Source organism: Stegostoma tigrinum, chromosome 9, assembly GCF_030684315.1.
Source record: "Stegostoma tigrinum isolate sSteTig4 chromosome 9, sSteTig4.hap1, whole genome shotgun sequence".
Classification (NCBI taxonomy): Eukaryota; Metazoa; Chordata; class Chondrichthyes; order Orectolobiformes; family Stegostomatidae; genus Stegostoma; species Stegostoma tigrinum.
Genome location: NC_081362.1, coordinates 19,223,666 through 19,367,844, shown reverse-complemented (window position 1 = coordinate 19,367,844; position 144,179 = coordinate 19,223,666). Strand labels below are relative to the sequence as shown.

Here is a 144,179-nt window from a genome sequence, read left to right as displayed (position 1 = left end):
TTCATTACTCGCACCTTTGAGTATTCGAAGTTGGGACGTCAAGTTGAGGTTGTACAAGATGTTGGTGAAGCCTCTTCTGGAGCACTATGTGCAGTTCTTGTTGCCCTGTTACAAGAAGGACATTATTAAGCTGGAGAGGGTTCAGAAAAGATTTACCTGGATGTTCTGAAAATGGACAGATTTTATATTCATTTATGGGATGAGGCCTTTGCTGGCTAGGTCAGCATTAATTGTCCATCCCTAATTTCCCAGAGGGCTTTTAAGAGTCAAACACATTGCTGGTAGGACTGGAGTCACTTGTGGGCCAGACTGGGTAAGGATGGCAGTTTCCTTCTCTAAAGGACATTAGTGAGACAGATGGGTTTTCCCGACAATTGGCAATAGATTCATAGTCATCACTAGATTCTCAATTCCAGATATTTATTGAATTCAAACTCCGACAATGGCTGTGTCACAATTTGAACCCAGGTCCCCAGAACATTACCTGGGTCTCTGGATTAACAATCCAGTGATAATACCACTCGGCTACTGCATCCCGAGTTATAAGAAGAAGCTAGATAGGTTGGACTTGTTTAACTGGAGTGTGGGAGGTTGAGGGGTGACCTTATAGAGTTTATAAAATCATGAAAGGGCATAGATAAGGTGAATAGCAAAGATCTTTTCCCTAAGGAGGGGGAGTTGAAAGCTATGAGGTAAGAGGAGAAAGTTTTAAAAAGGACATGAGGGGCAATGTTGTTGCACAGAGAGTGGTTTGTGTGTGGAATGAACTACCAGATAAAGTGAGGGATACAGGCACAGTTACAACATCTAAAAGACAATTCGATAAGTACATGAATAGGAAAGGTTGGTGGTTTGGTGAACAACTAAAAAGGTTACCTGAGCGTACAAGGAGTCCTGATCAGATGGGCCGATTGGCTGAGGAGTGGCAAACGTGGTTTAATTTATATTAATGTGAAGTGCTGCATTTTGGAAAGGCAAAACAAGGCAGGACTTATACACTTAATGATAGGTCCTGGGGAATGTTGCCAAACAAAGGGACCTTGGAGTGCAGGTTCAGAGTTCCTGAAGGGTGGAGTCACATTTAGACAGGGTAGCGATGAAGGTGTTTGCTATGCTTGCATTGGTTAGTGCATTAAATTTAGAAGTTGGGAGGTCATGATGCAGCTGTACAGGACACTGGTTAGGCCACTTTTGGAAAACTGTTTTCTATTCTGTTCTTCTTGCTTTTGGAAAGATGTTGTTAAAGTTGGAAAAGTTCAGAAAAGATTTACAAAGATGTTGCCAGGGTTGGAGGGTTTGAGCTATGGGGCTGATTACAGGGTTTGAGCTGATTAGGCTGGGGCTATTTTCTCTGGAGTGTAGGAGACTGAGGGGTGACCTTACAGAGGTTTATAAAACCATGGCGGGGGGCGTGGATAGGGTGAATTGTCAAGGTATTTTCCTCAGTGTAAGACAGTCCAAAACTAGAGGGCATAGATTTAAGATGAGAGGGGAAATATTTAAAAGGGACCTAAGGGACAACTTTTTCACACAGCGGGTGGTGCATGTATGAAATGCACTGCCAGAGGCAGTGGTGGAGGCTGGTACAATTACAGCATTTAAAATACGTCTCGATGGGTACATAAATAGGAGGGGTTTAGAGGGATTTGGGCTAGATTTATTTAGGATATCTGGTTAGCATGGATGAGTTGGACCGAAGGGTCTGTTTGTGTGCTGCACAATTCTAGGGCTCTACGAGCCTATAACAGGAATGAGGGCAGAATAACTTCATAAGATACATTTAGAAAAGGCTACAATAATACATGGTATCAAATAAGATGAAATAAATAGGGCTTGTGTTGCCTTTGTTGCGATAGATCCTATAGAAACAAAAAGGGCTGCAGGTAAATCCACATAATAATACAATGTGACGCTGAATTGTCACAAATAGAATTGTTACCTGCACTCAAGATGTCTCCGTTTCCGTCAAATTTGTTTGAATCCTGCCTCCAGTAGGGTACTTACTGTCATGACTCACATGATCATTGGTGAACTCCTGTTTATTATGATCTCCATTGAGATTTATAACGTTTAAAAAAGAGGATTGAATTCTTTGTGACTGATATGCAGGATTTGCATGACCACTGCAGGCTGTCACATGCTGCGTTTAAACCTTGAATTAAAAGCAGCAGTCCAAACATGACCATCTTATAAACATCACAATTGCATCAAGGCTAATCTTTCCCTTTCTTAATTCAGGTGGAAGCCAAAGCTGCCTTTGTCGAAACAGATCCTGCATGAAAGATAAAGGGCTATTTAGTCCTAAAAGCCTGTATCTGTTCTTTTAAAGAGTCATTCAATTATTCCTACTCCATTGCAATTTCCCAATGGGCTAGCAAATATTTCCTTTCAAGTATCCAGTACATCTAATTTCCATTTGAAATTTGCTACTGTTAGTCTGGATCCATCTGTGTCTTTTTCTACACTTACTTTAAATTGGCATCTTCTTCTTACTGACATTTTTGCTTATGGAAATAATGTTTCCTCTTTTACTCTCCCAAAGCTCCCTATACTTGAACATTTATTTTTATTCTTTCATGGGATGTGGGCATCACTGGTTAGTTCAACAGTGTTGCCACAACTGAGTGGCTTGCTGTTCATTTCAGAGAGAATTTAAGAGCCAATTATATTGCTGGAAGCTGAGAGTCGCATGTAGGCCAGACCAGGTAAGGATGGCAGATTCACTTCCCTAAAGGCCATTAGTTAACTAGGTGCGGTTTTATGACAATCAATAAAGGTTTTGTGGGTTTGGATCTTGCATTTCTTTTTGGCTAAGTGCCAGTTGTGTTGGGTTTTTCTGGAGGTTTATTCTCTGTGAGGGCCAGCAAGTTTTGTCACGACCTCTTACCAAACTCACCTACTTAACTATCTACCCCACCCCAGGGCATCCCTTCTGTCCAATTCTGGCCCCATTTTACCTCATACCATTCCCAGGACAATGTCAAACTCAATGGATGTCTCACCCAGACTTGTCATAAATCCTATCATTTCCCATGTTATTTAAACCCATCTAAGATTCCACCGTCCACCACCATTGCTGAGAATAGTTTTCAATCCTACATTTTGTAATTATCTGATTTCATGGTGTGATTTGAACTGTTGTCTCTGAAATATAGACAGTTCTTCCAGATTACTAGATCACTGTCTACCCCATTTAAGCTCCTCTTAAACTTTTCTGTTGTAAGGTGAATAATTTCAGTTTCTCTTGCCTGTTCATTGAATTCTCTCATTTCTGTTATCATTCTGGGAAGTCTCTTTTGCAATTTTCCAAGTCCTTCACATCCTTCCAAAAGAGTTTATACTGATATAGGTTGAACTAAGCTAGGATGTGGTTGGTGTGGAACATAAACACTACTATTAACCAATTAGATTGAATTTGTGCAGCAAATACCATAGAATTCTTGGTGTGGAAAGCTCAGATCAATTCAGATGTGGATGAATATCTACTCCTGGTTGACATGGCGAAGCAAATATCACTGTACCTACAACCTGCTCTTCAGGTTCTAATCCTGTGGCCAAGTTGCTTGATGAGTGATCACATTTGTAGCTTCCAACCACACCCCATCCCCGGTAAAAATCCCATCCTGTGCCCTTCGTCTTTGAGGTCCCCTGCTGACTCATGGCCTGAAATTACATGAGGGGCGGTTGATTGTTCATTGCACTTGAATGAAAGGGGAACACTTCATTCAAGCTCATTGAATTTACCCTTTCTGTTAGTTCAATGTATAGAAGACAATGAATTCAATAACAACAAATCATTCACTGTGAACGGTAGCTGAATGTTTGTAGATTAAAGAGAGAAGGTTTTAGGGTTTTGAAAGAAATTCATTGCACAGACAGGGAGAAACATTTTCCATTCATTAAGGAGTCCAAGACAAATGGACATAAGTCTAAAATCAGAAACAGATTACTTAGGAGAAAAATTCGGAAGCAATTCTTCACACAAAAAATGATAAACAGAAGCCAAAGAAAATAATTAGCAGATATTGTTCATTTAATCATTTTAAATTGGAGGTTGATAGATATTTACTAGCTACAGAATTAGGAGAAATGGATACCAGCAGGGAAAGTGGGAATAGGATACAGATCAACTATCAATGGCAACTCAGTCTTCATGGTCTCCTCCTGCACTTATTTTTTTGACTGAGCAACATGTCAATCTGGTAAAAATGTAAAATTTGTTGGAGACCTCATTTTCTTATCAAATAAGACTTAAAGAAATGCTTGTTGTCAAGTTATGTAAATGTGTATTTACAGGGATTAAAGGACTATAATTGTTAAATATTTCTGATCGTGGGAGGGCAGAACGAGCTCCATTATAAGATTAGCACTCTGAATGCTTCCTTTTAGATCCGTATACTAAAGTTTAACATTTCTGATGCATGCTGTTGAGGTAGATAACTGTTACATAACAATATGGGTGGGCATGACAGTTCCTTAAATTTAACTACATATTGCAAAAATCTAAAAATTTAGAGGCAATAGTGTTTGCTTGGAAAATCTTTCCTTTCCTCCACAGTCCATTTTTTTTTGACAAACTTTATTTTACTCAGTGGGCATAGTTATTCCAATGAAAGATGCCTTACCCTCCCTTTACAATTGCTGGTTTGAGATTATCTGTCACTAAATCCCCTCATGTATCACATAGGCAACAATTTAATAGTTGGCCAGTGAACTTGTTCCCGGTGAATGTGAGCTGAAGGATTAATATTGGCCAGGCCAGAAAGTGAACCTTCCTCTTACCTTAGCACAACGCCATGGATGATTATCATTACCAAAATGATTAGGGCATGTAGATGGTGTGTATTCATCGTTTGAAGACCATATTTTTTAGTTTTATGTGTTTTTGTTTGTGGACTTAAAAGGGGAAAAAAAACTGCTTTAAAAGCCAAGGATTATTGAAGGAATTACCATTCATTTTAAAGGCAAGTAATCTGACATTCATTGTAAGTGCTGTTTATTCACATCGTGTGGGAAGGACTGAAAACAGGCTGGACCGGGGCAGTGTACAAATGGAGATTTGACTGGCAACAAGTAGCTGATTTGTCTGTAAATTGGTGGACAGTTGTTAATGTTAAGGTCTTCTTCCTGTCAAAAACGATGTGATTGGCTCCCAGGAAGCTGAACAGGCTTGTGGGTGTGAACACTTGGTCAGAAGCCATCGGACCTGTGGGAAAGCAAGTGCTGCCCTTTTTTCCTTCTGTAAAATGCAACTCAAGCCTAAAGAAAGCCAGTGATAATGGGAACTGCAGATGCTGGAGAACCCAAGATAACAAAGTGTGGAGCTGGATGAACACAGCAGGCCTCTCTGATGAAGGGTCTAGGCCCGAAATGTCAGCTTTTGTACTCCTGAGATGCTGCTTGGCCTGCTGTGTTCATCCAGCTCCACACTTTGTTATCCTAAAGAAAACCAGTTTGTTTCCCACATCAAATATTATAAGCTGTGACATTTAACCAAAACATTAGAGACTTTTTTAATGTGGACCAATTACTCTGTGCCTCCTATATGCAAATGAAAATACCTAGAGAAGGGAGATGGAAGAACAACAAGTCCTGACAAATCATTGGAGCAAACGCTGTGTTTTTGTTTTTTGTTCATTCACCGGATGAGGGTATAGTTGCTGGGTGGCTTTTATTGCCCATTCCTAATTGCCTAGAGGTTGGTTAAGAGTCAACCACATTGCTGTAGATCTGGAGTCACATGTAGGCCAGACCAGGTAAGGATGGCGGTTTCTCTAAGGGACATTAGATATGCACAGTGATATGTAGCAATGCTATCACTTTAACAATTTAATTTGTCTTAGTTTCTTTTGAAGAGAAGTTATAAGGCAGAGGTGTTGAGCTATCCTCAAGAAAGTAAACAATTTGTGAGGCATTGGGTTTTATTTTCAAGTTGGAACAATGGAAGTAGCCTGGGCGTGGCCAGCTCTGACAGACTATTCTTTCTAGTTTTTAGGTTTAGTTTTGAGCAGAAGCCTTTGGGGTCTCAAAAGCGTTGGAGCTACAGTAAATGTCTTGTAGCTGCTACTCTCTCTGAATTTTCTCTGAATGCTTTTGCTTCCTGGATTGGAGAATTGCATGTGAGAATCTGTGTCTGAACTTGCCTTTTTGCCTAGGGGTGTGTTTATGGGACATTACTATTTTGGAACACTTAATTAGTAATAATTACTGGATCCATTATTCAGTTAAGTTTTCCAGCAGTTGTCATTATAAATTCCTCATTCTTTTGTTTGTTTTTCAACTATCGTGTTTAAATAAATAGTGTTTTGCTTAACGTTATTTTGACCATCTCATCACATCTGGAACATGACACTTCACATCTAGCTTTATAATTAGAAAACGTTAAGGTCCATGCTACCTTCATAGTATATATTGAAGGGATTTGTTCAAATCCTTAGCAGACAATTGAACTGCAGTCTCATCCTTTTCCTCCACGCATATCATTCATGTTTTGTTTGTATCTGCCTCTGTCTGTCTACAGGAGAATGTTTTATAAGGGAGTTAGAATTTTATCTGGTAGAGTTATATGCTGGTGGTTCATAATTTTCTATCTATAGCAAGATAATTTGTAATAAACAGAAATTGTTATTAAATACAGAAACCTGGTCTGCATTTTCTCTCCACCTGGGTCAAAAAGACAAGTTTAAATTGGGGAATTTTGTGTACTTTGATAAAATGGTTAACCCTCGTGGAAACTCTGCAAGTAACAGAGCTTGATTTCCAATGCATTACCACGGTAATGCCCCATCGGAGGACTGACACCCCTGCAAATGAAGCTTCCTTTTGGCATTGCAGCTGAGCAATGATGATTAGCTGATTTCCTCAAGTACAAGTTTAACCCATAACCCACTGACACAGAAATAAACATGTTGCCATATGAGCTATGCAAACAATCAGTGAGCAGACAACATTTACTTTTAGTTTGAAGATTAGACTTGCCTTTCTGGATTAACTCGCTAGCAGTATCGAAGAAATGCAAGCGATGCATTAAGCAGATTAATCTGGAATGAAAACAGAAGACAAACCGCTCTTTTTGTTAAATGTTCACGTGGCAAACCATGGCCAGATGGAGATGTTTTCTTCTGAAATCGAGCCTGGGACAAAGCACCTGCTTAGGCATTGTCAGCATGGTGCAACAGAGTGGAGGAAATGGCTGCAAAATGACCTCAGTTGAAGATTGGTCCACAGGCAAACTCAGGAAGGCTGCAAAGAATCACTGAGGATAAAGGAAACTGCTGACTTCAGAATTGTAGGTCAAGGCCAGAATGAGGAATGCCACCAAGAAATAGAGGTCTAGAAAATCATGAGAGGCATAGATAAGGCTTAACAGAATTTCCCCACAGTAAGAGTCTAAAACTAGAGAGTGTATATATAGGTTGGAGAGATACAAAAGGGTTGAGAGGAGCAATTTTTTTTCACAAACAGGGTGGCGTGTATCTGGAACGGACTGCCAGAGGCAACGGTGAAGCTGAGTACAATTTCGTCATTTTTGTGAAACTTTTGGACAGGTACATAAATGGGATAGGTATGGAGGGATATGGACCAAATGCAAGCAAATGGGATTAGATTAATTGTGAATACTGGGCAGCATGGCAAGTTGGGCTGAAGGTTGAGTTTGCAAGCTGTGAACCTCTATGACTCTACGAGGCTGTGACTAGAAAATGGCAGACATTTGACAAAGACACCCAGCTAAGATCATTCCAACAAGTGGCTGTGGAAGGAGGATTGAAATCTGTCAGCTAAAGTGGACTGTTTATTCACAGTTAGGGGTAAGTTTAGACTTTAGACTGTAAGAGATAAATGATACCTGTACACTACAAGCAACATTGAGGCCAGGCTTCTGGGTAAACAGGAGACAATGTTAATAGTCGAAGGAGGGGCTTGGGAGGAGACAGTGTAAGTCAGACACTGATAAAGGAATAGAAGCTACATCCAGGATGAAAGTGGTTGTTAACACCCTGTCTGGTTGAAGGAGACTTTCACACATTCGCTTATGACACAAAAAATACTTTTGTTTGATTTGCTGAGTATGAAGGAAGATTTGAAGGTGGAAATGAGGATGCCAATGGTACAAAGACAAGCAATTTTTCTGAATGCTCCAGAGTCTAGCTTCACTGTGATAACTCAGACAGACCTCTCCTTGTGTCGCGTAAATAAAACAATGCTAAAAACCCATCCCCAGTATCCGGCAACTAATCACTCAAACGTCACCACCTGAAGGAAAGTCAGCGGCCAATGGACTCACTCAGAAAAAGCCAAATGCTGTCCTGGCCCTCCCAGACTTTGATGGTGGGTACTGGCAAGAAGACATGCCAATGGAGCCCCAGATCCAGGTAGGCTGGGGGCATTGGGCAGGAAGGATTACTTTCTGGAGAGGATAAAGGGGTGAATTTTAAAGTCCATGCAGTGAGGAACAAAATATGACTTCTTGTAGAATCCTTCTGATGTGCAAAGGGCATGCCTCAAAGATCATAGATTCCCCACAGTATGGAAGCAGGCCATTCAGCTCATCCAGTTCACACTAACCCTCCAAAGAGCATCCGACCAAGGCTCACCCTCTACCTATCCCTGTAACCCCTGCATTCCGCATGACCCATCCATCTAACCAGTACATCTTTGGACTGTGGGAAGAAACTGGAGCACCTGGAGGAAATCCACACGGACACGGGAAGAATGTGCAAACTCCACATAGACAGAGCTGAAACATCAACTTTCCTACTCCTCTGATGCTGCCTGGTCTGCAGTGTTCCTTCGGCTCCATACTGTGTTATCTCTGACTCCAGCATTGGCAGTTCTTACTATCTTTGTGTAATTAGAAGGCTGTTTCTAATGGGGTTCCATAGATCCTTTGCTTTTTGTAGAACAACAATATACGAAAAGTTTAGACTTATATGTAGGGACCTTAAGTAAGTAGTTTGTAGATGATGCAGAAAGTTAACCATGTAGGAGATGGTGGCCAAGCAGGATGTAGACTGCAGAGTGATATCAATGAATTGGCCAAGTAAGCAGAAAGGTAGCAAATGGAATTCAAACTGGAGCAGTCTGAGGTAATATATTTATTAGAGAGTGTTATACTGGCACCGTGGTTAGCACTGCTGCCTCACAGCACCAGGGATCCAGGTTTAATTCTAACTTCAGGGTGGAACACTGGCTATGTGCAGCTTGCACATTCTCTGTGTGCGTTTCCTCCCGCTGTCCGAAGATCTGCATGTTCAGTGGATTTGCCACGCTAAATTACCCGTAGTGTGCAGGGATGTGTAGGTTAGGTGGGATAGCCACGGGAAATGAAGTTTTACAGGGTAGGGGGTGTAGTTCTGGGTGGGATGTTCTTTGAAGGGTCAGTGAAGTCTTTCTGGCCTGCTTCACACAGCAGACATCCTATGATATGGAGGAATCAATGAAGGTAAGAAAATATCCATTAAATAGTAGTTTAAAGAGAAATATAAAGAATGGGAATAAGAGTTCATACTACTCATTTAGTTCCATGAACCTCATTGTTAGTTGGACTAGTACACAATAAGTTACAGCAGCTTTCTTTTCTGATGAGCACTGCTGTTTCTTAAAGAAGTGGGGAAGTCACTCATTCATGTTGTGAGGCTCTGGGATTTGTTGTTTGTTCAATTCTTATGGTTATAACGTGTCTGAAGAGCTGCATTGTACCATGTAACCGTGGAAAGAATCATTTGGAGAGACTGAGATCAACATCAATGTTCCTTCTGAGCTTTATAATATCTGAAGTTGGCATTGTTCTGTCTTTTGATGTATTATGGTTCAGTGTCAAAGACAGCAATCAGATTTTGCGGTTGTCTGTATTTAAAGTAATGAGAGATTGGAAAAAGAGTCCAACATGGAGAAAGTCAGAGATTTGGGGTGTATGTTACAACAGATCTCTGAAAGTAGCAGGGCATGTAGATAATGCAGTTGAGAAGGTATATTAAAAACTTTGTTTGTTAGTCAAGATGTAGAATGTAGGAGCAGGGAGGTTATGCTGGAAACATATAAAACATGGGTTAGACTTCAGGTTAAGTACTGAGTGCAGTTCTGGTTGCCACATGACAGGGAGGATGTAATTTCTCTTGAGAGGGTACAGAGGAGATTAGGAGGAAGTCGATGGATATTGGATAGCAGCCAGAGCATGGGAAGGAAAAATGTAAGTGTCAGCTGTTTGGAGGTTGGTCATCACATCAGAGTTCTGTTGCAGAGAGCTCAGGTGAGCAATGAAATGGGGAAATTTGTGGCAAAAAACCTCTAGGGTGGGCACAGCAACAGATCTGCTGCACTGGGAATGTCAAGGAGCGCTGAGGAGCTTGGGACAGCCCTGTCACATGGCCTGACACTGAGCTCGGAACCAATTTGTTATTAATACCAGCAACAGGCACCCAGCTCAATGAGCACAGTCGAGGACCATACACGGGGTTGGATTTTAAGAGGGCGACCGTATCGCCACAACCTCAGCCCTGGAAGGAACGTTGGTGCTGCACCAACCGATGGCCAGCAAGACTGCCCTGCAGCCATAACATGCTTCTGGCAGGTGGAAATGCCATTCCCAAAACTTCCCAGCCAATATGATTCGTTAGCAGTTGATTGGCTTGTGAAGCCCCATATGGAAGGAATTTTTTTTTGAGTGCTCAGAGGGCACTGCTACTGATTTCTCTGCCTGGTCCATCTACCACATAGTGTAGGGACCAGGTTGATGTTGGGCAGAAAGGTGGTGATTTAGTCACCCCCTCACATTGTGGGTGCCACCCCAGGCTGAAAACAAGCCCAGCAGGTAGACCCCGAAATCCAGCCCCATGATGCGAAGTCTGATGGCATATTTCTCAGCCTCTGCTGGTCTCCCAGTGCCTTTGCTATTGTCTGCCAGCCTGCCAGACCTGACTGATGCTGCCCATGCCAAGGAGGTGAAATCCCAAAATGGGCACACCCAGGCGCCAGGCTTCCCAGGGTCCATGACCATCTAATATCTTACCCACAATAATCCAGCAACCTGCCACACTGCCGGCCATGGTGCAATGCAGCAAGGAACACCCTGAGGACAGGCCAAACCACATGGCAAACAGGCACTAAGAGATTATGTAAGAGTAAACTAAATAAAGTAGTTTAATTTATAAATTTGGCATGGAATTCCTATTTTATGTTAGAATTTATTATTGCATTGTGGCCAGGTATATCAGACTTTCTCGATTAATAAGAACTGTGAAGTTTCACTATTGTCTTCAAGCCATTTTTATGCTGAATGACATTTTTAATCCAGTTTATGATTCACTCTGGGTAAGAACCACTAACAGGGTGACATATTGAGAGATAATAAAATGTGAGGCTGGATGAACACAGCAGGCCAAGCAGCATCTCAGGAGCACAAAAGCTGACGTTTCGGGCCTAGACCCTTCATCAGAGAGGCTCTCTGATGAAGAGTCTAGGCCCGAAACGTCAGCTTTTGTGCTCCTGAGATGCTGCTTGGCCTGCTGTGTTCATCCAGCCTCACATTTTATTATCTTGGAATTCTCCAGCATCTGCAGTTCCCATTATCTCTGACATATTGAGAGACTGTGATTTGGACCTTCAGAGACCTAGGGCTGAATGTGACCAGAATTTGGCAGTTGTGTTGAGTTTTGCAGAGTGTTCCTCTCCATGAGTCCTAGGGGAATTTTCTGATGCTATCTTCCCAAATTTGCCTCATTAACTGTGCACCGCACTCATCATTTTCATCTGCTCACTACAGGTAGAAGGCTCTGTCAGTGCTGGCACAAGGTGGGTTTCCTGACACCAAAGCCACCTTTAAAGCTCAGCCAGGCACCCAGCCCGACACTGGTAGTCTGCAGCTGTCCTTTGCATTTTGTTTCATTAGGCCTGGACATATCGGACTGAGGGTACGTGGCATCAGCATTGCCCAAGGGGAGCCGGTGGACGGGGTCACCCTGTTATCCATGGAGTTTGCCCTGAGGCTTCAGTGACCGATGGAGACCTAAAGTCGCAGACTTACCAGGTATCCGCTCTGTCGAGAATGGTCATCATCTAATCTCAAAGGAGTAGATGCGAGGATGGGGAAATTATGTTTCAATGAGGTGAGATGATGTGACAATGAAGGTGATAATGCAGGCCAATAGACATCTCACTGCTCACTAGTGAGGATTTCATTTCACCATTCTGATGTTTGGTTGGAAGCTCCTCACTTCAATTGAGCTTCATCGTGTATTTGCTCCATCTGCCACAAGTTCAATCTCAAACTGTGAGATACTGAAATATGTTCCAAAATGGAAAGAGATAGATACATTGAAATTCATTGCCACAGTCATTTTCCCAGCTCTTGGCTGTACTGTGCTTACCCTGGCCTGAGGTTGTTACAGTAGTGGTTATAAAAGGTGCCACATTTCAATGCTTCAATCTCCTCCTCAGGCAAGCCCTCAGGAGTGAAAATAACTGATTTCCATTACAATTTGATGGGTTCTGAGACAGCTGGTACATCCAATGAATGATCACCAGGCATTGCCAGACGCATGACAGATGGTGCTTGGAAAGTGGGGTAGGTGGGCTCTCTGGAGGCTCGTACACTCTCCCTGACACCTTGACTTCACCTTTGCATGTTCTGTGTTTAGTGCCTTCACCACAGGAGCTGGCTTGCAGGGATTGGTGCCTCAATGCCAGGAAGGTTGGCTTGGCAGAGGATGTTTGTGTTCAACTGCATTACTTGCCTATGGATTAGAAGGACTTTGTGAAAACACTGCTAAGAGTTCTTCTCCTATGTTGCATGGTGCTTTCAATAGGTCGGCAATTCTCCGAAGCAAAGAAGCAGGGATTACTATTGCCTGATGAAACCCTAGTCACTGGTTTCAGATCCTGGTCCTCACATACTCTTTTTCTCAGTTACACTGGAGGCAATGATGCATTTCACTGCCTGCGTCTGATTTCATAGAGAAGGAGCTACCGAGAAACAGAAAATTGCCCAAATGTTCTTGGATTCTGTGAATGATTTGCTTGAGGTGACATCCGGTATTGCAGTAAGGGAGATGGTTGGAAGTGTTGATGTAATGATGGAGCTCCATTCCCTGAAGTAGAGGTAGTGGTAGCTCCTTTGGTAAGCATCAGGGCTTGCATGTCAATTTGGACTTAACAGAGGGTGGAGATAATTTCTGAGAGTAAGCAAACTTGAGGAGGACAGTCCATAAGCATTCATAGCTGACAGAGTCACAGGGTTTTGTGAGAGTGAGAAAGACTGTGTGCAAAATGAAGATTCTGTCTGATAATGTGAAGTACTTGTGACATGTAGACATTTCACGAGCCGTTCCTCACTGAGCACCTTGGGTGGATAGGCGGCCTCCTTCATCTCCACTCCTCCCTCTTCCAGGCCCTTGTCATGCTCTGTGTGACCTCTGTTCATTCTCCCAATCATGTTGTGTTCTGAGGGGGAATGCCAAAACTAGGGCATCCATATCTGGGACTAATTGGTTCACACAGGGGCTTGAATGCAGCAAAAAAAAATCAATATCTGCCACACCATTTCCTGTAGAATTTTGCATGCTCAGAATGACTACAAGACACACCAAACTTGCGTAGAATTGAAGTAACAGCCAGAACAGCTTTATCAGCATGCAGCTTGTCAATAGCTGGAGGTCTCTTTAAATATAAACAGAAAGAAGTGCAGATGCTGTAAGTCAGGAACAAAAACAAAGTAGCCGGAAAAACTCAGCAGGTCTGCCAGCATCTGTGAAGGAAGAAAAAAGTTAACGTTTCGGGTCCAATGGCCCTTCCTTAGAACCTGTATTTCTTTCCTTCACAGATGCTGCCAGACCTGCTGAGCTTTTTGAGAAACTTTGTTTTTGATCTCTTTAATTATCTCTGGTAGGTGTACTTGAGAAATGATACTCACGGTTGAACAAATATTCATTTCATGAGCCCTAATGCTCTCACCAATGTGGTGCTCAGTGCAGGGCACCCTAGGTGTCTATGTCTTTGGTCCCGTTTTGTATCTCAAACAGCACCATTTGCACCAAAATAATAGGTATAACCAATCCGAATTTCTCCTGAATTTCTGAAGAAGGGTCTAGGCCCGAAACGTCAGCCTTCCTGCTCCTCTGCTGCTGCTTGGTCTGCTGTGTTCATCCAGCCCTACATCTTGTTATCTCTGAATTTCTCCTCCAATTTTGTTCCTAATCAACGCAACGTGAATTCTTGCATGCGTCATCTATGTAGCCCTATCAATTGTTTTACTTTGTTGATTTTCACTAATCCTTGAGTGCAAATGTTCTCTTTTTGCTAGGAAAGCTCTCTCATTGGAAATTGAAAGGGAAAAGTTCATTTCCCAGAGCATGGATCAATAACACAGATTTGTGGTAGGTAACAGCAGACAGGCTGATTCAGCTTATTGGCAGGAAGGAGAGGTACAAGCATGAAAGAACTCCACGGCCTTTTTATTGAGATTGTAGGAACTGCCGATGCTGGAGAATCTGAGATAACTCGGTGTGAAGCTGGATGAACACTGCAGGCCAAGCAGCATCAGAGGGGCAGGAAAGTTGATGTTTTGGGTCGAGACCCTTCTTCAGAAATGGAGGAGGGGAAGGGGATTCTGAAATAAATAGGGAGAGAGGGGGAAGTGGATAGAAGATGGGTAAAAAGGAGAAGATAGGGTGAGAGGAGACAGACAGGTCAAAGATGCGGGGTTAGAGCCAATGAAGGTGAATGTAGGTGGAGAGTTAGGGAGGGGATAGGTTGGTCCAGGGAAGATGGACTTGTCAAGGTGGCAGGATGAGGTTAGTGCGTAGGAGATGGGGTGGGGCTTGAGGTAGGCGAAATGGCTAGGGAGGCAGGAATGAGCTGGCCTGGTTTTGGGATCTGGTCGGGGGAGGAGAGATTTTGAAGCTCGTGAAGTCCACATTGATACCCTTGGCCTGCAGGGTTCCCAAGCGAAATATGAGATGCTGTTCCTGCATCTTTCAGGTGGCATCATCATGGCAATGCAGGAGACCCAGGATGGACATGTCATCCGAGGAGTGGTGGGGTGGGGGGGGTGCGAATTGAAATGGTTCGCGACTGGGAGGTGCAGTTGATTGTTGCGAACCGAGCGTAGGTGTTCCGCAAAGCGGGCTCCAAGCCTCCGCTTGGTTTCCCTGATGTAGAGGAGGCCACAATGGGAACAGCGGATGCAGTATATCACATTAACAGATGTGCAGGTGAACATCTGTTTGATGTGGAAGGTCTCCTTAGGCCCTGGGATGGGGGTGAGGGGAGAGGTATGGGGCAGGTGTAGCACTTGCTTTGGTTGCAGGGAAAAGTGCTGGGGGTGGTGAGGCTAGAGGGGAGTGTGGAGCAGACAAGGGAGTAACGGAGAGAGTGGTCCCTCCGGAAAGCACATAAGGATGGGGAGAGAAAAATGTCTTTGGTGGTGGGGTCGAATTGCAGATGGCAGAAATGTTGGAGGATGATGCGTTGGATTTGGAGGTTGGTGGGGTGGTATGTGAGGACGAGGGGTGTTCTGTTTTGGTTATTATTGCAGGGAGGGGGCGTGAGGGATGAGTTGCGGGAAATCTGGGAGGCACGGTTGAGGGCCTTTTTATTCCTGTTTTCTCATACCAGCATCTTGATGACTTGATTTCACTCCAAATTGCATCACTGGAAGACTAAATAAACTGAAAGGAAATGTTTGTTGAACAGTTTCGAAAAGCTGACTGCTCCTTTAAGAGCTCTCTTCATGCCAATCCATGTCTTGCTGATGCTGCTTATATGTTACACATTCATTAAGGTCTCCTCAGAGAGTGTGCATCCATTAACTACCTCTTCCTCGAACAAAATTCTTCATCCTTGTCCACTGAGCACATTTATTGTTGGTGGATAAGAGATGGCAAGAGATGGCAAATTGAGACCTATCGGATTCTGTTTGCAACTGACTGCAAAGGGGGATTTGGCAATGGAGGCATCAGGGAAGTTGGCAGGGAGCATGAAGCACTCATTAAAACAGCCAGTCCAAGCAAAATGGGCTAAATGGTCTCCTCCTATGCTTTAGGATTGCCGGGGAAGTTCTCTCAGAAAGTTGGAGGTGGGGATGAAGGGGTAGGGTGAACGGGGTAAAACTGCATCAGGGTGGCATTACACTGTGTTCCTGCATCGTTCAACTTCAGCTAGAGGCAGCTTCGCTTGCTGACAGTCAATCTGCCTCTTAGCAGGAGGAAGTCAATTGAAATGATTAGGGAGGCAATTAGTGGGTGTTTATGGAAGACTGCAGAACTTTACTGGTTGGGTTAGCGTCAGTGACAGGGAAACTTTTGGAAAAAATTCAAACGACAGAATTATTCACCACTTGTGGAGGGAAGGATTAATTTCGGGATTGTCAGCAGGGCTTTGTAAGGGGATTGAATAAAATTAATTAATTTTGTTTTGAAGAGGTGGCTAGGTGTGTAGATGAGGGTAGTACTGTTGGCCCAGTCTACTTGGACTTCTGCAAAGCTATTGACAAGGTCTTGCATTGCAGGCTTGTTAAGATGGTACAAGTCCATGAGATCCAAGCAATTTGGCGGATTGTATCCAAATTTGGTTTAGTAACAGGAAGCAGAGAGTGATGGTTGCAAGGTGTTTTTGTGACTACAAACTGGATCCAATGGCAAACCACAGTATTCGGTGCTGAGGCCCTTACATTAATGGTCTAGAAATGAATCTGTGGTATGACTGGTAAGGTCACAGGCAACATGAAAATTGATGCTGTAGTAAACAATCAAAGTGCCAAACCTTAGACTATAGAGTGATATAGATGGGCTGGTCAAATGAGTTGAACAGTGTTGAAAGGAATGCAATCCTGAAACGTGAAGTGATGCATTTTCTGAGGACTCCAACACAAGGGAGTAAACATTGATGGTAGGACCCTAGGAAGTACAGAGGATCAGAGACACTTTGATGTGCATTCCCATACACCCTTGAAGGCAGAAGGACAATGAGATAAGGTGGTTAAGAAGGCATGTGGATTGCTTGGCTTCAAGAGCCAAGAGTCAGGAGGTAATGATGGAGCTGTACATAACATTACTTAGAACACACCTGGAGGAGCATGTGAAGTTCTGGTTGCCATACTGTGGGAAGGATATGATCGCACTGGACAGGGTGCAGAGGAGATGCACCAGGTTGTTGCACTGCCTTTATGAGGAGGGACTAGATAGGCTGAGGTTGGTTTCCTTAGAGCAGTGAAGTCTGAGAGGGGATTGGATTGAGGTTTACAAACTTCTGAGGGGCATAGACAGGAGAGAGAAGGGGAGGAATAAACATTTCCTCTTAACAAAGGGGCCAGTAACCAGGGGGCACAGTTTGAAGGTAAGGGGCAAGATGTTTAGAGGGGATTTCAGGTAAATGTTTTTCATTCAGAAGGTGGTGGTTATTGAGAACTCACAATCTGTAGGGAACCCGCGAAGGCATTTAAGAGCTACTTAATGAGCTCTTGATATGCCATGCAAGGCTATTTGTTTAGAATACAATAGATTGATGACTAGTATAGATACATTGGGTCAAAGCGGGTCTTTCTGTGCTGTAAAAGCCCTATGACTCAGAACTCCCACCATAACCACAGTTTGTTTTGTTTAACTCACAGGGGCATGAGGGCAGAGTGAGAGATCAGAGAAACCATGAGATTCATACGTTGTACTCATTTTTAAGCACAAAATTGGTAATCCTCAGAACTTCTGCACACAAATACTTGCGGTTATTTGTTCGTTACTTACAGACAGATTCCATTGGCTGCCTGCACCAACAGCAGTATGGCATCTCCATCTAATGCCACCCTCCCCTTCTTCATTGAGGTACACACGGGATTCACAGTGAGTCTGCCCACTTACCTTGACCCTTCTGCATCCTCAGGCTTCTCCCAACTGGACTGTGCTCCCAGAGGAGGCTTCTTGATTTCCCATTTATTCAAAGTGTTGGGAACAGGGGCAATACCTTAGAGTGTGACTAACCCACTGGGCAACCTGCCAGCATCATGGCAATCCACTGCATCACCTGCTCCTCAAGAGCTTCTTCAAATCCCAGGCCTCCACATTCTGCCAGCCAATCCAGGAACAAAAGTCCACCAGTCGAGGCCTATACCTCACGAGAAAGTGAATAGTTATACTCTTCCTGTGGGGTGAGGGTCTTGGGAAGAGGGACATCAGAGGCAAGACATATTTCACAAGCCCCATCTTTGGCTCTGGCTGCCCCTTCCCGGCCGTTACCAATCTGGCAAGCAGGTCACCATGGTTTCCCACCAACTGGAGAGTTAAGTGGCTGGGGTGGAGATAAATTGAGGCCCTCTGATGCTACTAGTTGATCTCTGAAGAACGTAAATCTCTCAGCTGAGAAATGGGTGTCATGCCTGTCCTATCCAGAGCCTAATTAGTGAGTTGGTGAGAAGGGATTATGTCCCTTTCTAGGCTTCAGGTGCCCCATTCTCACCACCTCTCTCACAAAACTGAGTTAGGGGAGAGTCACAGTCAATGATCCTGAAGGAAACTTTAGCATTACCTGAAATAATTATAAATGTAAACAGTTGTAAAAGTAATGAATTGTATTTTAGTATAAAGAAACCTTGGGGTGCCCCCCTAGGGGAGGCAATGGCCTAGTGGTATTATTGCTGAATTGTTAATCCAGAGCCCCAGGTAACGATCTGTGGACCTGGGATTGGATCCCATCATGGCAGATGGCGGAATTTGAGTTCAATAAATATCTGGAATTGAGAATCTAATGATGACCGAGAATCCATTGTCAGTTGTTGGAAAAATCCATCTGGCTCACTAACGCCCTTTAGGGGAGGAAACTGTCATCCTTACCTGGTCTGGTCTACATGTGTCTTCAGGCTCACAGCAGTGTGGTTGACTCTTAACTGCCCTCGGGGCAATTAGGGATGGACAATAAATGCTGCCTAGCCAGTGATGCCCTCATCCCATGAATGAATAAAGGCAAAAAAAGCTTCATTATTTCTCAAAAGCCAAGTCATAGGTAGTGAAGAAGGTTTTTGGTATGCTTGCATTGGTCAGTGCATTGGGTATGGGTGTTGGGAGGTCATCTTGCAGTTGTATCAGTTCATTGGTTAGGTCTATCTTGGAATACTGCATTCAATTCTGGTCTCCCTACTGGAAATATAAGAAAGAGTGCTGAAAGGATTTACAAGGATGCGGCCAGGGTTGGAGTGTTTGAGCTATAGGGAAATGCTGAATAGGCTCGGGCTATTTTCCCTGGAATGTCAGAGGCTGAGGGGTGACCTTATTGAAATTTATAAAAACATGAGGAGGGTGGATAGGACGAATATTCAAGACATTTTCCCCAGGGAAACACAGTCCAAAACTAGAGGTATAGTTTTAAGGTGAGAGGGGAAAGATTTTCGCACATAGGGTGGTGTGTGTATGGAATGTACTGCTAGAGGAAGTGGCGGAGGCTGGTACAATTACAACATTTAAAAGGCATCTAGATGGATACACAAATAGGAATGGTATAGAGGGATATGGGCCAAATGCTGGCAAATAGGACTAGATTCATAGAACATAGAACATAGAACATTACAGTGCTGTAAAGGTCCTTCAGCCCTCAATGTTGCGCCGACCTGTGAAACCAATCTGAAGCCCAACTAACCTACACGATTGCATTATCATCCATATGTTTATCCAATGGACATTTAAATGCCCTTAAAATTGGCGAGTCTACTACCGTTGCAGGCAGGGCATTCCATGCCCTTACTACTCTGAGTAAAGAACCTACCTCTGACTCCTGTCCCATATCTATCACCCCTCAATTTAAAGCTATGTCCCCTCGTGCTAGCCATCACCATCTGAGGAAAAAGGATCTCACTGTCCACCTTATCTAATCCTCTGATCATCTGGTCAGCACGGATGAGTTGGGCCAAAGGGTCTGTTTCTATGTACAGCTCTGTGCCTCAATATAATAGAATATTTGATGTTCTGAAAAGTGAAGACTTGCATTTCTATAGCAATATTTACAACTCCAGGAGTACCTAAGGGGCCTCGCAGCCAGTTAAAGGGTTTTTAAAATGTAGTCATTGTTGCAATGTAGGAAACATAACAACCAGTTTGCACATCGTAAAATCCTACCAGCAGCAATGTGATAATGATCACATAATCCATCTTAGTGATGTTCGACTGAGGGATAAGTATACATCAGGACAAGGGGGAAAACCCCTCTGCCATTTCTCCAAAATAGTGCCATGGGATCTTTTATGTCCAACAGAGATGAATCTCAGGTTTTTGTTTCCTCCAGAAGATAACACTTTTGCAAGTGCAACATTTCTACAGTAGTTGTTGGGAAATGAGATCTAGAAACACAGAAAGCATAGGAATAATTGCTTGGGAATATAGAGTGCCAGCCAAGTTAAATGTGACTCCAGACCCATAATAATGTTTTTGACTCTCAACTGCCTTTTATTAGAGATAATGGGAACTGCAGATGCTGGAGAATCCAAGATAATAAAATGTGAGGCTGGATGAACACAGCAGGCCAAGCAGCATCTCAGGAGCACAAAAGCTGACGTTTCGGGCCTAGACCCTTCATCAGAGAGGGGGATGGGGAGAGGGAACTGGAATAAATAGGGAGGGAGGGGGAAGCGGACCGAAGATGGAGAGAAAAGAAGATAGGTGGAGAGAGTATAGGTGGGGAGGTAGGGAGGGGATAGGTCAGTCCAGGGAAGACGGACAGGTCAAGGAGGTGGGATGAGGTTAGTAGGTAGATGGGGGTGCGGCTTGGGGTGGGAGGAAGGGATGTGTGAGAGGAAGCACAGGTTAGGGAGGCGGAGACAGGCTGGGATAGTTTTGGGATGCAGTGGGTGGAGGGGAAGAGCTGGGCTGGTTGTGTGATGCAGTGGGGGGAGGGGACAGCCCAGTTCATCCCCTCCCCCCACTGCATCCCAAAACCAGTCCAACCTGTCTCTGCCTCCCTAACCTGTTCTTCCTCTCACCCATCCCTTCCTCCCACCCCAAGCCGCACCCCCATCTACCTACTAACCTCATCCCACCTCCTTGACCTGTCCGTCTTCCCTGGACTGACCTATCCCCTCCCTACCTCCCCACCTATACTCTCTCCACCTATCTTCTTTTCTCTCCATCTTCGGTCCGCTTCCCCCTCTCTCCCTATTTATTCCAGTTCCCTCTCCCCATCCCCCTCTCTGATGAAGGGTCTAGGCCCGAAACGTCAGCTTTTGTGCTCCTGAGATGCTGCTTGGTCTGCTGTGTTCATCCAGCCTCACATTTTGTTGCCTTTTATTGGGGATGGGCAATGAATACAGACTGAGCCAGTGACACCACATCCACTGAATTAAAAACCAAATAAAGACAAACTGTAAAGCTTTTCATTTTTGCACACACCAGGATTGATGCAAGAATACCAAATTTCAAGAGGGCAACAATTTATACTGCCTAAAAATTGTTTGGCATTTGGACTCTGATTAGTTGCATCATTGTTATGGAGAACATTCTGTGGAACTAGTGATCCCTCAAAGTTTTTTAATTTGAAACAATCAGGCGTATCAACACTGATTGTCTGAAGTATTGCCATGGAAACACATTGTGGAACCATTGTCCTTTGCCCTCCTTTACTTAGCAACACTCGGTAGTAGAAAGCTCAAACCTGATCCTCCCCAAAATTCTATTGTTCCAGGAGATCAATCAACATTTCAAGACTGAGGCTTGTGGATTTTTGTTGGCTAAGAGTATCAAGGGACATGGATCATTATAGGTCAATGATGTTAAGGTACAGATCTCAGAGGTTCAACCATCTGCAAGATTCATTTCACTTTCTGTTAATGAAGAAAAATGTCCTTAGGAGCTTTGTTCAAAAGAAGGTAAAATCCCTGGTAGACTTATAGTGCTGGCAATTGCCCATCATGTACATATGATAGATTTGCTGGGTAAATTTCGTAGGAGCACAGATTATAATTAAATTTCTATAACCGCCAAGTAAACTGAAGAACTGCATTGGCAGAAAAGTATTTTGTAACATTATCCTGTAAGGAATTTCACTTCTCTTCATCAGTTGCATGCTGATTAATAGTCAGCCGCATCCAAAGCCAGCAGGAATTTCAATCAAAGTCCTCAGGGATTTGCTTCACTATTTGTGGACCGCATTGGAACTGCAGAGTCAGAGCTCCTGCATTGTGTTCCCTGCTGCCTCTCCAATCAATTGAGACCCTTGCTCATCATCAGCAACACACACTGTGATCCTGCCACTGTGTCACATTGTGGAAAAACTAGCATATCAGTACATCAGGCTAGATATGCAAGGCATATTTATGTATAGTGTCACAGTTTTCAGTTTGAACTTTTCATTTCTCTGACTCAGAATTGCTGCTGTACGAGATCGTCCAGCTCATTACTAAATACAACTCAGCACCTCTGTTCCTCCGACAATCTTCCAAAAACATACCTCTTTGGCTTGTTTCCTCCACATGCAGGGATCACCGCACCCCCTCATCCTCCATTAGTTAATTCTAATGCTAGAGGACATGCACCCAGTTCTAGGGGGAATGCATTTAAGGTGAGAGGGAGAGAGCTCAAAAGAGTTGTGAGGGGCAAGTTTTTGAGACAGAGGGTGTAGGAGTCTGGAGTGCACTCCCAGGGGTAGTGGAGCAGCCAGATACAATAGGGGCATTTAAGGGACTTTTAGATAAAAACGTGCATAAGCAAGGAATAGAGGGATATGGACCATGGCCAGGTAGAAGGGATTAGTTTAATTTGGTACCACGTTTGGTGTAACATTATGGGCTGAATGGACTGTTCCTGTGCTGTACTGTTGTATGTTCTATGTAATTTCCCTTCTGCTCAAATTCTGAACATTGAGCACAGCATGAACCCACAAAGAACAATGGGACAATAACAGTGTTGTTGACTGTGGGATACATATTGACCTGGGCTATTGAGGAGAACCTCGCTGTTCTCCAAGGGGAGGAATGACCTACTTCAGTTCCTGTCCCCAAATGCAATTTTGGAAGGAAAATAACTGATTATTCATCTGCCATATCCTTTAGAGACTCTGGTTGAGCAATAATGAAAGCAGTACTACAAAGTATAAATGTTACAATGGATCTGCGCTTATCATGAGGTAATTCCATGGTTAATAAACAATGTGCAAGTAAAATCCAATGTAGACACTTCAGGGTACAACATGCATTTGTATTGTGTCTTTAACATTGGAAAATAGCCCAGGGTCTTATTAAATGAAATATAATACTAAGCCACATGAGCAGATAGTGGCCCTGATAACCAAAAACTTGTTTAATTACAAAAGAGAGAAGTTTCAAGAGAAAATTCCAGAGTGAACTGGTTGACAGTAAAGCCATCATTGGTGGAGCAACAAAACTGGAGATAGAAAAACGGGTCCCCAGAATTGGAAGAATGCTGAGTTTTTAGAGTGTTTCAGGGCTGGATGAAGTTACAAAGGTAGCGAGGCCACAATGTAGTGGAGGTAGAAATCAATCAGTTCCATGACCATGAAATGGGCTCATGATAAATTGACAGTCCTTTCCTACCATCTGCACAATGTCCTTTTATTGTGAACCAATTCACACAATGGATGTGAACCAATTTCACTTTCCCCTCCCCCATCCGTCAGCCCTAACCCTGAGTCCTTTTGCCTGGATAACCAGGTATACAATTTTGGCCAGAGGTAAGAGGAGCTGCAGGTGCTGGAGAATCTGAGATAACAAGGTGTGGAGCTGGATGAACACAGCAGGCCAAGCGGTCTCAGAGGAGCAGGAAGGCTGAAGTTTCGGGTATAGACCCATCCTCAGAAATGGGGAGGGGAAGTGAGTTCTGAAATAAATAGAGAGAGACGGAGAGGTGGGTAGAAGATGGATAGAGGAGAAGGTAGGGTGAGAAGAGACAGACAGGTCAAAGAGGTGGGAATGGAGCCAGTAAAGGTGAGTGTAGGTGGGGAGTTAGAGAGGAGATAGGTTAGTCCAGGGAAGACGGACAGGTCAAGGAGGCGGGATGAGTCTTGTAGGTAGGAGATGGGGGTGGGGCTTGAGGTGGGAGGAGGGTATAGGTGGGAGGAAGGACAGGTTAGGTAGGCGGGGACGAGCTGGGCTGGTTTTGGGATGCAGTAGGGGGAGGGGAGATTTTGAAGCTTGTGAAGTCCACATTGATGCCATTGGGCTGCAGGGTTCCCATGCGGAATATTCTACTAACCTCATCCCGCCCCCTTGACCTGTTCGTCCTTCCTGGACTAACCTATCTCCTCCCTAACTCCAAACCTACACTCACCTTTACTGGCTCCATCCCCGCCTCTTTGACCTGTCTGTCTCCTCTCTACCTATCTTCTCCTCTATCCATTTTCTGTCCACCTCCCCGTTTCTCCCTATGTATTTCAGAAACTCCTTCCCTTCCCCCATTTCTGAAGAAGGGTCCATGCCCGAAACGTCAGCCTTCCTGCTCCTCTGATGCTGCTTGGCCTGCTGTGTTCATCCAGCTCTACAACTTGTTATCTCATACAATTTTGGTTAGTGGATATACAGGACTGAACTTGACACTGTAGTGCTTACTGTAGTAATTCCAGAAGTCAGTTTCCTGCTTGGATACTAGCCTCACAGACTGACACACCAACTTCCAGATGGATGTGATGCCAGCCGCTGAAGACCAGGTGGGAGGTGGCAGAATAAGAATGGGTATCGATATGGGGGGATGTGTGTTTTTTGCAGACAGTGAGAGAGGTGAGTCAATGGGATGAAGGTTAACCTGGGGGGAAATAAGGGAGTCTATTGCAGATTGTAGAGAGGAGGTTGGTCCCTTGGGGAAATACATGTGCTGAACCCAGTGGGAGACTCATTTCGGGATTGGAGGTCTTATGATGAAGGTGGAGGGTTTCTAATTGTGGACAATCTACTGTCAGGTACCTGAATCATTTCATTCAATTTTTTGTGTGATATGGGCATCATTGGCTGGCCAGCATTTATTGCCCTGACCCTAGTTGCCCTTGAGAAGGTGGTGGTGAGCTTCCTTCTTGAAAAACTGCAGTCCTCCTGCTGTGGGTTGACCCACAATGTCATCAGGGAGGGAATTCCAGGATTTTGACCAGGTGACAGTGAAGGAATGACGATATATTTCCAAATCAGGATGGTGAGTGGCTTGGAGGGGAACTTGAAGGTGGTATGTATCAGCTGCCCTTGTCCTTCGAGATGAAAGAGTTTGTGGGTTTGGAAGTTGGGAAGGAGATGGAAATGCACTCACTTCCTCAATCTGTGGGGATCCTGAACCAATCGAATCAGTGGGTTTTCTGACCCTTAGGAAATCCTTCCAAACATGAACTGAATTAGAAAAGTAGAATAACAATCTTTAACCTCCTACCAGCTTATTTCAGCTAAAGCTAGAAATGAATGGATGGAGGTGGATACAGGATGGAGTTAGAGAAAACTTGCACAGACTTAACCTCTGTCTGACCGATAGGTTAAAATTGAGCCCAGTGTGTGTTTTGGGTAGAGTGGCACCTTTCATCCTTTCAAGGATTTAAGGTGACACTTTAAACATTTTGTTTTTGAAAAACATTCACCCTCCAGGTATGGAGAAATCTAAATTAGGTTTACAGTGCATGAGGCTAAATGCATGAAGTGTAATAAATGAAGTTAGTTAGCTGCAGTCGCAGATACACAAGTAGGGATGGACAATGATGGGACATGATGTTGTGCCAAGAAAGGAAACCTGTGTTAAAAATTCACCCATGGGTTTTTGCCCTTGCTGGCAAGGATAGCTGTTATTCTCCATCCTTACTTGTGCTTCCTCAAGCGGTGGTGAGTCATGTTCTTGCTGTACATGTGCTGTAGACACACCCATAGAGGTGATAGGGAAGGGGGTCCTTGATTTTGAACAAGGAACGGTGAATGGCTGGTGATATTGTTCCCAATGGGGGTAGTTTGGGAGTCAGAGGAGAACTTGCAACTGATTCTGCTCCCTTGTATTTGCTGCTGTTTTCCTTCTAGATGATCAAATTCATAGGTTAGGAATATCCTCTCCAAGGAGCCTTGGCATGTTGCTGTAGTCTGCATTCCGAAAAGGTAGCCCAAGGGAGCTCTCCAGTTGATAAATTACATGGAACAGCGGTTGAATGAAGAAAATTCAGTGAGCAATGAAGAACTGAACAGGAGAGGTAAAGAGAGAGTATGAGAAGAGACAGGTAGCTAGCATAAGAGAGAAACCAAAAGTCTTCTATAAACATATAAAATTAAAAGGCTTGCAAGAGGAGTAGTGGTGGGGTGGCATAAATAGGGACCAATAAGGGACGCTTACATGAAGGCAGAGGGCAGGCTGAGATACCAAATATGTATTTTGCATCTACCTTTTCAAGGAAGGAAACATTGCCTAAGCCTTAGTGGAAGAGGAATTGTTGATTTACCACAAGGGCTTAAATATAATAAAGAAGACATTTTAGAAAAGTAGGCTGTATTTAAAGTTGAGAAGCTGCCAGTATTAGATGAGAACCATCCGAGAATGCTAAAGGAATTATTAGATGGAAATTCTAAGGTACTTGGCGTAATATCCCAATCCTCTTTCAGTGTAAGTGTTATGTCAGAGGCATGAGGAATTGTGAATGTTACACTGTAATCCAAACTAGGGCTTTAGGATAAACCCAGAAATAACACATGAGTCAGTTCAACTCCGATGGTAGGAAAACGTCTAAAGATGATATTCCTAGACAAAATTGACAGGAGATTTTATGGAAATGTTGAAAATCTTTTTAATGTCGATGAGTGAGTAGCTCTAGAATATAATGCCTGGATGTGCAAGTGGAAAGTACCTGAAGAGGAAGAGAATTGCAAGGTTATAGAGAGAGTGGGTTAAGTGGAATTTGTCTTGTACAGAGCTGGTGCAGATATAATGGTCAAAATAGTTTCCTTCTGTGCTGTACCCATGCCATAATTCTAACAAGGGTGCCATTCTGGTTGCCAGAGATGATGGTGGTTGGATTTTGCTTGAAGCACTACAAAGGTTTGAGAGTCTTGGCACATAATTACAAGTCATCATGTTGATCTGGGATTGGATTTATGTATAGGTTTGACTGGTGAGGACACAGCTTTTCTACCTTAAAAGGACACTATATGTCAATTCAACACAGTCATTTTCAGCCCTACTTGCTTATTATTTCCAAGTTTGATTAAATTGCATTCAAATTCTTAACTGCCACAGTCGGATTGATGCTCACACTCTCTGGGTCATTAGTCCAATAACTTAGCCAATACACCACCCTACACCCATTATTTGCTAAAAGATGTAATTTAAAGAACTGAATGAATTTAGGGTGGGTGCACAGTTGAAAACGAGCAATTAAAAGAAGCAAATTAAACAGGTGGATGTGAAGTAGAATTCTAATTGATAAATGTAACGTTTAATTTACAATCTCCTGAGCTAGATAATCTAAGTGCAGCTCAACGCTGCAGTGTTGGCTGAGAAGCAGCTTTATTTCCCTGATTCGATTCGAGTGCAGCCAAAGTATGAACGATGGCTCGTGTTGGAGTTTGGTCAAGTTATGGCCCTGACACAAGGATGAGCAAGGTTTGTTAGCAAATGGGCATAAAGACTTTTTTGATCATTTGGCTGTTTTGGCACCTGCATTTTAAGGAAAGAAATTCACAGTTTCGCATCCCTTCTCACAGCATCAGATCATTTTACAGTCAATTGAGTGTGCTTACAGTACACTTCTAAGGTATTGGGATCAGGAATGTCTTCTTCCACTCCTGAGTTGTCGACCCTGAGGCAACTCCTTTGTCCAATATTGGACGCACAGAGGGGCAGGGCAGGGAACTTGTCTTTGAAAAGGAAAGTGGTAGGATACTTGGGTTTTCAAATCCTCCTTCTGCTGTCATAATTGGTTATCCTCCTTGAGCTGGTAGAGATGCTCAAAATGATTGGCACCTTTGCAGATGCTTCCTTTCCACTTTGGGTTGGCTTGACCAAGAGGCTGCCATGATTCAGTGGGATCTCACCTTTTGTTCAGGGAGATTTCGAGGACCTTCTTGGAGCATTTCCTCTCCACTCCCAGGTAACTGCTTGCTGGGATGAAGGGTTGCAAGCTTATCTTGCTAGTCTGCCATCATGATGAAAGAAATCAAAAGTAACCAAAGATTCTGTCACAGCAGGCTCCTGGAGGCAGCAATGGAACATTGACCACTGGAGAAAAATCCTTCGCTTCTGAAGTTGGAAGATTTGGAGATAGATGGCACTGTGGTGGACAGGCATGAACGTTTGGCATTTGGGTTAATATTTTGATCCTCATTTCCACTGTATCACTAAGCCATTGTTGGTACAGATACCATCCTGACTGTTTTCCCTTCAACTGCAGCTGCAAGCTGCCTTCCATGGGATTTTTATTCATTTGACGTGTAAGAGGTCAGGAAGAGAGATCACACATGTTGAGGTGCCCTCTCCATGACTTTAACCTCCAAAGGCACCTTGACACTTTCATAGACACATCGCGGATAAGAGCAGGAGTAGGCCATTCAGCCCTTCAAGCTTGCTGTGCCATTCAATGTGATTGTGGCTAATCATACAACTCTGTACACCATTCCCACTTTTGCCACATGCCCTTTGATCTTTTTATAAGACCATAAGACCATAAGACATAGGAGTGGAAGTAAGGCCATTCGGCCCATCGAGTCCACTCCGCCATTTAATCATGGCTAATGGGCATTTCAACCCCACTTCCCTGTACTCTCCCTATAGCCCTAGATTCCTTGTCAGATCAAGAATTTGTTGATCTCTGCCTTGAAGGCATCTAACATCCCGGCCTCCTCTGCACTCTGTGGCAATGAATTCCACAAGCCCACCACTCTCTGGCTGAAGAAATGTTTCCTCATTTCCGATTTAAATCTACCCCCTCTAATTCTAAGGCTGCGCCCATGGGTCCTAGCCTCCCCGCCTAATGGAAACAACTTCCCAGCGTCCACCCTTTCTAAGACATACATTATCCAGCCTCCACCCCTTCTAAGCCATACATTAACTTGTAAGTTTCTAATAGATCTCCCCTCAACCTTCTAAACTCTAACGAATACAATCCCAGGATCCTTAGCTGTTCATCATACGTTATATCTACCATTCCAGGGATCATCCATGTGAATCTCCGCTGGACACACTCCAGGGCCAGTATGTCCTTCCTGAGGTGTGGGGCCCAAAGTTGGACACAGTATTCTAAATAGGGCCTAACTAGAGCTTTATGAAGTCTCAGAAGCACATCACTGCTTTTATATTCCAACCCTTTTGAGAAAAACGACAACATTACATTCGCTTTCTTAATCACGGACTCTATATGCAAGTTAAACTTTAGAGAATCCTGGACCAACAATCTCAGATTCCTTTGTACTTCTACTTTACAAATTTTCTCACCGTTTAGAACATAATCCATGCCTGTATTCTTTTTTCCAAAGTGCAATACCTCGCATTCGCTCACGTTGAATTTCATCAGCCATTTCTTGGATCACTCTCCTAAACTGTCTAAAACTTTCTGCAGCCTCCCCACCTCCACAGTACTACCTGCCTGTCCACCTATCTTCGTATCATCGGCAAACTTCGCCAGAATGCCCCCGGTCCCTTCATCCAGATCATCAATATATAAGGTGAACAGCTGTAGCCCCAACACTGAACCCTGTGGGACACCACTTGTCACTGGTTGCCATTCCGAAAAAGAGCCTTTTATCCCAACTCTCTGCCTTCTGTCAGACAGCCAATCCTCAATCCAAGCCAGTAGCTCACCTCGAACACCATGGGCCCTCACCTTGCTCAGCAGCCTCCCGTGAGGCACCTTATCGAAGGCCTTTTGGAAGTCTAGATAGATAACATCCACTGGGTTTCCCTGGTCTAACATACTTGTTACCTCTGTAAAGAATTCTAACAGGTTTGTCAGGCATGATCTCTCCTTACTAAACCCATGCTGACTTGTTCTAATCTGACCCTGCACTTCCAGGAATTTAGAAATCTCATCCTTAACAATGGATTCTAGAATTTTACCAACAAATCTCATCCTTAACAATGGATTCTAGAATTTTATCCCTAAGAACTATATCTATCTCCTTCTTCAAAACATTCAATAGATTGGCCTCAACCACTTTTTGTGGCAGAGAGTTCCAGAGCTTCATTGTTCGCTTCATCTCCTCATTTCAGTCCTAAATGGTCTAGCCTGTGTCTTTAGACTGTGAGCCCTGGTTCTGTGTTCCCTGGTCATCAGAAGAACTTTTCTGCATTTACCCTGTCCAGCTCATTTAGATTTTTAAAGGTTTCTATGATATTTTCCCTTATTCTTCTAAAATGAACATTGTCCTAACCAAACAATCTCCCTTAAGATATCAGTCCTACCGTTTCAGGATTCAGTGCTGGCGTGTCTTCGATTGACTCAGCAGTTTTGACATCTCATCCACTATGCTAAGCTGGAGAGTGAGCTTGCTCTTTAGACAATAATTGAGGACAATACTGGGGAAAACTACAGGCTTGTTTGTGTTGCCACACATTGGCCTTTTCTGAGCTCTGTCTGAGGCTAACAACAGGATGTTTAAGCCTGGAGGAAAATCCTTTTACTGACTTTGGTTGAGGGATAAGTATTGGTGAGAGAGAATTCCCCTGCTTTTCTTCAGTTATATGGAAAGACAACTGAAGCTGGGATTGACCACTTTTGCAAAGAAAAGGCAAAAGGAGATTTAATGTGGGTGTTCAAACTTATGAAAGAGTTTGATTGTGCAAACAAAGATAAACTGTTTCCATTCAGAGTCCCTGCTGTGTGGAAAGAGGCCATCAAGTCTGCACAGACCTTCTGACAAGCATCCCACACAGATCCCCACTGCTATGTCACCTAGCCTGCCCATCCCTGGGCACTATAGGACAATTTAGCATGCCCCAATCTAACTAACCTGCACACCTTTGGACTGTGGGAGGAAACTAGAGTACCCAGAGGAAATACACTAAGACACAGGGAGAAGATGCAAACTCCAACAGACAGTCACCCAAGGGTAGAATCGAACAGAGATCCCTGGAGCTGTGAAGCAGCAGTTCTAACCACTGAGCTACCAGTCACTCTTTCTCAGGAAGGTGGCTATCCAGAAGATGCAGTTGAAAGAACAAGAAGGGAGATAAGAGGTGGAATTTAATGTCCCCCCGAACAGTGCATTTTCAGGGTGGAGGGACATTTAATCAGGAGTCATGTCTGGAAATACTCCTTGCCTTCCTACCTCTGCCCAATTACCTCCACATTTCATGTGATGAAGGAGCAGTGCTCAAAAAGCTTGTGATTTCAAATAAACCTCTTTGACTGTAACCTGACATCGTGTGACTTCTGATGATTAACTTCAGGGCAGGAAGGGCCTTCCCAGCTGGATATTAACTGAGACCCTTCAGTTGGGAATTAATATAAACTTAGTGATCTCATCCTGCCACTCATTGGTATTCGAATTTCAGTGGGTGGGGCAGTTACCATAAGAGATAACCCAAAAAGCTGGCTTTTGGAAGGGATGGTAAGCCATTCTTCAAAGCCATTTAGTGCCTGAATGAGAAAGGTGAGAGTCAACCCCTTCCTTTTCTCTTAACTCTCTCCGTACCACCTGTCCTATTCCACCCTGTGGTCTCAGTCCCTATGGCTCCTAGGCCAAAGGTAGCTGTATTACCAACTCCTGATGTTGCTGATAGGCAGTTTGGAGGGTTTCTGCTCACTGATTGGACAGTAGCCCCTGAGGGCTGGATTTGCACATTCCAAGGTCCTAAACCTCCAGGAAGACTTGATATGGGCCAGTTAAGTGGAGGCCTTCAGAGAAAGCATGGAGCCACTGCCAGTTCCCCAGCTGCTGGCGAAATCCCTATTGCCAACATTACATTCCACTGAGGGATTCTGTTGCCACACAGAGAGTATGAGCTGTATGTTATGGGCTGGAAGGCACTGCCTGAAAAGGTAGTGGATTCAATAGCAGATTTCAAACAAGAATGGGATACAGACTTACAAAGGAAATATTTACATGTTGATGAAAAAGTGCACTGGACAAGAATTTATTGGATGTTCCTTAAGAGAGCTAGTATGGATGTGTGGGCTAAATTCCTGCTGATTTGCTGAATAATTTTCTGATTCTGGAACCTAGTTATTATAATGTACAATGTGCTACACAGAATCAGAGGGTGACATTTGCCAATTAAGTATTCTGTGTTTACTGGCTGCCCCAGATTGCACATGTTACTGGGAACGTAACTGAAAAGAGTTCTGCAAAATATGACTTGGAGACACAAGCAAAACACCGATTTGCTCACTTTACCCAATGTTAATCAAAATCTATAATGTGATCAGTTGGATTGGCCATTTATCACAGGTTTATCTTTGATTGATTGGCCAGATTCACTGCTGGTTACAATTCGCTGCCTAACAATTGGTCAAACTGACAACTAATTAGTATAGACTTTCGGTTGTCACATGTCACAAAACCTGATAACAGCTCAATGAATCTGAAGTCCTTTACATATTAAGAGGCACCATTTTAATTATTGTGTTTTATTCACAATTTTTAAAGTCCTACAGTGCAATGCTACAGTCTTGAACCAATGTCATGAAAATGTTTTAGTCTATGCTGTAGGCTGCTACTGCTGCTTTCCTAGTTCATGCTAATGGGAGGAAATTCCTGTGTGTTAACAAAGATAACTGCAGTAGTTATTGAGACATGTTTACTCAGACACAGCGACAAAGCTCACTGGGCCACGCAGAGACAATCCCTCTCTGAAACTCAATGAAACCCTCTGTGAAACTCAATGAAACTCCTTGTGAAACTCAACAAAGCCCACTGTGAAACTCAATGAAGCTCCCTGTGAAACTCAATGAAATGCCCTGTGAAACTCAATGAAACTGCTTTTGAAACTCAATGAAACTGCTTTTGAAACTCAATGAAACCCTCTGTGAGACTCAATGAAACTCCCTGTGAAACTCAATGAAACTCCCTGTGAAACTCAATGAAACCCTCTGTGAAACTCAATGAAACTCCCTGTGAAACTCAACGAAACCCTCTGTGAGACTCAATGAAACCCTCTGTGAAACTCAATGAAACTCCCTGTGAAACTCAACGAAACCCTCTGTGAGACTCAATGAAACCCTCTGTGAAACTCAATGAAACTACCTGTGAAACTCAACAAAACCCTTAGTGAGACTCAATGAAACCCTTTGTGAAACTCAATGAAACTCCCTGTGAAACTTGATAAAACTGACACTTCACTAAAAAAAAGAAAGATTCAGCCTGGAGAAATTCCTGCAGCTCAAAAATCCCTGTGTTAAAGTGCATCAGGATTGGGAGAGTCTTAACCAAGTTTAAGGAGCGACCAGCCTCAGCGTGTGTAAGTGTAGATGCCCCTAGCCCAGAGATATAAAAGAGAAACGCCTAAACATGCTAGTGACAGCATTAGCCTGAAGCATTGAATAAATGCATGCGTGGTGACAAGTGAAACTTCCAGTGCCCCAAGTAAGGTCAGAGTCCATGAGTAAGAGCTGAAAAATGGCAATACATTGAAGACAGGGCAGAACCTTGGAGGACTTTGAAGCCACATCTGAAAAAGCTGGCTGACTTTGAAGGTGGGACAGAAACTCGGAAGACTTTGAATAGAAAGATGGAAAAGGGGAAGCCTCAAATGGCAGGAAATGAACCTTGGAAGAGTTTGAACATAAGGCAACAAAAGCCCCCACAGTTTTGGAAATACCAAGAATTCCATGGATATTAAATTCACAGAAACAGAACACTGACAACAAATCCCACTCTTGACAATCACCTTCAATGTCTAAGAGGCATTGTTTTAGATACATGAATTGAGGCATATGGATCGCATAGAGGCAAAAGATTTATAGCTTAGAAAGGCGTCATGTGTGGTGCTGTGTTGATGGGCTGAAAGGTCTTTTCCTGCTGTACTGTTCTTTGTTCCTTGTAAGTCAGTATTGTGCTATAGTCCTTAGACATAGCAGCTCCAGCAGAATCTGTCATTATCGCAGTCTTTCAAAAGCAAAACTCTGGCAGAATTAGCAATGAGCACATTTTTTCACAAAACTAGATGCCAGCAGTCGGTCCTTTAGGACAAAAGGCAACGTCGCTGACTACACTCATTACAACATTCGAGTGGTACAGTTTCACCTATCTACCATTTGGAATTTACTCTGCACCAGAGATTTTCCAGAGAACATTGTCTGGAATTATGGAAGGGAAGCAGTGAACCATCTGGAGGTATTCTATTGCATAGTAAGATGGAAAAGGAGTATGAATAGAGGTGAGCAAATCATTAACAGCATTACAGTGTAGGCCTTTCACTAAACAAGAAAACCCAATTCTCAAGAATAGCAATCACGTTTTGCAGTCAAGTAGGAAACTTTATCCCTAACTTATCCAGTTTTACTCCAGCCATAACACAACTTTTGTAAAAAGGCCATCAATGGCTTTGGAGTCAGGAATAGATTGAAACTTTCCAGAATATTGGAGAGAAGTTGCTTTCCACTACTGCTCTAGTTCATTACAGTCCAGGATTATTCACTGTAGTAGCCACAGATGCATCATCCACAGGATTAAGAATAATTTTTAATCTATGTACACCTGATGGAATGAAAAAACATGAACATTTCATATTAAGAGCCTTGATTAAGTCGAGGTACATAACTACAGACAAGGAAACATCAACAATTACACAGGACTGTGAAAAGTTCACAGATTACCTCAAAGAGTGAAATTTGAGATAGAGACAGACCATAAACCTTTGGTAATGCTATTAGAATTGGAGCACAACATTGTCACTGCATATACAAAGATTTCGGCTTGGACTGATAAGCAAAGACCATGTAAATAATCTATTTTCAAGGCAAGGATCAAATAATGGCTGACAGATTTTCAAGCACAGCAGAGAATTGAGCAGAAAAAGAAGATTCCATATTGCTTGAAGAAGTGAAGTTTCACCCAACTGCATTAGCCAATATTCTACCAGCAACTGAGGGAAAACTCAGAGGGTAGAATCTTCTTGGGACCTGAGAGATGTGGGCCACAGTGAGAAATGTGGCAGAATTCTGTGAGAAGTTCAGTGAGGCCTTTCTTGACATTGGGATCAACTCTGCATTTTCTGTCTAAGTTCCTCATGTCAAGATGAAATTTTCACTTGGCAGTTGCCACTTGTCTATTAAGGGGGATTATTATTTATTAGTATTTTATTAACTGCACATCTTGCCTCATTAATCCATAACTTCCTATCCTATCACTATTGCACAAGTGAAATACATACCTGGATATCTGCATATACTCTCTGTGAAGTAGATAACACTGTTTGGTGCTGGAGGAGCACAGCCGGCCAGGCAGCATTAGATGAGCAGGAAAGCTGATGTTTCTGGCCAGGAGCCTTCTTCAGAAATGGGGGAAGAAGGGTCCTTACCCAAAATGGCAGCTTTCCTGCTTTTCTGATGCTGCCTGACCTGGTGTTCCTGCAGTGAGTTACCTCTGACTCCAGCATCGGTAGTTCTTACTATCTATCTATGAAACAGTTGTCTCTTTAATCTTTTGTGAGAGTTTGCCATTCCTGATGCACTGCAACACCTCTATATTCAACTCCATACATCACAGGTTACTTAATACAGCTCTCTAGTGCTGTGTCTAAGACCTCATCGCTTCTCATTTTTCTTCATGTCTGATATCTTCTCTCAATATCTCCAAATGAAGTCAGAGTTGCATCATCCTCTACATTTTGCATCTTGTATTTCTGCATGGAACGTTCTCCCTGGAGTTAAATACATGAGATAAATTTCTCATTACGCTAGGGTGCGAGTTTTAATGCTTTATCAGCATGTAGCATTGCTGGCAACATCAAACTTAGTGCATTATCCCAAATGCAACTGAATGGCTGGCTCAGAGGACAGTTAGATTTTTGGAGGTCAGTTTATGTCTTTGCCTTTTGGGTGGTAATTTGCTGGCAGGAAACTGCATGTCCTTAGACTGACGTCATGGGAGTGGGCATTTGGCTCTGCCAAGTTGCCACTTGTAAGTGAGGTGAAAAAGTTACACTACAGTTTCTGGTCAGTTTGAACATATTCCATTCCTGGTACAGGAGGTAAAATAACAGTTGTTGTAAGGAGCACAGATGAACAGTGAGTAATCTGCCAGCAAATGTCTGTACATGGTGGGGCAACAGTAAACATGTATGGTATATGATTTAGCACAAACGCTTTCTAATGTGAGTTCACCGACACCATCCGTTTATCCTTGGATTTCTTCTCTTATAGGTTGGTGTAGCTCAGTATAGGACTATGCTTCCCAAAACTTTTTTGCACTGTAACACCGCTGGGAACCTTAAGAATTGTTGTGACCCTTGGTGAAAACAGAAAACGCTAGGAATGTGTTGAGTCATGCAGGACCAGGAGTTGGAAATGGCAGAGAGTTCCAGGACAACCATTCTTGTCTTGAAAGCTGTGATGCCAATATTTCAGGTCATGATCTGCTGGGTGTCCTGATCCCCGGCCCCAATGCTGGGAAGTCCTTGTTTGGATTTATAGGGTGCTACTTAACCAGACCAGCCCGATTGATACTGTGGCTCTGAGAACAGATCACAGATTGGTGAATAATGCACCCACAGCTTGCCACCATTCCAGGTGGTGCAGCGGCACCGTGGCACTGCTACCTCACAGCACTTGGGACGTAGGTTCAATTCCAGCCTTGAGTGACTGTGTAGAGTTTGCATACTCTCCCTGTGTCTGCGTACTTTCTTCCCACAGCCCAAGTAAGCGCAGGTTAGGTGGGATAACCATGGTTTAACACCCCATGTGGGTTGGATCTGGGATGGGATGCTTTACGGAGGTTTGGTGCAGACCGGATGAGACTAAATGGCCTCTTCCTGCACTGTAGTGATTCTATGACTAACATCAGCAAGTTATCTTCACCTTTAATTGTTAAAACCCACTAAAGATATGTTACCGAGGCACAAAAAGTGATTTAGGTATCTCTGGTGCATGAGTCACAAAAGACTAATGGGACCCTATCCTTTATTATATGAGGTATTGAACAGAAAAGTGGGCAGTTTTGGTCTCCATAAGTAGGGAAAGATGTAGATGCATTGGAGGTGGTTCAGAGGAGGTTTACTAGAATGATATCTAGAATGACTGTGTTGCCTTATGAGGATAGGTTGGACAAACTGTGCTTGTTTTCACTGGAGTTCAGCAGAGTGAGGGGTCACTTGATTAAACTACATTAAATCCCAAATAGACTTGCCAAGACGGATGTGAAAAGGTGTTTCTGTTTGTAGATGGATCCAGAACTAGGGGGACACTATTTTGAAATTAGGACTCACCCTGTTAACACAGAAATGAGGACAATTATATTCCATCACAGTTGGACTTTGGAAAGCTGCCTCAGAAAGCCATGGCAGTCAGGTCATTAAATATTAAGGCAGAGGCAGATAAATTTTAGTTGGGAAGGGGAATTGCTAGTTATTGTGCGGTGGAGGTGTTAGATGAAAATGTGGAATTTGAAATATAGAACAGATTGGCCATGATTTTATTGAATGTTGGAGCTGATACAGATTGTTCTATTTCCCCTTCTATTTGGTATGTTTTAGTTAAAAGGAGCAACAACCTGCTTAACGAGATGGTCTTTTAGAAGTTTCTTAGAGGAGGAAAATTAGGTTGAGAAATGGAGAGGTATAGGAAAGAAATTTCACAGCTTAAGGCTCACTTGTTAAACACACAGCCACCATTGATTGAAGTGGTCGGACTCAGACAAGCAGAGATCTGTAAAGACCATATGGAATCTAAGGATGGCAGGAGAGCTTTGAAGCTAGAGGGGCAATTAGAGGCTTTCCAGCTGTTGAAAATGGCAGCAGGGTGCCCTGAAAGTGAATGCAAGAGTGAGTGTTTCAAGGGAGGACCAGAGGCAATGCCTTTGCATCATGGTTACTACTCCAGGGAATGGGGTTTTGATGTCTGCAGGGCAAAATGGACCCCCTCAACTTGCAGGAAAATCCCATTTTACTTCCTTCAGTCGACTTAAATTAGTTCAATTGACTACTCATTCCATTCGAGCAGGTAGCCCTGCCACTCCCAGCTTCCTTTGCTCGTCACCCCTCTGGAAAAATGCCCGCAGGCTGTATTGGAGGCAACGTAGACATGGAGCAGATGTTTCCATTCCCCCCCAACGGGGGTGGGGGGGGTGGGGGGGGGGTGGGGGGGGGGGGTGGGGGTCGTAATTTAGAATGAGAGGTCATATTTTACCCTGAGGGTGGGACAGAGTAAAAACAGAGATGAGGAGGGATTATTTTCCTCACGTGAATCTGTGGAATTTGCTACCTCAGAGTGTGGTGAACAAGAATGTTGAATAAAGGTGAGGAGGAGATAGACAGGTCTTTCATTAATAGCAGGTTAAAGGGTTAAGAGGAGTGTGTTGTTGAGTCTGAGATGAGATCAACTGTGGTTGGCACAGTGGTTCAGTAGTTAGCACTGTTGCCTCTCAGTGCCAGGGATCCAGGTTTGATTCCAGCCTCAGGCAGCTATCTGTGTAGAGTCTGCACATTCTTCCCAAGCTACGTGAGTTTCTGCTGGGTGCTCTGGTTTCCTCCCACAGTCTAATATTTGTGCCAGTTAGATCGATTAGCCATGTTAAATTGCCAGGGTGGGTGGTGGGTCTGGATGGGATGCTCTTTGAAAGGTCAGTGTAGACCATTGGGCTGAATGGCCTGCTTCAACACTGTAGGGATTGTATGATAGTACTAAATGGCAGAGCAGGCTTGAGGGGCTAAATGGCCTATGCTTGCCTCTTTTTCTTGTATTTATATGTAAGGGATGTGCAAGAGCAGAAAGGCCAAGGTGTTTCCGTAAATAAGTCACCAAAGATGCAAGACAGAGGGAGCTGCTAAGAAGGCATAGAATATTCTTGGCCCCATTAATAGGAGCATAGATTACAAGAACATGGAGTTTGTGAGGAATTATACAAGGCACTGGTTAGACCACAGTAGGGGTGTTGTGTACAGGCCTTAGGAAGAAGACAAATGCATTGGAGAGAGTGCAGCAGTGGTTTACAAGAATGGATCCAGAAGTTCAACACTTCAATCCTGAAGAAAGCTTGGAGAGATTGTAAAGGAGATGGCTAGGAGGGAGATTTAATAGAAGTTTCAAAATCATGACATCTAATGCCCTTTAGTGAAGGAATTTGCCGTCCTTATCTGGTCTGGCCCACATGACCCCAGACCCACAGCACTGTGGTTGACCCTTAACTGCCCTCTGGGTAATTAGTGCTGTACAATAGATGCTGGCATAACCCCCAGCAACATCCTCATCCTGTAAATGATTAAAAAAATTTCATAAGTGGTCTGAAAAGAGTAGATAGGGATAAACTGTTCCCAGTCATAATTGGATCAAGAACTAAAGGGTACAGTTATCAAATGTTTTGCAAAAAATGCACATGCAAGGTGACAGAAAATAAAACTTCCACACAGTGAATAGTTAGGGTCTGGAATGCACTGCCTGGAAGCATGCTGAAGGCAAATTCCAGTTGAAGTATTTAAGAGGGCAATAGATGATTATATAAATATTTGATTTTGATTTGATTTCCTTTATTTATCGTCACATGTATCTTGTTACAAAACTCAGTGAACAACGTTGTACAGTGTCACCACTCTCCAGCACTTTATTAAAACACAGAAAAATAAACCAAAACATAGCTTACAAAGGCAGAAAAATAAAGAAATGAAAAAAACAAAGTTCAACTCCACAGCCCTTCTAGTTAAATGCACCTCACTGGACCTCGCTGATGTCCCTGGGTCCTACACTGGCCCAAACTTGCCTCCATCGCTGCCACCACGAGTCTGCACTGGGCCTACCTCGACAAATGGAAGTTGCTGGGAATGCAAACTCGCCTCCAGCGTGAGACCACACCGGGCTCACCACACCCTGACTGAGATCTTCACAAGAGGTCAGGAAAAAGAAGGAAAAAAAGAGAAGAAAATGGAGAAAAAAAAGAAAAGAAAAGTGGACGAGCCCTGGGCTCAGGAGATCTACTCTGCCGCCATTTTGCTGAAATACAAACAATGTACAGGTTAATGGGGAAATGTCAGGAGATTGGCAATAAATCAAACAGACAATGGAGATACAATGGCCCAGTTTGCCTCCTGCTGTACCATAACAGCTCTGTGATTGCACAAATCTCATGTCCAAACAACATGATGGTGTTAAATTGCTTCATTGCCATTGATAATCACTAAGCTGGACTACACATTCCTCAAACCTTTTTAACAGAAATTTCTGGTCAATGCCTCAAGCCTGCATTTACAACTTGTGATCTCACATCTGAAAGTGACAGCTTGCTTCATCTTTTAACTAGACACAAGTGTTGTGTCGTGTACTTACAGCCTACATTCTGTCATACATTGCTGACAAACATATTCTAAATAACAATGCATCAAGGGAAAGAATTAACATGCAGTAGAAGAACTAAAACCAGGTCAACGTAAGAAAAATATGACAGATTACTTTAAGTGAACAACCATACATTGTGAATTGGCCTTATCATTTTATTCCCTAAATGTCCTGATTGAGTTCATTGCCTAGCTTACTGCGGTGATTGTACTGATGTCAGCTAGGTGGGCTTCATAGAATATGAGTTCCCCAACTGGGACTGTTAATCTGGACAAACGTATTCTAAATGTGAATAGTTGAGAGGCTAGTGCAAATTTCATTATTAGACTATCCTTCCTCTTTGTCGCCCACTGTCTAACCAATCCTCCAGCAAGTCAATAATTTGTCTTTAGTTCCAGGAATTTTAGTTTTAGCTAACAGTATCTTGTTTGGAAAGAAGAGGGACAAAATAAGTGGTACAATCTTCAAAGTGATAAAGTAGCAGAAAGAGCCAAGGGTTTGCACAGTCAAATCTTGAAGGTGGCAAGACGAGTTGAGAAGTTCTTAAAAATAAAACTCCTCAACTTTACAAATAGAGCCAAAGATCACACAGACAAGGAAGTAATGTCAAACAGTTTGAAATCAATGGTTAGAATCAAAAAATGTTTACAGTGCAACAGGAGACTATTTGGTCCATCGGGTCTATGCTTATACTCAGCAATATCAACTTGGAGTCCTATGTCCCTGTTCTTGATTCATGAACTTGCAACTTTATATATCTTCAGGTTCTTATCTCATTCCCTGGTCTGTTCCCACCACCCTTTCAGGCACTGCTTTTCAGATCATAATCAATTGCTGCGTTAAAAGGGTTTTTTTTCTCATAATGAAGTATTGAGGTCAGTTTGTAATACAATATTTCACAAAGAATATCAAGCTTGTACTGAGTATGCAGAGGAGATTGAACAGAGTGGTTCCATGGACATGGGTACAAGAAGATAATAGAGAGGTGGGCTTGTTCTCCTTACAGCAAAGAAGTTTAAATGAAGATTTAATAGAGACTATTTTCTAAATGGTGAGAAAATTCATTAAGCCGAAGTACAAAGGGATCTGGGAGTGCTAGTCCAGGATTCTCTAAAGGTTAACTTGCAGGTTGAGTCCGTGATTAAGGAAGTGAATGTAATGTTGTCACTTATCTCAAGAGGGTTGGAATATAAAAGCAGTGATGTGCTTCTGAGACTTTATGAAGCTCTAGTTAGGCCCCATTTAGAATACTGTGTCCAATTTTGGGCCCCACACCTCAGGAAGGACATACTAGCACTGCAGCATGTCCAGCGGAGATTCACATGGATGGCCCCTGGAATGGTAGGTTTAACGTACGATGAACAGATAAGGATCCTGGGATTGTACTCATTAGAGTTTAGAAGGTTGAAGGGAGATCTAATAGAAACTTACAAGCTAATGCATGGCTTAGAAAGGGTGGGTGCTGGGAAGTTGTTTCCATTAGGTGGGGAGACTAGGACCCATGGGCACAGCCTTAGAATTAGAGGGGGTAAAATTATATCGGAAATGAGGAGACATTTCTTCAGCCAGAGAGTGGTGGGCCTGTGGAATTCATTGCCACGGAGCGCAGTGGAAGCCGGGATGTTAAATGTCTTCAAGGCAGAGATTGATAGTTTCTTGATCTTGCAAGGAATTAGGGGCGACGGGGAGAGTGTGGGTAAGTGGAGTTGAAATGCCCATCAGCCATGATTAAATGGCGGAGTGGACTCGATGGGATGAATGGCCTTATTTCCACTCCTATGCCTTATGGTCTTATGGCCTTATGGTCTTATAGAATGTTCAAAATCATGAAAGCTTTGATTATGTTAACAAAGAGAGAGAAGCTGAAGGGTCACTTGATCTTGAAAGACTAGAGGCCACTATTACCCAAGTATCTTTCATAATTCCAATACTCAGGTCACTGATTCCCTCGTAGGTTTGTCTACAGTGTGGAAGCAGGCCTTTCAGCCCATCGAGTCCATAATGGCCCTTTGAAGAGCATCTCACTCAGACCCACTCCTCCACCCTATCCCTGTAACTCCGCATTTGCCATGGCTAACCCACTTAACCTACACACCCCTGGAGACTCTGGCCAATTTAGCGTGGCCAATCCACCTAATCTGAACACGTTTGGACTGTGGGTGGAAACCATAACAAACAGATGCAGACACGGGGAGAATGTGCAAACTCTACACAGAGAGCCATCCCAATGCTGGAATCCAACCCTGATCCCTGTGTGGCAGCAGTGCGAACCACTGAGCTACTATGCCACCTATCAAAAACTCACTACCTCTGATTTTCCCACAAGGATGTTTGGATTAATTTTTTGATTTTCTTTCAAAAAGGGCAGAACCACACAAATTCCAGCTTTGCCTTTTTAGAATCACAGACTGGCTGCTATGAAGGAAGCCCGTTGTGTTTTGCTAAATAAATGAATGAGCAACTTGATATTCCAGTGACCAACCCTTTCCCTGCTACGATGCAAGCTTTATTTCCATGTTCTCTGTTTCTCCATCCTACTGTCACCGGGAATAGTTTCTCTCTAATCCAGGCCAGGTGCTTCCTACGTTTGCACTGTTCTATTAAGTCTTCCTCCAACTTTCTCTTTTCTAAGATGAAAAGTCCCAGTGGTTCCAATCTATCCAAATAATTGAGGTCCCTCGTCGCTGGAACTATTCTTGAAATCTCTTGCTACATCCTCTTTATAAAACCTTGCTGAAGCATGGTGCCCACAATGATGGCCCCTACTGAGGTTCAGTCTGCGTTTTCAATAGCTTTAACTTAGCCTCCTTGCCTTTGCATAAAATGTTTCAATTTATGAAGCTCAAGATCCCGTGTCCCTTTTCGATCGATTTCTTAACCTCAGCTGCCACATTCAACAATTTATTTGAAGAGTACCGTTACTTTATAATGCCTTTTTTTGCTCTTCTGATCAAAGTCTATCACTTCATACTTTGCTGCTTTAAATTTCATCAGCCGTCAATCCACCTGATTCCACCAGCCTGTCTCCGTCTTTGTGTAGTCTATCCCTACTCTCCTCACAGCTCACAATTCTGGTCGCTCTATTAAAGGAAAGATGTTGTGAAACTTGAAACGGTGCAGAAAAGATTTACAAGATTGTTGCCAGGGTTGGAGGGTTTGAGCTATAGGGAGGGGCTGCATAGACTGGGGCAATGTTTCCCTGGAGCATCGGAGACTGAGGCGTCACCTTATAGAGGTTTATAAAATCATGAGGGACACGGATGGGTGAATAGCCAAGGTCTTTTCCCCAGGGTTGGGGAGTCCAAAACTGGAGAGCACAGGTTTAAGGTAAGAGGGGAAAGATTTAAAAGGCACCTAAGGGGAAAATCTTTCACGCAGAGGGTGGTGCGTGTATGGAATGAGCTTCCAGAAGAGGTAATGGAGACTGGTAAAATCTCAACATTTAAAAAGCTTTTGGATGGGCACATGAATAGGTTTAGAGGGATATGGGCCAAATGCTGGCAAATGGGACTAGATCCATTTTGGATATTTGGTTGGCATGACAAGTTGGGCTGAAGGGTCTATTTCTGTGCTGTACCTCTCTATGACTCTATGATTCTCATACTTCCAAGTATTGCAATTAGACACCCAAGTTTACATCATTAATATATATCAAGGGAAACAGTGGTGCCAGTCCTGATTCAGAGTGAACCCCATGATATATTTTTCTCCAGTCCAACAAAAAGCTGTTCAAAGCAGTTCACCCCCCCGTGAACCTGCACACTTGCCAACTTCATTTTCATTCTGTTTTTATTCGGTGGCTTCAATTTTGCTGACAGCTTTATTATGTGACACTTTTATCAAATGCCTTTTGGAAGACTGTATGTATATCTCATCAACTGCGTGATCTGCATCAGTTCTCCCTGTTACCACTTCAAAAATCTCATCCAAGTTGTACAATTTCCCTTTAACAAAGTAATAAATCAGCATCTTTAAAAATCCAAGTGTAGTCTTCATTATTGGAGTGAAATGTTATTTTCTGCATGGTTTTTCAGTCTGTCTTAGCAATCTGTTTTAATGCACTATGCATTGTTAGGTTGCTGCTCTGTATGCATGATGATAGTATTAATCTCCATGAAACTGAGAGATCTCAGTATTCTGTGTAATATTGATTTAGCCTTTTATAGCCACAATTCGCATTGTGCTTAAACTGGAATTCCTCTTCGGTCTTCATTGCAATGTTTATTGCAGAGGCTTAATATGGTTAAATAACTTAAATGTGTCCATGCAATGGATATATCTATGTGGAAGATAGATGAGGGGGGGGGAGACCGGTTGGGGAGCTCAGACAGCTCTTTCAGGCAAAGCTTTCTCTTGGAATGAAATTGCTGGCCTACTCAGTTATTTATTGCAAATACATATACTGCAATAATTAATGCTGGACAGTTGAAGGACCCATGTGCTTTTTCTGACATGCGAGGAAAAAGTGGATCAGTTTCAAGTAAAGTCCATGCCTACAGTTATGGAGTCTGTCGCTTATTGATACCTTACCTGCCCCTGAGTCAGAAGATGAGGGGTTTGAAGACTGTCACTGTGAGTTACGAATGGAAATAGGATCTGAATTCTGGATCATCAAGTAACAGTACACCCCCATCCAGCAGCTATGGATGATTCTCCCTGGACTTTCATCAAGTTATGTGTGGGCATATAAACCCCACCCCCACCCAACACACAGGGATAAATGGGTTGAACAGGCATTTCAAACTTCATAATGCTTTTCCAAGAGAACACTTTGGAGATACAAAAACAATCAGACTGCCATCCTGTGATATTATTTATGGAGGAACAAAGTCAACAGAAAATCATTTTGTGCAGCACACCTAGTGCTGGAATTAAGGAGGCAATTGAAAATCATCTAAGCCTGGCAAAAGTTAATAAGCCATGTGTATCAATTAACAATATTTGGCTTGATTGGTTCAACAGAACCTCTAGAGGTTTCAGATTGATCACTGATGTAACATGTTAGACTATTATTGATGTGGCTCATATAGGGTTATAAATACTTTCTCCAGAAACAGATATGGAGCCATGCAATCATAGCAAGCTAATTCATTTTAGCTGCACTGTGAAATGGATGGGACAATTGAAAACAAGGCAATTTGATTTGCGTCAGTGATTGAAGTTTATCTGTAAGAAGATATTTAACAGTTTATCTATGAACTGCATACATTGGTAACAAGCCAATGTTGTTTTAAAATTCTGTTTGACATGGAGAGTTTTAAAATTCTGTTTGAGATGCAGAGTCGCAGGCATTTATTATTATTATCGATCACTACTTGCCTAATATTAGTGTCATAGAGCCACAGAATCATCCTTCACATACCCAATAGGCTTTACACAAAGTTACATAAAATGATTTAATTAATTATATAGTTACAGTACAGGAACAAGAATTCAATTCAATAGGTCTTTGCTCTGTTTATGCTCTTCCTACACCTCCCCACACTGGTACAATGTGTCTCCCTCTCAGTTATCCATATGTGTCTTTCCCCATTGTATAATGGCCTAGACTCCTTTTAACTTTATCTTTCTGCATTCAAGAATTGAACTTGGCCTTTGAGTCCTTAGTAACGGAAGCTAGAAGTTAAAATATTTGGGGACCCATGTTTAAAAATAAGTTTGCTCCAACATTCAGTGGCAGAATCACTACATTAGCTTTGATGTGTAACCTCCAAAAGGAAATTGTATACATATCTGAATTGGCTGCATCTTTGTCACTGCCTGGCTTGATAGACTTTTAAAAAATAGAATATGTGGAAGGATAAGCAAATAATTGCCAGGGTTAAATTAAATGCAACTTACAATAACCTGAACATAAGCGATAATGACTAGTAGATATGTTGAACTGGTTTCAGAACTATTTCTAAGCAAATACACTATATATATATAATACAGATGTTAATATTCTGGATTTACATGAAGCAAGTATGGGTTACTAGACAAACTGTGGGTGAACACTTCTCACTGCACTTTAAATGACTAATATTTCAAAGCAGATCCTGCTAGACATGTATGTCATAAATCCCCAATAAAGTGCTGTCTCATTTGCAAGGGATTCCTAATCTTAAGTTTCATTGATCCATCCTTAGCATGTTTTGATGGTTAGATCTCTTATTTCAAACCTAAGTTCTCCAAGACTCCAGAGATTACTCCCAAGTGTCTAATTACTGATATAATTTCAGCTTTTATCAAACAGCAGGCTTCACCAGATGACTCTAAGTTTCTCTAAAATCAAATCTTTCCCTATCCACATCAAGCAAATACACCTTGTGGGCTTCCTTCATTCCACTCTCAAGCTGCACTAAACTTTCAATGGCTTCCAGGGATTTGATTTAGTTCTTCCTTTTTCCATGGCATGGCAGCACCACTCCCTTGGGCTTCCCCTGAGCTCTAATTGCTGGTAGTAGACAAAGGTCTTATGCTTAGCAGACACTTTGTATGCATCAGCATTTTCCCTGCTTGAAAACTGCAATGAATTGTTCTCCCAGCCAACACACAGACAAATTGAAACTAATTTTCTGAGAAGAGATTCTACTCGGGGCTACCACAGAAATGCAGAGGTGTCTTTCCACCATACGTAGAACTGTCAGAGAAAGGTAAACCATGTCAGCTGGCACATCCTGAAATGTAATGTCCAGATGGCCACTTTGCCAGCTGCTATTAAACCATACATACAGAAGGTAAGTGTGATGTTACGGCGCCACTGGGTAGGGTTAAAGGTCAGTAGGATGCCAGCTGGGAAGTGAGCCGGTTGTGAAGTGGTAGGTGGCAGGGGAGCATTCCAAGTGAGTAGGGGGTAAGGTGTCAGGAAAGCAGGGGAGCCAGATAGGTAGGGGATGGGGTGCCAGGTCAGTACAGTGCCAGCAGTGTAAGAGCCAGTATGCCAGCTGGGTATGGGTGTCAAGCTGAGGAGGAAGATAGGGTGTCAGGTGTAGGAATGCCAAGAGGGAAAGGGGGGAGTATGCCAAGCAGCATGGCACCAGACTGTACGGTGGCAAGGTAAGTGACACAGTTTTTTGGGTAGTTTGAGTTGGTGGGTGAAATCGGGTCCGTGAGGGAGGGTCAATGTTCGGGTCTGTGGGCTGTAGAGACTCGAGTCACGTCTGGTAAGGGGTGTGTGGAATTGGGGCAGGTCTCATGGCAGAGGAATCAGGCTGTGTCCATTGATGGGAACAGAGGGGTGGGGAGGAGGGGCTGGGTCCAGTGGGGGCTATTGAGTTGGTATTGGATCGTTTGCGGCAGGAGGTGGTAGATTGCCTCCTGCTGTGGAGTTGGGGAAGGTGGGCATTGGTCAGTTTCAGGGGCAGAAGTGGAGGCGGGGGTGGACATGGAATTGGGTTCCATGTTGTGTCAAACTCTGAGGGGTGTAAATGATTTGGAGAAGGGGTGGTTGGTTTGGGGATTGTGAAGTATGAATGGTGTCTGTTAAGTAGTTACTCAAAAGTTAGACTACATGTATAATAGTTTAACACTTCCTAAGGAACTGTCTAACTTAATTTCATCGTAAACCTCCACAGTCTTCTACTCAAGTGGACACTTTCTGGAGAGTTCCAGACATACATGAACTTCCCAGAGGGAAATTCAGTATCCCAGACAATTCCTTTGGAGTCTGCTACAATGGGCATTCCCAATCTGCAACTCCTGCAATGTTGGTATAGTGACTGTCTGGCCAATGGAAAACCTAGGACAACATTCTTCAGCTCTACCCAGTTCTGATATATCTTTATCCTACCTTTTAGAACATAGAACATAGAACATAGAACAGTATAGCACAGAACAGGCCCTTCAGCCCACAATGTTGTGCCGACCATTGATCCTCATGTATGCACCCTCAAATTTCTGTGACCATATGCATGACCAGCAGTCTCTTAAATGACCCCAATGACCTTGCTTCCACAACTGCTGCTGGCAACGCATTCCATGCTCTCACAACTTTCTGTGTAAAGAACCCGCCTCTGACATCCCCTCTATACTTTCCTCCAACCAGCTTAAAACTATGACCCCTCGTTGTTAGCCTTTTACTTTAAGTATCCCTCATTTACTATTTCTTTGTAGCCTTTCTAGATTCACTGAATACTTTTACTGCCTCAACAAGTGATCTCTCTGGATTGCTTTAATTACTAAAGCACCATAGCCACCATGTGCAGAATTTTGCCAAAAATCAGCCAAGTGTCAGTCTTGGGGAGTTTCATGGGGTGGAGAGGTGGTCTCTCTCCGTGAGATCTTGTGAGTTTTCTTGTGCTGTTCTCCACCTCATTAACTATGCATCACATCTCTATGGCTCTTCCGTCCACGCTCTCTTCTGCTCAGCAATGGCAGAATGGAATTCCTGATGCTTGTGCCATTTTTCCTACTGGAAATGGTTGAAAACGATAACTCATATTGAACAGCATGAAAAGCAAATAAACAAAATACAAACACATGCTGTGTTCGCTTCTGGGAATAATGCAAGGACCACTTGCATGTTGAACATCACAGATTTACAGTTAATGGGATCTCTGCACACAGCTCACATCTGTTGGAACCGGATGCCAACAAAATCCTACTTGGCTTGTTATGTCTGAGACTGCAGCACTCTATTGTGCAGAAGGTGATATTGCTCCTGCACAATGCTTTCGCTGCTGCTCTCCCAGTTTGTCAGAATCCATCTCATTCCCTCTACATCCCCTCTACGCACAGCATCCTACGATTATGTGACACGCTCTTCGGACCGTACAGTAAGGACTCCACTGCCCATGGCCTGGGACTTAACCAAGAGAACTTAGTCTTCAGGAGGCCCGTCATCTGCTCCATGAGAACACTGGCTGAAGGATGGATTGCAATGTATCTACACTCAGTCTCAGTCAACCTTAACCCTAACCCTAACCCTATTGCAGGTGTCGCCATTGGAGCCATCAGCCACAGAGAGGAGCCCTTGTCTCCCTGTCTCCCAGTAACGAGCTTGTAAGGCACCTTGAATGAAACGGGAACACGAGAGCGCTCAGGGAAATAGGGCTCATGGCAGCTCCCAGGTTATTTGCTGCACACTTGTATGCCTCATACATTAATGGAATGGAAACCTTTTCTGTCGATGAAGTCAGCTGCCTGATGACAGGGTGCTGTCAATGTCATGTGTGTCCAGCCTAAAGCACCCTGTCCCTGGGGGATGCCAGCTTTGTTTGTAAAGCTAACTCCCCAGGCTGCAGCATTGACCTTGTTGTGGGGTAACTCGGTGAAACATGTGATCTGGCACAAATTACATTACATATAACATCCTTGATCCGTTTCTGGACGTGAGATGCCACAAAGGTCCCCATTGGAACCCTGGAAGCAGCCTGTGGCGTGAAAGTCTAGCACGATTCTCACCTCGATAGTCACTAGACCAACTACTCCTTCATCAGGTCCTCCTCCAGCAGTGGGCATAGCTCTATAACAGTGTCCCGGGACATTCAAAGCCTGTGCTGGGCCTGCACTCTCCATCACCTGGAGGGAATGGCATTGAGGGTGACAGATTCTGGGCCTCCCGTGCACCTGGAAGAGAACTTACATCTGTAATTTTTTCCTGTACCCGTTGTTCAGTATGACCTCCAGAACTCTGCTGCCACCCATGCTCACTATTTGCCCTCCTGTTAAATTTTGAATCCTCCACAAGCTTTGAAATGATGCTCCAGGCCTAGGAAAATTATAGTGGCAATACTGACACCTGTGGGGCCCACTATAAGCTTCTGTATAGTCTGAAATGCATCATTACTGTACAACTTTGTGCACGACTTACCACCATTGTCTTTAATAATGTGCTCTTCTATTTTCCAAATGAAACTTTAAAAGCACATATATGTAACATCTATTACCTACCTCCATCAACCATCTGTGTTGCTTCATCAGAGAACTCAGTCAGGTTCATCAGACACAATGTTCCACTTACAAATGCATCCTGTCCTTTATTAATTTATGTTTCTTCAAGAGAAAATTAATTTTGATCTTGACAATGGTGCCTGGTAGCTTTTCGACGAGTTAGACTGATTGGCCTGTTGTTAACAGACTTAATACCGGAATTTTTAACAACAGTGTATTGTTTGTAATCTTTTGCTACAACTCCTGTTAGAAGGAGTGAAATGTTAGACCATAAGACCACAAGACATAGGCGTGGAAGGTAGGGCCATTTGGCCCATTGAGTCCATTCCGCCATTTAATCATGGCTGATGGGCATTTCAACTCCACGTGCCCGCACTTTCCCTGTAGCCCCTAATTTCTTGTGAGATCAAGAATATATCGATCCCTGCCTTGAAGACATTTAATGTCCCGGCCTCCACTGCACTCCGTGGCAATGAATTCCACAGGCCCACCACTCTCTGGCTGAAGAAATGTCTCCTCATTTCCGATTTAAATTTACCCCCTCTAATTCCAAGGCTGTGCCCATGGATCCTAGTCTCCCCTCCTAATGGAAACCACCTCCCAGCATCCACCCTTTCTAAGTCATGCATTATCTTGTAAGATTCTATTAGATCTCCCCTCAACCTTCTAACCTCTAATGAGTACAATCCCAGGATCCTCAGCCATTCATCGTATGTTAAACCTACCATTCCAGGGATCATCCATGTGAATCTCCACTGCACATGCTCCAGTGCCAGTATGTCCTTCCTGAGGTGTGGGGCCCAGAATTGGACACAGTATTCTAAATGGGGCCTAACTAGAGCTTTATAAAGTCTCAGAAGCACATCGCTGCTTTTATATTCCAACCCTCTTGAGATAAGTGGCAGCCTTACATTTGCTTTCTTGATCACAGACTCAACCTGCAAGTTAACCTTTAGAGAATCCTGGACTAGCACTCCCAGATCCCTTTGTACTTCGGCTTTATGAATTTTCTCACTGTTTAGAAAATAGTCCATGCCTGAATTCTTTTGTTCCAAAGTCCAAGAGACCATGTGGTGGCCAGGACTTCAGTTATCTCCATTCTACCTTCCCTTAGCAATTCTCTCTGGACCAGGTGGCTTGGTAACTTTGAATGATGTCAAACTGAAGAGCACTCCAACCCTCTCCTTGTACTGAGACCCTAATCTCCTCCTTTCCTTTTTCTGAAAACAGCTTCATCCAATCCTTCAGTCTTGTTCTTTGGCTCAACTAGATTTTCTTTCTTGCTCTTAATTGCCTTCCTTATCCTGTCCCTCCCTAAAACTATTGTATTATTTATAACTTACTTATATCACAACACTGCAGAACTATTACTGTACAGAAGGATACCATTCAGTCTCTTTTGGTGGTCTTTATTTGAATTAGTCACTTGCCTAAGAGGCACTGAATGACCTTACTTCCTTTAACACATGAAATAAGAAATTTTTAACTTCTATATAATGGGAACCCATTTCTCTTCTATGATTTATGAGCGGAATCATTGTCTGTGCGAATAAAACAGAATTGCGAAGACATCTCAGCATGAAATATAAATCATCATTATCGTGTCCTCAAAAGATAAGGTACGTTTAAGCCCTGACATATAAGATTGGTTGGCAATGTCAAATTGTTAATAACTGCATTTATATATGATGACTGCAGCAGCGCTAAGGCAAGAATGATGTGGATCCTTTTAAATAATCTAAACAGAAGTCAAACTGTTGATAATAGAAAATGTTCTCTTATGACTAGAATGCTACATCAGCAAGTAATTCATTTAAAAATTGGGATTTTTTAAAAATAGCAATTTGTAAGTGATCATGATGCTGTAACTCACTTCAAAGCATGATTCCAGGATAAAGTTAGTGAGACAGCAATGTGCAAAATCAAGGATAGAAACTAACATTTATATAGGAAACGTCTTGGCCTCAAACATCAAATGTGCCATGGTCAATTAAGCACTTTTGTAGTACAGTCACTGTTGAAATGGAAGAAGCAACACAGTTGATTTGTGCGAGCTCCCACGAGTCCTGTTGTGACATATGACTGAATGTCCTGGTTTTCAGAGCAGTAGTTTAAGTTGTTGGAGGGGGAGCTGAGAGATAGGATTTCCATGCATTTGGAAAGATAAAGACTGATTCAGGATGGTCAGCTTGGCTTTGTGCATGGCAAGCTGTGGCTCACAAACTTGTTTTGAGTTTTTTAAAGGGGTTACCAAAGAGATAGATGAAGACAGAGCGTAGACTTTGCCTACGTGGACTTTAGCAAAGCTTTCGACAAGATCCTGCATGGTAGACTGATTAGTAAGGTCATATCATATGGGATTCAGGGAGAAATAGCCAACTGGATACAAAATTGGCTCAACACTAGGAGGCAGAGAGTGGTTGTAGAGGCTTATTATTTGGACTAGAGACCTGTGACCAGTGGTGTGCTGCAGGGAACAGTGCTGGGTCCACTGTTGTTTTTCATTTATATCAACGATTTGGATGTGAATGTACGAGGTATGGTTTGTAGGTTTACAGATGACACCATAATTTTTGGTATAATGGACAGTGAAGAAGGTTATTTAAGAGTATTTAAGAGTACAACAAGATCTTGATCTGATGGCTTAATGGGCTGTGGTAAATGGAATTTAATTTAGATAAATGCAATGTGTTGTACTTTGGTAAGGCCAGCAGGGCAGGTTTTATACAGTTAATGGTAGGACCCTGGGGAGTGTTGTTGAACTGTGGGGCCTAGGCATGCAGGTTCATATTTCCTTGAAAATGGAGTTGTGTGTGCTCAGGGTGGTGAAAAAGACATTTGACACGCTTGCTTTCATTGGTCAGAGCACTGAGTTCTGGAGTTACGTTGTAGCTGTACCAGGCATTGGTAAGGCAACATTTTGAATACTGTATACAATTCTGGTCACCCTGCTACAGAAAAGATGTCATTAAACTATAAAGGGTACAGAGGAAATTTACAAGGATGTCGCCAGGACTCGATGGTTCAAGTTATAAGGAGAGCTGGATAGGCTGGGACTATTATCCCTGAACTGTAGCAGGCTGGTGGTGTAACCTTATAGAGGTTTACAAAATCATGAGGGGCACAGATAAGGTGAATAGCCAAAGTCTAGTCTCCAAGGGTAGAAGAGTACAAAACTGGATGGTAGAGGTTTAAGAGAAGAAAGATTTAAGAAGGGACTGAGGGGTAACTTTTTCATGCAGATGCTGGTGCGCATTTGGAACAAGCTGCCAGAGGAAGTGGTAGGAGTAAATACAATCACAACATTAAAAAGACATTTGAACAGGTACATGGATAGGAAAGATTTAGAGGAATATGGGCCAAATGAGGTAAATGGGACAAATTCAGTTTAGAAACCTGGTTGGCATGGACGAGTTGAACTAAAGGGTCTGTTTCCCTGCCGAATGACTCTATGGTTCTCATAAACATTAGCCACAGCAGTGCTCTTCAAGATAATGCCCTGGGATCTTTCTCTTTTCCTTGCAAAAGCTGACGGAGCCTCATTTTAGTAAGTCATCCGAAAAATGGCTACTCTGGGGGTGTGGCACAAGGAGGGCCAGCTGGCCGCTGCTCACAGTTTTGATTTGGCTCAATGGTTGGGAATTCACAAAGGCAGATCTTGGAAGTTGACCAGTTTGAGATGCATTGTTTCTTCGATCAAAGAAAGTCTGATGGGGTCTAAGTGATGGAACTCTGAGACTGGGCTGAATTTGTACAGGAACACAGTGTATTTTTGATGCAGTGGGGAATGGGACAACTTTTTATGGAGGGAGGGAGGTAAAAGATAGGGGAAAAATGCCTTGAAAGGAGTTAAATTGGGATGGGGGAGGTGAATAGGTCAGGACTATTGAGGAAGAGGGTCCAGTCTAAGTGCAGATATTCTGGGGGTGGTCCCTCAGCCAAACTGTTTGCTGGAATGTTGTGGCTGCTCTTGTGGTGTCTTTGGAGAGGGGAAAATATTTAATTAGGTGATAAGATGGCACATCTTCTCATCGCCATCAGGTAAGGGGCCTATGCTTGGAGTTCCTCAACCTCTGCCAATCAGCCAATGATAATGTGAGGGCCTCCTCCCGACAGTGTTGCTGCTATGTGGCATGATTGAGAGAGAAATCTGCGTGGCCTGTGTGACGACCCTCCCTAATCCCCACACGCACGTTCCTCTATCTGTGACTGCCCCTGCCCTGTGTCCCCCACCTTGTCTCTACGATTTCCCAATGGACCAGGTTGATCCTCAGTTGGATGGATTTGACTTGGTACAGAGTTCTGGATGAAGAGATGATTTTAGAAGGTGAAGATGCAAAACTGATGAACTAACAATATTCCTTAATATTTTGCATTATTCTCTGATATGTGAAAATAAATTGCTTAAGGCATCTGGCAGATGACCAACAATGGAGTCTCCACTGAATGCATTAATGTTAGTGTGCCATTATTATCAAAGGTTAGTCCGGAGAGTCTTGGTGAAGACCTATCTGATCCTTGCTTCTCAGACCACATGGTAAAAAAGGAGATAACCATTTATGATCAAAATATTCTGGAATACTGGTTTCCCTAACAGATCTGCTTCAAAGATGGCTACAACCACCAGCATTTATTCATCTTTTGAATTGCCAAAACATTTTTATTTTACAGTGTCATTTTATTCTACATTAAGTTCCATATATCTACAATCGGTACCAATGCGTGATAAATGGTGTTGCCCCTCTGGAGAAAGATGCATCCTTGAGTGAGAAATGACACAAACAAGTAAAAGAATATGGGTAAAAAGATGGTGTAAGACGTGTTACATTTTGCAATTGGTTGAACATCTCTCCTGTAATGATCACATCTTAAACTAAACTCATGGAAGCAATCCATAATTAGGAGGGTTTCAGTAATTAGAGGGGTACAAGAGTATTTACTTGTGAGATGGTCTGTTTTTAACTTTGGTGAAGTATCTGTGGAAAACTATTACCTCTGAAACAGCGAAGTACACAGGGTGTGACAAGCAGGAGGCTTGAAGAACACAGCTAACCAGGCAGCATTTGGAGGAAAGGAGCAGTCAACTTTTTGGGCATTATCCTTCTTCAGGACACATTACACAGAAACTTGCTTTTGGTAGTCACCCATTGCCGTTGGTGGGAAGAGGTCTTGAAAGTGACATTTAAGCATTTTCCAGAAGTGTGTCATGATATAGTTACGTATATTGGAAGGTGACAAGACAAATATTATCCTTTTGTCTTCTGAACACCTCCATTGATCCTAAAGGAAGAACTGTGTTCTAGTTGTTCTGTAGGGTGATCATAAATATATTTGCCAAAGTTTCTGTTGGTCAGTGTCTTTACTGCAATCACAGTCTCCACTCCAGTGTCCGAGAAAAGAACAAAGTTCTTCCTTGTCACACCTTCTGCATCTGTGCACAGCTAGCTTTGTAAGGAGGATGACTGTTACTCTTGTCCTACCTCTTGTGTCCCTAAGTGTGTAGCAAGAAATTCAATCAGCAGAATTGGTGTAAATCAAAATCATCATTTATATTGGCTGGGGGGAGGTGCAGGGGGAAACAGTGAGGACAATTCTGTTTGAATCACATTGGCTCAGTGCTTAGAGATAGTAGGAATTGCAGATGCTGGAGAATCTGAGATAACAAGGTGTAGAGCTGGATGAACACAGCAGGCCAAGCAGCATCTTAGGAGCAGGAAGGCTGATGTTTCGGGCCTAGACCCTTCTTCATAAGACGTGTTACGTTTGCTTGGTCTCCTGTGTTCATCCAGCTCTACACCTTGTTGGCTCAGTGGGTAGAACTGCTTCCTCACAGCGCCAGGGACATGAGTTCAATCCCACCCTTGGGCAACTGTCTGTGTGGTGTTTGCACATTCTCCCCATGCCTCCATGGATTTCCTCCAGTTGCTCTGGTTTCCTCCTACCTCCAGGCTATGTGTATGAACCATGGGGAAATGCCGGGCTATGGTATAGGGCAGAGGGGTGGGTCTGGGTGGGGTGCTCTTTGGAGGGTCATTGTGGATTTGATGGGCTGAATGGTCTACTTGCACTTTGTAGGGATTCTGCGACTTTAAATTAGTTTGAAATTTGTCTTGGTTAGTAACATGAAATGGATGATAGCAAATGGGCTGGCCATTATAAACTCTGCCTATTGATTTCATTTCAGAAGGAGATAGAGCAGTGTTTAAATGGGCTGCCAATTCATTATTACCTATTTTATGCTTTCAAACTAGACCTATTTCAACACTTATGTTTCTGCTCCACAGGTACCAAAAAAAATGACTGTGTTTTCTGTGTACAATGAGGAGGCCTGTCAAGGCTTGAAGAAGAGTCATATCAAACTCGAAATGTTAACTCTGTTTCTCTCTCCCTGTGTGCTGCCAGATCTGCTGAGTTTCTCCAGCATTCTCTGCACTTTGGTTGTTTCTTTAGAGTGCAGCTTGAAGACTGGAGGGTTTTTGTTCATCAATGCATCACAAGAAATGCAGGAAAACAGTTGATTTATTATGCTTCAGGAAGTGACTCTTCAGCCCCTCGAGGCTGTTAGATTGTGGCTCATCAGTACCTCAGTTCTATTTTGCTGTCTTCTTTTTTCTCTTTGTCTCTAACCTCAACAAGATCTGTGGGTCTCAAACTCAGAAGCTCCAATAGCTTCCTGAGAATCCACCGCTAATTTGGGAAATGGGCGCCAGGTTTTCATTGTGTGAAATACTTCAAAACAATCTGAAATGTGACAACTCAAATTTTAAGATCGTACGCCTTATCTGGATTTCCTGGTCTGAGGAATTTGTTATCTCCTTTCTCAAATCATTTTATCCATATTGAACACCTCCACTTGGTGGCCAAGATACTCCTCTAACTCAAGGCAATTCAGGTGATGTTTAAGCAACCAGTCCATAGAATTTAGCCTTTAAGCACTGGTATCATTTAGATAAACCTATACAGCATTCCTTCCATGGCCTATTTATCCCTCCTGGGGAACAGTGCCAATGAACTGAATGCAAAGCTCTAAAATCAGTTTGGCCCAATATAAAGGGGGTATAATTATATCTTGGTTCATTATGTAGAATGGCCACGGTGGATTAGCATTCTGTTTTACACTCTTCCCTTGACTTCATTTTATAGCTGAATATGTATAAAGTGTAGGTGTTTATGACAAATAAATATCAGCAACATTAGCAACATAATGTTGTAAAACCATCAGGATCAGGGCAACATTAAAATTGGGATTCACAATTAGTTAGAGTGATGAAACATAGCAATTACATTTATGGAGATGTACTTAAATTTCAAAAGTGACACCCTTTCATTATAGATCATATTCTGTAAACTGAAGTGCCTGACTGTCAGTCCTAATGAGCAACACTGGGCATTGGTCCCAACGGTACTCATGGTTTATTTTCATCGACCTTGGTCAGAAATTCTTCACTCAATCCACAGAGCATTAGATGGACACCACCCATAGCTTCCCAGACGCCATATTTTGTGAATGCTAATCACAATTATCCAGGAACTATTCAGTCCAATGTGTTTTGAAAGCCATTGGTCACCATTTCTTAGGAACTATCTGGTTCAATGTGTGTTATGCATGGTTATCACTGGAATCATTTAAACCAATGGTTTTGATCGTCATTGGTCATAATCTCTCATAGGCTAACAGTTGGACATTAGCTGCAGTCTCTCTCACCGTTGAGATTTCATTCCAATGAAAACAAAGTATATAAGAAGCTTTGCTTTGAGCATTGAAGCTAACAAGTAGTCAGAAAAATATATACAATAAACGTGCCAATAAAAGTTCTGTTGTAGCTCTCTCTTTCTCTCTCTCTGTTATATATATATACATATATATATATACAATATATATCCATAAATGGGTAATGCATAAGGACTCCTGTGATCTCCTGCGTGTATTTTGATTCATACACATCCAATTTTACATGCAAGTAGCTCTTAAACCATTGTCTTAACAAGAGGGCATTCATTATTTATAAAATTTGAAATAACATACAATTACCTTTTTTTAAATCTTCTGCATGCGTGACTCCCATAAATGTATTAAGGGACTAAATCAATTACTAAAAATCAATTTCTTTTTATGTTTTGATTCTGTGGACAGTTCTGCATGCTCCAGGTAAATTGTTCGTATCCTGGTTTAAGCAGGTTTGCGTTATATGATTGGCCGAATGAGTGTCCAGCAAAGGAAAACATTTCAATCTCTCAATATTGCAGTTAGCATTGGGAAAGGATTTGTTAAAGACTCTCCTGAATATGTCCTGATGGAATACAGTCCTAATGTGTTGTCGACGCTTTCAAAAATTCTAGTAATATCCAACAGGACTTTGTTGTATATCAGCTATGTTGATGTAAATTTGCTCAGCATGTAATCAAGATTGAGATTTTACATTTCATAATTTTGCTTTTTTAATTTAACATCAGTAATCTCTCTGGATGATGTGATTGCTGGCAAGATGTCATCACTAGTTACAGACAAATCTGATCAAAGGTCTTGGTATCGTAACAATTTTTCCAAAGACGATGGGTTATAGTTTCCCCTTTGTGAATAACTTTCCTGGGTAGCAGACAAGAGGAGAAAACAGTGTGGTGTCAGCTAATATGTGCACAGCCAAGTCTCCAAAACAGCAACGTGATAATGACCACATAATATGCTTTAATCTGTCTGGCAGAGGGATTAATATTGGCCAGGGCCAGTTCTTCTTTAAGATAGTTGTAGGGGATCTTTCGCCTTAGATGGTAACATCTCATCTAAAAGGCCACTCCAACAGTGAAGTGTTCCCTCAGTAATATACTGAAAGTGTTAACCTGGACTATGTTCTCAAGTGATAATGGGAACTGCAGATTCTCAAGTCACTGGAGAGGGATTTGAGCTCATGGCATTCTGACTCCCACTAAAGGTTAGGTAGGTGAAAATAATAGGAGAGGAAATAAGATAAGTCAAGGAGATGATGCAAAGTGTTTAGGGGATGGGAATAAGGACTTGATAAAGCAGAAAATGGAAAATGGTGCTGGATATAGACAAAAATTGCCACTTTGAAACAAGAACTGATCTTTAAGTACTCAATTCTGTTAACTCTTTACTTAATTACACATCAGGGATTAAGACCCCCCCATCCAGTTTTAGTTTCAGGCACAATTCCAGAACGTTAAACTAGATTATGAGGCAGAATTTGGTTTCATGGTTACAAATTGTATTTTGGCTATGCTGCATTTGAGAAATTGGAAGCTGTTAGAAGATAACACCTTTAACACTGTGGAAAGGTTACGATGTTGGGACAAAACAAAAGTTGTCCCATACATAAACAGAAATTGCTCGTAAAACTCAGTTGGTCTGGCAGTATTTTGGAGACAAAACAGAGCTCTGAAATTCTGAAGAAGAGTCACTGGACTCGAAACATTAACTTTGCATTCCCATTCACAGATGCTGCCAGATCTGCTGAGTTTCTCCAGCAATTTACGTTCATGTTTCAGATTTCCAGCATCCATAATTATTTATTTTATTAAAGGTTATCTCGTTCCTGTTTCAATTATGTTTTTGAATCAATACAAACAAGGATTTTGTAAGAACAGGAAGAGGTCATTTGGTTCCTTAAACTGTCTCCACCATGTGACTGATCTGTATCTCTGTTCACCCAACTAATTGTTCTGCATCCCTCAATACCCTTACACTATAAAAAGATACTGATCTTGGTTTTGAAAGTTCAAATTAAACCATCAAGAGGATTTTTGGGGGAGTATGCTTAATAGCCAATCATAGTGGGTGGCCTGGCGGTTCAGTGGTTAGCAATACTGCCTCATACTGCCAGGCTCTTGGGTTCAATTCCAGCCCTGGGTGACTATCTAAGTCAAGTTTGCATGTTCTCCCTGCGTCTGTGTGGGTTTCTGCCAGGTGCTCCAGTTTCCTCCAACAGTCCAAAGATGTGTAGTTAGGTAGATTGGTCATTTCCCACAGTGCTTGAGAACATCAAAGCTTAGTGGGTGGCTTGGGGACAGGGTGGGATGCTGTTTGGAGGTCAGTGCAGACATGATGGACTGAATGGCCTTTTTCTGCACTGCAGGGATTCAATGAAGCCTACTGCCCATTATGTGAAAGGTGCTTACATAGGCTTTGCTCTTAGATTTTAACATTGCTCCCCTTTGTGCTCTGAAGCAAAATTGCTTCATTATGTAACATTTGGCTTTAAGCAAACAATTATTCCTTTTTGCTAAGGGGATGAAAAGATGACAAATTAGTAACCCCCAGGATGTGGAGAGTGTAGATTCAGCGATGGCAATATTGGTGAAGGTATGGGGGAGACAGATGCATTCTGTCATGTTGCAAATGTTCAGAGTTTAGCACTTTTGTTGTACGAATGTTACTTGCAAATGATCAGCCCTAACAATTCAGGTCTTGCTGCTTGTAGCCATGAGCTACCTTATCATCTGGGCAGTGATGGGATGGAATGTTGTGCCAGTGTCAGCAACTGTCCCGTCACTGAGTTGGTGATGTATGGAAGGTCATCAGTGAAAAATGTTAAGGGTAGTTTGTTCAATGAAACTACACTGAGCACCCCCTGCAATAGGAACCTGGGACTGAGATCATTCTCCCTGTCTTCCTTTGAACTAGCTATGAACCTAACCAGTGGAGAGTTTCCCCTGGTTCCTACTGACTTCAATTTTGCTGGGGCTCCTTGATGCTGTACTCAATCATTAACCTCAATGTCAAAGCTGTAACTTCTATTGCACCTCTGTAAATCAGCATTTTGTCTATGTCTGGAACAAGATTATAATGAAGTCTGGTGCCATTATGCACATTGGTGCATTGACATGGATTGTTGGCAAGTAATTCAACTATGAAAGACATCAAAGCATGGAACATCTCAACACAGACTTCCGTTGTGTTCTTTCTCTGGGCTGGAGTGTGTGTATTATATCTCAGGCTGGATCAATTTTAACAGGCCTGCAGATCCTGGCACTGCCACAGTCGCTATGTCTCCAGTTGATAGGTGCCAGGACTGGGAACCCCTCCCTTGGTAGAATCTGGAGACAAGTGCAGACTCCTTCCCAGTGATATCAAGCTCAGGACAGACCAGGCTGGTTTAAAAGGAGTCTATCGTGGATGCCCCCTGGCAAGAAGCCTGCAAGTACTTCTGGCAAGGTAAATTCTTGTCAAAGATTCATTGGGCATTGCAGTGGGATTGACGCACCCTGGCTGGTCTGATAGTCAACTGGAGAGTGCCATTACCCAGAGTTACAGGCTATTTACCTGTGAGGAGATCAACAGAAGCTGAGAAGAGAGAAGAAAATAGATACCTCTTGGAGAGCATTGCCTTCACAAATTGTTTTCAAAACTACCATAAGCCTTGCTATTTGGACAGCCTGAACATTACTGTCACTGCTCTTACACACTGCTGAAAGGCTGCCATGTCGTTATACATGGGATGAAGCTTCCTCACTGCGCAGTTGGCTGAATTACTGGATTTGGCCCAGGCAATTTTCAGGAAGTTGCTTGTCCGTCCTCCCAATACTGTACACTAATGCAATTGATTGGCACAATGGATACTGATGAGTCGTCTGCTTGAATCAAATGCTCCGACAGCCATGTTGGAGTTGACCAGTTCATCTTCCAATTTTGAGACTTCTTCTCCCATGGTTCAGTAGGTCGTAGGCCAAAGGGTTGTATGTGTCCACCCTGGACAGAGTCCTACAAATGGTTGTTCTTGGACAGGTAGGCTATCAGTGCCACGGCAACACCCACATAAATGCCAGTTCCGATGGTGATTGAGAGCACGGCCAAGAACAGAGCCCGTCGTGAGCTTGAGCTGGCATGGTGGTAGTCTCCCTTTGCCACACCTTTGTTGGTCTAGAAAGGAGTGAATAGAAATAAGTGGTTTTAGATAGTGAGAAATGGCACACTTTTCATCAATTACTCACTGATCAAACTGTCTCTTTAACTGAAGCTATCAATCATTTTCTATCAAAACAGTATTGTATCGCAACACCTTTAGGTATGCTGCTATTTGCAAAGTCTTTATATCAAGGACACTTCTTTATATCAAGAACTCTTTGCAACATAATGGGCTAACAGTGAGGAATGGAACACTTCAGTATTCCCACTGAATACCCAGAGTCAGCACGAACCACTGAGAGCGGGTTTAAATAAAACAACCACATTACCACATCAGCCGTGGCTCAGTGTTAGTCACGTCTTTTTTCAATAAGAAGGTTGTAGGTTCAACTCCCACTTGAGAGGTGTTAGCACATAGGGCAGAACTGACGGAGTGCTGCTTTGTTGAGAGGTGCTCATATAAACCAATGAGTCAAGATCCTCTCAGAGGGACCTTCAAATACCCAGGACCTATTTTGAACTGAGTTGTGAGGAAACCTAAGGATTTTCAACCTCGGGAGACAATTTCTGAGGTCTAATTGTGTGGAGGGATTTAAGATTGCAAACTGTATGGAAAAGGTCAACTTGAATTAAATTGCAAAATAGATGCCAATGGTGAAACTAGTAAAATGGAGATTTAAAACTGACATCAGAAATTATTTTATCATTTCTGAAGTAAAGAAATAAAGGTAAAAGCCCTCGAATCATTGAAGAGCTGGAGGAGCATTCCAGGTGGATGACTAAGATGGACCAAATTACCTTTCCTCTTTGGGCTTAGACTTGTTGATGATCAGAAGGATAAGAGGTCTTATTGAAACATATAAGATTCTGAGGGGGCTTTAGTGATGCAATGGTAGCGTTTCTACCTTTGAACCAGGAAGCCAGAGATCAAGTCCCACCTGATTCCAGTATGTGTATGAACAGTTTGATTAAAATAACTCTAAGACTCTGATATGGTTTGAAACTCTAGATGCTGAAAAGTTGTACTCTCTTATGGGGGAATCCAGAATGATGGGCCAGCTTAAAGATACCGGCTGGACCATTTAAGTTGTAAATAAGGTGCAATTTCTTGAGTTAGAAGGTCATTAGTCTTTGGAATTCATACAACACACACACACACACACACACACACACACACACACACACACACACACACACACACAAGCATTTCCCATACGAAAACACAAATATTCCTTGAATATGTGAAAGTGAAGTCTATAATGTAGTACAAGTTTACAACAGCATTTCATTAATGATAAAGTGAAGGCGTTGAGTGACTGTCCATGACAGATACACAGGGAAAAATACATTCAGATGTGAGACAATCTGGAGATGCACTGATCAGTAAAGAGGCTAAAGGTTAACTTTGTTTCGCAATTTTCTCCAACCATCTTGAAAATAAGCTCCTGCTATCCAGGGAACAAAACACAACATCTGTAAGACTGTACAGTGAAGGAAGCAGATGTTCGGCCTACAGATCTATACTGGTTTTGTTCCACCCAAGCATCTCCTTACCAGTGCATCCTATCAATCCCCTTCTCCCTCATATGAATATTTAAATTCCACCCCCCCCAACCAATCCATATGGCAGCAAGTTTCGCATTCGCACCACTCCCCGGCTAAAGATCTTCCTTCTGAAATCGTTATTGTGTGTGGTCATTCGTGTTATTGTGTTGTCCTCTAGTTATACTTCAGCTTTGGTGTACTCAGAAGGGCTGTTTAGGAAGAATGCAAAGGATACTTGAGGTGGTTAGCAGGGAATTTCAGGAAGGTTGGAAAGGTAAGACAACAATTAGTAAAAACAATTCAGCCCTCTCAACTTCACAAATCTCTGGATGGAACGCGAGGAGGCAACAGAACATAAATTCTCTGCAATCAACCTTCTTTCTGTTTTAAGGATTCAAGCAAAGTGCAGTGTACCCTCTGTAGAAACTGTAAACAGCATCAATCTCATTTTGTGTGATTTACATGCTGGACCCTATTGATGCATTGCTGTCTCAATTGGGCGTTAGGATGTTGTCACCTCCTCTGAGGGAGTACTGCATTGTCCAGCTTTCCAGTGAGAAGCTAAACCAAAGTCTGTCCTTCAGGGTGTCTGCAAGACACATATTTTCTGGAATCTTTCCAAGAACAGGAGTGAGATCTCTCCAGGCCCCTTGAACTCAGCATTGAACTAACTCCACAGAGTCTGGTACCCCCTAACCAATTCACCCTTTATTTACATGTAGAGAGTCCTTGACACGGATCCAGCTCCCTCAGAGCCAGCTTTCAGAGTGAACAGGATGCCTGACATTCCTGTTCTTATCTGTCAGCCATGGCTCCCTGATTGGACCAGATTAACATCCCTAATCATGGAACTCATACTGTATGAGGTCCAAGACAACAAAATGTGAAGCTGGATGAGCACAGCAGGCCAAGCAGCATCTCAGGAGCACAAAAGCTGACGTTTCGGGCCTAGACCCTTCATCAGAGAGGGGGATGGGGTGAGGGCTCTGGAATAAATAGGGAGAGAGAGGGAGGTGGACCAAAGATGGAGAGAAAAGAAGATAGGTGGAGAGGAGAGTATAGGTGGGGAGGTAGGGAGGGGATAGGTCAGTCCAGGGAAGACGGACAGGTCAAGGAGGTGGGATGAGGTTAGTAGGTAGGAGATGGAGGTGCGGCTTTGGGTGGGAGGAAGGGATGGGTGAGAGGAAGAACAGGTTAGGGAGGCAGAGACAGGTTGGGCTGGTTTTGGGATGCACTGGGTGGAGGGGAAGAGGTTGTGTGGTGCAGTGGGGGGAGGGGACGAACTGGGCTGGTTTTGGGATGCGGTGGGGGAAGGGGAGATTTTGAAGCTGGTGAAGTCCACATTGATACCATTGGGCTGCAGGGTTCCCCTGGCTGACCTCATTACATCCACCAGAAACACCACCAGAACAAATGCAGCTGTTATTGCATTGCTGTATTTGGGATCTTGCTGTGTGCACAGTCCTTAAATTATAAACAGTGAGTGCACTTCGTAAGCAATTAATTTAAGGCTGTGAAATGAGATGTCTCAAAATTGTGAAAGGCACTCTGTAGCTGGAGCCCCCTCTCACTTCATTTTTCACCAGGTAAAATTCTGGAGCGACAGATTTTAGTTATTCATGTGCACACTCTGCAGCTGCCTTGGATGTAAATAAGTCATATTTATGGCATGAAGTACATTACAGAAATAGCTGCACAGCAGCAACGTGACGCTGCAGTGCTTGACCCTTTCCTGGCTGGAAGCCATTCCACGTTTTCAATCTACCTGCTGCCTGTTATATACAGGAGAAAGGAAAAATTAGTTTTCACTGTGCAGACCTCCAGAAAATCCCTGGGGAAGGGAAAGAAGATCAAAGCTGGGAGGCGATTTGATCACAAGCTCTCAGGGATGTTATGAAGCCAGGATAAGCCTTTTTCGCTCTTGGCCCTTCAGGAATGATATTTTTTTAAGTAAGTATTTCATTGGAAGTGGTTGCTGGGGAAACCAGTGAGGACTCTGTGGACTATTTCAGAAGATGGGCTTGCTACAGGCGCTGGGACCTGCATTTCTGTACACAGGAGATCCAAGGCTGATTTGAGGTGCCTGAAAAATAGCTTAACATTCCTCAAGAACCCCTGCTGCACAGCTGATTGGACCTTGACATTGGGGAGCAATGTGCCTGTTTCTCCCCCTTTAAAGGGCACAATGAGGTCTAATTACTATCAGCATGATTCTACAGCGAGGCATCATAAATACAAAGCAGATCAGAGCTACCACAGGGAATGGCTAGATAAAAAAAAACACATACAACGATGCATGATACAGAACAATTTCTTTTTGAGTTGAATAAAACCACTACATCATTTTTTCTTTATGAGGCAGTGGAATAATCCACTCCATCATCACTTATACAACACACCACTGCACCAGCTGCTCTACTTAATTGACAGGAGGTCATTGCATATTCCAGAAATGGTTCACACACTGTGGTTTGGGGGTCACACAAATAGCTGAGGAAGATTGAATTCAAGCAGTGACTCGGCATAATCCAAGGTTGGTGAGATAGTGGGAAGGGTTTGTTCCTTTATTGCCTCATATCTGTCTCTGTCAGATGTCATCTGTTCAATTCACTTTCTGCTCCCATTGGCCAGAATCAAAACATTAATCATTGTGGTTTCCTTTGCAGCAAAAAGCACTCTGTGCCAACACAGTCAGCTAAACCTTGCCATGCTTAAGTATAAAATGTGTTGCATTCTATGGTGGGTTTCTCTCTGCAAGGTCCAGAGTGATTTTCAGTCATATTGCCCCAACCTTGTCTCACTAATTACCTCCAACCAAACCACCACCGCGCCCCCCCCCAAGGCGATGCTCTCATCCAATTATAGTCTGACCCCATCTTGCCCAGAAGAGCACACCACCAACATCCTTGGTACCCACACCATCTTTATAAGGAGGCTGCGTACCTGGACAAGTACTGGAGTTCTGCAGCTGCCTGGCATGGAGGCTAACATCTGCCCTGGATGTGGTAGGGAAGGTGGGGGGAATCAGCATTTCACTTTACGGATGGGCACTGGCAGGAACTACTACACCAGGGTGGTGCTCAGGAAGGAAGGTCCTCTTTCTCCCAGGCTCAGCAGTGGAGGTCTGGACACTAGGTGATCTCAGCTTCTACTCAGCAGTGGCAAAAGAAGGTCAATGATCTTCTCCTCTCTGCCAATGTGTGTGCCACCATCTCTTCTCTGCTTTACTCTGTCTCTGCTACTGCACCCACCTCTATCAAGGCTCAAACTCTCCCTCTCTCACTGGCACCTGCAACCCTATTTTGCTGACCCCAAACCCAACACCACCAATCCTGCACACCCTTTGTGCTGCCAACTCACTCCCCTGGCACAACTCACTGATTTTCATTGGTATGCACCAACACAAAACAGCTGTGCCATCCATTCTACCTCACTCAATCCTTCCCTTTCTTTCATTACAGATGAAAGTGGCCCACAATAGGGAAGAAAGAGCCAGGGTACGGGCAGGGGGTAGACTGCCAGAATTTCAGTTCCTAGCATGTTACAACAAGAGGGTCCTGACCCTGGCTGCCCTTAGAGGGTGAGCGACTGCATCAAAGCCCAAGGACTGGCACTGGAGGCTGCCCTTGGTTTACTGTGCTGTACTGTGCTCAGTGTACTTATTGCAGAGGAGGAGGTGCTGGACGTCTTAAAATGCATAAACATGGGTAAATCCTCAGGACCTGATCAGGTGTATGCCAGAACTTTGTGGGAAGCTAGGGAAGTGATTGCTGGGCCACTTGCAGAGATATTTTTATTCTCGATAGTCACAAGTGAGGTGTCAGAAACCTGGAGGTTGGCTAATGTTGTGCTGTTATCTAAGAAAGACAGTAAGGAAAAGCCAAGGAGCTATAGGATAGTGAGCCTAATGTTATTTGTGGGTAAGATGTTGGAGGGGATTCTGCAGGACAGGATTTATATGTATTTGAAAAGACCAGGACTCATCAGGGAGAGTCAACATATCTTAATGTGAGGGGAATTGTGTCTCACTAACTTGTCTGAGATTTTTGAAGAAGTGACAAAGAAGATTGATGAAGGCAGAGCAGTAGCCGTTGTCTATATGGACTACAGCAAAGTGTTTGACAAGGTTCCACATGGTAGACTGGTTGGCAAGGTTAGATCATGTGGAATCCAGAAGGACTTAGCCAATTAGACACAAAATTGGCTTGAAGGTAGGAGACAGAGGGTTGTGGTAGATGGTTCTTTATCAGAATAGAGGCCTGTGACCAGTGGTGTGCCACAAGGGTCAGTGCTCGGTAAATTGCTATTTGTCATTTATGTAATGATTGGATGTGATGTAGCAGGTGTAGTTTGTAAATTTGCAGATGACACCAAAATTAGTGACATAGTGGACAGTGAAGAAGGTTACCTCAGCGTACAATGGGACCTTGATGAGCTGGGCCAATGGGCCAAGGAGTGTCAAATGCAGTTTAATTTAGATAATAACGAGATGTTGCCTTTTGGTAAGGCAGGATTTAGACAGTTAATGGGGTAGCCCTGAAAGTGTTGTCAAACTTAGGGACTGTGGAGTGCATGTGCATAGTTCCTTCAGTGGAGTTGCAGGTAGACAGGGTGGTGAAGATAGTGTTTTGCTTGCTTGCCTTTATTGGTTTGAATTTGGAGTTGAGATGTCATGTTGCGTTTATACAGGACATTGGTTAGGGCACTTCTGAAATACTGTTCAGTTCTGGTCTCCCTGCTACAGGAAAGATGCAGGTATACTTGAAAGGGTTCAGAAAAGATTTATAAGGATGTTGCCAGTGTTGGAGGGTTTGAGCAATAGGGAGAGGCTGGATAGGCTGGAGCTATTTTCCCTGGAGTGCCGGGGGCAGAGGGGTTTATAAAATCATGAGGGGCATGGATTGGGTGAATAACTAAGGTCTTTGTCCCAGGGTAGGGGAGTTTAAAACTAGAGGTTTAAAGTGAGAGGGGAAGCATTTAAAAGGGACCCAAGGGGCAACATTTTCATGCAGACGGTGGTGTGTATATGAAACGAGCTGCCAGGGGAGGTGGTGGAGGCTGGTACAATTACAACATTTAAAAGGCATCTGGATGGGTATATGAATAGGAAGAATTTACAGGGATATGGGCCAAATGCTGGCAAATGGGACTAGATTTACTTAGGATATCTGGTTGGTGTGGACGAGTTGGACAGGAGGGTCAGTTTCCATGCTGTATAATTTTACGACTGTCTGACTGTGTAAATGAGAAGAACATGGCTGCCATGATTTATTCTTGCAATATTCCCGACCACATGCAAGTTATTAATATCTGACGAAGGTCTACATACTCAGTTTTACAATTTTTCAACAAACGACCATGAAATTGTTCAGTATATTACTGACGGTAGATTAAAACATGAGGGGCTTCTTAGCAACCAAGTAGGTTTTTAAGCAACAGTCATGTAAAACAATTCAACAGATAATGAAGAAGTACATACTGAAACATTTGTGATCTTTTCTCAAGGCATTCAATTTGTTTTCCCAATAGGAAACTGAGCCAGGCCTTGTATTAATTTATTGAACATTTTCAAATTTGGATCAAATTCAATTTCTTGCAGTCAGTGAGATAAATGGAACTGGGAGTTTATCCTGTGAATGCTTAATACCTTCATATCAAATGGTATCAGCAATGGTTTAATAGTAGCATCTTGCCTATCAGGTAAAATTGGTGGGTTTCAGTCCCAGAGTAAAAAAACTGGGCCTGTATTTTCGCTCCTGCATCAGTTAGTGGAAGTTGGGAAATTTCCTGGCTCATCTGTACTCACTATGGGAAACCACATCCTGAATGGCAGGATCTTTGCTCCAGGGCTATGTGTGGTATGGACACATACCCACCACCTGTGAATGTGGATCGAAGGAGCTTCAGATAGCGATTTCTATGAGTTTGTCTCGGTTGTTTCCTTGAACATAAGGCTCTTTAGATCTTACTTTTCATATGTCCTCACCCTATGTCATACATGCTAACCCATGATCCCAAGTCATCTATTTGGCTCACAGGCCAGCTTAGTGCCAACTCATGCCAAATGTGCTAACCACTTATTATGGTTATTATATGTCCCATTCTGACTTAATGCCCCAACTTATCCCCATGGCTTCCTTTGCCTCTGTGCCACCTCATTGCCAACTCATGTCACCCCCAGAGATTCCCACAGTCCCTTTTAGACTCCATTTGTACCAATTTACAAATGTCCCAGCACTCTTTGCCTTTACATCCTGATGTCATCCAACTCAGTGTCTACTATGGGCAGATCTGAGATTAAATAAAATTCTAAATATCTATTGCAGAGTTTACAATTGACTCATTAAGGGGAGCTGGTGACTTAAATGTAATATTCCTAGACCGGTAATTCAGTATTTCCAGAGCTAAAACTGTAGGAGCACAGATTCAAATTCTGACATGACAGTATTTATACTAAATTAAATATTAAAAAACACTGGAATTGAAAGCCAATAAACGTGACTGTGACCATGAAGCTCACTGCTTTTCATAAATTCAATCTGGCTCACTGTGAATTAACATTTTTTAATGAAAGGAATTGTACCATCTTTCCATAATCTTGCCTACAGTGAATCCAGATCTAGATTAATGCGGCTGATTTGTAACTGCCTTTGAAACGGGCTTAGCACGCCATTCTCTTCAAGTGTAATAAATACTGGCCTTATGAGGGGTGCCCACATCTAAGAAAAAATAAATTTTAAAATCCAATTGTGAAAGCCTATTTAAGTATCCCATTCCCCACCATCACCCGCAGTAGTCAGCCCCTTACCAAAGCTGACAGGCTTGTGCTCATAAACCTACACCCTTAAATAGCCTCTGAGTTGTTAATCAAACTCTGAACATGTAGCTCGCTTACTGCGATAATGACAGGTTATGGAAAGCAGCCAAGCATTCATAGCATTTTAATGATCGCATTTTATGGTTTTGTTAATAAGCAGTCAGGGCAGCTTTCAAGTTTTCAAAAAGACTGGCCATTTAAAAAACTTGACAGGTTGGCAGTTCTACAGACCGTACCTGTTAAGATTTGTAACTCACATCTTGCAGTTAAGACTCTTGCTGTAGTGAGTCCATCTGAACCCAGCGCTGAATTGAAATGGCCCTGCTAGATTCAGGAGTTGTGTATGTAGGAATCACGTCCCACATTTCCCAGTGAAAATGGGATCTGTCTGTAAAGGGGCTGGGACATCTGGATCTGAATCCCACTGCCATATGGAAGGTGAGATAACACGGTCTGAAGAAGGGTCTCGACCCGAAATGTCAAGCTTTCCTGCTCCTCTGATGCTGCTTGGCCTGCTGTGTTCATCCAGCTTCACACCGCATTATCTTAGATTCTCCAGCATCGGCAGGTCCTACTATCTCTCACCATTTGGAAGGTCCCTGGTATCTCCATGAAAATCCAGGCCTTAAGCACAAAATCTCAGCTGTTGCCCCAGTGCTTAACTGAGAGAGTGCTGCCGAGTCAGACATGTCATCTTCTAGACAAAACGTTAAACCGAGGCCTATCTATCCTCATAAAAGGATGGTCAAAGTCCTGTGGCACACATAAATAACTAGAGCAGACTCCCTGGTGTCTGAGTTAAAATTTATCCTTTAATTTTAAACAGATTATCCACTTAATTGCTGTTTTTTGGATCACGTTTACGCTCAATTTTCTTGACTTGTTTCTGACATTAAAATGTCAACTATATTTCAGAAGTACTTTGTGAAGGGAAAGGAAAACCTACTTGAATCCTTTTTCCTCATTTTTGGGGTGTACCAGTGCTTGTTGTCCATCCCTAACACAGTAATTAACTATCTCGGCTTACCGAGAGAGAACTGGGAGGAGCCCAGCGTGTTGGAGTCAGACTGGATTCACAAGGCACGAGACTCAATGAGGCTGGTTCCCTTCCCTATTGAACTTTAGTTCACCAATGAGGCTTTCTTTTCAACAATCTAACGTCATGGTCACTTTTACTGAGACCAACCTTTCATTTTCAGATTTAAGAATAAAAAAAAATTTAAATGTTATGGCTGGATTTGAACACACTTTGCCTAGCTGTTTATTCCAAGCCACTGCATCATTAGACCTGTCACATACTCTAACCAATAATCTTTTTACCCTCAAAGTTTATTCTCTGCTAAAGACCTTCCTAAATATCATTTGGATCCATTTTTATTTCCTTCCTCAATCCTTACAGAGGTCTGCAAAAGGATCAGCCATTTCTCCTTTTACCATGCTTTTGTCTTTCTTCAAATGATTCTCGTGTGTGAAAAGAATGAACTTGCATTTATATTGCTTCCTTCATTATCCCATTATGCTCAGAAGTACTTTACGGCCAATAAGACATTTCTTGAAGTACAGACACTTTCATATCACACAACAATATGATGCACAACATGATCTCAATCTACAGATGAGAAAATGTTTGTGTAATCTATTTTACTGATTTTGGCCAGGACTTCCCTCTTCTTCTATTAAACAATGCCATATGTTTATGTGAAAACTGAAAGAGCTGCAGATGCTGTAAATCAGAGAGAACAAAAACAGAAAAGCTCAGCTGGTCTGGCAGCATCTGTGAAAGAAAAATCAGAGTTAACGTTTCAGCTCAGAACTGTTCTGAGGAAGGTTCACTGGACCTGAAATGTTAACTGATTATTTTCTTCGCAGAAGCTGCCAGACCTGCTGAGCTTTCCCATACATTTTTGTATTCATAGGTGGAGACTACGGGGCTTGATTTAACACTTGATTTGAAGCACCCCTAATTATTCAGGATTTTTCCAAGTCAGACCTGGACTGTCAGCCTAGGATACGACATTCAAGCCTCTGGGAATGGGAAACTGACTCAGAATCCAGAGTACTATTGCTAAGGCACGGATAACACAGGAAGCTTGGGAAAAGAAAGCTGAGAAATGGCAAGTTCCCTGACTTCCACAACCTTCCCCCAACCCCACCACAACCCTGCTGAAGTCCATCAGCCAAATACGAGGTGAATGGATTCTATTCAATTTAGCAATTTGTGCCACGAGCACATGGAGGGAAATAGACTCATGGTGCGAACACAAAACAGATGGCAATCACTTGGACTGTTGCCCTAAAGGCAGGCTGACTTAACAGATGGACATTTTTTTTGTCACTTTGTTTTCCATCTCTGTACTAGGTTTTGTGATACCTGATAATGTCAATGGATCGAAGACTCCGTGATGATACATAACAAACTACTTTCAGATACAAACGAGGCCAGAAAGGTGTTGAATAATTTTCATGTGATGGATCGGTTGTGTGTTAAGTCTCAAGGGGAGATGAATTCACGGAGACCTTTCATGGTGTGACGCAAAGACTAGCTGTACCAGGGATGGACCTTTGGCCTGCTGAGGTTTTGGGCTGTCTCCAAAGATAGAGTCATACAGCATGGAAACAGACCATTCGGTTCAAACATGTTGGCAAAGTAAACCAGTCCCACCTGCCTGTCCTTGGCCCCATACCACTTCAAACATTTCTTATTTATGTACTTACCCAAATGTCTTTTAATTGTGCCTGTACCTGCAACCCCCACTTTCTGTGACAGTTCATTCCAAACAGGAACTACTCTGTGTATAAGATTTGCCCCTTGTGTCCTTTTTAAACATTTTCTCCACTCACCTTCAAAATATGACTCCTAGTTTTGAGCTCCCCCACCCTAGGAAACAGACACCTGCCACTCACTTTATCTATGCCCCTCGTGATTTTATAAACCTCAATAAGGTCATCCCTAAACCTTCTATGCTCCAGTGAAACAAGTCCCAGCCTTTCCAATCTATTTTTATTTCTCAAACCCTCCATTCCTGGCAATATCCTGGTAAATTTTCCTAAACCCTCTCCAGTTTAATAATATCCTTTCTGTCGCAGGGAGGCTGGAACTGGACATGTTCCCCAGAAGATGCCTGACTAACGTCTTCTACAACCTCAACATGGCGTCCCGACTCATGTTCTCAGAAGGTATATGCAATGAAGGCAAGTGTGCTAAATGCCTTCTAAACCATCATGTCTACTTGTGATGCAAATTTCAAAGAGTCATGTACCCGTACCCCTAGATCTCTGTCCCAGATCTGTGGATGATTATGTTGTTGGGACCACTGATACAGTTTCTAGGAGTTTCAACCACTGAGACAGAGGATCTCAGGATCTAGTGGCGTGATAGGGAAGTAAGTTTGAGGAGAGAAACCCAGTGATCCAGTAGCTTAAAGAACAGCCTGAGAGCACAGGGTGGTGGTATGTTCCGGTAATGTTGGGAGAAGGGAATGCAGGAGAATGGGATCCAGATTGTCAGTGATACTTAGCAGGTTATCGGATCCACAGTACACTAAACATTTTCCTCATCAGTGATGGGTGTCAGTCTATATGCTGCTGCCTTTGAGCATTTAAGGAGCTTTTTATTTCAATTAATGAATAGAAAGGGGTTTGATTCATATAGCATCACCCTGGACACCTCAAACTGCTTTACAAATAATCACGTTCTATTGGAAGGTACCCACTATTTGAGGAAAGAGATTTGGAAAGATTTTTATAAGATTTTCAAAGAGTAAAAAATTCAAGCAGAGCTTTCGCAGTTGTGAAAGATAGAGTCAGCGAATTATTCATCTTCTGTTAAAAACTAGCCTCTGATCTAAATAAACAGTTACCTTTTCAAACAAAATGCTGCTTTGATTTAACTCCTGTCTTTCCTGGGGGAGTGCAATGACACAATGTATAGGATGATTAACTCATATTCCGCTTGGGAACCCTGCAGCCCAATGGCATCAATGTGGACTTCACCAGCTTCAAAATCTCCCCTTCCCCCACCGCATCCCAAAACCAGCCCAGTTCGTCCCCTCCCCCCACTGCACCACACAACCAGACCAGCTCTTCCCCTCCACCCACTGCATCCCAAAACCAATCCAACCTGTCTCTGCCTCCCTAACCTGTTCTTCCTCTCACCCATCCCTTCCTCCCACAAGCCGCACCTCCATCTCCAACCTACTAACCTCATCCCACCTCCTTGACCTGTCCGTCTTCCCTGGACTGACCTATTCCCCCCCACCCCCGCCACCTCCCCACCTATACTCTCCTCTCCACCTATCTTCTTTTCTCTCCATCTTCGGTCCGCCTCCCCCCTCTCCCTATTTATTCCAGAACCCTCTCCCCGTCCCCCTCTCTGATGAAGGGCCTAGGCCTGAAACGTCAGCTTTTGTGCTCCTGAGATGCTGCTTGGCCTGCTGTGTTCATCCAGCCTCACATTTTATTTCCTTTGTATATCTGACTAGTTCTGTAAGAGGAGGAAAAAGAGCGAAGAGAGGTCAGTGAGGAGGAGGTCAGCAATTAGTGGCAAGGCCAGAGGCCAAAGGTGTATCAAGTGGGAGATGGAAAGGGAGTTTGAGAGGTGGCGAGGGCTTAGAGCAAACCAGTATATGCACCAGTTGATGGGCTCATGCAGTAGTGTCAGAGGTGGCAGAATCTGTACAGGGTCTGGCGAATGCTTTGGGTGCCAATTACAATGCGCATGTGTAGCTGTTTATAATGTCAGCCTTGCTGGCACGGGGGGTTACAATATGGTCAACGGGTCGGGCAGACAATCAAACTGCGTCCTCTGGTGCCTTCTCCAACTGCTGTTGCCCTCTCAATATCAAGTCTTGAATCTGTTTCAATCGACCAGAATGGAAGCAAACTGCACAACATCACTACGCTCCATGCAAAGGAAGCTTCGATATTACTTACTTTCATTTCAGGAACAAACATGGTCCCTGTCAAGCTGTGGGCAACTAATACCAGAGATTTGAAATATTTCCAGTCGGGGCTATGTACAGAAAATTCACAAGACTATTGTTGTGGTGCCTCAGGGCACAGTGTTTGCAGCAAGTTATTTCCTTTGAGGTTCCTGGATTGCAATTTAATATCTTTCTGAATTTTACAGTGTTAGCTACCTTCATTGTTATGCAGTCCTTGGGACCAGTACTATAAAGAAGAAAGTGCCAGACTGCACACCGACAAACCAACATAAAATCAAACTGAGCTCCAATAGCTTTCGAACAGAGACTTTACAATTACCTTTAATGACAGTCTCTGCTGGCCATCTGAATATTACCAACAACACTACACCTCCCCCTCAGTAATACCAGGCAAACTCATCTAAAGTAATCTACAATCACTTGTCTGCATGGAGTAGAATGGTTATGGGAGCGATTCCCTGCTTTATACACAAAGGATTCACTGAAATGAAATGTCACTGATGTCAAAAATCCTGGGATGATGACAAAAACAATGTTGGGAAATATGCAAGTGTTTGGACTGTCAATTTCACATTTGAAAGATTCTTTCTCAGTCATGTCAGTGCATGCCTGTGTTCCTGCTCTTCAAACCAGCCTGCATGGTGAATATAGCCTGTTAGCAAGTGTTATGAATGGAGATGAATGTAGCGATCATTAGGATCAGAGATAAGAAGATAAGGAGAAACCTCTTCAGCTAGAGAGTAGTGAATCTATGGAATTCACTGCCACAGAAGGCTGTGGAGGCCAGGTCATTGAGTACATTTAAGACTGAGATAGATAGGTTCTTGATTATCAAGGGGATCAAGAGTTACAGGGAGAAAGCAGGAGAAATGGGGTTGAGAAACTTATCAGTCATGATTGAATGGCAGAGCAGATTCGATGGGTTGAATGGCCTAATGTCTGCTCCTATGACTTATGATCTTCCGATTATAAAGTGACCATTGGGAGGAGGAGCCAACTTTTCAATATTTATGTGAAGTAGCAAAGCTGTGGCTTATGTTCCTGTGTTGCACTAGTCATAGGGACCGCACAATAAAAAACTGGGTGGCCAATTTTCTAAGGATCTTAACGGTCAGCCTAGTCATGACTACTGCTCTTAACTCTTGTCCATGAGAGGATAATGGTGTACATCACATCACAACAAAAACATATGTACCTTGTAAGGTGGGGTAGGTATCCTAAACTGCTGCCAATCACTATCATCTTGGCAGGATGTGATACATTAGTCCCATGGCTTATACCAACGGCAGCAGTAGTAATCTACTTCGTCCCAAGTAGGTACTATCTGTATGTAGTCTCATTTGCAAATGAAGAACTCACTTTCTTGTTTTACCTGTCCTGTGATTGGATGTTTATGTCAAAAAGAAGAACGGACCATGGTAGCAGCATGCCTTTCCCAAGGTTTGACTATTAGCCTTGACCCTTCAAACCAGTGTAGAAGAACAGGTCTGGAAGAGTAATGACTAGCAAGTTCTAGCTCACTACATGTTAGCAATTTCGCAGCTCTGTACACATCTACCTATCATTCCCTAATTCTGGGATCATATCTCACTCCAGGCAGCAGGTCAAGTCCCAGCAATGTTGTTTAAATTTAAGAGAGCTTACTAGACACATGTTTATCCATTGTGAAATTTAAGATGGAACAGTATTAAGTAGGTCACTCTGGAAAGTCTATTTTAAGCAGAAGTCGCTGGCACGGAGACTCCACTATTGCTGTTACTGTTCTTACTGGAGATACGGGGAAGTGAACAATGTTGGAATGAGCCCTCTATTCAGTAACAGATCTTGAAGGAAAGTACACTTAATGTACAGCAACTCAAACAGCTGAGCACCCAGAATATTGCCCCTGGTTCAGATAAAGTTCTGCAAAAGCCTCATGAAAGCCATAACGTTGGAATGCAGTCGACCTCCGCTTGAGTTTAGTTTGGTCTGATAACAAACGTTTTTAGCTTTGTTTTTCAGACTACAAAACTTCTTAATCAGATAATCAGCCCAGTAAAATTAACATTGCTGTGGGCAGTGATATGGAGGGGCCGGTGTTGCACTGGGGTGGATAGGGTCAGAAGTTACATGATACCAGGTTATAGCCCAACAGGTTTATTCGAAAACACAGACTTTTGGAGCCTCACTCCTTCTTCAGGTGTTAGTGAGAGAGGCGAACAGGGTCAGGTCTGTCTAACTGCCATCTTACAATTCCTGATAAAATATTGTAAATACCTGAAGGTCAGTAAGTGAGCAAAGCTGACTGTCCAGGCACAGTGTCTGGAATTCATGTCTCTTAGTCAACAATCCATCAAGAGCATTGATTAATTCATAAGTGGGTGCAGGACAAAGAACGTGATTGTGACTCTATGGCAGCAAAGATAGCCAACAGAATAACTGAGCTCACGATAATATTTATCCCAATGGAAATGTTTCAGTAAAAGGCGTCTTGGACTAACTCAGAAGTTACGCAGTAACAGCACTATCACAAAGCAGACACAAGTATGGAATACGGACCAGACTGAGTTGACATCTATATTGTTAATTCACCATTGTTATTGCCAATACAAACTTACAAAAGCACTCAGAAAATTCACAGCTTCTAATGTTGTTGAATGGCATGTTGCACCAGTGGGCATTGGAAAATATGTGGAAAACAAAGGCCAGAAGAGGGATTTGACAATATGAGAAGCAAAAGTCAGGCAGATATAGCATTTAAACTTTGTCAAGACATACTGTGGATCATGTTTATCCAAGTCACAGGGTTAGCTGATGAGGGGAAGGACAATCAATACATAAAGTGAGTTCAGTGTCATGAACATATTAGCACAGTGGTACCAACAGAAGCTTTTGCCACCATCCAGATTACATGTTCACAGAAGCAAGGCCAACATGACCAACATGGGAAACCCATGCATTTACAAACATTCTTCTACTTTGTACACTGAAATATGTGTACCCACAGAAATGATCAGTAACGATTTGATCAATACTACCAAACTCAACACATACAATGGTTCTGAGACCCTATCTCTGGATCCATTATAGTCAAGTGTTGCTACAAAATCTCAACCAGGTCATGTGAATCATTCATATTCTGAGCATTACAGGTCCTGTGTTCAAAAGGGTCTCTCACTGGTTTGTATCACAGTAGCATCAAGACAATGATGAGGACCACAGACCACAAGAAGTTCCATTGGAAAACCTATGCTTAGCCTGGGAGAGGATCACATAACTGCATAATATTTGGGAGAGGCCATGTGTAGTAATTTTGTTACTCAGGTAACATAACAGGGATCCTGGTTTGGCCCAACCATGGCAAATGGCTCAGTTTGAATTTCATAAAATCTGGAAATACAAGACGAACTATCTGTTAAAAATAATTCCTCTGGTAGTGGTTAAGAATTCTCACCGCAGACAAGGCAAAGATGAATTGGTAACTATCTTATATTGATGACTGGAGTTCAAACATTCTTTAGTGTATATTCTATGAAAACTTTTCAAAATTCAAAGACCTCAATCAGTTCAATCCTCAGCCTTCTCTTTCCAAGGAGCTAAGGTTTCAGACCTATTTATGCTTCCTTGATAGGCATTTACCTTGCATTTCTGCCAATGAGCTTGCAAATCATGTTTGTACCAACAGGTTCATTTATGGGATAATTTTACAAGGGCAGCAAGGTTGATAACTCTCCATCTCCCCTCGTCTTTTTAAAACATTTAAACTGCCAGTTGGCGACTGTAAAATCCAGCCCTACATCTGTTTTTGCAGTATAGTGACCAGAACTATACACAATACTTTACGAGGTCCAGCCAGAGTTTGACACAGTTTAGCATTGTAATGCCTCACATTTGATCGATGTTAAACTGTATTTGCTAATTGTATGCCCATCTTGCATGTTTGTGTTAATTGTAACGTGTTTTTCAGTCCCTCTCAATACTGACTACTCCTCCATTCAAATTTCAATTTTTATTAAGTGAGTTTTTGATCCCAGAATCCACATTTTTATTATAAACTGGGAATGGTAATGGCCCCAGCATGATCCATTACATTCCATCTTCTGCCACTCTGAACAGTTACCCTTTCTGTTTACTGCCTTGCACCCTACTAGCTTTCCATTCTGTTATTTGTCCTCACCCTTCATGTGTTTGGACCTAATTAATTGATCTGTAGTGTGACAGTTTATTGCAGGCCTTTTTGAAATCTATATAAATTACTTCCACTGCATTACCCTCATCTACCTATAAGAATTCTTTGAGAAAAGTTAAGCAAATCTTTTCCCTTTGAATTCCATGCTGACTATTCATTATTTTATTTTCAGTTTCTCATTGTTTTTCAATTTTCAACTTCAGCAGAGATTCCAATTTTTTTCCTACAACTGACTGAGTTATAACTCCCTGATCACACTTTATATTCCTTCTTAAATATTGATATAACATTGATTTCCTGCTATATCTCCAGCACATCTATTTCTTTTCCAACAGTTTATTTAAATTGTGTAATAGCTATCTCTTCTTTAGATTCATTTAAAACACATTATTTCAATCCATCCAAACTGGGTGTTTCTCATTTTTTAGTTTGATGAGTTTATTTCATGTTTCTGCTCCTTTTATTTTAAACATAGTCATATCATGACTAACTAATATCTTCTAAAGTCATGTGTATCTGATCTCTCTTTCTCTCTCTCTCTCTGACAACTACTGAAGCAAAGTAATTACTTAATATTTCTCCAGTTTCACAATCATTACCTGGGATTTTTTCCAACACATCCCTTCACAGCCCGACTTCAATTCCAATTTCATTTTTAATAATTAATGCAAAATATTTTCCTTGCTTTATGTTTCCTGCCTTCTTAATTACCATTTTAAATGTCTCTCCTAATGTTTCTTTCCTCTATTGTCATTCTCTCCCCTTCTGTCCATGTCCTTACCATCACTTTCCTGTTTCTTTATTCAGTCATTGAATGTAATTAGTATTGTTTTTCTTTTTATTGAAAACACCAGAACATTTTTTACAATGGAAACTGAACACGGTCTAAAATGTTACTCATTACTGCTCTCCATCATTTTTTGCCAATGTTTGCTCCATTCTATTTGTAGCTCTATTCTGAGGCCTTTAAAATAAGTATTTCTACAAATTATTGCATTGGACTTGGGCATGGGCATGTCTCTCGATTATTACCTTCAAGCATATTGTATTAAAACGGCCATTGTCGAGATGTTCCCTGCTTTGACTTTGCTCATCTACTTCGGTTAATTCTCCCCTAAAATATACAATAGCAATTGTTCCTTGTTGGGAGTTTTGTACATTAGATTAGAAAAGAGCCGTAAAAACATTAGAAATATATTTCTCTTCAAGGCACCAATGGAAACAGGAACAACACGGGGGTATTCAGCCTCTCCAACCATTGCTTTGCCTTTCAATGAGATCATAGCTGGTCTTCTGCCCAAATTTCCATCTCCTGCACTATTCCCATTCCGTTATTATCTTCCATATCTGGAAATATTTTGAGGTCTATTTTGAATGTACTCAATGACTGAACTCCACTGGCCTCAAGGTAGGGAATTCAAACAAGAGCCACCCGCTGGGTGATTAAATTCCTATCCATCTGAGTCTTAAATGACCTCTCTCTTATTCTGAGACCATCTCCCTGGCAAGGACAAGAAGTAGCAGTTCAACATCCAGGAGAATTTATAAATTATTTTATCAATAATCTCTTCAGCATACTGGAAAACTTTGACTATTGATCTTTGAAATCAGGAATCATGAGGTACAGAAGTGTTGTTGGAATTACCACCGAGTCTCTATCAGATTTATTGCAGTCCACAGTTCCTTACAGACAAAGTTAGTCATATTGTGTTAAAGAATAAACCACGAAGACCCATAGACAGATCTTGAGAGGTAAGGGGTGACATTCCCTTGAGAGAAGGAGAACAACAGAACTTACCTATTTTATAAGGTGCAAATACTCTACAGACACATTTGACCAGCCAATGTAAAGACTAGGCATGGTGGCTCAGTGGTTAGCACTGCTGTCTCACAGCGCCAAGGACCTGGGTTCAATTCTACCCTCGGGTGACTGTCTGTATGGAGTTTGTACATTGTCTGCGTGGGTTTCCTCCCAGTACTCACGTTTCCTCCCACAGTCCAAAGATGTGCAGGTTAGGTGGATTGGCCATGCTAAATTGGCTGTAGTGCTCGGGGATTTGTAGCTTAGGTGGGTTATAGGGGGATGGGTCTGGGTGGGTGCTTCAAGGGTTGGTGTGGACTTGTTGGGCCAAAGGGCCTGTTCCCACACTGTAGGAATTCTATGTAACAGAAGATATAAAGAGTCAGTGCTGGTGAAACAAAACAAGCCTCACAGGCATAAACAGTGCCCAGCAACGGTAAAAGAATGTTATATCTGAAACTATAGGTCATTTTCAAAAGGTATGCATAATTAGGACACAGGTTCAGGGCAGTAGAAAGCCAAATACTTAGAGATTAATATTATAGAACCTCAATCACTGGAAAAGATTCCAGAGGCATACCTAAGAGAAACTAGTTATTCAACAAATCCAAGTTTCATAGGTATGAAGGGCTATGAACCTAAGGCAGCCAACAGACTCGTAAACAATTTGATACAACAACATGATGTCAAATGTTGAACTGACACAAGCTCAAAAATAAAGGCTCTGGATGCAAGTGTCAGATGGTGTCATCAAGAGTGATATCAGGCAGCACCTGGTCAGCAATAACTTGCTCTCTGATGCCCAGTTTTGATTCTGCCAGAGCCACTCAGTTCCTGACCTCATTACAGCTTTGGTTCAAGCATGGACAGAAAAGGTGAATTTCTGAGGTGAGGTGAGAATGATAGCCCTTGACATCAAGGCTGCATTTGACTGTGTGTGCTATCAAGTAGCCCTAACAAAACTAGAATCAATGGGAATCAGGGGACGAACTCTCCAGTGGTTGGAGTCAAACTACATAGGAAAATGGTTGTGGTTGTTGGAGGTCAGCCATCTCAGCTTCAGAACATCTCTGCAGGAGTTCCTCAGGGTAGTATCCTAAGGCCAACCATCTTTAAGTGCTTCATCAATGACCTTCCCTCCCTCATAAGGTCAGAGGTGGGGATCTTTACTGATGATTGTACAGTGTTCAGTGCTATTCACAACTCCTCAATTATTAAAGCAGTTCCTGTTCAAATGCAACAAGATTGAGACAATATCCAGGCTTGGGTTGACTGGTGGGAAGTAAAATTCACTCCACTCAAATGCCAAGCAATGACTATCTCCGATAAGAGACGATCTAACCACCAACCCTCAACATTCAATGGTGTCACTATCATTGAAACCTCACTATCTTAGGGGTTATTGTTGACCAGAAACTCACCTGAACTCGCCACATAAACACTGTGGCTTCAACAGCACGTTAGAGGATAGGAATTCTGCAGCAAGTAACTCACATCCTGATTCCCCAAAACCTGTCTACAAGGCATAAATCAGGAGTCTGATGCAATATTCCCCACTTGCCTGGATGAGTGCATCCCCAACAACACTCAAGAAGCTGGACACCTTCAAGGATAAAGCAACCTACATGATTGGCACTACATTCACAAGCATTCACTCCCTCCATCATTGATGCTCAGTAGCAGCAGCATGTACTATCTATAAGATGCACCTGCAAAAATTCACCGAAGATCCTAAGACAGCACCTTCCAAATCCATGATTGCTTCCTTTCAGATGGGCAAAGGCAGCAGAGACAAAGGAAAACCACCAACTGCGAGTTCCTCTTCTAGCCACTCACCATCCTGACATGGAAATATATTGCTGTTCTTACACTGTTGCAGGATCAAATCCTGGAATTCTCTCTTTAAAGGCATTGTGGGTCTACCTACAGAACACGGATTGTAGTGGTTCAAGAAAGCAGCTCACCACCACCTTCTCAACAGGCAACTAGTGATGGGCAAGAAATGCTGACCAGCCAGCGACACCCATGTCTATGAGAGAACTACATGTACCACTGTTAGAGATAATGCTTGGTACACACCAGTCCTCGAATACAACAAATGGGGACATGAAAATATCTAGTCAACCAGTAAGCGACAAACATCCATGGATTTATGATGTGATTGAGAAGAAATCTCCCTCTCTGAGAATGTATTACATTACTATTTGTTTCAACACAGCAACCATCTTCTCTGATGGACAACCATAAGATTAAAAGAGGTTATTCTTGGAAATGCAAATGAGGTTATTCATAGCATCCCCTTCGGCCCAACAAGTCCACACCGGCCCGCACAGCATCCTACACAGACCCATTACCCAAACCCACCTAATCTCCACATCCCTGAACACTATGGGCAATTTAGCATGGCCAATCCACCTAGCCTGCACATCTTTGGACTGTAGGAGGAAACTGGAGAACCCGAAGGAAACCCATGCAGACACAGGGAGAATGTGCAAACTCCACACAGACGGTCGTCCAAGGGTGGAATCAAACCTGGGTACCAGGCGCCGTGAGGCAGCAGTGCGAACCACTGTGCCACCGTGCCATCCGAAATGTTATGTGGAAACTAGCTCAGATCGCAGGAAAAAAGTCTTCTGCAAGGGGAATGAGGACATTAGGTCCTCATAAATCCAGTTAAGAGAAGTGACCAATTATTGGGTTTAACAGGAATGACATCCTCCACAAAGGTCAGCCAAGCGATAAAAGACTTCCAACTGAGAAGTGATTTACAATGAGTCAGAACCAGGTCTACATTTTTCAACTTGAAGCCCTGACAATCTTCCATGTCCAAACAGAATGCACTTGAGAAGACGTGTGAAGCCTCCAGACTGCCTGAATTTGTGAAGTTAGAGACAAGAGGAAAGTTGGGATGTGGTATATATAGAAGTCTTTAGACACCCAAATGTATGAATACTTTCTGTGGGGAAATGGGTGGTCCATGTTGTATAAGGTAATGGTTCTGAAAGATTTCACATTAGTGATTAAATATTATACCTGCTTCCTGATAAACTTTACATTACTTAGTCAGGCATGAGTGCAACATGTACCTATTTCTATCATGCAACAAATTGCATCTTTTTAATACTCATGAATGTTTGATCCTCAACCATTGTTGACCCAATAGGTTCTTAGACTTAGTGTAGAAAGTAGGATTAAGCGGTTCTTGTGACACAATGGTAGCGTCCCTGCCTCTGAACCAGTCCTGGGTTCAAGTTTCACCTGCTCCAGAAGTGTGTCATAACATGTTGATTAGGGAATATATCTGGGAAAGAGGAATAGTACGAGTACCCCACCTCAACCTTCAGCTGCGAGTGGTTGGTCACTACAAAAATGTGATAGGTTCCTGACTCTGTAAGCTACAGAAACATCCTTCCTGCATGTACCTCGTCAAGTCCTGTAAATATTTGGTATACTTATGGCCTTAACTGGACAACTAATTTCAGGATGATTGAAATCACCTATGACACTTTTAGCTTAACATGTTTTTGGATGCGACATTAAACTGAAATTCCCCCTGCCCTTTCATATGAACATAAAATATCCCCCACTTGACTATTTCAGAGATGAGCAAGGAGTATTCCCATTGTACTGGCCAATAATTATGTATCAATCAACATCACAAAAAAATTACCTGGTCATTATCACTCCATGGGAGTTTGTTGTGTATGAATAGGTTGCTGTGGTTCCTACATTACAATTGTGGCCATAGTTCAAACACTACTGCGTTAGCTATAAGGCATTTTGAGAAGTCTGCTGTTTGTGGAAAATGCAATTAAGTGCTAGCCTGTCTTTCTTTCCATTTTCCTGTTTTATTTGCATATTTCTTCCTTCGCCTCCATTCCACGAGTAGGAAGTCTGTACAGTATGCCTATTATCCTTTTATTAAAAATCCCCACTACAATGGACATATTTCTGGCTTACAGATGGGTGCCATCACTCGTTTCACTGCAATTATGTTTTCTCTAACAAATACCCTTTCCTGTTTTCCTCTTTCTCCCCTCCCTGTCTTTATAAATAAATCACACCTAATATGGGCACCTCAGTGATTAGCACTGCTGCCTCACAGTGCCAGGGACCTGGGTTTGATTCCACCCTCGGGTGACTGTCTCTGTGCAGTCTGCACATTCTCCCCGTGTCTGTGTGGGTTTCCTCCCACAGTCCAAAGATATACAGGGCAGGTGGATTGGCAATGCTAAATTGCCCCATTGTGACCAGGGATGTGCAGGCTCGGTAGATTAGCCATGGGAATTGCAGGGTTACAGGGATAGGGTGTTTCTGAGTGGGATGCCCTTCAGAGAGTCAGTAGGGACTGAATGGCCTGCTTCCACACCGTAGGGATTCTATTTTTGTAACCGTGTCTCAGTAATCCCTAGTCAGCTTCTTGTAATGTATCATTGCTTCCAGTTTCCGATTCTGTTAAGGACACTGTGTGCATTTTACGAACAGTCTCTTTTGCTTTACTTTTATCTATTTTATATACATACATCGGAAGTGAGAGCAAAAGTAGGACATTTATCCATGCGAACCTGCTTCCGCATTTAACAGGATAATTACTGATCTTGTACCTCAACTCCACCCACCCTCTCTATCCTTCTATTCCTTAATTCTGATAAATATCCAAAAGCAACTGACCTTGATCTTGAATATTCTTAGCTACTGAGCATCTGCAGCTCTCAAAGGTAAATAATTCCAAAGATTTATAACTCTTTCCATGACAAAGTTTTGTTCTGTCTCAGTCCTAAATGGGCAAACCCATTATCGTGAGACTCTGATCCATGCTGTAGGCTGCCCAGTCCCGGGTAACATCCCAGCCCCCACCAGCATATACCCCGTCAAGTCACTCAGAAATTTTATACACTCAATGTGATCATCTCTCACTTTCTAATCTCCAGGTCCTGACTACACAACCTCTTTTCACAGGACAAGTCTCTTAACTCAGGAACTATTTGAGTGAACCTTCACTGCATTTCCCTTGGTGCAAGTATGTTCTTCCTTAGGGAATGAGACCAGAACTTCATAAACTACTCCAAGAGTATCTTAACCATTGCCCTGTATAATTATAGTGAGATTCTTTAGCTTTATACTCCAATCCCTTTGTAACAGAAACTATCAGACAATTTTCCTTCCAAATTGCTTGCTTTAGCTGCATGTTAATATTCAGTGATTCATTTAAAAGGACACCCAAGGTCCTTTGGAATCAAATATTTCCAAATTTCTCACAATCAAAAAAAATGTCTTTTTTAAAATTCTTTAAAAAATATTTTTTATTCTCCTGTTCTAAAACGCTTTATTCTGAGACCATTCCCTGGCTTCAGTCCGTCCCCTGCTCTCCTGTTTTGTTTTATTTCTATTGAGCTTTGCTTCAACTTTCGGAGACCCTTTCCCTCCATAATATTGCTTTAAAAAGCTTTACCACCCCAATAATTACCCTTTTCACTGAGATATTGGGCCAGAGAAAGCCAGTCCCATTGATACAGTTCCTTCTTGACACAATATTGGTGCCAGTGTACCACGAAAAGGAATGTCTGTCTCCCGCTGCAGCTTTTAGACACATCCCTTAAAGGGAAGACTAGAACTAGAGAACATAGTTTCAAAATAGCAGGCCTCACATTTAGGAGAGTGATAAGGAAAATTCTTTCTCCCAGTGGGTTGTGAATCTGTGGAGGAGAGTTCCACAGAGAATGGAAGCAGTGCCATTGAATAATTTTGAGGCTGATTACATAGCTTCTTAACTAATGAGCAAGTCAAACGGTATGGAGGATAGGCAAGAGAATGGAGTTTGCCATCCAATCAGATCAACCATGTTCTTATCAAATACCCAGCAGGCTCAAGGGACAGAATGGTGTACTTCCACTTCTGTTTAGTTTTTGTTTGGTGTTAATTATTTGATCTGTAAGGTTTTGGGGTAGATCTGTAGCTCGGGTTGTGGGTGTTGAGGTTGGTTGGCTCAATGAGCTGGCTTGTTGTTTTGCAGATGTTTCATTACCATGCCTGGTCACATCCTCAGTGCAGCCTCCGATGAAGCGTCGGTGTGTTTTCCCCCCTGGATTTTAAACTCTGGGGTCTGTTGAGCTGCATTGCCTCACTTCAGGTTTTCCTTTGCAATGGAGTGTGTGTGGGGTCGAGTTCTATGTGTTTATTAATGGCTTTCTTTATGGGGTGCCAGGCTTCTAGGAATTTCTAGAGTTTGACCCCATATATGCGCAACTGTGAAAGAAAACCGGTAGTGAGGCAATCCGTCGCAACGGACCCCAGAGTTTAAAAACCAGGCAGGAAAACACACCGACGCTTCATCAGAGACTGCGCTGAGGATGCTACCAAGCACGGTAACAAAATGTCTGCAGAACAACAAACCAGCTCAGTGAGCCAACCAACCTCAATATTTGATCTGTTTCCATTTAGGGTTGACTTCAACAATAATCCAGAGATTTTTGAGATCCTCTTCTTGAACCTGGCTCTTGATTTGGGTATTGTCTCAGAAACTCCACTCCTGTTCATTCTATTTGTTTTGTCACAGACCCAACAACTGCATTTTCTCCTTCCTTTCCAAATTCCTCTCCAGAAACAGTAGCTCATTGGTTAGCATTGCTGCCTCACAGCTCCAGGGACCTGGTTTCAATCCCACCCTTAAGAGAACTGGCTATATGGAGTTTGCACATTCTCCCCCTGTCTGCATGGGTTCCCTCTGGGTGCTCCAGTTTCCTCCAACAGTCCAAAGATGTACAGGCTCAGTGGATTGGCTATGCTAAATTGCCCATAGTGTTCAGGGATGTGGAGATTAGATGGGTTATGGGGGATGGGACTGTGCGGACTTGTTGGGCCGAAGGGCCTGTTTCCACACTGCAGGGATTCTGTGATCCATGATTCTATGAAGCCTCGAGATACTACGTAGTCTGGGACTGGGTGGTTAACACCAACTTCAGGACTGAATAATCCAGTGTTTCAAAGCAAATCAGGAGAAGCTGGAATGGAACAAGGCTATGGTAATTAGTAAACCACTCTGATACCAGCCAGTGTTTGATGATGTACATTGAACAGTCCATGGGACTTAACATCACTACTTACCTCGTGTGAGTGGTAGAAGGCAGCAATTCCCAATGGCCAGAAGCAGCACAGCATGGAGAAAACACTGAGGCCCAAATGGTCCCTGGGTGGTATCATCAGAAAATTGTCCTCACTCTCCGTCTCACTCGAGTAATCACTCTGCACAAAATCAAAAGGCAAGTTAATTACACACCTTTCTTCATTTCAATACAGAATTGCCAGCTGGTAAAACATCCAGGAACCAGGTAGAGTTGATGAACTGTGATTAAATAACAAAGCATTCACTGAGGCTTATAACTTACACTTCAACATCATGCCACATGAGATGAAGGAACTCTCAATATCATCAAGTCTCGGTTAATCACATCTGATAAACATAGATCTAAATAAACACAGCCCAATAAAGTACCTTGACAACTGCAAGACTGGAGTCTAGACCAGTCCCATAGAATCCCTACAATGTGGAAGCAGACCGTTTGGCCCATTGAGTCCACACTGACCTTGCAAAGAGCATCCAACCCAGACCCACTCCCTTCTGTATCCCTGTAACCTTGCATTTCTCATGGCCAATCCACCTAGCCTGGACTCCAAGACCAATTTAGCATGGCCAATCCACCTAACCTACACATCTTTGGAGTGTGGGAGGAAACCCATGCAGACACGGGAGATTGTGCAAACTCCACACAGCCAGTTGCCCGAGACTGGAATCGAAACTGGCTCACTGTGCTGAGAGGCAACACTGCTAACCACTGTTTTGACTGACACTGAAGTGACTCGTAAGAAATATGTTTGCCAATGTTAGATTTTGTTTTTGTAGGGAGGCAAAATTCATTGCCAATTCAGATAGGTGCTCCACTGGTGGATTCAGAAGACAGGTGGGAACAGATTGTCCCATCATGAGGCATACAAAACTGGAAATAAACTCAATTAAGGAGAAAAGGGGCTATTGTGAATTGTTCTGGATGAGTCATTCCACATTTGAAGCATTAACTGTTTCGATGTCCGCAGATGCTGCCAGACTTGCTGAGTTTCTCCAACACTCTGTGTTTGATTCATATTTCTAGCAGTAGCAGTATTTTACTTTAATTTTAGTTACAAATCGACTGGTTGCTTTGAAATTACTCCACCCTACATTTTTAGCAAAAAAAAATGAACTGCTGCCAATAAAATTTGACTTTTATTTTTCAGTTTAATTATTTTGTTCACCAGTTTTCTTCACCCAAATAGGACATGTCTATTGAAGGGAGGAACTGAGAGGATAGTTGGACAGATCCCAGTTGAATGCCTAAGATAAAAATAGAGGAGTGGGGAATCTGTTGGAAAAAACACACATATTTGAAACTAGTTTCATGAACAAGTGAGGATTGGTGATTAAAGGCCAGTTTTGAGATTATTTACTGCCTCTGGCTTTACTCATAAGATAATCCCACCCATATCCCCAACTAACAGGACCAACGTCGTATAAAAAAACCCATTTAAAGTTTTCAAGAAGATTTGTAGCTCTGGTTGTGGATGATGTTGTAACCTTGCTTGCTGAGCCGATGGGTTTGTCTGCAAAAGTTTTGTCACTCTGCCAGGTAATATTGTCAGCGCGCCTCTGGGAGAACTGTCGGCGTTCTGTTTTGTTTGTTATTTACACGTCTCGGTTTGCTGGGGTGGTTGGTATTGCTTCCGGTTCTGTTTAGAACATAGAACATAGAACATTACAGCACAGTACAGGCCCTTCAGCCCTCGATGTTGTGCCAACCTGTCATACCGATCTCAAGCCCATCTAACCTACACTATTCCATGTACGTCCACATGCTTGTCCAATGATGCCTTAAATGTATCTAAAGTTGGCGAATCTACTACCGTTGCAGGCAAAGCGTTCCATTCCCTTACTACTCTCTGAGTAAAGAAACTACCTCTGACAACTGTCCTATATCTTTCACCCCTCAATTTAAAGCTAAGCCCCCTCGTGCTTGCCGTCACCATCCTAGGAAAAAGGCTCTCCCTATCCACCCTATCGAACCCTCTGATTATTTTGTATGTTTCAATTAAGTCACCTCTCAAACTTCTTTCTCAGTGGTTTTCACACAGGGTCTAAGAAACACACTGAATTAGAATATGAATACCAACTAGCCACCAAGAGACATGACCAATTCTCACTGGTCTCACTACACACGGAGAACAAGGCACACAAATTTGACTGGGACAATGTGTCCATAATCGCACAAGCCAAACAGACATGCCAGGGAATTCCTGGAGGCCTGGTGTTCCAACCAGAACTCCATCAACAAACACATTGAATTAGACCCTGTGTACAAACCACTGAGAAACAGAACTGGAAGTGGTACCAAGCACCCCAGCAAACGGAGGCATATAAATAACAAGCGGGGCAGAACACCGACACCTTACCAGAGGCACACTGACAATGCTAACTAGTCGGGTGACGAAACGTTTGCAAACAAACCCACTGGCTTGGCGAGCAAGTCTACAATCTCATAAAACCCCATGTAAGACCTGCCACAAACACTACGTCGGACAGACCGTGAGAAAGCTAGCTATCAAGTTACATGAGCACCAACCAGCTACCAACTATCACTCGTTTCCATACACTTGGACAAAGAAGGCCATCAATTTGACGTGGACAACGTAACCATCCTAGGACAAGCCAACCAAAGACGTGTGACTGGAGTTACTAGAGGCCTGGTACTCACCCCGGAACTCCATCAGCATGTGGAAATAGACTCTATATACCAACCACTACAAAGCCGAACTGGAAATGAGGCCAACCACCATATCAGACCATAAAAAATAAATAACAAGTAGGACAGACTAACAATGCTTCACTGGAGGTATATTGACGACATCACTTAGTATGGTGATGAAATGTTTGCAAAACAACCTAACAGCTCGGCAAACAAACCAATAACCTCATAACCTATGCCCGTAAATCTTCCTAGTTTGATTTGAAATTAACTTTAATATGAGGCATTTTAACCAGTATATAGATTCTAGGATAAGAAGATGTAATATGTTTGGTGATTCACTTCACTTATTAAAAATAAAGGCGTGAGATAAAACATTCGTCTTAAACACCTTAACCAGCCAAGCAATGTCACATGCCCTCCCTCTGAGAAGTAGTGTGTTTTTTTTAAAATAAGGACTAGTGAAGATGGCTTTTCAAACTTTATCTCTCGCCAGGATCTCAAAGACAGCAACGGTCATCCAGTCTTCCCTTCTTTCTAAGTACATAAAACATGTCATCTTTCTTGTGGAATTTTATTATTTTATAATTCTAATCTGGTTGGTTGAAATTCTCTCTCATATTTTACCATTACCTGTTGCTTGAAGGAATTATCAAACAGAGTTAATATGCTCCATGACAGAATGTTTCTTGTTAACAAGTGCAGCTGTTACAGCTGATGGTCACAGAATGAAGAAACCATTTGGTGCTGCTCGGATACAGGGCAATGATGTGGATGACTTGCTATCAATGGTCACCCATCAGCTGGGCATGAAAACCCTCTCAGTTCCATTATTGGGCTGTGCTGGCATGTGCTGCCCAGAAAATGCGTTCATAAGGCGAGTCTCACCCTACAATCCTCGTGGAGCAAAGAGAATGAAATGCAGTTATTTCACAAAGAATGCACAATACCAGTGACCTGTCTTACCTAACAGCAGAAGGAGACTGTGAGATGCTGTAAGCATCTCCAGTTCCAACTGGAAAGCAAGACACAAAGTTGATGGGCTCAGTCATGTTCACTGGCATTGCAGCCCATGTCTTTCTCTGATGTTCCTATTGTGGCTTCTGCAGGTGACAGGTTTCAGTGAGAATCTCCTAAAGTAGGATGGAAACCCCGGCACAAACATGTTCATCTGCAGAGACCTCTTCTCTACCTTCTCCTCCTTTCCCTTCCAACAGCTTGCCCCCTTTATGTGCGGCCACTGTTCATTCTCCCAGCCACCCTCTATTCCCAAGGGGAATGGTAACAAGTGAACTCTTGCTTGGGAACAACTGGTTTATTTAGAAGGCATGGAGTTAGCACAAATTCATTCAACATGAACCAAACCATGCCACTCTTAATCTTTTGCAACTTCAAACTATGGAAAGCTCAAAATGTTTGTAGAATTGAAGTCAAAGCCGGAGGAAAAAAAAATACTTGGTGCCTAACCTGTGATAATCCCCAATTTGGGCTGCAAAAGAGGGGTGAGGTTGCCTTACTTCTGTGTGTTAAGATGTGCGAACTTAAGCTTGAGGATGAGATTCACCGCTGGAGTCACATCAGTGCTTCCTGTTGATTAATGCCATGATCTGCTTGCCCTATGTATTTATTCAGCCTTTCACTTCTTGCATTGGTATCGTGTCAATGTGATGTGCAGTAAGGCTCGCTCCAAAAGAATGTGGGTGGACCATCAGCTGCCTTTCTGATCCTCAAATAACAACCATGACAATAACAACCCTAGTGGTTTCATTGCAGGTGTGGTGCTTTCAGAGCCCTTGCAATTTCCTTGGAATTGCTGTTGGAAGGCCTCTAAAGGTGACATAGTTCATGTTGGGTCAGTAGGGTTGCAAAATATGTCAGAAGTTTGTCTGGATTTTGGATCCTATTTTACAGGTAAATTTAAAAGGTGCTAACAACTTAGTTCATAATTAAATGCTGTTGAATAATTTAAGCATGTTTTTATTACTGTGATTGATCATTGGCATTCATTTGTACAAAGTGGCCATAAAATTGACCAGCAATTTGAAGGCATTCAGATGCTTTACAGTACTTCATCCAATGAACAAACATTCTTCTGCATTGAGCAATGTCATGGTAATGATTTTAATGTGTCAGTTGAACCAAGTGCTCTTTTTTCTCTTTCATTGACAGGCCAGCCATCTGTTCAGCCTTTGGTCAGTGGAACACGTTGCCAAGCTCTTTGATTGACAACTCAGTCAACTATTTAACATTTGAAATGTGTAGGTATCTGTTCCAATGCATGAAAATCTTTTATATATTCATACCTTGGATGCTTTGTTGACCAGGCTATGAAATCTCATTATGAATGCTTGGCTGAACTTCAAGTCCAATGAGGAGACAAAATTTATTTCAGGTTAGACAGCTAGTGAGAACACCATTTTCCTTCCTTTGGGGAAGGATTGTATATTAAATGTCAGACTGACACTTAAGTGACTCACGACAAGCCTTCATAAATGATGGGGGTAAGAGATCAGAGGATAGACGATGACGTAGTGGTTTCATCACGAGACTATTAATCCAGAGACCCAGATAACAATCCAGGGACCTGGTTTTGAATACTACCATGGCAGATGATTGATTTTGAACTCAATTTAAAAAATCCAGCATTAAGATCTAATGATGACCATGAAACCATTATTGATTATCGGGGAATAAAACCCCATCTGGTTTGCCAATATCCTTTAGGGAAGCAAACTGCCATCCTTACTCGGTCTGGCCTACATGTGACTGCAGACCCAAAGTAATGTGGTTGACTCTCCCTCTGGACAATTAGGGATGGGCAACAAATGTTGGCATAGTATGTCCCATGAATGAATTTAAAAAAACACCGGTTAAAGAGATGCTGGCCAATCACAGGCCAACAGCTCCTAAGTGCAGGCAAGGCTACTGGGGGAATAGTGGTTGACACTGCAACGCACCCACCTTGGGCCCAGAATTGGCAAGGAACTCAGGCCACAGATATTAGTGACCACAAATGAATGAAGGCAAGATGTAGGTTCGGAGAGGTGCTATGGGAGGGGCGGTAGGAGGTGGCTCTCAGTCATCTCCTTTTCTTGATGCAAGGCATGACTGAAAATGAAGACACTTTTGGGAGTTTATAAGTAAACACAACTAGCATTGGAAGGATCAGGTTCATAATGGGCATTAATTACCGACTTAAGGACTCCAATAGGAGGTGGTATGGGAAAGTTGTCTGTCTATGAGCATTTTTGCCTCCATCTGGCACCGTCCTACCCATTGAAATGCCCCTCAGTCTCCAAATCCAATTGGTTGGAGCATTAATGACCCAGTCACCAAACAGGAAACTAATGGCATAACATCTCTGGAGAGCAATGATGACTGAATTATTTGTTTTTAACGTAACTGGGACACAGGAATGCACTGTTTAGATGGTGACAGCCTACTGTTATTATTGCTTGTCAATTAATCCAAAGACTTTCATAAATTTCTGGGGACCAGGTTCAAATCCTGTAGATGGTAGAATTTGAATTCAATTTTTTAAAAAGTATATAATTAAGAGCCTAATGATGACCATAAAGCTGCTGTCAATTGTCAGGAAAAAACCCTTTTGGCTCCTTAGTGCCCATTAAGGAAGAGAACTGCCACCTGGTCTGGCCTACATGTGACTTCAGACCCACAGCAGTATGGTTGACTCTTAACTGCCCTTTGGCCAATAAATGTTCGGCTAACCAATGAAGACCAAATCCTGTGAATAAATAAAAATAGCTCTTTGTCGGTATTTTGCCAATCAATCAGATCATGGTGGATCCAAATTTTACTTTTATTTATCCACTCTGGTTCCACATCTCTGCAAGACAAAAATACACCCCTTCTGAGTTTTGACATTTTCATTTGACATAGTGTGGAACTTTTCTTTTTTAAGGTGTCAGTGAATTGGGAGAGTTCCAGAATTCCACTTGCCTTTGTGTGAGAAAATCCTTTCCATTGTGAACAGGCTGACTGTAATTTTAAACTTATGGTCTTTGTTCTTGAATGTCACCAGGAGGGAATAATTTCTCTCTTTTCTATAATCTGTACTGTAGAAGAATGGTGAGCATCTTTAGAAACACATAAAATTACATGAAGGGAATGGATAAGATAGAAGCAGGGAGGTTGTTTCCACTGGCCGGGGAAAATAGTACGAGGGGACACAGCTGTAAAATAAGGGGGAGCAGATTTACTGCTGAGTTGAGGAGGAACTCCTTCACCCAAAGGGTTGTGAATCTGTGTAATTCCTTGCCCAGTGAAGTAGCTGAGGCTACCTCGCTGAATGTTTTTAAAGTGAAGATAGATGGATTTTTGAACAGTGAAGGAATTGAAGGTTATGGTGAGCAAGTGGGTACGTGGAGCTGAGTCCATGAAAAGATCAGCCATGATCTTATTGAATCATACAGCCGGCTTGAGGGACTAGATGGCCTGTTCCTGCTCCTCTTTCTTATGTTCTTAATCATCTTAACCAGGTAATCTTTTAATCCACTACAGTTACTCAAGAGAATACAAGTGTAGTCCATGCACCCTGAAACCTTTTTAGGTGATGAATTGGTCTCATGTGAGCTTCGGAAGGGCTACAATTTTTTTCTGAGGTGTAATGCAGAGAACTGGGTGGCTTGAAATAACTTGGGACGACCTGTACCAAAAGCTACATCTCACAGTCTCTCACACAAACTGTGGCACATTCAAAGCAAAAGGATTAGAGGAAGCAGTTCAGAGAAAAACAAAGGGAGGATAAATGAGGAACTTTGACAAAATAATGCTGATCATGCAAGACTAAAATCTGACTAAGGTCCACGGGCTCAGAGGATGTTTCCTGCCTTGGAGAGCTTCGGTTCTGAAGAGAGATTGGAAAAACTGGGATTGTTCACCTTGGAACGGAGGAGACATATGAAATGATGAGGACATAGGTAGAATAGAGTAGTAATAAAAACTTCTACCTTTGGCCCTTGGGACAGAAAATAATGGCAAAGGCCAGGAGGTTTAGAGGGGTTGTGAGGAAAAAGAGGAAAGCAGAAATCTGAAACTCACTGCCTGTAAGTGCGTAGAGGCTGAAACGCATAACATTTAAGTCGTATTTAAATGCACTTGCAAAGCTAAGACTTTCAATGCTATGTGCTAAGTGCTGGTTACCCTTAACTGGCACAAACTCAAAGGGCCAAAGGACCTGTTTGTGTGCTGTAGGCCCCTGGGACTAGGTCATTCCTCTCGGTGACATTGTTTGTTGGATAAATGTTGACCAGAACATCAGAGATTGCCCCTCTGCCTTATCTTTGAAATTGTGCAGCAGCATCTTTTATGTCCATCTGGGAGGATGGGCATGGTCTCAGATTATTGCTCAGAGCAAAAGCTGCCAGCTTCATGCACACAGCCCTGCCTCAGTGCTAACACTGTGGTGTCAGCCTGGCTTATGGACTCCAGTCCCAGAAGTGGACGTTGAATCCATGACATTCTGACTCAGGCAAGACTGATAGCACTGAGATGAAAGCTGATAAATTTGTCAAAGGAATCATTAGAAAAGGAGCTAAGAACTTAAAAGGTCCAAATGTTTAAAACAGAGACTCTGTATAACATTGCGTATATTCTGAATGGTCACTTCCTCCAAATAGTCACAAGAGAAGGCAAGAGATACATGGCCTTCAGGTAACCATAGTAGAATAATGACCTTAATTATGGAGCTACCAGTTAGGCTTAATAGATTCCAAAGGAGTGCATCTTCGGGGATCAATGGCACTTATTCTGAGAGCTAAGAGACATTATAGAAAGTGGATTTGTGAGGCATGAACAATCATTATCAGACAGTTACTGTGAACAAGAGGTGGTACCAGCTATTTGGGCAGCACAGTAGCTCAGCGGTTAGCATTGCTGTCTCACAGTACCAGGGACCTGGCTTTGATTCCACTTTGGGTTACTGTCTGTGTGGATTTTGTACATTCTCCCTGTCTCTGTATGGGTTTCCTCCCACAGTCCAAAAATGTGCAGGCTGGATGAGTTAGCCATAGGACATGCAGTGTCCCAGGGATAGGGTAGGGTAGGGGAGATGGGCCTGGATAGGATGCCCTTCGTAGGGTTTGAGTGGACTTGATGGGTCAAATGGCCTGCTTCCATGCCATAGGGATTCTATTTCATACTGCTGTGAAGGTGACAACATCAACAACACTAGTAATAATTTCAACTAATAGGATTCTGCCAACCACACCAAGGACTATATGAACATCAGTGTTGCTGCAATGTCAGGTATGTAGGCCATGAATCGCAACAAACTACAACCATATTAAACAACACATCCCTTTGGCTGTTTCCAATGGCTAGAGTATTGACTAAAATGAATCAGCCTGTATTTGCAAAACTCAGAATATAACGGTAAATGTGATTTTGTGGTTGCATGACACTTGCTGAACAAAGCTTTGTAGGCTGAGAGTGACCCTTAAAACCAGTTTAAGATTACCTGGCTGACTTACAAAATAGCTTGCTTACTCCTTTTAGAATCAGAATACATTCAAATGGGAGACTCTGCAAATAAGATAATAAGTTTAGGCATTGCATATACATGTATGTACCTGTGTTGAAATCAACAAGTGCATGGGGAGAGTAGGTCCCTGGTGGTTTCTATAAACCAAATAGTATTCTTTTCTGAGAAGTAGAAATTGTTGCAAGATGAAAAGATTTGCTTGTCTGTGAGAGATAATGGGAACTGCAGATGCTAGAGAATCCGAGATAACAAAGTGTAGAGCTGGATGAACACAGCAGGCTGAGCAGCATCCTAGGAGCATAAAAGCTGACGTTTCAGGCCTAGACCCTTCATCAGAAAATCTGCTAATCCAGCTCTAGATTTGCTAGTCTGTCTCCAGTTTAGCAATACTCGCTATCAGAGAACTAACGGATACTGTACAGATACCAGTTGGCTGAAGGACGAGAGAAATGGGAAATAGACAGATAATTACAGATCTGTAAGTTCTACTTCAATCCCATAAAATGGCATCAACTATCAGAATAAAGGAAACAATTATCTGTATAATAACAACCTAGTAAACAGTTGTCAGCATATCGTTGGAAAGGGAAGAAACTAGTTGATTAACATGTCAAATTCTTTGAGGAGTAATAACTCAGCTGGACTTATATATTGTGGCTGAACCCAATGTCTAAAACTAATTAGACAGTACTTCACATGAAGAAATACAGACATTTTAATGTGTCAGGGATAATCATGTGAATAGATAGGAGGCTAGCTGAAGAGGAAGAAATTCCTGGTTAAAGGGGGAATGTCATTATTGAGGAATCAGTGGTGGCAATGGGAAGAGGAGGACTGGAAGAAATGACCAAACAGGTTTCCGTTTCCTGACTTCAGCTGATTATATCAAGTCAAAGATGGGAATATGAGGATATCAGAGCAGTTGGCTGGTTTGGACCAGGTCCTGATTTTATTTTTCATTTCTGTCAGGCAACCAATTTGCAGCTGATGAAAGCTTTAAGAATGCAGTGGAACAGGAGCTCACAGACAGTAGGAGGAGTTGGGTAAAATATTGGGTAAAATATTCCTGGTGGTCAGAATGAAGACAGATGAGATCTAAGGCTGACCTGAAAAGAAAATGGGGTTAAAGTAATCAGAAAAGAAATTGCTGATTTAAAACTGTTGCCAAGAACTCAATACAGACAGTTAAGTCAGTAACATAGATTTTAGAATCCTTATAATGTGGAAACGGGATCTCTGACCCGACAGGTCCACACTGACCATCTGAAGGGCACCTTACCCAGACCCATCCATAACCCTACATTTCCTCATGGCTAACACACCTAATCTACACATCTTTGAACACTACAGGCAATTTAGTATGGCCAACCCACCTATTTAGACTATGGGAGGAGACCAGAGTACCTGGACGAAATCAGGAGAATGCGCAAACTCCACATAGACAGTCAGCTGAGGGTGAAATCAAACCTGGTTCCTTCGCACTGTGAGGCAGCAGTGCTAACCACTGAGCCACTGGCCATCCTTTTACTCTGAAGGTTGTGAAGCTTTGCAATTTTCTACCAGACAGAGCTGTGGAAGCTCAGTCCTTCAGTATGTTTCAGGTCATGGGAGTGGAAAGCATAAATTCAGAGTTTTATTCCCAGCATTAATTTAAAGGAAGATGTGGGTTCAAACTAGTAACAAATGTATAATTAAGATAGACACCTTATTTATAGACTTTCAGATGGAGCAGTGGAAAATTCTTACATTATTTAAACAGATGCTAGAGATGAAAAGGTGTATAATTTTATATAGATGCATATTATATGCGCATATCCTTCTCATATCTATGTATGTAGATCATATCCATATGTATAGAGACATATATGTCCTTTGAAAGGAGCAACCCAATCAGTTCCACTCTTCTGCTCTTTCCTCATAATCCAAATACATTCCATTCTTAATTAAACATCCGATTCCCTTTTTACTATAGAAGCTATTTTAACCAGATTTTCCAAAAGAGCGTGTTCCGGTTCTTAATTAATCAATCTGTGAAAAATAGTCTCATCTTGCCTCTAGTAACTTGTTCAACGACCTTAAATCTCTGTTCTCTGGTTACATGGTTAAAGGTATTTTGAGGTTAAATGGTTAAATCACCTTATTTAAATTCAGAGTAGCTACAAAGTTTTTCAGGGAACGACATTGTTAACATGACTTCTTCCTACATCAACTCCCACACAGTAATTACTGGCAATCTGATTCATTTCATCACAGAACTGTGTTTACTTTCACTTTCATCTATTCCATCAAGAAAAAAAGAATTTCATGTGAGAACTGGAAGGTAATTCTATGACTAAATTAGCAGAACAGTTCATCAGGCTGGTCTTGATGATAATTACTCCATTTTTGACCCAGTTCAGTTTATTGGAAGAGGTTGGAGTGAGCCCCAGCTTGCTCTGTAATGTAGCTGTGGCGCAATGAATTGGATTCTTACTTTTGAATTAAGAGGTTGTAGGTTCAATCCCCACTCGAGGAACTTGAATAGATGATCTAGACTAATACCCCAGCATAGCAGTGGGTTAATGGTGTTGTCTTTTCGATGGAACATTAAACTGAGTTCTCTCTATTCTTTATGTGGACAGAAAAGATCCAATGAAGCACAGTGAAGTGCTCTTCAGGCTTCCTTGGTGATGTTTATTCCTTGACCAAAAGTACATGATCTGGTTTTTATCCTACAGTTGTTTGTGGGAACTAGTTATACTTTAATTTACTACCAGGTTCCCCTTTGTTGCGAAAATAACACCACTTCAAAAGCACTCAATGGGCTGTAAAACTCTTCAGGAATGTCCTGAGGTTGTCAGAAGTGCGATATTACAGAAAAGTTACAGTGCAGAAACAGGCCATTCAGACCATCATCCCTGCACTGGCTCTCCCAATGAGGAGCAGGAATTAGTGCCCTTCTCCTGCCTTTTACCCTATACCCTCACACATTATTCCCTATTTAAATAATTACAATGCCCTGTTGAATAGATCAATTGAATCTGCCTCCATCACACTTTCAGGCAAGGCATTCCAGAGCTGAGCAATTCATAGTTATTTGCTCAATGACCTTAAATCTCTGTTCTCTGTTTGCAACGTGAAAAGTATTTTCTAAATTTAGATGGTTAAATCACCTCTTCACATCACATTTGCTTCTTTTGAAAATCACTAAATCTGTGCCCTCTCATTCTTGATCCTTTTATAAACAAGAACCGGGCAGGACAGTGGCTCAGTGGTTAGCACTGCTGCCTCACAGCACCAGTGTCACTGGTTTGATCCATATTCAGGTGACTGTCAGTGCAATGCTAAATTGCCCATAGTATCCATGGATGTGCAGGCTAGGTAGGTTAGCCATGGGAACTACAGGATTACAGGGAAAGGGTAAGAATGTAGGTCTGGGAGGGATGCTCTTTGAAGGGTCAGCGTGGACTTAATGAGCTGAATGGTCTCTTTCTGCACTGTAGGGATTCTATGATTCTCTCAGTTTCTTCCTTTTCCTCTTTCTCCAGCCCCTTTATGAATTAGAGAACTTCTACCATATCACTTGGCCTTCTCTCCAAGGCAAACATCCCAAATTATTCAATCTGTCGTCATAACTGAAGTTTTCAACCCTGGAACCGTTCTTATAAATATTTTCTGCTTTCTCTCCAATATACTCACATCCTTCTTATAGTGTGGCACTCAAAACTGCACAAGCTGAGGCCAAGACAATGCCTTATACAGTTTTGGCATAACCCCCTTGCACTTATACTTTCTGTCCATGTAAGTAAAGCTCAGAATGCTTTATTCTTTATTAACTGTCTCTCCACCTGTACTGCCACATTCGGTGCACATATATACCTTGGTCCAGTAGTGTATCCTTTCTTGTTAGACTGGACACACACTACTTTAAGAAACTCTCCTGCACCCAGTCTAGGAACACTTGCCCCTTGCTGCTCCTTATATCACCAGTATCTCTGGTCTATCAGCCAATAAAAACTAATCCATTATGTTGGCACCTCGCAGTAATTTCCCTGCATACCTTTCCTATTAGATAATAGTCTACAGATTACACCAAGCAATGTAATTTTTGTTCCTTAGATTGGATTCCCTACAGTGTGGAAACAGCCCTTCGGCCCAACAAGTCCACACTGCGCCTTGAAGTATCCCACCCAGACCATCCCCCTATAACACACACACCCCTGAACACTACAGGAAATTCAGCATGGCCAATCCACCTAGCCTGCATGTCTTTGGACTGTGAGAGGAAACCAGAGCACCTGGAGGAAACCCTCACAGACACGGGGAGAATGTGCAAACTCCGCACAGCCAGTCACCCAAGGCTGGAATCGAACCCAGGTCCCTGGCGTTGTGAGGCTGCAGAGCTAACCACTGAGCCACCGTGCCGTCCTTAGCTCCAGCCAAACTGATTCTGTCCTTGAATCCTCTGAGATACCCTCTTTCTCCAGCACCCCAATGGTCTTCTTAACCAGTATCACTGCCTGTTCTCCTTTCTTTCTAATTGTTTCGAGCACCTTGTACCCAGGAATATTTAACATCTAGTCCTGCCCCTCCTTAATCCAGGTCCCTGCTATCAGTAAAACATTCAACTTCCACATGGTGATCTGTATCTATAAACCACCAATCTTAATAATAACTGTAAACTATTCTCTATGAATTCATATGCATGCACACTAACAGTAGAGGGTATAAATGCAAGTTGTTTCAATTTAAAATATAATTTCTAAAACCCCTTTCATTATTCCTCCAGGGGAAGTGGAAAAATGTATACTGAAATCTACTTAGTGAACACAACCTTCAGTATGTACTGGATTGTTGACAATTTTCATTACTCTGTCAAGGGCCTTCCAAAGAAATTCGGGCCTTCTCTCTTCTAGCTCTGTAACTGTCAGAACACTCTGTCCTCTACTTATCCAGTCCATCTCTGATTCCCTTCAACTCATTGCCGACTATTATACATTCAGAAGCTCAGGCCATAAGAACTGGAACTTAACCCTAAAACTCTCTGCCCCTCAACCCTTCTTGAGAATGCTCCTTAAAATGTACATCTTTGGGTCACCTATCCTCATACCTCCTTCTGTGACTCAGTCTCAAATCTATTTGCTAGAACAGTTGTGGCTTTTTCATTTGTTATAGATACAATGTTAGCTCCAGTACTGCCCCTACAGCATCTATCTTGGGAGCCAGTTGGATAGTCTGAGTCATTGGAATTGTGTCACCATTGACTTCAATGGAATGTAAAATCAAGCACACTTAATAGAATGGATTCAGGCCCAATGCTGTTTTCATTCCCATTGTATAGCTCATATTAAAATTACCCTTCCTCCCCAACTTAGCTCAACGCCAGGACACACAGTTTCTAACGTAACAATTTGAGAAACGCTTCCTACCTCCAGCTCTTGGAAGTCATCCTCATCCTCCACATCATAAGACAGGGTTTGGACTTTATCGTCAGCTGACAGGTCAATGAATTGGCTGTCTCCAAAATCCAGGCCATCCTTTGTGGGGGATCTGCTTTCAATGAAAGTTGTTTCGCAGCAATCTGAACTATTGCTCTCGCTCCAGGGTCTCAGCATGCTCTCAGAATACAAAATGATATTGGGTCGGTACTGGGCCTCGACAGTGTGCTGCAAGGTACTGGGGTTAAGGACCTGTTGCTGGCCAGACTCATTCCTGCTCCTCTCAATGTAGTTGTGAGGTGGGAAACTCCCCAGTACATGTCCCTTGTATTGAGGAGCTGAGTAAAGAGATGCCAACCCATCTTTACCATCTATCGCCAAGTCTTTTGTGTTGATAAGACCGTTCCTCTTCCCAGTCTCAATGGTTGCTTTATGACTCAAGCCCTTGCTTTCATCTGCAGGTTTCTCCATTTTTTTTGTCACCTCCCGACTGCTTTGACCTCCCAGTGCTGTCCAAGAGGAAAGGTTATTTAAGTGGCACCCACATTCCACCTCTAAGTCTTCCTTCTGCTGAAAGAACAGAGATATTATTTTGCTTATTACTGCAACTAGATTAAAACTCTTGATGCATCCTCAGACTTCCTGGCCAGTCTTTTCCCAAAGGTACTCAATTTTCAGATCTCAAAGCAACAGCTCACATTTTATTAAGGACCTTTAATGCAAGAAAGCACCTGAAGATGCTTCCAAAGGAATATCATTGAGCGTAGCTTAAAGCCAAGACACAGAATGGGGTATTAGGAAGAGTGACCAAAAGCTTAGCTAAGTAGTTAGGTTTGATAAATATCTTAAAGAAAAAATGAGGCCGGTAGCAAAGCAGAGGGGGGGTATTCAAAACCTGCCAGTGGTAGAGGAGGCAGAAGTGAGGGGATCACACAAGATGCTGGGTAGAATGATTAGATTGTTACTGGGTGCTATAGTGATGCTTTAGGCAACAGGATGACTTTAAAACAACATGTGTTGGAAACCACATAAGGGTATTGGGGAATTGGAATCTGGTGTGACTGGGACACAGGTAGTAGGATTTCAGATATTTTCGATTTCAGTTTGCAAAATATCATTGAAACTTGGGCTGGTCGAATTTTGCCCTGTTTTGATCAGGTGATACCTTTGGAGACCAAGGATTAAGCCAGGTCTGTGGCGGTTTTTTTTCTCCTCCTGTTGTGGGTAATTCTAGTTTGCAGAAGGGCAAATCAATATCACAGCAGGGGTTTCAAACAGGCTCCTCATTCACATATGGCAAAGGGTTTCAATTAGTGGATGCGCTTTTGCAATTTAGCAGCATGATAGATGGTGTTCTTGTGCCTTGCACTTCCTGGTTGCCACATTGCAAGCTAAAGTCACTTTGCAGAAATACATGCACTGAATGATTGATTTCCTATCTCAATTTCTTTATATTTCATTTTACAGTTAATATGATGATCACTATTGTATTTCTAGGGAGCAGCATCACCTTCATGTCACAACCACTGGTTGTAAATGTGCTGGTTCACAGCTACCAATCCTTAATTATAGTTTTTTTTACAAATCAACCTGCACAGGTGGGTTATGATGCACTTCTGGGGCAGATGGGACTTGAACCCAGGCCTTCTGGCTCTGAGATTCGGACAACAGCCCTCAGAAATAAAGTTCTACTGAGATCTTAACTCAGATCAGTGGATTCAGAGCATACAGTGTTTACCAATTCACCATCGAGTCCACTAGTGGATACCTTGTAGTGTATCGATATTTCAAATTAATCCATTCAAATGTGTCAAGACACATGTCTGGAGGAGACAGGATTTGAACTCTGGCCTCCTGGCTCAGAAGCACGGACAACACAAATATCCCTTTATTTTTAACCAATTTGATCAGCTGTGTAATGACACACTTCTGGGGCAGTTAGGACTCGAACCCAGGATTTTCTGATGAGAAGTTAGAGATATTACCATGTTTATGAGTCTGTTTAATTATCAGTGGTAGATAATAGACTGTCATAATGTCTTACATGTAGGTAATTGTCTTATATAATAAAGTGTAATTAACAGCATAATGGCATTGATATAAATAACGTTAACTAGTTATGAGAAGGCAGGGTGTCTTGGTTGTCTCCATCAGGACCTTGTACAAGACTGCCAACTTTTCACCTAAAGACTGTGTAACAGCAACAGATTGAGCTTGAAACAGCTCAACATTGACTCTTTCAGAATGATTGCCTGATGCAACAACGATTGTTCTTCATTAATTGTCCAGATACTATATTTGGCAGCTTGCTTATGACTGAAATTTGAAATTTGTTTTAAAATGGCCATGCCAACCTGTGTTGTGCATCATGTACTTTTGGACACACTGAACTTTTAATACCTCTTTTAATACTTTTAATAAAACTCGCGCCTTTTTAAGGAGGACTTTGATAGCCAAAAGATGACTGTGGATGTAAGTTCAGTGACTGTTGGGTAGACACACAGAATGTCAAAGAGTCAGGGAGACTTAAACCAGTAAGACTAAAAAAGGAAGCAATAATGAAAGGCAGACTATCCACTCTTTTCTCATCAGGAAGCCACCTCCTACAGCTATCCTTTGAGGATATACAAAAGATCAGGGTTAAAGACTAACTGCAGTCTCTGGTCTGTGTGAGTGACCTGAAATGCTCATGTTGGGCCTGGTGTGTTGTGAAGCACACAGCTTGGAACAGCCATTAAACACCTCTGCACTGCAAGTAAAGCAAGTGAAAAGACCCTTGCTCACCTGAGCACTGCCGGGCAGCCACTGAAAGGAAGTAGAATAAAAGAACTTCAACCAACCTGCAGAAGGAAAGGATCTCAAAATCAATGGCTCAATCACCAACATCACGCTACTGATAATACCCCATTAATGGCCTCAATGCTCTATGATCTACTGTTCATGACTGAACATTTTGTTTTTATACTTCCTTTTGGACTCTCTATAAATTTGTATTTTGCGTGTGTGTGCATTATGTCTTTATTTCATCTTGCATTTAGTCACCACTTAACTCACTTTTACATCGACGTCTGGTTAAATTGGCTCCATTTAAACATGTCATTCCTTCTAAAGGAAAGGCACTGTTATAGCTCCCTGTGTAGTGCTAAGGAAATCAAACACCAGTATTCCAAGAGACATCAGAAAAGCTAAAGGTTTCAAGAAGGTGTGCACAATTCCTCAGTTTACTTGTATTGTCATCTCAGGTTTATAGGAAGCTCAGGCTAAGTTTCTATACATAACAAGAATGATTATTTATTACAAATAGATAAACTGTCAGCACATAACTCTTCTAGTTAACACTCTAATCCCCTAACATATTTACCCTCTGCTAACACATACAGCTGGACACAGACACAGCTATGATGGACAGGCAGAAAGAGTGGGAATGCAGTTCAATGGTTTCCATTCACAGGGTTTGGGAAGTGGTCTTTTTGGGTTGTTAGGATGTTCTGTTCCACCTTTCTCCTTCTCCAGATTGTTCATCTGTTTGCAGGAGGTGCAGGGTGGCTTATACAATGCTGTAAAGTCTCTGGCTTATCGGTTTGAGCCACACCTCGTCACAATTGCTGAGGCAAAAAAAAATCTTCCTTCAGGCTTCAGGTGTCTTTTCTCATAGATCAAAAGCAGTTCATTTCCTTTCTTTCCAGAAGTATAATGGTTTCTGCCAGAAAGTCACACCCCCAACCTAGTCAGCTACCTGGGAGCCAATCACATTGTTGTTGGCAAGCAGAAGGCCCTCATCACTGATAACTGGTCACTAATCCACTGACCAGTCAACTACTTGTTGTTGACTGAAGGAGAAGGCAATGGCCTAGTGATATCATCACTGGGCTGTTAATCTAGAGGATCAGGTAGTGTTCTGGGGATCTAAGTTCGAATCCTGCCATGGTTGATGGTAAAAATAAACATCTGGAGTTAAGAATTTCTCTGTGGAGTTTGCACATCCTTCCCGTGTCTGCATGGGTTTCTTCCCACAGTCCAAATATGTGCAGGCTAGGTGGATTGGCTATGCTAAATTGTCTGTGATGTTCAGGGATGTGTAGATTAGGTGGGTTATAGAGGGATGGGTCTGGGTAGGATGTGTGAAGGTTGGTGTAGACTTGTTGGGCCAAAGGGCCTGTTTCCACACTGTAAGAATTCTATGATCTGGAAGCTCCATTTGGACACAACCCCCAGGTTCCAGCTCACCTGTAACCACAGATCCACTATTTCTTGATAAGCAGCTATGTAAATACTGCTCACAATGAGCATCAGGACATTTGCTTTCAAAAAAGTATGGCTAAGCCTTTTTAAATTTTTGGTTTTTAAAACAGTCCTTTTGCCATTTCATTCCACAATTAACATAACAGAAAATTGTTGCCACAGAAAATTACTGTATCCACAAGGGAAGTGATCCTTATTACAATAACTGTGTTGTGATGAACTGAGGGAGCAAATGAATGAAGAAGGGGAGCCAATTCATTCCTCCTCACCTGGGAGCTTGAGAGTTTGGGGTATTCCATCAAGTAAATTATAGAACCTCACTGGAGGACTGGTCAAAGCCATGAATCATAGAGGATCATAAACTCCTTACAGTGTGGAAAGAGGCCATTCAGCCCATCAAGTCTGCAGAAATGCTCCAAAGAGCTGCACACCCAGATCCAGTCCCCTGCCCTATCCCTGTAACCCCACATTTACCATGCAGATATAAGTAGATAAAATATAAAAAAATGTCGTTAGAAAAGGGGCTAAGTCACCAAATGCTGATGGGATACATTCAAGGATATGGGAGAGGGAAGTAAATTTGGAAATTATTACAGTACTGGACATAATCCTCCAGGCCTCCTTAGATACATAGGCCTTCAGGATTCCAAACATTAAACCCATGTTCATGTTCATAACGGGGATACTGCTTCATAAGTATAGACAAGTTAGTTTAACATTGGCAAAAGTTTGTTGAAATAATAATTGGAAGAAAATTAGCTAATAATCTAGATAAAACTGCAAGTAATAAAGAATACAGATTTTTAAAAAAAAGATTCACTCACAGAATGGAGGTGTCTCTGGCTGGGCCTCATTCTTAGTTGCCTTTGAGAAGGTGGTAGTGACTATCTTCTTGAACTACGATAGTCCACATGCTGTAGGTAAACCCACAACACCATTAGGGATGAAATTCCAGGATTTTGACCCAGCAACACTGAAGGAATAGTGTTATATTCCCAAGTCAGAGTGGTGAGTGACTTGCTGAGGAACGTGCGGGTGGGTGGTGTTCCCATTATCTGCTGCCGCTGTCATTCTAGATGGAGGCGATTAAGGGTTTCAAAGGACAGACTGTGTTCAATTACCTGGATTCTGTCCACTGTTGAGGTAACAGTGAAGGCAGCTGAGGACTGTGCAGTTGGTGGCTTATTTCAATATCAAAAAATCTTTGATAAGACACCGGATTACAAGTGCACTAGCAAAACTGAAGCCTCTGGGAACAAAGGGACAGTAGCAGCATGGACAGAAAATTAGTCATCAGTTAGAAAACAGAAAGCTGTAGTGAATCTTTGACTCGGGAGATAAATAGTGGTGGTGCATAGGGTACAGTATGAGAACCTATGCATTTTTTGATGTACATTAATGACTAACTTTGGATAGGATGTACAATTGCAGAATCTTTGGATTACACATAAATGTGCAAGTATAGAAGACAATGAGGATAATTGTTATGAACTGCTAAAGACCACCGACAGGTAGGGGAAGTGGGCAAACACACAACACGTACATTTCAATGCAGAAAAGCATGAGGTTATGTACTTTAGGAGGATGAGAACAGACAATACAAGCTAAATGGTATAATGTTAAAAGCTGTGCTAAAACAGTGGGAGTTGGTGCACTAAGCTCTGAAGTTTGAAGGTTACTAAGGTATCTGAAATTTTGGTGTTTTATAAAGACATGAGGCACTAAAAATATGAGCAATGTGGCTTGCAAGCACAGAGATCAGGACACATAATTACCCCGCACATCTCTCCACTGCCTTCTCATCAACATGGTACTGGTGGTGTGCAGCACAATGCTAATCTCACTGATGGCTGTCTGTACATTTGAAGAAGAAACCCAGTCATGTAGAATTAAACCAAACATCTAATCTTACAGTTGTTTATCATAAGAAATAGAAAGGAACGGCAGGCCAAAGAGAGGGCTCCAATGTTCTCTGACAAGGCCACAGGAGGCTTTATTGCTGAAAATGGAAGGAGAGAGATCGCATTTTTGTCAGAGGCTGGAGGGTTCTCAAAGTGAATGGGATCTATCAGTCATGAAGGTCAGTTCAAGGACTCTGGCTCTGAAGACCTAGATACCGTATTACTGTATTACGGTAGGCTAACTCACTTTCCAAGTGGTCAAGGTCAGTAAATGTCATTCCTTACCCATTGCTGTACTACCTCCATACATTGACCAATGTACCATGCTGCTGTTACTTCGGTCATTTGCTAAACGTTCAGATGTTCCTCTTCATCACCACGCACTTTATACTGCTTTTAGCCTCACATCCACATCTCATAATTTGAACATAGCTCTGGTGGTTTAGTTATGGCACACACATTACCTGGAAACATTGCAACACTCTCATGGGCCCTGTTCCCTTGGTTTTGTGGAACACGACAGGATGGAACAGAAGAGACTCTGTGGAGCACAGCTTTTCCTGCATCTCCTGAGCCCTTTGAAGAGGATAGTGTTGGATGAAAGCATTGCAACCAACATTGCCAAGAACATCCCAAAATGAAGCTTAGTTTGTGTCTGATGAGCATCTCAAATTTTCATCTTGCCCATATCCTTGAAGTAGAAATTGCTGAAGTTCTGACAATGCACTTGTTTTCTTTCTGGTCACTTCCTGTTCCTTCAAACTCTTCTCTTTTGCATTTACACTTTCAGAGGCCTAAGAACTGCTGCATGACTAGCTAGTGCAGCCTGGCAACCAAAATCTAAGAGCAGAAGCCTGACAAAGAAGCAACATTATCTGGTCTGTCCTTTCATGGTGACCAATTTCACATTAGGTGCGAGGTCACCCCCTAACTGTATGTTAAAAGGAGTGGAACCCTTTGAGATTTCAGCGCATCTCCTCTCTAAGCCATGTGCTTGCTTTCAAATCCTGTTGGAGTCATTGAGAATTCCCCTACCCTGTGTTACAATCCTGGGCCAGACTGTCACATCGATGTTACATAACAGGATTAGTACCAGGGATGAGCAACTTTTATTTTTAAAAAGTAAACAAAGTGGGAGATCCAGGAAATTACTGAGAGATTAATACCACATAATTCCATGGATTCCAATAACGGTAAACATTACTACACAACATTAGAACAGTATTACAAATCCACAATACAATTTATTTTCCAACTCCTCAAGATTAACAAGGCTAACGACTAATTGACTGTGATTGAATCCCCCACAGGGCAGAACAAATAGCAAATCTGATCAAGACAGAAACATTAACAACACAATGGGTGTTCAAATCTTATTAAGGCTCACAGGGGATGACAATCCTTTACTTTCACTGATTATGCCGTGAAAATCTCTCTTCAGAGCTTTCCATCATGGACTGCACTCAAAATACTTGACCACCGCCCCATCCTGGGTCTACACTCCCATGGACTCAAACTGCATTCTAGTACTCATTCATTATCATAACTCCACCAAGCTAGAAATGCCCCTGGGATATCCCCCCGCCCCTGCCTCTCCTCGAGATCATTCTTACTCTGTGGCATCGAGCAAATACAGCCTGTGGGTTTTCAATCCATGCACTCTAATCTGCACTGAAGTTTAAATGTCTGTAGGCTTCTTCCAAACCTCTCCCTCTTCCCCCAAAACAGATTCATTCCCGGGCAGTTCAAAGTGGTAAGAATCATTAGCTCCGAGCCCTGACCCTAACATTTAGCGTCTTTTTGTTCAAATTTGCTCTGGAGTTCTGACAGCTTAAAGCTATCCAACTGCATTTGACTCCTTCCCATGACCCCCACACAGAATCAGTGTTGTTGAGCCCCCCCTTTCCCAGCAGAGCAGTTAAACTGCACCACTTTGAACATGAAGTCAACCTTGCTCCCTGAAAAACATGGTTGCTTCCTGCCTGGAACCTTTGAGCTTCTTTTCAGTGACCAATGTAATTGTCTTGAGATAACCTATCAAACAGCTTGCTATAGGCCCTGTCCCTATTTCTGGGTAGAGTTGCATGTGAGGAACATTTGGACAGTTAAATTTTGCAGCCTTGCTATTGCATGCAGACTGAATGCTACGTTCTCACAGAATGCTAGTTTCCCACACAAATTGGGTACAAGAAGTAATCATGGATTTTATTACACCTGGCGAAGGTACATGACCAACTCTTCTGTTGAGATTGAAGACTTACGAATCTCCCTCCCTCCATGCATAGCACTCCCTGATGTAGCAATGCACAGTGAATTGCGATACATTGGCAACATCACTGGTTTCAGATTCCGGTATCCCCTGGATGTTGAAATGCAGGCCGACATTAACTTTGAAGGCCATTGCTAGCCTAATCCTTACCCTGCTCAGTGGCGAGGATGGAAGCAGAAGCGTTCTCAGAGCATTCTCGGTGGCTGCAATCTTCTGTTGAGCCTCCTCTTCCTCCCTCTAAACACAGCTCTGTCTCTATGCTGCCATCACACACACAACTGTCCTGCATGCAAAGGACCAATACTACTCCCTTCTAAATCTCCACAACTTGGAAGAGGTCCTCCAAAATTAAAGCTGAGCTTCCCACATTGATGCCAGCAGGTGGTTTTCTCATGAAGTTGAAAGCACAGTCAGCAATTTTTTTCCACTTTATACTAAGAAGAATGTAATGTTGAACTTTTTAAAACTTATTTCTTTATTTTTCAACTTTGTACCTAAGACTTTGCACCTAGGTGCCTTTTACCTAGGATGGCACTTGGACTGGCGACTTCGTACATTTTTCACTGAACTCCTGTATTCCTATACTTGAGCAGACGTGACAACAAAATCTAATTATAATTCTAATTTTTAAGTGAATGCATTAACTGATCAGCAAAGCCCAACAATGCAAGTTGAGTACAGCTCAGCAAGAGGCACTGAGTAACCTCTAAACCACTCTGCACACCTCCAGTGTAATCCTGTCTCCCCAGGTCTGATCATTCACACAGCTGACGTCATGTTAAACCCCTACAAAGTATTAATTTAGCTGTGGTTGGAGAACTGTAACCAGTTCTGGGCACCATATTTCAGCAAAACTGTAAAGCTTTTGGGGAAATTTATTAGATTCTCTATTACTGAGGAATTACATTTTTACAGATTTTCTAAAGAAGCAATGGTTAACGACTAAGAGGTAAATTAATTGGTGTGTTTGAAATCACAATGTGTTTAGATAGGGCAAATGAAGAAATTTATCTTCAGTGGGTTAATAACCAGAGAACACTCATTTAAAAGATGACTAGCAAAAGAAACAAAAATGATGAGAGCAAACAGTTCTCTTACGCAACAACTAGTCAACATTAGACACATGTTGTTTGAGAGAACAGGGGAAATAGATTTCAATGGCACTCTTCAAAAGGGAAGAGGATATTGTGAAGGTGGGAAAATTGTGGAGGAGTGATCATGGAATGGGACTCACTGAATTGCTCTTTGAAACAGCTGCTGCAGACTTGCTGGCCAGAATGATCTCCTACTGTGCTATCCTGTGCTGTGATTCAGTGATTCTAAAGCCTGGAATCATTAATGAGGCTTACCTAGTGCATTAGGAACAGGTAACAGGAAATACACAAGTAAAAAGAAGGGAGCCAATGTGGAAGGATGGAGAGAATGGTAAGGGAGCAGTAAAGAGAGAGAATGGCAAGGGAAGGGAGTGAGACAAAAAAAGAGAATACAAGAAAGAAGGGAAGCTGAGGAAAATGCCAAGATTGACCTTGGAGAATAATGGGAAGGAGAGGAGAATGCTGTTAGATTGGAGGTTATGTGAATGTATGACGACTGGCAAAATGAAAAGGGCAGGGGCGAAACTGGTAGAGGGCACAAGGGAAGGGAATGGACTATAGGATAGGGCAGAGGACAGGAAGGGAGCAGAAATCAAGGTAGCAACTGAATCAGAAACAATGCTAGAAAAGCCAAACTATAGTTAATCTAACGTTGAAGGTCTCTACCTGAAACAGTGACTATCTTCCAATGACAGATACTGATTTGCCTATCGCACACTTCCAGCATTTTCTATTTTTACCGCATCTTAATCACAGCCATTGCAGTCGTCAATTGTGTCTGACTTGATTATAAATAGAGGCAATGTGAAAGAGCTATAAATCGGGGATGGTTTATGTTACCAGTCAGAAAACGTTGTAATTCATGACTGGCAAATTAGCTGTTCTTGGGCAAAATGAATGATATCACTCATTACATATGCTCTGTACACAATACTAACGGTTGTTATACAAACAGGACGATTGAAGTTCTCTGAAATGCTATTTTTGTTGGAATTTTAAATGAATTCTTTCCTAAGATGGGAGGAATATTACCAGCAGGGCCATTATTTTTGGGCCTTGATGCCCTGGAAAAGTGATGGGGAGGGCTTTTTTGCTAAGCCTATCCTGTAGCAGTTGGACCCAGAGCGGCTTGTGAGGATACAGGGCCTTTGCATTAGTGTGGAACTGGAGTCACCTATAGTCCAGACTGTTAAAAGGTCAAAAGATTTCCTTCCCTGCAGGACAATCAGTGTACCAGTTAGGTGCTTACAGCAAGCCCAGAGCTTCATGATCAGTTTTTTAAAAAAACTTTGACAAATTTGCAAGCCTCCGTGGTAGGATTTGAACCGATATTAGCTTGATTACTCATCCAGTGACAGAGTTTCTACACTGCTATTCTCCCACTACTATAACTACAAAGATACTTTAACATTATCAGTCAGAACATTTTCGCCATTTCTCCTGTCAGGCAACCGTCATTTTGAGAGTTTCCATGTCATTGACGAAATCGGTGCAGATCGAATAGAAACACTGCCTATCGATGCCTCAAATGATAAATGGTGTACTTGAAAAGCTAATCACAACATTGAGCTTTCCCTTACAATCTGGACACTTTTTATATGCAGATCCTGTAGTAAATACGTACAGCGAATTAATTCATTTATTGGTCATCCCTAATTGTCTTTGAGGAAGTGATGATGGGGCTGTTTCTTTGAACTTCCCTAGTGCATGTGGTAAAGGTGCACCCACCATGCTAGTAGGAGAGGAATTTCAAGATCTTGACCCAGTGAAGAAACAGCAATATACATTCTTTTTTTATAGATTTGCATTCTATCTGGAGGCATAATAGCACGGTTTGGCAACTGCTCTTCCTAAGACCACAAGAAACTATTGAACATTGTGAACACAACCCAGTCAATCAAGCAAACCAGACTTCCATCCAATGACTCCATCTATATTTCCCACTGTCTTGGGAAGGGACCCACCTAGTCAAAGGCTTCTCCCATCCCAGTTATACTGTCTTCCACTCTCTTCCATCAGGCAGATGACATAAAAGTTTGCACGCACATACGAATAGATTCAAGCACAGCTTCTTCTCTAGTGCTATCAGACTTTTGAATGGACCCATCAAATTTTAAATGCAATATTAATTGCACTCTTTGTGCACCTTCTCTGCAGCCATAACACTGTATTCTTGGCTCTGTTCTATTACCCTGGTGCACTTCATATGGTATGATCTGCCTGCACCGCACACAAAACAAAACTTTTCACTGTACCTAGGTACAATAATAAGTCAAATCAAAACAGAAACTAAGTCACAATCGTGTGCATAGGCGGGAAAAGAACTTATAGGTGGTGGCGTTCTGATCTATCGACTGTTCTTGACCTTCTAAGCGGACACAGTTGCATATTTGAAAAGTACTGTTATAAGAAACCTTGGTGACTTGTTGCAGGGTATTTTGTAAAATATACATACTATGTATCAGTGATGCAGACAATGAGTGTTCAAAGTGGTCCACAGGTTGCAAATCAAGCAGGCTGCTTTGTCCTGGATGGTGTTGAGCATCAATGTTACTGAAACTGCACTCATCCAGGCAGGTGGGGTATGTTTCATCATACTCGTAACCTGTGACTTGTAGATAGTGGATAGGATTTAAGGAGTCAGGAGGTGCTGTAGTCAGTATTAAGTAGCTGATGCAGTTCAGTTTCTTGTTAAGGGTAACGTCCAAGATGTTAATAGTACAGGATTTAGTGATGGTCATGCTACTGAATATTAAGCGTCAATGGCTGGGATTCTCTCTTCTTAGAGATGGTTATTACCTGGCATTTGAGTGGCATGCATACAGCTTGCCACTTGTTAGCCCAAGCATGAATATTGCCCTGGTCCTGCTGCTTCAGAGTGAGGAATTATGAATGGTGCCGAACAGTGTGTAAGAATCCTCACTTCTGACTTTAGGATGCAGGGAGGGTCATTGACAAAGCAGCCAAAGATGGTTGGGCTGACCTGGGTCAAAGCATTATCAGAAGGAGAGTCGAAATTTCCTTTTACTGTTTTACTCTCCAGAGATGCTGCCTGATTTGAATATTGCCAGCACCTACTGTTTACATTTCTCATTCCAGAATCTGAAGTATTTTGCCCTTGTATTAGTTGAAACCCATTTATGACCAGGCTAGCACGGGACAATCGACAATGTATCAGGACCAAATTAGTCAAATGATAGCTTTGCTGCTGAACTGGAATCAATGGCTATACAGGCCATAGTTCGCTTTGTGGGGCCCACAATAGTTTTTCAAAATTCCTTGTGGCTCTTTTTCTTCCAGTTCCCCTTTCCAGTTGATTCAAGTTCAGTTGGGTCCCTTGTAGCAAAGACTCCGTGCAGAGAAATGCAGGTAATGAAGCATATTGGCTTCATTTTACTTTCAGGAGAAAGGATCCATGACTGTAGAATGTTTGTTGGGCCACTATAGATCCTGCCATTCACTGGAAAATGTTCAGGCACAATTACACATGAGATTTGACCCACGCTGTGGCCATTGGCAAATGCTGAATCATTCCTGATGACTTTTTAATCGGGGGAAGGATGGAATTTTTGTTTAAAGTGGAAATTGGCAGAGGGGATCAGAGATCTGTCTCACTCGTCCTTGAATATAGTCGAAAATCCAGATAGAGAATTTCAAATACAAAATTGGACCCTCTGAGAAAAAAAAATCTCCCCCTTATCTCTCCCTTAAAAGGGAGGCTTCTCCATTCTCAAACTAAACCCTGGTTCTGGATTCCCACATCATGAGAAATATCGTTTTTGTCATCTATCCTGGGAATCTCACTCAGGGTCCTTTAATAAAATCACCTCCCATTATTTGAAACTCAACTGAGCATAGGGCCAACTTGCTCAATCCTTGTTCAAAGAATTAATCTGGGAGTCAACCTACAAAACCTTCTCTGAACAGCCTCCAATGCAAATATAACCAGTCCTGAAATCAGGAGCTTAAAATTGTATGCAATATTTCAGCTGTGGTCTCACCAACACTCTTTACCACTCGAGCAAGTTTTTGCCACTTTTAAAACTCTGCACTCCCATGTAATAATGACAAACACTCCTCCTGAGTTACTTGCTGTACTTGCATGCTAACCTTTTGTGAAGACACCCAGTCCTTTCTGTGTTGGGCCATTGGGGGCCGAGAGGTTATGGTGATGAAGGCTGGAAGGGCGATTCTGGTTTTTATTTGTTTCTTTTTAATTTTAACTAAACTGCAGTACAATACCAGTGCACAGAGGCAGGCTTGTGCCTGGCGCACACCCACAGTCTGCAGCCTCTAGGGTTTCCCAACCCATCTCCCAAGGAGCCCTGCCACCCCGGAAGAAAAGATCTCAAGTCCTCAGCCAGTATTTCCTGGATTGGGTTTGTGAAGACTGGAAGGCTTCCCTCTGATTTGCCAACAACTCACAAGCTTTAAGCAAACAGCCACACTGCATGGTTTAAGGGGGAAGTGCTCGGTAAAGTCCAGGCAGACACTCTTCAGGCAGTGGGTTCCAGCACAGTAACTCAAGGACAGTCTCTGATACTAGTGCAGGGGTTTGCACACAATCAGTCTCGCACCAGGGTCAGCCAGTGTTAGGTTCCTCTCCATCATGCGGGAATGAGGGATACGGTGCTGAATGTTCGATTCCTGAGCTGGCTCTCTCAGTCCTATTGTAGGCCATTTCTCTCCTGGAACGTGACAAAGAGAGGGATTGAGCAAGATAAAAGTGGCTGGCACAGCTATTGGTGCTGGTATAGGAAGTGAGTGAGCAGGCAGAACAGAGGGCATGATGTGTTAGTATGGCAGGGTGTTGAGTGGGCATGAGTGGCAGAAATGCAGCTTGCTATTGTGAGAGTGGTAGAGCATTAGCTTTGATGGGAGTGGATGCAGTAACAGGAGATAGAGTGAGTGTGAGGCAGCAGAGAAAAGATGGTAGAGCTTACTCTGGTGGAGCAGAGAAAGCCATAGATAGTGGAGACTGCCCGGTGGAGACCTTAGACCATTCCGGAATGGCCTGTTGCCTTGGTCTGCAATGGTAGTCCTGGGGAGAAGATGATGCACCTTCTCCGCACATCCCATCCAGCAAAACCTCTGTTTTGTCACCACAAAGTGAGGCACTAATTTCCTCTCGATTGCCAAGTCTGAGGCAAACGTCTCTGACAGTCCCTATCATCACTTGGCCAGGTGCACAATGACCTTTTGAATATGGTGTCAGTGCCAGGGATATCCCAGCAGTGACAAGTACTTCTCCCTATTCCCATTTAAATATCGCTAAATGATGCAAAACAAAGTCACAACAAAATGATATTTGGCATATGATTCAGTATTGAATTAACTTCAATCTGCAAGTAACGTAATCTTACACCAAAGCAGATAACACCAAATTATACTCTATCTCACTTATATGATCTATGTCACTAAGCAATTTTTTGCATCCTCCTCAAAACCTGATTGCTAAATTCCATCACTTTTTAAAGGACTACCCACTGATGCACAGATCTTTATCTTTCAGGTAACTTCAATGAAAGACCCGAAGGATTTCTCTCATCATTCCCCCTTTGCTTGAAGGTGTTTAAGTCAGGATGTGGTAGTTCAGAAGCAGAAGGCAGCAATTTAAACAGAATTCCCTTGGCTGTTTCTCCAGCAATTTCTGTTTCTCTTTCCGATCTCCAGAAGCCACAGTTCTTTGTTTATACTGAGCCACTGGTGTACAAATCCCTGTAGAGTAAAGGGAAATACACGTGTTCACCTCGGATACCTACTGAGCTTGTTCAAAGGAACTCAGCATCAGACAACTGGATTGAGCTGAATCTTGGATCTTTAGAGTTTCAAGATGCCCTGTCTTACCATCCTTTGTATAAAGTCATGTTCAAAGCTTGCAGTTGTTAACTTATGATAGTGTGTAGGTCTCACATTGCTACAGATTTTCTCCCTTTTCAACCATTGTCATGGACTTTGTAAAGGGAGTGAAGGAAGAAATACTTGGGATTCCAAACCGTGAATGGTCAAAGGACTGGAGAAAGAGCCTGTGGGACATCAGCTGTTCACACATCTCAAGCTCAGAAGCCATGGAGAAACATCATTTTTAGTCTCTTGAGAAACTGTCTGGGCTTCCCCCAGAATGGTGACGTGACAGATGGAGGTTTATAGTTCACAAGTTGCTTTCACCATCTGGACATTGCCATTGGCACTCTGGCCTTCTAAACATTGTCCAGAAGGAACATATGCAGGATGGGGGCAAGGCAGTGTAGTATTAATGATGCTGGAGCTGGTATCCAGAGGCCTAGAATAATAAACTAGAGAATCTGCATCAAAATACCACTAGAGCAGCTCTGGCAATTGTCAGTGAGTCTAATAATAAATCTGGAAATAAAAAAGTCACCAGTGGAAATGGCTATAAAGCTGTTAGATCATCGGGAATCCAACTGGTCCACCAATGTTCCTTAGTGAAGGAAATCTGCCATCCTTACCTATTCTGAAACTACTGACATGGTTGACTCTTAGTCATCAGTCTGACTTGGTCAAGTTAGCCACTCAGTTAAGGGAGGAACATTCACATCCAGCGAATTTTAGAAAACTAATAAGAACATAGCTAGGCTGATGAAAACAAGACAGAATGCCTTAGAATCCTTACAATGGTATCATCATTCCCTCAAAAATTAAAAACAGCTTATGAATCTCTCTTCCTTAGATTGTTTCCTAATAAATTGTACAACTTGACTGACCGCGAATGGAGCTGGAGTTAAGAACTGGGCTCCATTCCCTAGTTGCAGGGATAGTCGTGAATGAGGCATTTTTCTGAATTTGCTTCTCTGTCTCTTCACTCTTACTTTGCCAGAATGTAACTGGCCTCATGATTTCTTTTTCCCAATGGAGATCAGTTAGCTAGTGTGCCTGCCTTTGATACTGAACCAGCTGTATACAGGAACTAGGCCAGGATTGGATGAAAATCTAGCAATTACTCAGTCCAGATAAGCTCAGTGAAATATTGAGCACTGGGTTTCAGGTTAGCCATGCTTACTAGATAACAAAGTGTGGAGCTGGATGAACACAGCAAGCCAAGCAGCATCTCAGGAGCAGATGCTGCTTGGCCTGCTGTGTTCATCCAGCTTCACACTTTGTTATCCTGGATTCTCCAGCATCTGCAGTTCCCATTATCACTAGCCATGCTTACTTTCTTGTTGTGCAATTTGTCTTGCATCTGTTACATGAAAGTTAGGATTCTTGTTTATTCTGGACTTTTTGTCGCATTTTGAATCATAGCTAAGGTGTTTAATGTCACCTGCAGTCAACACTGCAAGTTTACATCAAATCAGAAGTATTTTCTTGACAGCAGAATGCTGATCATGGAATAACTAAGTGGGCTTCCAAGGCAAGCATTCTTTCTTTGAGGGCAGCCTCATTTTAAACTATGCAGTGCTTTACTCGGTAGTCAAAAACGAATTTCATTAAGAGGAAATGCCACCATTTCTTAAAACTCCTTCATCCTGGTGCATCTTGGTGAAGTGTGATTGTGAATGGTCTGTTTGCAATCAGCTGCTGAGCCTGAGTGGAACTTAGTGCAATTGATGAATCTGGAGAGATCCTGAAAATGTAACTGAGATCATTTTCATTAAAGCTCAGTTTCCCTCCAAGTCACCATTAGACAATGCATTTACCAGGAGTGTCAGCCTGGGATTGTACTTCCAATTTCCTTCTGTGTATTGGCTTCAAGCCCCAATGGAGTATACGATCCAGACTGACACTCCCATTGCAGTGCTTCCGAGACGCTGTCTCTCAAATGACATGTAACTCCCAGTCTGCCTTCAGGTGAATTTAAAGGCTCTCAGCCTCTCAAATTACTGAGGTGGATATCCTGTCTGGTTTTAGTTGCTCCCAAAACCTTTTATATCTGTTGGGAGAGAAATTTGTATTATGCTGTTGTCCTCCTAGCTCATTTTCCACCCTCCACCGTCTCCATAGAGCCTCACGCAGGGCTACTTTATTTTAAATGAATAGGATATCGATGGGGAACCTTCTATGCCGCTGGGTAAGCAAGTTTCAAGACTATGTTAGAATAATTTAGTGAATGACTTCCACGGATTTTAGGAATAGCAGCCTGCAGGTTATCAGGGCCATTGCTTTCTTGGTGCTGAAAAGCATTCACACATATCAAAAGGTTTTAATTAAATTGGCTGGGAACTGGACAGTTAGACAATTAGACAATTTTGGCTGAAGGTACCTGCAAATGCTTTAGCTCCATCTCCTGCACATACATGCTGGCCATCATTAATTTTGAAAATAGTCGTCTTCTCGGAAGCTCCTTCTCTTAGGGGCCCAACTGTCCACTTCCATCCTCTTGTGGTTCTGATATGGTTGCACAGCCTTAATCTGATTATTTGTTTCTTTAATCGTTTTGTTTGGACTTCAGCCTGCTGTTTCCATATTTATTGCGCCAGTAATCTTGCACTGTTTGCTTACCAGATTGGTGTAGCCTGTTGTTTTTCAGCACATCCCATACTTCACAGTTGACTAGAGTAGTTTTCTTTGCTTAAGCAGTGAAACATGCCCTGGGTCATGGGGTTAAGTACATCATTCTGTGAGTGTTCCCTCGGTACCCAGCATTGAGCAGCTCTGTCTATCCTTGGGTCTGTTCATTTCACGAGGTTAGTACAACCTTACAAAAGGGAAAGGTTTCGCTTTAAAATGCAACATTGCAAATTTATTGCAGGGGGTCAGTTTAGTTTCAAATATTGTTCTCTGGGAGGGGGCATAAGAAAAAGGGGGAACAGAGAAGGTAATAAACTGTGTTCCACTGGGATCAGTGCTGGGTCCTCTGCTGTCGGTAGTCTACACAAATGATTTGGAGGAAACCGTACTAATTAGTAAGTTTGTGGACTGTACAAAGGTTGGTGGAGTTGTGGAAAGTGAGATGGATGGTCAGAGGATACAGCAGGATATAGATCACTTGGAGGAATTGACAGAAAAATGGCAGATGGTGTTTAATCTGGACAAATGTGAGGTGATGCATTCTGGAAGGTCAGATACAGGTGGAAATTACACAGTGAATGGCATAACCCTTAGGAGTATGGATATGCAGGAGGATCTGGATGTGCAGGACTGCAGATCACTGAAGGTGGCAGAACAGATAGATAATGTTGTAAGAAAGGCTTATGGCATACTTGCCTTCATTGGAAGAGGCGTTGAGTTTACAGACAGGCAAGTTATGTAGTAGCATTTATAGAACTTTATTTAGGCCACACTTGTAACATTGTATACAGTTCTAGTCACCACACTACCAGAAGGATGGGGATGCTTTGGAGAAGGTACAGAAAAGGTTTACCAGGATGTTGCCTGGTATGGGGGAATTTTAGCTAGGAAGAAAGGTTAGCTAGAGTAGGTTTGTTTTCACTGGAATGCAGGAGGTTGAAGAGTGACCTGATAGAAGTTTGTAAAATTGTGAATGGCTTGGATAGAATGGAAGCTATGAGGCTTTTTCCCAGGATGGAGGGGTCAATCGCTAGGGGACACAGTTCAAGGTGTGGGGGGGGGGGAATGTTTAAAAGAGATGTACAAGGCAAGTTTTTCACACAAAGTGTGGGTGAGTGCCTTCAGAGGAAATGGTGGAAGCAAACACAAAAGCTGCATTCTAGAAGCACCTGGACGAGTACATGAATAAGAAGGGAGTGGAGGGATATGGATCCTGTAAGTGGAGGCAGTTTTAATATGGAAGGGGAAGATGTGTCAGTGTTGGCTATAGCAGGGGTGGGGAGGAAGGAAGGGAAAGGGCAAATGTGGGCTTGGGGTAAAGGAGAAAGGAGAAGGCCTGTGGGGTATATTACTGAGGCAGAGTTTGCACAAGCAGGGAGGTCATAGCGGAACTGTGCAAAACACCAGTTAGGCCACAGCTAGAGTGCTGTGTACTGGTCAACACATTAAAGCAAAGATGCAACTACACAACAGAGAGAACTTTGAGTTTTGTGAAGATATCACCAGGATTAGAATATTTTAGCTATGAAGCAAGATTTGATGGGCTGTTTATTTTTGGACTAACTGAATGGATACTGAGTTGAGGTTGGTAAGACTATGACATGACACAGAATGGATGACAATGGTCTTCTTCCATGGAGTAGAGATATTGATGACCAGGAGGTTCAACAGAGTAGAAAAGGCATCAGTCTGAAACAGTACCTCATTTTTCTCTCTATCCACAGATGCTCTTGGACCTGCTGAGTATTTCCAGCAAATTGTACTTTTATTTCAGATTTCCACTTTGAGCTTGTTTACTTTAATGTTAAAACAATTGCTAGAATGATTTAAAATCTGTGTGGGTGTGGGGCGGAAGAATTTTTGTTTTGCCCAGGCAGGATTATATAAAACTCACTTATATAGAAACCCTAAACACCTTTTTAAAAAAGGTGCTTGTCTCTGCAGTAACCCATCCCGCCTGGGTGTCACAGAGACAGTGAAGCAAATTGCATTTGTTCTGCTAGTCTGTGCTGTAAATTCCTGCCATTCTCTGAAAAGAGGGGGACGAAGGAGGAGAGAAATGGCGAGGGGAATGGAAAGTCTCCATGCGCCACGAGCATCTTCACCCCGCACAATATCACCAGTTGTTTGGGAGCTGCGATTATTTTTGCAACTAGGGTTCCAGCATTGTGTTTGTTATAAAAAAAAGTCCAAAACAGTCTCTCGTGGAACAGCTGCCCAATGACGGCGTGTGAAAACATATACCTCAAACACTCTGTTCCTCTTGCGCAATGGGGGTGGTGGGGTGGGGATCGTTTGCTAATGTTATCTCCCCTTCGGAGCATCACACAGGAAAGGCTTTGCAAATAGATCAGGAGCTCTCCCTGTGTGAGGAATACCTCCGCAATCTGACACTGGGGGTTTGGAGTGATGCAGAAATTACTCCAACTGGCACTAACGGAAATCAGAAGAATTTTGCAACACTCGTTTGGACCCACGGAGCGGGAACAGAAGATCCCAGCCGAGCCTCAGCATAAAGCTCGTTAGTAATAATTCCCTTGGGTACTTTAAGCTTGTTACACTTTGCAAACGTTTACTGTTTTCAAACCAAAACTATCGCACACACTTAGGAGACGGCGACGGGCAATCCCCCAGCGGTATCATGATAAGGGGAAATTATAAAAAACACTCATATAGAAAATCATTGGGAGACATAGAATTACCAGAAAATCATTGGCTGGTTGCGAGTAGTTGATGAGAGACTGCAGTTAACAGCCGCACTTCTAATACACAAACCCTTGTACTTTAACATTTGCTTTACTCTGAGGGGTCTGGAAGAACTTGATTTTTTTTGCCTTTCCCCTACCTCTATTCGGAGTGCTACCACCCGAGACACTCGCACGCACGATATTCCACCCAGCCGCAAAAATCAGTACCCTAATAGAGAGATAGCGTCTCTCAAATCTCCTGCAACAGACATAATGATTAGTTATAATTCACTGGAACATCTTATTCGTGAAGCGAAGCTCGCCTCGGGTACTCTGTTAGAAGCGTGTCCCCTTTAAATAGGTAGTACCTTTTGCAAAATGCACATAAACGTTTGGGGTAGGTCTGTCAGCGTGTGCTGCGTATATAACCGTAGGTATGTATATACTGTACGACTCTGAATGTGATGTGAATGTTTGATGTGTGTGTGTGTGTGTGTGTGTGTATAGATGGGTCAGATTCACATCGTTACAACATAATCAGTCCCTTCAAGCAAGACAGCACTTAGTTACACCTACCTCATCAGCTTTCCTTTACAAAGCCTGCCCCGTGCCCAAACCCCGCCGAGACATCCATTAGCTCTTGAATGGGCTAGTCTCTGAGCGATTCCCGGCACCGAGCGGCCCCTGCGGGATGGGGACCGCAGAGTCGGAGGAGAGAATGCTGCAGTCCACAAGGAACATCTTTGCGCCGCACTGCCCTGTTCACTGAGAACTCGACTCCCCCAGCCCAGTAAGACCAGCACCGTCTACGCCAACCTACCCAGTGTATCTCAGATCCACTGCTGCTCCATTCTGCTGAAGTCTCCCAGTGATACAGTCATTCCATCAGCACCGTGCCAATAACGGAAGGTGTGCGTGAGGGTGCATATGTCTGTGTGCATATCCACAGACTGTCACACAACACGGAAACAGACCCTTCGGCCCAACTCGTCCATGCCGACCAAACATCCCAATCTGACCTAGTCCCATTTAGCGGCATTTGGCCCATCTGAACCCTTTCTATCCATATACCCATCCAGACACCTTTTAAATGCTGTAATTGTACCATCCTCCACCACGTCCCCTCGTAGCTAGTTCTATCACCAACCTCTGCATGAAAAACTTACCCCTCAGGTTCTTTATAAATCTTTCTCCTCTAACTTTAAACCTATGCTCTCTAGTTTTAGACTCCCCTACCCTAGGAAAAAAGACCCTGACTATTCACCCTGTCCATGCCCCTCAAGATTTTATGAACATCTATAAGGTTACCCATCAGTCTCCAATGATCCAGGGAAAAAAGCCCCAGCCTATTCAATTTTCCCAATAACTCAAACCCTCCAGTCCCAGCGAAATCCATGTAAATCTGTCCTGCAACCGCTCAACTTTAACAACATCTTTCCTATGGAACGGTGACCAAAATTGCTCACAGTACTCCAAAAGTGGCCTCACCAATGTCCCGTACAGCTGCAACATGTCATCCCAACTATAGTCAATGTTCTTCTGAACAATGAAGGCACGAGTACCAAACATTATCTTGACCACCCTGTCTACCTGCGACTCCACTTCCAAGGAACTATGTACCTGCACCCTAGGCCTCTTTGCTATAAAATATACATGTCTGCACCTTTGTGCAGAAACACACATGTACATATCTGTAGATCTATACTCCCAGTTGAGTATTTTTGAATAACAATATGATTTTGTAGACGTGTGTATGACATGTGTGTTGAAGAATGTGTAGTGCATGTGGGTGACTATCTGTGTGTAAGAGTGTATGTATGTGTGACAGTGAGTATGTGTGGTCAACCCTCAGAAGGTACCTTAAAGGATTGGAGAACATGACTTTCAGAGGTTCCTCCAAATCCAGTAGCAAGAAGAGCAATTCATTGGAATGGTGCTCTCTCAAGCCAGCACACGGACACTGATTACTGAACCAAGTGCTTTATGGACCAGGATAGGTAAAAGTAAATTCACCATAGTCCCAGAAGATCACAGGGTTGGTCTCATTAGGAGAGACAATTGACAGTGCTTTAATCTGTGGGTCACTGTACCACAAGCGGGGAGAGACATTGAGAAGGAGCTTCATGATAAGCTCAGCTAGTTCAGGAATTGAAGTCATGCATTACTCAGCTGCACAAACCAGCCAACTGAGCTAACAGCCCTCCCATAAAGGCAAGACTCTCCCAGGGGAGAGCAAATGCTCTATAGGGATGGTCTCAAGGAATCCCTGAAGAAATTAAACATCTCCATCAACTTATGGGAGACCCTAATCATGATGGGTCAAACTGCAGAAGATTTATTCAGGAAGGCACTGAAATAATTGAGGCAATTAGGAACACACAGAAGCTAAGCTGGGGAATTAGAGGAAGTACACAAACTGCCAAACAGCTCACTTACCCAGTGATAATGGGAACTGCAGATGCTGGAGAATCCAAGATAACAAAGTGTGGAGCTGGATGAACACAGCAGGCCAAGCAGCATCTCAGGAGCACAAAAGCTGACGTTTCGGGCCTAGACCCTTCATCAGAGGCTCTGATGAAGGGTCTAGGCCCGAAACGTCAGCTTTTGTGCTCCTGAGATGCTGCTTGGCCTGCTGTGTTCATCCAGCTCCACACTTTGTTAGCTCACCTACCTAGCCTTATCGACAACACCTCTCTACACATGGCACAGGATGCAGATTACAGCTAGACTACTCATTCACCTCAGAACCCCAGCAAACCAGGGTCGGAGCAACTCATCCTCACTGCTCAGGATCTGTCTAAGGCAGCAATTTTGAGAGTGGCTGTATGTGCGTAGAAGTGTATGTGAGACAGTAGAGGGTCTAGACCCGAAACGTCAGCCTTCCTGCTCGTAAGATGCTGCTTGGCCCGCTTTGTTCATCCGGCTCCACACCTTGTTGTTGCGGGACAGTGTGCTAGCGTGAGCCCATGAGAGAATATAATGGGAACGTGTATGTGTTGGGGGACGGAGAGAGAGAGAAAAAAAAATGTCTGAGAGTGCAGGTGTGTGTTTCGGGGTGGGGGGGAGAGAATATTTGTGGGACAGTGTATGTGTGGAAGATTGCACGAGAGGGAGAACGTCTGAGAGTGTGTGTGGTTGGACAGTTTGAATATTTGTGGGAGAGTTTAGGTGTGTGTAGGAGAAGCATGTGTGTAAGAGTGAGATTGAGTTAGAGTATGTGGTCGAGAGTGGTGTGTAATCGTATGCATGTGTCAGAACAGGCATTAGCGTGTGCTTGTGCGTTAGGGCAAGTGTGCGCGTTTGTGTGTGCCTGTGGGAGACATTTTTTTCCCATTACGTTAACATAAGGTTTTATATCGCCTGTGTGTACAAGCTGTAGGCAGTGTAACATGATAACTCCGGTATTAATCAAAGCAATGGAAACAGTCTGAAAGGCGATACATTGGAAATGTCGCCTATCAATGGATTCAGAAAACTTGTCATTCTCAAATAGACGAACTTCACCTGGCTGCTAGTCCAGAGATACAACATAAAACGCCGAACAGACAGAAAACTGCAAGTTTAGGCTAATCTAATTCCCCTCGCCTTCTGGGTCATCGCAATGCTAACAGCGAAAGCAGGCTGGGCTCCTGACAGACCGGCGATTGCACACCTACCTCTGTTTTGAGAATCACAATCCAGGGTGCAACGGTGCGAGTGATTCCCTTTAGAAGACATCGGCGCAATTCCCTGTGCAGACCCTCCGTGCAATCCTACTTTCTTTGAGTGAAGGCGTTTGCGTTGATCACTCTGCAACGCAGCCGAGTGCCCGGGAAAAGAGCACAGCTCTCAAAACGCATTGGCTGCTGCGGCGTTTCCCTCCGTTAAAAATCTCCACGAAACCACGGTGCACAAAAAAAAGAGTCCTGCTTGACTTGACTTGGGTTGGAGTGTGCTGTAGCGGGAATGATCCCCTCCTACCCCCCAGCACAGATATCGGTGGTCCCGGGTCTTAGCCCTTATGTAGCCGTGAATTTTCCAATTTAAAACAATTTCGATTGTGGTCGGGGTTAACGTAATCACTAGGAGGGTTTGTACCAGGCAGCGACAGAGAAAGGAAATGCGTTCCCTCACATTGCAACGAAAGCTTACGGATCTGCATATACCCAGCTGACTTTCCAAACTACTGCAGTGCAAGTCATCAGAGATGTTGGCCACAGTCAGGTACAAAAGGTGACACTGGTAGATTTTCAGTGTTTTTCCCCCCTCTTATTTGGTTTTGGGACTTGGTTTAGACAGCTCATTCGCAGTATCTGCCATTCAATTAAATTTCCACTGATTTGCACCAAACCTCCGTTGATCTCCCTCTCGGTGTCGTCAACATCAAAGTCAAAATCTGTCAGACTCAGCCTCGAAACCTCCAATTGCTAGTGTGCATTCACAGGTTAGGGGAATTTCCACCACACTCGAAAATGTGAGCTTGCTAATTTCCCTCCTGCTCAGGGCCTAACCCCAGTTTTAAGACTACATTCAGAATAGGAACGTAGGGTCTCACCAGAGGATTGAGCAAATGAGCTAGGCTGATACTCTGCAGTATAGGAGAACCTCACTACGGGAGGTAACCACCTTCAGATGCCTCTTTAAACCGCGTGGAATTACGCACATGGCACTGCTCAAAGAAATGCAAAGAAACTATCTGGTTGGTATTCCTTTCTCAATCAGCTTTGCTGAAACAGATTGCTTGATCATTGTATCGTTGCTGTTTGTGGGAATTTGCTGCCCACATATTGCCTATTGCATTCTCTAAATTGAAACAGTAACTACAAGTGAGAAGCAAGTACTTCGTTGTCTGTGAAGCACTTAGGGACACTATTTGAAATGCACAATTTAAATTCCATTGAGACTTGCTCCAGATCTTTTCTTTGATTAATTTTACTTGCATGAAATCTGACCTTTAAGAAATGCACACTGTAAGATTTGGCTCTTTCGAAACAGAATTGTTCACATTTTCTTCATTCTTGAAATTTATAAGCAATAACCATTCTTTTTAATCGCTGATTAAAATTTCTTATTTATGCATTTTGCAGATGGGTTAGAATAATTAGAACAGCACTGAATGATCTACAAAACACTGACTTTGCATTCCTTTTAATCAACTTGTTTAATTACATTTATCGGTAGAATGCATTCATGGACCAAATGATGCTAGATGAGAAATAGACCCTCTGACAGCTGCCTTTCTGGAGTTTGCGTTCTCCCTTTGTTTGCGTAGGTATGCTCTGGTTTCCTCCTGCAGTCCAATGGCGTGGGGGTTAGGTGGATTGGCCATACAAAGAGTGTCTAGGGATGGGTAGGTTGGGTGTATTAGCTATGGGGAATACAGGGTTACAGAGAAAGAGTGGGATGCCGTTTGAGGGCTGGTGTGGACTCAATAGGCTGAATGCTCTGCATCCACACTGTAGGATTCTATGATTCTTCCTGTATTGGATATTTTGGGCTTGAAGGAATGGCAGCATATCAGTGAAGAGTTTTCATTCCCTGGAGCTGTTGATGCAGTGGTAATTTCAAACAAAAAATCCACTCATGAGCATCGCTGGCTGATCAACATATATTGCCCATCTCCCATTGCCCTTGAGTAGGTGGTAGTGAGCGGCATTCTTTAACTGCTACAGTTCACCTGCTTTGGGCTGACCCACTATGTCCTTAGGAAGGGAATTCCAGGATTTACATCTAGCAACAGTGAAGGAATGGTGATATATTTCCAAATGGTGAGTGGCTTGGAGGGGAGCTTGCAGTTTATGGCATTCCCATATATCTACTGCCCTTATCCTTCCAAGCAGAAGCAATCATGGATTTGGAATGTACTGCCTAAGGATCTTTGGCAAATTTCTGCAATAGACACTGCTGGTACTGAGTGATGGTGGTAGAAGAAATGGATACTTTCTTGGTACTACTAATTCAGAGGCCCAGGCCAATGTTGTGACTTCCAATATACAGGTTCAAGACCTGCATGGTAGTTGGTGGGATTAATGAATCAGGAATATAATGCTGGTTCTAGCAACTGTCATAGATCTTCATAAACATTCATGTGGTTTACAATGTCCTTTATGAAAGGGAATTTGCTTGCAGACTTGTGACTCTTAACTTTCGTCTAAAGCCACTCAATTTAAAGGTGATTAAGTGATGGACAACAAATACTGAGCTTGCAGTGAGGCCCACATCCTGTGATAGGATAAAGGAGAACCACAAGCCTCTGAACTTAAATCTTGCCAGATGAAATCCAATTCAAGAATTCTTGGTACTTGGTGAGGTGGTGCCAGACAAAAAACGTGAAGTGAGTATGGTCACAATGTTGAAGCAATTTGTTAACTCTGAAGTAAAACAAAAATACTGTAAATGCTGGAAATCTGAATTTAAAACAGAAAATGCTGGGAGAAACTCAACAGGTCTGACAGCATCTGTGGAAAATGAAACAGAGTTAACATTTTGAGTCTGGTATGACTGTTCATCAGAACTGTAAAGTGTTGGAAGATCATGTACTTTATTCTGTAGGCAGAGGGCAAGAGGAGAACGTGGAACAGATTGTGAAAATGTCCAGAGCAAAGGACAAAGGGATTACTAATGATAATGAAGCAGAGATACAGCTGTAACATGGGTGTAAATGATCCACATGAAAAGCAGAAAATTAGTCTGCAGAGAGAAAAGTCAAACAAGACCTAGCTGTCGGAAGGGAAAAGTATAGAAGAAACAGAGGACAGAGGTCATGCACTGAAGTTGTTTAGGGACTAGCTCTGCCTCAAAGAATGAAATCCACCATTTTCCAACCACTTTCAGACCTGAAAAAGTCATATTGGATTCAAAACATTAATTCTGCTTTCTCTCCATAGATGCTGCAAGACCTGCTGAGTTTCTCCAGCGCTTTGTTTGTACTTCAGATTCCACATTACCTTCAGGGTCTGGAGTCTGCTGCTGTAGTTGGTTTGGCATACACGTAAACTCTGGTCCCACATTACACCATTCATAAAGGGATTGCAACATGATGTAGTGGGAAATCTGGTGTGTCCCTTTGACTCTGTAAATTGCACTGGGAATAGCTACACACCCCTCAGTGGGTGTAGCTGGCAGGCAGCTGCAAATCTGACTAATAAACTACATATTTTAAAACAACATTTTTTTTCTCTCAACGCCTAGAGACAAAACAAATATGTTCCATACTTACAAATATAATCACGAGATGTGAACGACTGTCCGCAAGGTTAGCTAGTAGTCCAGCAACATCTTGCTGTGGAAGGATGACAAGTGGGAGAAATAGCTTGCTAATGTGTGTAACACATTACACAGTTGATTTTAATGTGGTGAATGACATTTAGGGATGGTCCAAAAAATACTTGGTATCTAAAAGAACAAATGCATTTCAGTGTAGAAGACAAATTACACGACTGTTATTCTGGCCCAGTGCATACTTCACCGCTGACATGTGAATCGACAAGAACATTGGGAATCTGAATAGGTTCTGGGGAAGGGTCACTGGACCCGAAACGTTAACTCTGCTTTCTCTCCACAGATGCTGCCAGACCTGCTGAGCTTTTTGCAGCAATTGCTGCTTTTGTTTCTGATTTGCAAAGACCCGCAGTTTTCGCGGTTGTTTTGGAATTTGAAAATACCTGACTCCCAGGAACTGGAAGGTGATTTCAATCAGCAATTCCCAAGTGAGACTCAGCACAACATTTACTTTACAGCTTGGCTTCTTAACGCTGCGAACAACCCACTTTATTGTCTGCCTGTGACTAAAGAAAGGACGTGTATCTAGAGACAGAGCAGAGCGATGCGGAGCCCACACGGTCAGACTGTTAATGACTAAAGCACCCGGCAAATCTCCCTGCCGCAGTGAGATCTGTGTAAACGTTCCAGGAATTTCAGGCGTCCAGTCTTTCACACTGGAAATCACCGGCACACTCCTGTTACTGGACGCACTTTTGTTCTGTTTTGGGAGACGCAAATTAGGGCAGGAAAAGGGAGAGTTTTTTTTTCTGTAAGGACGCCTTATCGTACTCGTGAGGACTACCTGAATATATTTGGCACGAAGTTCATTATTTTGTTCACCAGTGACTTTTAGTTTGTGTGTGTGTGTGTGTGTGTGGGGGGGGGGGGGGGGATGTTTGTGTGTGTGTTAGGGGGTGGGGGAAGGTGGAATGTGGTGGTGGGAGGTACATGTGGCTTCATTCAAGATCCCACATGTCATCGAATTACCAGCCAAACCGATACTTCTCGTTGGCCAGGTCACCAGGAGTGTTGAGTGGGAAAAAAAGATTTGCAACTTTTAGTTCTGTTTTACTTCCCACAGTCACGCTCCAATCTGTCGAGGATTTCCAGCATTTTCTGAGCCCAGTTTGCTCACAGTGCCTCATCCTTCTGAGCCCACTCTGCATTAGTTTAGCCTCCTCTCACTCTCACTTAAACTCTTTGACCTTTATGACCTCGGTTTTGATCAATAACTGAAAAAGATCTTCCTCTCCAACAAGATCATTTCCCTTTATTTACGTCTCCCTTTCTTCTGTGCAATACAGCCTTTCTGCCCCTCAAATCATTTATCTTTGCTGTTCTGGGGAAGACACTCCTTAGCATGTCATTTGTGATGCCTCTGGCCATTCAATGCCCATTGTCTCAGTCTAAGGTGCATGAGGGCAAGACTTATACAGTTAATGGTATGGCCCTGGGTAATGTTGTTGAACAGGGGTTCAGGTACATAGTTTGTTAAAAGTTGTGCCACAGGTATTCAGGGAGGTGAAGAAGGTGGTTAGCACACTTGCCTTCATTGGTCAGTGCATTGAGTGAAGGAGTTGGGATATCATGTTGCGGTTGTACAGGATGTTGCTGAGGCCACTTTTGGAGCACCGTGTACAGGTCTGGTTGCTGTGCTACAGGAAGGATATTATTAAATTGGAGAGGGTTGAGAAGGGATTTACAAGAATGTTACTGTGACTGGAGGGTTTGAGCCATAAGGAGAGTCTGGATAAGCTGGGAATTTTTGCACTGAGCGTAAGAGGTTGAGGGTGACTTTATGGAGATTTATAAAATCATGAAGGGCATAAACGAGATAAATAGAAAAGCTCTTTTCCCTATGGTCGGGGAGTTCAAAACTAAAGGGCATAATTTTAAGGTGAGAAGAGAAAAGATTTAAAAGGGACATGATGGGCAACTTTTTCATACACTGGGTGGTTCATATGTAGAATCAGCTGCCAGAAGAAATGGTAGATCCACGTATAGTTACAACATTTAAAAGACATTTTGACAGGTACATGAATAGGAAAAATATAGGAGGATATGGGCCAAATGCATACAAGTGGGGCCATTTTATTTTGGAAAAATTGGTTGGTGTGGATGCGTTGGACCAAAGGGTCTATTTCTGTGGCGTATGCGCTCTGCAATCAAATTCATGGTTACTCTGAGCTACAATATGTGCAAAGTGTTTCATTCTTGAGAGGGGCAGCTTATTTGTGTCCTATGGCTTCCAAAACTCTTCATCAATAGTTTCCTTCATATCATTTCTCTGTCTGTTGGATTCTAATCAAGACAAGATAGATAGAATTCTTAGGGCTAAAGGGAATCAAAAGATATGGGAGCAAGTAGGAACAGGATACTGAGTTGGATGATCAGCCATGATCAAATTGAATGGCAGAGCAGGCTTGAGGAACAGAGTGGCCTATTCCAGCTCCTATTTCCTATGTTTCTAAAGCAGCAGCTATTATTGCTTAAAAAAAAAGGCTGTGTGGCTTTTGTGAAGATATGCTCTGACACTGCTTGGACTGCATCTGCTTTGTCCCAGAAAATCAAATAAAGAAAGGTATCTCTTCTCTGATCTGGTTTGGAATTAGTGATCCCAGTAAAGATGAGAATATTTGGGCATTATTTCTAATCTCCACTCCAACTATTCTAGCTACCAACTCCATCCTGCTCCCTGGAACAGTCTGAGGGTAAGCCTGTTTGTAACTGGTGTGGTGAGCTCCGATCTTCATATCCACACCTAAGACTGCCTACTTCCATCTCTGTAACAATGCTTGACAAACGCTCAACCCTAACCTTGACCCTAACCTGGCCTCAGTTCGCCTGTTGAGACCATCATTCATTCCGTTGTTACCTCTAACCTCAGCTATTTCCAACACACTTCTGGTTGTTTTCTTACATTTTATCCTCCAGAAACTTGAGGTAATCCAAAACTCTGCTGCCTGCGTCTTAATTCAAAGTGAGGTCCATTAACCTCTTGGCTCCCGGTCAAGCAAACTCTTAGGAACATGAGAACAGGAGTAGGCCATTCAATCTGTTGATCCAGCACACCATTCAATACGATACTGGTTGATTGAGCACTTCAATGCCTTTGGAATACCCTATCCCCATAATCCTGTATGCCACTTGTAATCAGAAATGTAGCAATCTTTACCTGAAACATATTGAAGGACTGAACCTCCTCTGTCTGGTAGAGAATAGCAAAACTTCACAAGCGACAGAGTAAAAGGGCAGCACGGTGGCTCAGTGGTTAGCACTGCAGCCTCACAGCACCAGGGACCCAGGTTTGATTCCAGCCTCAGGCATCTGTCTGTGTGGAGTTTGCACCCTCTCTATGAGTTTTCTCTGGGTGTTTCAGTTTCCTCCCACAGTCCAAAGATGTGTAGGCTATGTGGACCAGCCACGCTAAATTGCTGTGTAGGCTAGGTGGGTTAGCCATGGGAAAATTGTCTTTATTTTTAAACTTTGTTCCCTGGTCCTCGATTCCTGATTCAGAGAAAACATTTTACCTACATCTATCCTTTCTGAGTTGTGAGGAAGGGTCACCGGACCTGAAACATTAACTCTTGTTCTCTCCTTCACAGATGCTGCCAGACCTGATGAGCTTTCAGCAACTTTATTTTTGCTCTATCCTTTCTGACCCTTTCAGAATTTTATAAGTTTCAATGTGATTACATCTCATTCTTAGAAACTCGATTGTGTACTGGCACAGTTTCCTCCCGTTTCTCCCGATTGAGCAGCCTTGACATGCTGGGAACAAACGTGGTGAATATTTGCCGCAATTCCTCTGTGGCAATAAAATCTTTGCTGAGACAAGGAAATTAAAACTACATAGACCGCGCCAGAACAGTCTAATAAAGCTCGTGTAGAATTGAAGCAAGTGTTTACTACCTCTGCACTCACATCCTTTTGCAATAAAGGTCAAAGTTGCATTAACCTTCCTAATAGCCTTTCACACCTACATGTTCGTCTTTGGTGACTTATGGACAAGGGCAACTAGGTCATTTTTAACATTTGCAATTTCTAACCTCTTCCCCTTCAGGAGATGTTCTGCACATCTGTTTCTCCTACCAGGATAACCCACATTTTAGCACATTATATTCCATCTGCCATGCTCTTGCTCATTCACCGAGCCTGTCCACACCTTCCTTTAACAACCTCCTCACAACACACATTCCTACTTTGCTTTGCAACATGATTTGAGTGGCCTAATTTTATAATTCTTATTTTTGCTTTCCAGTTGCTCCTATCTGTGAAATCTCCTCCACACCCACAAACCTCTGAGCTATCAACACTGATCTAATTCTGATCTCTTGAATGTCTCCAGTTTTCGTCACGCCACTCTTGTTGGTTGTGCCTGAAGTTACCTCACTCTCAAATAGCCTCCCTACACAGGTCTGCCTCGATAACTTCACTTCCCTTATTTAAGAGATTGTATAAAACCTAAATCTTTGACTAAGCCTTTGGTCAGCCAGCATGGTATGTGACTTGCTGTCATGTTTTGTAATGCTTCTGTGGAACATTTCGTTATGTCAAGGTGCTCCATGCATATATGTTGCTGGAACCCACCATATATTTCACAACTTCCTCAGCTACCTCTGCCCCCTCCATCATATTTGTTTTCCCTGTTGTGCATCTCACTGTGCCTATCAAGTCGAATTCAAGATGTTGCTTCTTGTGTTCAGTCCTGCCTTGGGCTAGTTTCATCCCAATCTAAGTAACCTGCTCCAGCTACATTGTTACAAACCGCTAATGCTTCCCCGCTCCCTCTGCTGGACTATTGTAGGCATAGTTTTCAGTCATTGATCTTTTTCTCGCTCTTTCCACCTTAAGCCCTCCAAGATGTTAGATGTTCCAACACTTCCTTTTGTTCACCCTTCAGTTTGTGCTCCATGTCCAGTTCAAGTCTATTGTAAAGTGCACAGAGGTATTCAGTCTTGCCCTGACTGAGTCATAGGTGGTCCCCGAATACACTTCAGGCTTCATTTTGTGAAACTGCCTTCTGACCTGGAGGCTAGTTGGATTGGAGTGAGGGGTCCCTGGTCTAGTATTGATGGAAACTAAAACAGAAGTTGTTGGAAAAGCTCAGCAGATCTGGTAGCATCTGATTTCAGAGACAGGAGCGAAATCAGAGTTAACATTTCGGGTGTAGGGGCCCTTCCTCAAAATTGGACCCGAAACGTTATATCTGATTTCTCTCCACAGATGCTGCCAGACCTGCTGAGCTTTTCCAGCAATTTCTGTTTTTGTTTCTGATTTCAAGTATCCGCAGTTCTTTCGGGTTTTATCTAGGATTAATGGAGTTGTCTCCAAATATGCATTTTGCAACTAACTGAATACTTTGAGGTGCCCTAATGCAACAAACACAGCATCCAGATTGCATTCAGCAAACTTACACAAATGGCAACTTGGTATTGAGCATTTAATCGACCTGAATGATATTGATGGAGGGGTATGTATTAACCACGACCTCCCTCTCTTCTGGAACATGCTGTGGATTCTTATATGTCTACGCGGGTGACCTCACCTCAAAATACTTGAGAAAGTCTGGCACAACAATGCAGCAAAACAGCACGACCAACTCTCCCTCACTTCAGTACACTCCAGCGAAGAAGGACATCAGTTTAATTGGGACAACATTACAGTACTTGGTCAAGCAAGACAAAGAAAGCACGAGGATTCCTGAAGGCCTGGTTTTCAACCACTGATGCAATAAACAAACATGTTGAAATAGATCCCATCTGCATACTACAATGGGACAAAATTGGAAACATGGCTGCCCACCACGACAGACCGGACCATATAAATTCAGAGTTGGACAGAACAACAGCGCTTCAACGGAGGCTATACAGCACTGACTATGTCACCTAGAAGGAAGACGAAACGCTTGTGTGAAAACCAGTTATCTCGGCGAACCAACCAACAACTACAGTTAAATAATCTCTACTTATTTATTGGAGGCATTAATCCAGTTATTTCACAGCAGTGGAGAGAGGTATCTCAGATGAATACATTTAGTCCTTGTAGATAAGTGTCCTATAGAGTAATTGCAGGCAGTTTGACCCTGAGTTCATTTTGACAATGTTCTTTTGACAGAACGCTACTCCCAGATCCTCCACCAGAATCACTGACATTTTTCCCACTTTCAACATCTACCTTGCTGTTCCTACATTGATTACCATCTGCACTAACTTAACAACCACAAGCAGAATGGTCACATTTACCTTGATATCACCTTCCAACTCCAGTACGTTTTCATTTACTCAAAGCTGAATATGTAGGGGAACAATGAATGAATTACGAGATAGGTATCTCTTTGACAGCAACTGCTCTCAACCCTGTTACAAAACAATGCCTTTCAGGCGAAGGGTGTATTCAATATTTGATCTCTGATTTTGTTCTGAAAGGAGAAAACAGCTGTCAAGAACAAGAATGTATTTCCTTAACCATTCTCAAGGCTGCAGCCCAGAAATTCTATGTGTCACAATAAGAGGACGAGGCTGCCAGAAGAAAGGCCTACATTTATATTATGCTTCCAAAATATGAGTGAAGAAATACAGTGATATGCAAGAGACCCGACTTGGGCAACAGCAAAACTACCAGAGGATTGCAGCAGTGGATGTGGTTACAGAAGAAGGAGATGTTAGGACCTTGGAGGGATTTGAATGGAGGATTTAAAATTTTAAACTTGAGGCCTGGCCAGACCTGGAGCCAATTTAAGTTGGTAAACACAGGGGATGACTATTGAACTTTGGTGTGAGTTAGGACGTGGGCAGCAGAGGTTCAGATGAGTTGTAGTTTTTGAAACTTGTAAGGTGGGAGTTTGGCCAGGACATCATTGAAGATGAGAATCAAAAGGGTGAAGTGTTAGGCAGAAGGGATAAACATGCTGTTGGGCTGTTTAGAGAAAAGTCTGTACAGAGGAATAGTGCTACAGTCTTGGATACTGTGAAAGAGAATGCCATGACAGCCAACGGTAGGGTGCTAGCAAGACCCATTTGGCAGTTGACTGGAATCCTAACTAGCTCAATGTCTTGACAAGGACCTATGCCAACAGCAATCTGGCAATTGGTTCAACTCTGCTATCCCTTTGAGATGGAAGTGTATCTTACATAGAACATAGAACAATACAGCGCAGAACAGGCCCTTTGGCCCTCGATGTTGCGCCAACCTGTGAACTAAGCTAAGCCCATCCCCTTACACTATCCCATCATCATTCATATGCTTATCCAACGACTGTTTAAAAGGCCCTAATGTGGCTGAGTTAACTACATTGGAAGGCAGCTTGTCTATTTAATTTTTTTCCAACTATTTATCATTTTATATCTTCTCAAGCATTGGAAAGATGATAGCAAATTAACCCCACCTGCAAACTGAGAGACATGGTTAGAAGCAACTAGGGACGAGGGGCTATCTATGGGACCTGTTGACTTAACTATGTACATCAATAAAGTATTGATTTGCTGATTTTGCCCTCCAAACTATTTGAAAAGGCCATTATACCCATTGTTCACTGACATGCATTGAGTCCCAGTCAAGGCAAGATCCCTCCTAAAAAAAAATCATATGCATTTGCTCAAACCCTTCCATGGTCTTGTTGCCCCTTGTCTCTGTGACATCTTCCAGCCTAACAACCATTGGGACTTCCTGTAATCCTCCAATTCTTCTGGCCTAATGTGCTTCCCTCTTGTTTTGTTCTGTTCCACTGTTTTTGGCTGTGCCTTCAGTTGCTTAAGTCCCAAAAACAGGAATTCTTTCCTGAGAACAACTGTGCCACTCCATATCACTCCCCTTTGAGGCACCCTTTAAAGCCTATGTATTTGCCCAAACTTTTGGCCACCTGAAATTTTGTTTGGTCAAACTCCCATTATGCACCTTGGGATATGTTTCTCCATGAAAAGCACGATGTCAATGCAAACTGCTGCCTCACTTTGAATATTTGGGAGCATCTGGGCTGAAAGTAGCAAACTGTGGGTTACAAGGGGAATAGTAATCAATGCTTTGATCAGTTGACATTTCTGGAGGACAGTGTTACAGAAAGTCAATAAACTGTGCCGCAGAAAAGGCTCAATTGTCATTTTTTCCAAGCTTGCACTCGATATTTGGAATGTTACAGAGTTGCTGAAACAGAAGAAACGTGATTACAGTATATAGATATTGAATGAAGCATGTTGCAAAGAGAAATGCGTCATGTTTACAGTGGTGTTATTACTCTGTTACTCGGCTGCTATTCCAAAGAAAGTGCACAAACATCCTACCATGACAATTGTAAAATTTGGATAAAGCATAAAAATTTTTGCAAAAGACCTTTGCTCAGTAAAAATTATCAAGGAGCTATTGGGTTATTGTGAGGATCCAACTGCTTCATTTTCAATCAGTTCAGATTAAATATGAGTACCGTCCATGTTTATCTTTCACAACAGGCTGACAAGCCAACCATTTCTGTTAAAGCACTCCTGGAATGATATAGAATTACAAAGACTATATGGCTCAGAGACAATCCTTTTGCCTCAACAAGCCCATTCACAGATCTCTCTGCAGTAAATGTGGTATCATTTTTGCACTGATTGGAAATGAACCAGCATCATATGCACTCACTTGCGATCATCTGCATTCAAAAGCAATCAGTGCAAAAATAACACCTTTTTCTTCTGTAGCTGTGCTTTTAAACAATTCCTCCCCCTCCAATGTTGAAAGCTTTCTGTTGTCTCATCGCTACCAGTTAGAATCCTTCACATCTGAAAAGAAACTTTGACTTCTGGCAAAGTTATTTTACATCTGCCCTTTTCAGGATCCTCCTGATGCCATGCGTGTAAGTAGATCTAAGGATAAGCTTTATAGGCACAGTTATGTGGATAAAGATGATACTGATTCTACTTAACTGTGAAACTGAAGGCCCTGACAATACTCCTATAATAGTACTAAAGAGTTGTGCTCCAGAATGTACCATGCTCCTATGCAACAAGTTTCGGTATGGCTATAACATTGGCATCCACCTGAAAATGTGGAAAATTGCCCAAGTATGTCCTATAAACAAAAAAAAGCAGGACATATCTAACCCAGCCTATTATTGCTCCATCTGTCTACTCTGTTTAATCAGTAAAGTGGTGGAATGTTGTCATCAACAGTGCTATAAAGCAACGCCTGCTCAGGAATAACCTGCTCAGTGATGCTCAATTTGGGTTCCACAAGAGTCACTCAGCTCCTGACCTCATTACAGCCTTGTTCAAAACATGGACAAAAGAGCTGAATTCCAGAGGTGAGCTGAGAATGACAGCCCTTGGTTTCAAAGTCATATTTGACTGAAGTGTGGCATCAAGGAGCCTTAAGAAAACTGGAATCAATAGGAATCAGGTGAAAACTTTTCTGCTGGTTGGATTCGTAGCTAGCAAATAGGAGGATGGTTGTGATTGTTGGATGTCAGTCATCTCAGTCCAGGACATCCCTGCAGGAGTTCCTCAGGATTGTATCCTTGGCCCAACCATCTTCAGCTGCTTCATCAATGGCCTGCTCTCCCTTATAAGGTGCAAAGTGGAGATTGCATTACATTCAGCCTATTCATGACTCCTCCAATGCTGAAACAGCCCATGTACAAATGCAACAAGATCTGGTCAATGCCCAGGCTTGGTCTTACAAATGGAAAGTATCATTTGTGCTGGTTAATAACCTTCTCCAACAAGACAGAATCTAAACATCATCCCTTGATATTTGATGAAATTACCATCACTGAATCCCCCACTATTAACATCCTTAGGGCACTGTTGTCTAGAAATTGAACTAGACTAGCCATATAATACAATGGCTATAACAGTATTCAGAAGTTATGTATACTGAGTGAATAACTTATCACCTGACTCTGCCATCTGCAAAGCACAAGTCAGGAGTGTGATGCTGTACTCCCCACTTGCTTGGATGCATGCAGCTTCAACAACACTCAAGAAGTTTGAAACAATTCAGGACAAAGCAGCCCACTTGATGCACATCACATCCACAAGCATCCATTCCCTCCATCTCCAATGCTTAGTAGCCACAGTGTGTACCATCCATAAGATCATAGAGCCATAGAGTTGAACAGCACGTAAACAGGGCCTTCGGTCCAATTCATCCATGCCGACCAGATATCCTAACTTAATCCAGGCCCGTTTGCCAGCATTTGGCCCACACCCGTCTAAACTTGTCCTATTCATGTACCCATCCAGATGCCTTTTAAATGTTGTAATTGTACCAGTGTCCACCACTTTCTCTGGCAGCACATTCAATACAGTCATCACCCTCTCTGTGAAGAAGTTGCCCTTTAGGTCCTCTTTAAATCTTATCCTTCCTAAACCTACATGCTTTAGTTTTGAACTCCCCTACCCTGGGAAAACAAAAACTTGGCTATTCACCCTATCTATGCCCTTCATGATTTTATAAACCTCTATAAGATCCCTCAGCCTCTGATGCTCTCGGGAAAATGGCCCCAACCTATTCAGCCTCTCCTAATTGTTCAAAACCCCCAAACCTGGCAACATCCTTGTAAATCTTTTTCTGCACCTTTTAAGTTTAACAACATCTTTCCTACAGCAGGGAGACCAGGACTGAACCCACTATTCCAAAAGTGGCCCCACCAATGTCCTGCACAGCCACAATATAACATCCCAACTTCTGTACTCAATGCAGTAACCAATAAAGGGAAGTGTACCAAATGCCTTCTTCAGTACCCTGTCTATCTGCAATTCCACCTTCAAGGATCTATGAACCTGCACACCAAGGTCTTTTTGTTCAGCAACACTCCCCAGGGCCTTACTATTAAGTGTATAAGTTCTGCTCTGGTTTGCCTCTCCAAAATGCAGCACCTCATATTTATCTCAGTTAAACTCCATCTGACATTCCTCGCCCATTGGTTCCATCTGATCAAGGCCCTGTTGTACTCTGAGATGGCATTCTTCACTGTTCGTTACATCTCCAATTCTGGTGTCATCTGCAAACTGCTAATCATTCCTCATTTGTTCACATTTAAATCCAGACGCATTGCAAAAATTCACCAAGGCTGTTTAGACAGAACCATCCAACCAATACCATCACCATCTAGAAGGATAAGGGCAGCAGATATATGGAAAGATTTACTGACACACGAACTGTGTGACATAATATACTAATTAGTATTTGTTTTTCAAAGTTAGAGGTAGGGTGCACATTGAGCCACCTAAAAAAAGCACTGTTAAGCATGTAAAATCATTTTCCTAATGACCATGCGGCTTATAATCATAGTACTCAGAGAAAAATGCATTGTAAATAAAATAGGCTTAATTTATAAATATATGTTCGAGGTTTTTTGTTACAAGTTGTTTGCTTCAGCATTCAACATACTCAGGGACAGTGGGTGACCCTCCTATCATTCAGAAGCTGCCAAAAGCCCTGGAAAATTCAATCATGAGGACAACTAGTTAGATAAATGTCCTCCCCGTCAGTGGAAATGATAGGTTATGTGAGCAGTTGCACCTCTAATTACAGGCTGTTTCCTTTATGCTTGCTGCTGATAGGCTCACTAATAGCTGAATGGCAGCTGTGAGGGTGACCTGAAGCCCAGAGTGGTGTTGATGACAGAGACTGGGGGCAAGTGAGGCTAAGGGGAGGAGAACTTGAGGCTGAGGGGCAGTTAATGGAAGATGAGTCCAGGGAGGAAGGGCTGTAAAGTGGAGAGCGGAGTGTGTAAGAGTGGGAGAGAGGGGGGTTTCAAAAGGAGGGGGCAATGTGAATGTGAATGGGGAGGGGGGAGATACTATGTGTTGAAAAGCAGAAGACAGGGCTGCAAGGGGAAAGGGACTGCAAAAGAAGAGAAGGAGGCTGAGAAGTGAGAGAGGGCCAGGAAGGGGAACAGGGTGGTTTGCAGAGGCAGACAGAGTTGGTGAGGTTGACAGCTGTTTTTGACAGCTAATGAATACTTTTGACTGAAAATGAATTCTTTTGAACACTAATGATCACTTTCAGAAATGCACTAAAGCTGTACTGACCTTTAAGGAGGTCTTTGGAACATTGCATATCATCCCAGACTCAGGCCCAGAATCTCTGGGTTGTAGTCCCACTGCAGGTCCTGATGGCTGTGGGAAGTGTGTTCAAAATGTGGCCAGGACAGGTTGAATATAAATCTGCAAATCAGTCTGACAAGAATATGACAGGCAGTAAGAATGGGAGAGTTTTCTCACCAGCCACATTGGAAGTAAAGTGGCTACCCAACAAGGATATCTTCATCAGACTCCTACTCATTGACTACAGCTCCACCTTCAACACCATAATCCCTAACAGATTAATTTTAAAACTCCAAGATTTAGGTCTCAGCTCTACCCTCTGCAAGTGGATCCTTTGCTCTCTGACCCACAGACCTTAAGTCAGTGAAAATAGACAACAGCACCTCCTTCATGATAATTCTCAACACTGGCACCCCCCCAAAAAAGGATACATTCTCAGCCCCCCTACAGTGCTGCCTGTTACAGTGTAGCCAAATTCCTTACCAACCCCATCTACAAGTCTGCTGATCGCACCACTGTGTTAGGACGGATATCAAACAACGATGAGTCAGAATATAGGAAGGAGATTGAGGGATTGGTGTTGTGGTGCAATGATAACAACCTGTCAATGTCAGCAAAACAAAAGAACTGATCATTGATTTTTGGAAGAAATGAGGAGGACATGCTCCCAACTACATCAATGGAGCTGAGGTGCAGAGGGTACAGAATGCCAAGTTCCTAGAAGTAATGATAAACAGCAATCTGTCCTGGACTTCCCATGGAGATGTGATGGCCAAGAAAGTATAACAACACTTCTTCTTCCTCAGGTACCTTAGGAAATTCGGTGTGTCCATAAGGAACCTCACCAACTTCTACAGACATACACTAGAGAGTATTTTATCCGAGTGCATACTGGCCTGGTATGGCAACTTCTCTGCCCTAGACTGTAAGAAGTTACATGTATACACAGCCCAGGCCTTCATGGAAGCCAACCTTCCATCCATGGACTCCATTTACACTTCTTGCTGTCATGGAAAGGCTGCCAACATCAAAGACCCCTCCTACCCAGGTAATGCTCTCTTCCAACCTCTTACTTCAGGCAGCAGATGCAGAAGCTTGAACGCACGTGCCAACAGATTCAAGAACAGCTTCTTCACTGCCAGTATTAAATTGCTTAATAGGCCGTTATAATTTAAAATAATGTTGATTTTGCAAATGTTGTCCTTG

The 144,179-nt window shown here is 42.7% G+C and overlaps 1 protein-coding gene across 6 annotated transcripts; it reads right to left on the bottom strand.

The window, feature by feature from the left end:
• Window positions 1-54,785: 54,785 nt before the first annotated feature.
• LOC125454576 (synapse differentiation-inducing gene protein 1-like) lies at window positions 54,786-130,958 on the bottom strand. Of its 6 annotated transcripts, XM_048535480.2 has the most exons (5): window positions 127,359-128,224; window positions 105,825-105,880; window positions 103,032-103,607; window positions 88,453-88,590; window positions 54,786-62,089 (listed from the first exon to the last, which is right to left on the bottom strand). In XM_048535480.2, the coding sequence occupies exons 1-5, from the start codon at window positions 127,417-127,419 to the stop codon at window positions 61,931-61,933; spliced, it is 990 nt and encodes a 329-aa protein (XP_048391437.1). In that variant the 5' UTR covers window positions 127,420-128,224; the 3' UTR covers window positions 54,786-61,930. The 6 variants fall into 6 exon arrangements, with proteins under 6 accessions (XP_048391437.1, XP_048391442.1, XP_048391438.1 ...); XM_048535485.2 differs by lacking the exons at window positions 105,825-105,880; window positions 127,359-128,224 and adding an exon at window positions 130,901-130,958; XM_048535481.2 differs by lacking the exon at window positions 105,825-105,880 and having other exon boundaries at window positions 103,032-103,610.
• Between the last annotated feature and the right edge of the window lie 13,221 nt (window positions 130,959-144,179).

Coding starts and splice junctions, on each gene's coding strand:
- LOC125454576 (XM_048535480.2), bottom strand. CDS start 127,419: ATGTCTTCTAAAGGGAATCACTCGCACCGTTGCACCCTGGATTGTGAT. Junction 88,591..103,031: donor ATGACTTCCAAGAGCTGGAG/GTAGGAAGCGTT, acceptor GATTTTGTGCAG/AGTGATTACTCGAGTGAGAC. Junction 62,090..88,452: donor CCTTCTACCACTCACACGAG/GTAAGTAGTGAT, acceptor ACTCCTTTCTAG/ACCAACAAAGGTGTGGCAAA.